Raw genomic sequence first — 140,636 nt, 5'->3', positions numbered from 1 at the left:
CGAGACTCCATCTCAAAAAAAAAAAGAAAATATTATGGAGTCAGTATTCTTTGCCTACCCCAAAGTCATGAAGATATCCTTTTATATTTTCTTCTAGAAGCTTTGTGATTCTGACTTACAATTAGGTTTATGGTTAATCTCAAATTAATGCAGTAAGATTGGGGTTAATGTTCTTTTAACTTTTCTTTCAATGTTCTGTTTCTTTTTTTTTTCTGAGACAGGGTCTTACTTTGTCACCCAGGCTGGAGTGCAGTGGCATGAACATGGCTCACTTCAGTCTCAAACCTCTGGCCTTAAGCAATGCTCCTACCCCAGCCTCCCAAATAGCAGGGACCACAGGTGCACATCACACTTGGCTAATTAAAAAAGAATTTTTTTTGTAGAGATGAGGTTCTTGCCATGTTGCCTGGACCTTCCACAGTGTTGGAATTCCAGTCATGAGCCACCAAGCCTGGCCAATTTTCTGTTTCTTTAATCCCTGCTTCTTCCTGGAAGCGTCGTCAAACTAATAACTTAGCTCTCGCCTCCATCATTCAGCAGCTGGATCCCCTCTGTAATTTATTCCACTTAAGTGTTTGTTATTTCAACTGGTTTTTCACATAGAGTGTTTCCACTGGGGTCTTTTAACCGTTCCTCTTACCGTTTTGCTAACATCTTTGCTCATTTCTTTTGCGTGTTTCTCACATTTATGGAGACTTTTTGTTTGTTTCATTTTGTTTTGTTTTTTTGAGACAGGGTCTCCTCTGTTGCCCAGGCTGGAGTGCAGTGGCGTGATCTCTGCTCACTGCAGCCTCGACCTCCCAAGCTCAAGTGATCCTCCCACTTCAGCCTCCTGAGTAACTGGGACTATAGGTGTGCACCACCATGGCCAGCTAATTTTTTTTTTTGTATTTTTTGTAGAGATGGAGTTTCATTGTGTTGCCCAGGCTGGTGTCAAACTCTTGGGCTCAAGTAATCCACCCGCCTTGGCTTCCTAGAGTGCTGGGATTACAGGTGTGAGCCACCGCACCTGGTCCTGTTAATGGTTTTTCTTTAGAATTCATTGTGCTGTGGCTGGTGGTGGCGTAGGGTGGGATTCGGGGAGCCATGCACTTCTTGCCCTTAAAACTAGCAGCGAGGGAAAACGTATGGCTCCTGGATCCTCCCTCTCAAATCAGTCCCAAATACTGAAAAGCAGAACATCACTAAACCTAGGCAATTACAATTTTTGCTTATTTTAAATTCTCAGTAAATCTGATCTAATACGGCTGATTCCAGCGGTATCTCTAATCGGTTTAGGTTTCTTTTGAAGTCATTGTGCTCCTTGGATACTCTGTTCTTTAACTTGTGAGCTTACTGCGTGGGGGGTTTCAGCTATTCTGTTTGGTGCTGTGTCTTTGGTAAGAGTCTAAGGCTGACCCTAGTCGCCCAGTTCCAATGAATCCAAGGAGACGACATTGCCAGGATGGGAATCCCTGGACATCAGAACCACTTGGTTTCTCACTAGGTTTGACATCACCATTCTCCCTCCCCCAGTGACTCACTCCACAGGATTGGGCCTCTCTTTCAGACCCCAGGGAGAAACAGTGAGGAGAAGGGGCTATATGCCTAGGCCAGAATTCTTCAGACTGGGGTCTGGAAAGGAAGGGGTGGTGGAGTGACTGTAGAGGCCCCCTGTAGTGACTGTCGGTCCCCTCCCAATTCCTGCAGTTCCATATTGTTTGCTGGCAAGCTTTGAATTTTATTTTATATATTTTATTTTTTTGAGAAATGGTCTCACTCTGTCACCCAGGCTGGAGAGCAGTGGCACGAACATGGCTCACTGGAGCCTCGACATCCTAGGTTTAAGCAAACCTCCCGCCTCAGTCTCCTAAGTAGCTGGGACCACAGGCATGCACCACCACATCCAGATAATTTTTTGATTTTTTTTTTTTTTTTGGAGACAGAGTCTTGCTCTGTCACCCAGGCTGGAGTGCAGTGGTGCAATCTTGGCTCACTGCAACCTCTGTCTTTCAGGTTCAAGCAATTCTCCTGCCTCAGCCTCCCGAGTAGCTGGGATTACAGGCACCCACCACCACACCCGGCTAATTTTTGTATTTTTAGTAGAGATGGGGTTTTACCATGTTGGCCAGGCTGGTCTTGAACTCCTGGCCTCAAATGATCCACCCGCCTTGGCCTCCCAAAGTGCGGGATTACAGGTGTGAGCCACGGCGCCTGGCCAATTTTTTGATTTTTTTGTAAGAGACAGGGTCTCACTTTGTTGCCCAGGCTGTCTCAAGGTCCTGGGCTCAAGCGATCCTCCTGCCTTGGCTCCCAAAGTGCTGGAATTATGGCCCAGCCCATGCTTTGACTTTATCTCAATAGACACTTGTGCCATCCGCCTGGGCTGCTTTATGCAAGATACTTTTTGTGGGTTTCATGCAAATGTGGCCTTAGTGATAAGCCATAAGTTAATTGAGGGGCAGAACAAAGGTGGATTGGACAATTTGGGGCTCATATGTCCTGGGATAGAGAGCCAAAGGGGCTCTGGGAAAGGGAGGAGGACTCTGGGAGGACACGGAGTCAGCAGAGAGGAGGATGGAGTTTCAGCAAGCCCAGAGCTGAAGCTGGAGACTGAGGTCTAGGGTAGCAGATGTGGGCTTTGTCAAGAGGCAGGTCCAGAGGGCGGCTGTGGGACTGAACTCCAACCCTGCACCCAGCTCTGACCTTAGTTGTTCCAGGACAGTGGGTGTGTGTATGGGGGCCTGGGCTTGGAACAGAGAGGCAAGAGGAGAACTCAAACCCTGTTTTCTTTTCTGTAATATTCTCTCCACCCTAAAGACCATGCCCTGCCTTTTCTCCTGGCTGCAGCAACCCCTCCCCACCACCCTACACACACCAGTTTAAACTCTCTTCCATCTCCCAGGAGATTCTGTTTCCCCATTGTTGCCTAGGCTTAGTGGTATTTTGCTCTGTTGTTACTTGGGATTGATGTTGAGAAGGAGGACCCAGGAGCCATATGTCTTCTCTCTCTGCTGGGGCAAGGAGCGTGTGGATTCCCCGATCCCCTGTCCCACCACCAGCCAGAGCACAATGAATTCAAAAGTAAAACCATAAACTGATTAGAGACCACCCGGAGTCAGTGGTATTAGAATAAAAAGACCAAGATTTTTTTTTTAATTTTTAATTTTTTGAAATGGAGTCTTGCTTTGTCACCCAGGCTGGAGTGCAATGGTGTGATCTCAGCTTGCTGCAACCTCTGCCTCCTGGGTTCAAGCGATTCTCCCACTTGAGCCTCCTGAGTAGCTGGGATTACAGGCACCTGCCATCATGCCCTGCTAATTTTTGTATTTTTGTAGAGATGGGGTTTCACCATGTTGGCCAGGCTGATCTCGAACTCCTGACCTCATGTGATCCGCCCGCCTCAGCCTCCTAAAGTGCTGGGATTACAGGCGTGAGCTACTGCGCCCAGCCCAAGACCAATATTTTAAATAAACATCAGAAACATGAGAAATAAGGAAACAGGAGAAATAAGGAAAAACATTAGCAACATAAAGTAGAATGAGAGAGTGTTAAAAATAAAAGAGCTGAAAGCAAATATTCAATATGAGAAAGCAGCCTCATTCTCTGCCCCACCCAAACCTCTGCGTGCACCTTACAGCTCCCTGTTCTCCAGGAAAGACGTTCACAGCCTCTGGACCTCAGCATGGGCTGTTCCAGCAGCTTAGACTTCCTTCCCTCCACTTCTGCTGAAACACTTCAGCGCATCCTCAAGACTCCTTCCCTGACCATGCCTCATGGTCAAGGTGACACTCAGTGATGGCATGGGGTTCTGGAGTCAGGACACCAGGGTGCCTGCCCTGATTCTTCAACTAATTGGCTGTGTGACTTTGGGCAGGTCATGCTACCTCTCTGGACCTCAGGCTTCTCTTGGAGAAAAAGATGAAGGTGTTGGGTTAGAGTATTCCTAGAGTCCCTTTCAATTTGTTGTGATACTGTGGTGGGGAGCACAAGCTTTGGAGTAGGGCTGCCCACCAGCCCCTCCTGGGTCAGCACTTAACGCTATGTATCACAGAGCAGTTCTTTCAACATGGAAAACCACCATTTACTTACCCTAACATAAGGATTAAGAGCTTGTAGTTTGGAGTTGGACAATTTGGGCTCAGAATCCCAGCTCTGCTGCAGGTCTGCTGTGTGACCTCAGGCAAGTTACTTAACCTCTCTGTGCTTTTTTCCTCTTCGTAAAATGTGAATGATACTAAGAGTACCTACCTCAAAGTGTAGGAGCACAGTGAATGCAGCTGTCATTCTGCTGGTGACAGTTGTTTCACCACTATACAGACATCTCCTTTCAGTTTGGTAGATTCTTGGTGATTATCTGCCGGGCTCTGCTTTCCAAATATACTCTGTTGAATTTTAACTTTTAACGGATGCTCTCCACTGCATTTTATCTGTAAAACAACCCTGCAAGGTGAGGATGACCAACCTTGTTTTTATGGATAAGGAACCTGAAGCCCCAAAGTTGCTTTCAAAGCTACACAGCCACGACTTAACCCCAGGTCCACCTCCCACAAGACCAAGGTCTTTCCACCATGCCACACTATTCAGAAGATTAGACTGGGGCTGGGCGCGGTGGCTCACGCCTGTAATCCCAGCACTTTGGGAGACTGAGGTGGGTGGATCACCTGAGGTCAGGAGTTCGAGATCAGCCTGGCCAACATGGTGAAACCCCCATCTGTACTAGTAATACAGAAATTAGCCAGGTGTGGTGGTGGGCACCTGTAATCCCGGCTACTCAGGAGGCTGAGGCAGGAGAATCGCCTGAACCTTGGAGGTGGAGTTTGCAGTGAGCCAAGATCACGCCATTTCACTCTGGCCTGGGTGACGAGTGAAACTCTTGTCTCAAAAAAAAAAAAAAAAAAAAAAAAAATGAAGAAGAAGATTAGACTGGGCCTTGGGAGATTACCAAATACAGGCAGATGGGAAAGCACAGTGAGAAGTCTCCCAGGCTGGAGTGCAGTGGCGCAATCTCGGATCACTGCAGCCTAGACCTCCTGGGCTGAAGCGATCCTCCAGTCTCAGCCTCCTGAGTGGCTGGGCCTACAGGTGCGTGCCACCATGCCTGGCTAATTTTTGTAGAGACAGGATTTCGCCATGTTCCCCAGGCTGGTCTTCAAATCCTGGGCTCAAGCAGTCCTCCTGCCTTGGCCTCCCAAAGTGCTGGGATTACACGTGTCAGCCACCACACCTGGACCTTACATGTATATTCTGACTGTCCGCCCTTGGCCATATGCAAGATGCCTGTTGTAGTTTCACGCAAATGTGGCCTTAGTGATAAGCCAGAAGTTAATTGAGGAGGCAGAACAAAGGGTGGTTTGGACAATTTGGGGCTCATATGACCTGAGATAGACAGCCAAAGGGGCTCTGGGAAAGGGAGGAGGATTCTGGGAGGACACGGAGTCAGCAAAGAGGAGGACTGAGTTTCAACAAGCCCAGAGCTGAGGCTGGAGACTGAAGCCTAGGGTAGCGGATGTGGGCTTTGTCAAGAGGCAGGTCCAGAGGGCAGCTCTAGGGCAGAACTCTAGCCCCCCACCGCTGTCCCTCACCCTGGTGTACTCTTGAGGGTCTGGGTTTGTGGTTTCAGTTTCTTCATCTGCAAAAGGGCTGCTAGTACGACTTGGTAGAGTTAGGGGAGAGGGCGCGAGGGAGAGAGGAGGCCCTGGGCAAGAATCCAGTTGCGCTGGTTGTATTGACAAGCATGGACTCGAGAGTTATCCTGAAACCCTATCCCTCCTTATCTGGGATTTGGGAATCACGTTTTGGCCTGTGTGGGATCATTGCAAGGCCACAGTGAAATGATGGCTTGGTGAGACCTTCTCTGATCTCTCTATTTAAAACTGCAAACCTCCCTGTCCTCCTCCCTGCCTTCTTTCTCCCCGCTGTACTTACCGCCACCTGGCGTTCTATTGCTTTTACTTACTTCCTTGTTGTCTGCCTGCCACACTGACAGGGATTTGGGCTGTTACGTTCAGCACCTAGAACAGCCCCTGGCATATTGTGGCTGCTTAGTCAACAGTGTTCCAGCGAATGTTGGTTGAATAACATATAGGGAAAGCCCTAGGGCATAGAGGGTGTTTAGTCAAGGTTGGCTGGATCTTAGAGACATAGGGCAGACGCCTGAGAGAGGCTGGGACAGCTCACTTGGGGTGACGAGGTCTCCCATGAAAGCATTTGGGGTCTGGATTTCAGGGTGGTGCTGGTTTCCTCTCTGGCCATAGCCTGCAAGCAGCGAGCCCTATAGGAGAGGGAAGTTTGGCTGGGTGTGGGGCCTCACCCCGGGAGTTCCGGCACCTTGGGAGGCTGAGGCAGGAGGATTGCTGGAGCTTAGGAGGTTGAGACAGTCTGGGCAACATAGCGAGACCTTGTCTCTACTAAAAATAAAATAACCAGCCGAACGTGGTGCTGTGCGCCTGTGGTCCCAGCTACTTGGTCTCTTGCTGGGGCAAGAGGATCGTTTGAGCTCGGGAGGTTGAGGCTGCAGTGAGCTAGGATCGTGTCACTGCACTTCAGCCTGAGTGACAGAGCAAGACCCTGTCTCAAAAAAAAGAAAGGAGAGTGAAGCTGGACGGGCCAAATACTGGGGCTTCTGAAGAAGTCAAGACATTCAGGCAGAAAGGAAGCTCATGACACTTAGCTTTCTCGTTTTCTTTAGCTTTTTAAACCACTCTGACTGCTCCTGAGTGGAACAAACTCTCTCAAAGAAATGATAGCCCCAGCCCACTCCACTCCACTCCAATGACTAGGAGAAAAAGCAGTAGCACTGGGCCCAGGCAGATCTGGAGACATGGCCTGGCCCTGCTCCTGTTTAGCAGAGGGACCTAGGGCAAGTCACTTCACCTTGCTGAGTCTCTACTTTCTCCTCTGAAATGGGTGTAGTGGTATTCCCCCTCCGGGGCCTTTTGTGTAAAACCTACTAGAAAGGTGAATTATAACCAGTCATTACCAAACTGAAGGGCCTGGAAGGCAGAGCTTGTACCTGCAGGTCCTGTCACAGGGCTGGCACACAATAGATGCATGGAACCTGGTGGTCAAAGGGTTGTAAACCTCAATGGACAAGAACCTGTCAGAAAGTGAGGATCTGAGTCCTGCAGGGCTATTAGGCAAGTCCAGCCCCAAAACTTTCTGTAATTCTACAAGTTTATAGATTCCAAGTAGAAAGTGACTTGTAGGAAGTTGGACTCTTACATTACCACATACTTGAAACTTGTCAGCTTTAGCTTGTTTGCAAGATTTTTCCTCTGGCAGAAACAGCTGGCAGAATATGAATGACCTGATTTGGTTGCTCACAATCTAAGCGGCTGAGAAAAACTGGCTGAGCTGCAGTTCTGAGGTCAGACTCTGTGTTCCAAGTAACAGAAAAGCCAAGACACACAATGGGGATATTAATTGGCTCATGTAGCCAGGATGTTCAGAGGAAGGCTTCAGGCATGGCTGCATCTAGGAGCCCAAGTGGTGGTATCAAAGACTCAAGGTCTCTACCTTTCTCTAGTCCATCTCTGAGAGGTTGCTTCCTCTTCAGGCTATACAAAGTGCCCTTCCCCACCACTTCACACCCTCATAAACCAGCAGGCAGAGAGAGTCTTCCAGCTGGAGCCAGTCAGGGTCCACCTGGAGCTGGAGGCGGGATCAGTCCCACCCAAACCAGGCTGAAAGGGGGAGGGTCCCTTCCCAAGGAAACTTGGTGGTATTGTTAGGAAGGAGAAACAGACTCTGTGTGGCCAAAAATGACAGTAGATGTCCACTCCACTCACCAGAGGGAGCGCAGTGGAGAGCCGTAGAAACTTCTGCATTGTACCTTTTGATTTGCAAGGTTCCTTCCCTTCTAAGACGCTGATACCGGAGGCAGAATGGAGCTTTTTATCCCTGCTCTACAGCCAAGGAAACAGCCCTTGAATATTCAGCGAGGACTCTGACTTGTAACCCTGGGCTGCCCCCACGGATCTCAGCCTCTCTGTGCAGAATTATAAACCCAGAGGAGCTGACCCAGGAGGGAGAGGCCAACGTGACTAAAGTCCCTCCCTTTGTGGAGTGGGCACTCTGTCTAGATACAAGAGGCCCCCAGGAAGCTGCGATCACGGGAAAGTCCACAGGGAGCTGAGAGAGCAGCATGACATGAGGACCAGCCACAGGGCAGCAGCCAGGCATGGCTTCCTGCAGCTCTCATTGCCAGAACCCCCCCCGCCCGCCGCCATCCCCCTACACCCCAGCAGAGTGAGCTCATGCAGCCTCACTGAGGCAGGGCTGTGCCTGGGATGGCTGAGGCACGAGCTCTGCCATTGGTGACTGAGGTTGTCCTGGCATGTGACTGAGATGGGGGTGGCACGTACACTGCACCTCCCACGCGGTTGCTTTGTGATCGTGAACCTCCCTCCTGTTTCTGAGCCTTGGTTTTTCCTCCTGGGCCGGAGCTGATCATTTGCACTTCACTGGAATTCGAAGACTGGGTGAAAATCCCCCGGCGTGTAGTAGTTGCTCCATAGAGTTTCTCCCTCTTCCTCTTTGGGTCCTGTTAGTAGCTATGTGACCTTGGCCAAGTTCCTTGACTTTTCTGTACACTGGGAGCAATGAGGGCGTTGGTGTGAGGACCAGATGGATTTGCGTGTAAAGCGCTTAGAGCAGTGCCCGGCACACTCGTGATCACTGTTACTTCTGGCTAACACCTATTGTTTAATGTGTACCAGGCCCTGGGTCTTTCTCTCCTTGTTTATTGTCTCACTGAATTCTTGTTCCTCCAGTGACGTAGGTTCTCACCAGGATGGTCCCCATTTGATGGGTGAGGTGATGTGCCCAAGGTCAATGGGGGCCTGCTGAGCTGCTTGCCCTTGGGTGGGACCTCACCTCCATAGGCCCCAGTTTCCTGTCTGGGGCTCTCGGCGTCAGCCCTGCCCTGCTATGTCCCAAGGTCGCCGCGGAGATCAAACGCAAAAGCCACCGGAGCCTTCTGTGGCTGGCTGGAGCGTCCTCTGGGAATGCGAGGAACGCTGTTATCTGGAGCCCAGCTGCCCTGAGCACTGTCTCTGGGAACACCCGCGTCCTTCCTCCTCTGATCTGAGCCCTCTGCGCCCGCCACCCAGGGAATCGGCTTGTGCTGGCCGCTGCCCAGCAAGCTACAAGTTCATTGTCCCTTTTCCCACAGCCCGGCGCCTCCTCAGCCTCCTCTCACAGGGCCTGTGTGGGGCCATCTGCACAATGGACACATCCTCTGCTAGGGGGAGGGGAGTGGGGAGAGCCGGGATTGGCCAATGCCCTGTCTTGAGGATGAGCTGAAGGAGGGGATTGTGGGTGGGGGTGTCCAGGGTGAGCCCACCTGGCCAGGGGCAGAGCCAGGTCTTGAATCTGGGATCCTCCCCTCCCTGCCACTGCAAGCCCCAAGTGAGTTCCACTGCAGGGCTGGCTACAAGATACTGTGCAAAGATCAGAACAGATTTGGACCCTAGATGTGACATTCTCTTGCTGTGTGACCTCCGGCAAGTCACCTCACCTCTCCGGTAAAGTTATGATTACAGGAAGCCCTCCCACTGGGAACCATGGTGCAGATACAATAAAATAACATTTGGGAACAGAGTGTAGTGAGTGTGAATCAAACAGCAGCTGCACACAATCCCTTCATCTGCAAAAGTATAATGTGTATGTGTAATGTACATATTGCAGAGAGGGCAAATGGTGGTTTGTTTCCAGTCTTGCCTCCTGTTTGAGGAGTTTATGCTTAGTCCTGGGAGACAGAAACATCCCCAAGTAAGGTTGAATTCTGGCTCACCCACTTACTGGCTGTGTGACCTTGGGCATGCTCCTTAACCTCTCTGTGCTTCTGTTTTGTCATCTGTAAAATGGGGATAATAATAGTGCTTACCTTGAAGGTTGTTGTGGGGATCAAGTGAGTTAATATAGGTAAAGTGTTTAGAACAATGCCTGGCACATGGTAAGGTCTATGAAAAGGTTTGTTATTAATCTTATGAATACAATGACAAAATATGTAAAATAGGATTTTTCGAAAATAGTCTCAGTTTGAAATATTTTCATCAGTTGCCACAAATCACTAATGTATGGAAGTCCAAGACATTGGCATCCATGCTGCGCCTTGAACACTGCCTTGCTTTTCCAGTAATTGTCCCCAAAATCTGCAGCTGGTTGGTGGGGAGACCTATCCCTACTCCTGATGTGCTGTGTGACACTGGGGAGGTTGTGTACCCTCTCTGTGCCTTCCTTTTCTTTTTCTTTTTTTTTTTTTCTTGAGATGGAGTCTCACTCTGTCACCCAGGCTGGAGCGCAGTGGCACGATCTCGGCTCACCGCAAACTCCACCTCCCAGGTTCATGCCATTCTCCTGCCTCAGCCTCCCGAGTAGCTGGGACTACAGGTGCCCGCCCCACGCCCGGCTAATTTTTTGTATATTTTTAGTAGAGACAGGGTTTCACCGTGTTAGTCAGGATGGTATCGATCTCCTGACCTCGTGATCTGCCCACCTCTGCCTCCCAAAGTGCTGGGATTACAGGCTTGAGCCACCGCGCCCAGCCTGTGCCTTCCTTTTCTTGTTGTTTTGTGAGAGCAGGGATGGGACGGCCATGTCTCCTAGTACCAGGGAGGCTCCCCCTGCAGAGGGCTGAGAGAAGTGCTGGAGGAGGTGGTTGGCGAACACCGCAGATGCGGTGCGTGCGCCACCCTCCCCCACCGCTTTTTGTACTTGGCATCTAGGCCTGGCACAGAGTGAGGTGGCCTGGAGCAGAACATGTCCTTTCCGTGGCATGGCAGAAGGCTGGGTGCCTGCAAAGCAGCCATGCCCTGCCCCTCACCCCTGCCTGGGCACTGCAGGCCCCAGGCAGGGTGTCTCTGGGCCCCGCTATCTCCCTCCCCTGCAATCTCCCTACTGCGCCTCCCTGCTGCTGTCTCTCCTGCCACCAGTCCTCTGGCTTCAGTCCTCTGCCCACAGAGTTGGTTTGGGGCATCATGACCGTCCTGGAGCCTCAGGGACCCCCAGAGAAGCTTTGGCTTCTCTGAACCCAGACCCTCAGGGTTTCTAATTCCAGCTCTGCTGTGTGGCCTTGAGTAAGTGACAGACAGTCAGAGCCTCACCCTCCTCGCCTGTAAAATGGGGCTGGCAATGGGGCATGTAGTGAGATGAGGCATGCAGAGGGCCTGCTCTCCATCAGGCTGTGCTTGGGGAGCAGAGCCCTTTGTGGTGGGTCCAGGCTGCCCCTCTGTCCTGAATGCAAGCCGCTTGCTCATGCCTTTCTCCCTGAACTCCAAACTCCGGACATTCCTGCCTCCTTGCCTTTAAACACTCAGGTCCCGCTGGGAGTGTCCTCTCTCTCTCTGCTCATCTCAACCCCATCATCCTTCTAGCCTGGTGCTTGACCCACCCCCACGGATACTTCTGGCCCATACCCTGTCCTAGACTTTCTCTCTCTCCCCTTCAAGACGGAAAGGAAGTGTCAGGCTACCTGGCAGGTTACTCCTTTCTTCCCAAGTGAGTGTGTGAGGGAGAGAGAGATCTGGTTCTCTCTGGAGATGGGAGCCCTTTGACTGTAAGAACAGGACCTCTGCCGCTTAAGAACATGCCCCTCGAAGGGAAAGTACTCAGCAGGCAGGTGAGCTTCTGGGTTCTAGAGTCTTAGAGCTGGAAGGACTGCCTGTGGCCATCCAGGTGAACAGGTCTCTGGGAAATCCCAAAGCACATGGCGGCTTGACCGAGTGGGCGGGGAAGGGTCCATCCATTCTCTGCTCCAGCCCCTCATCTGCCCCACCTGCCCATCTCTGCCCCGCAGTCCATCCACCTCATTTGCTCCCCCTCCCCATAACCCTAGCTCCTGACTGACATTCACTCAGGACCTACCACATCCCAGCCTCCGTTTTACACCCTTGTGTGTATGAAGGCATCCTTACGACAATGCAGTGGCTTCTATTAGGTGTGGAGGGGTGAGGTCACCTGCCCTGAGCTGCCCAGCTGGTGAGGGGCAGAGGCAGGGTCAGAACCCAGGCAGCCTGGCTCCAGCATCCATCTTCACTGCTGCTGAGCTGTCTCTTCAGCCACCCACCCTCTGACCCCATCATCCTTCCACCTAGCGACATTCCCTGGCCGCCCTTCTTGTGCCAGCCTCTGCCAGCCACAGGGCTGCTGCCATCAGCAGAGCGGGGTTCCAGTTCCCTAGGAGCTCACCATGGCGAGAGGGTGACAACCCATGATTCTCTAAGGCTCTGATTAATTTCACCAAGGGCTTCATGGCACTGGGTTCTGGGAGCTTGGGGAGGAGCCGAAACTGCTGTCTGGGCTGGGGTAGTGTAGGGAGAGGGCAGGGGGAGGGATTCATTGGTTGGACAGCATGGAATATTCTAGTCTGGGAAGCACAGAGTGCAGAGGTGTTGAGGCTGGGAGCGCTCAGGGGACAGCTGGGTTCTCATCAAAGCCCTAAAGATGCATTGGCTTGGCACCAGGCCTCTGGGGTACTTCCACGTCTGTTTCCTGCTAGGATGGGGTGCCGTCAACGGCTAGAAGTCTGAGCCTTACTATAATCCCCAGCACTGGCCCACTGCCCTCTAGGGAAGTCCTTCCTTGGATCTGACCTACAGCCCACTCTGAAACCACCACATATTCCTGCCCAAGCACTTCATCCAGCTCTTCATGACAGCCATAAATAACTTCCTTCAGTAATGAATACAGTCCTGGCCAGCAAGTCTTGCCAGAGATGCTGGGCTTGGCGGAGAGAGGAATTCCATGTCCCTTCCCTATGACTCTGCAGCTGAAATGTTACTGGGCTGGTCTTCAGCAGGGCTCCCTCCCTAGGCAGCTATGCAGGTGCCCCCCAGCCCCTGCCTCATTCCTCATGCCCACCAGGGACACAAGGGCGACTCAGCACTCCTCTCCAGCCACAGCTCCTTGGAAGAGCCCAGAAGGCCCAGCTGACAGGCTAGGGGATGCCGGCTCCAAGCTGACACAGTTCCCTAGGTGTGTCTCTGGTGGGGAGCAGCTGAGAGATGCAGGGTCTGCTTATAGTGGTTCCTCTCACCGGGCAAGGCTTTCCTCCTCTTTAGGCCTTAGTCTTCCCATTTGGACAATGGGATGATCTCTAAGACAAAGTTTCCCAAATGAATCTGCTCAGAAAATGACTTGTTAAAAATATAGCTTCCAGCCAGGCGCAGTGGCTCACGCCTGTAATCCCAGCGCTTTGGGAGGCCGAGGCGGGCAGATCACATGAGGCCAGGAGTTCAAGATCAGCCTGGCCAACATTGTGAAACCCTGTCTCTACTAAAAACAAAAATTAGCCGGGCATAGTGGCGGGCCTGCAATCCCAGCTACTAGGGAGGCTAAGGCATGAGAATCTCTTGAACTCTGGAGGCGGGGGTTGCAGTGAGCTGAGATCACGCTACTGCACTCCAGCTTGGGTGACAGAGCAAGACTCCATCCCTGCAATCCCCCCCAACAAAAAATACAGCTTCCAGCTGGGCACAGTGGCTTATACCTGTAATCCAAGCATTTTGGGAGGCTGAGGCAGGAGGATCACTTGAACCCAGGAGTTCAAGACTAGCCTGGGCAACATAGTGAGACCCCACCTTTATTTTAAAAATGTAAACATTAACCAAATGTGGTAATGTGTGCCTGTAGTCCCAGCTACTTGGGAGGCTGAGGCAGGAGGATCACTTAAGGCTGTAGTGAACTATGATCGTGCCACTGTACTCCAGCCTGGGCGACAGAGTAAGATCCTGACTCAAAACAAAAAATAAAAAACAGCTTCCCAGGCTCTGACCTGGGAGATTCTGACCGAGTAGGTCTGGAATAGGAGAAGTACGAATTTATTTAGGGGGCTGTTATGTCTCTCTAATCTCTCCTTTTAAACTTGAATATAGTCACATCCCTCCACTAAACCCTTTTTTTCCCCAACACTCCCTTTATTGAAATCTCATCAGCTCCTCCCCAAAAACCTCACGAAACAGACAGGGTAGAGACGATTAGCCCCTCGACAACTTTTCATAAATATACACACGTTTAACTACCTCTCAGGTCATGATAAAGACGGGCTGGGCAGAAACGCTGTAATCCCAGCTACTCGGGAGCCTGAGGCATGAGAACCACTTGAACCTGGGAGGTGGAGGTTGCCATGAGCCGAGATCGCGCCATTGCAGTAATGCAATGGCGACTGTAAAGCAAGGCTTTACAGACTGTAATGCAATTACAGACTGTAATGCAAGGCTGTAAAGCCTTGGCGACAAGAGTGAAACTCCATCTGAAAAAAAACAAAACAAAACATTTCCATTGCCCCAGGAAGTTCCTTCATGCACTGCCTTGTCAATCCTCCTCCCAAGGTAACCACTTGGGAATAAGACTTTTTCCATAAGCACCTCAAGTGATATTTTTGTAGTTCTGGGCATTTGGGAAATCACAAAAGACCTTCCCAGCCCAGACAGTCTGGGGCTGTGTGCTCTAGACCGGGGGCTTCCTAAGGGCAAATACCTGACCCTGTGAGTCCTGCCAGGTACAAGCTGGGGCATACCAGCTGATGCTCCCTGGGGGCACATCAGTTTATTAGGCTGCATGGTAGAGCCTTGGAGGGTGTCCTTGGAGCAGGCCTGGGAGCTGGGTGGGCTTGGGTGGGGAAGGCCCCCTGCTGAGCTGAGGTGAAGAGAGCTTGGCACAGGGATGTCCCTGGGTAGGTCCCATGTGGAGGCCTGTGCAGGGACTAGCCCAGTACCTGCCATCGATGTGACCCTGGGCCATCTTCACCATGGACAAGTGGACCTCCATTTTCTCACCTGTAAAGGGGGACGGCTCTGTCTCACTCTTAGGGTTGTTAATGAAGACACAGTAGGTCGGGTGTGTCACAGTCAGCACCTGGTGCACCGTAGTTCTTGAATGGAAAACCAATGTTAGACGCCAAAGGAAACAGTTTCAGAGGTGCAGGGACTGATCCAGCATCACACACCTGGGAAGTGGTGGAGCTTGAGCTTTGATCAGATTTGCTGGCTGTGTGACAGCTGACCCAGTGACTTCACTGCTAGGCCTTGGTTTCAAAATGTGGTGACTGAGAGTGGCGCTAAGGCCCTAAGTTTGGGTCACACTCTCACGTAAGTGACAACCTGACCAAAAAGGGGGAATTTTGAAACAAAATTATGAGCTGGGCGTGGTAGCTCACACCTGCAATCCTAGCACTTTGGGAGGCCGAGACAGGTGGATTGCCTGAGCTCAGGAGTTCAAGAATAGCCTGGGCAACATGGTGAAACCCCATCTCTACTAAAAAATACAAAAAATCAGCTGGGCATGCTGGCATGCACCTATAGTCCCAGCTACTCAGGAGGCTGAGGCACGAGAATCGCTTGAACCTGGAAGGCGGAGGTTGCAGTGAGCTAAGACCGTGCCAGTGCATGCCAGCCTGGGTGACAAAGTGAAACTGTCTCAAAATAAAAACAAAATTATGAGAGGCTACTGTTTTGGACTAAACGCATACACTAGGCCCCAACAGACCAGATGAAACCTAAATAGAGTCACTTGTGCTAAATGTGATATCATCAAACTAAAACTTTAAAAAGAACACATAAATGCTAAAACCAGGCTTTGTTTTTTTTTTTTTTCTTGTAAACAGGACATTCCAACGTTAAAAAAAAATACCCTCTAACCCTTAAAAAAAATAACCTAAAGTCTTTATTCCCACCTTACAAAACCCACTGTCCTACTGTTTCCCAGTGGGTTTCGAGACCAAATAAGTACATTTACAATGGTGATAGTGACATCAGTGACTCAAATTTTGGTCAATGTCTCAAAATTTAAAAAATAACTAAAAGAAGGGAATTATTATATCAAATCTAGCCTAATGCTGCCTTCTTACATATTTTAAGTTCAGCCTAACGGTTTCTCTACATTGTAAACTATAAGAAATAGAGGTGTAAACAGACTATAGCCTACACTTGTGCCAATCACCAAGTTTTGGGTTTTTTTTTTTTTTTGAGACAGAGTCTTACTCTGTCACCCAGGCTGGAGTGCAACATTGTAATCTCAGCTCACTACAACCTCCACCACCCGGGTTCAAGCGATTCTCCTGCCTCAGCCACCCAAGTAGCTAGGATTACAGGCGCCTGCCACCATGCCCAGCTAATTTTTGTATTTTTAGTAGAGACAGGGTTTCATGTTGGCCAGGCCGGTCTCGAACTCCTGACCTCAGGTGATCCACCCTCCTCAGCCTCCCAAAGTGCTGGGATTACAGGAGTGAGCCACCATGCCCAGCCACCAATTACCAAGTTTTAGCCAATCCAACTGTTCAAACCGTGTTCAAATGACAAGTGCTAAGCTGTAACCAATCTGACTGCACCTCACTTCTGTCTTCTGTACCTCACTTTCCTTTTCTGTCCATAAATCTTCTTCTACCAAGTGGCTGCGCTGGTGCCTACTCTGGCTCAGGAGGCTGCCTAATTTGCAGATCGTTCATTGCTCAATTAAACTCTTTTAAATTTTTTTTTTATATTTCATTTTATTTTATTTTATTTTATTTATTTTGAGACAGAGTCTCACTCTGTTGCCGGGCTGGAGTGCAGTGGCGCGATCTCAGCTCACTGCAACCTCCAACTCTCTAGTTCAAGCGATTATCCTGCCTCAGCCTCCCGAGTAGCTGGGATTATAGGCACACACCACCATGCCCAGCTAATTTTTGTATTTTTAGTAGACACGGGGTTTCACCATGTTGGCCAGGATGGTCTCGATCTCCTGACCTCGTGATCCACCCACCTCGGCCTCCCAAGTACTGGGATTGCAGGCAACTCTTTTTAATTCAGCTGAAGTTTTTCTTTTAGCAATAGGGCTAATAATCCCCACCCTCCCAGTATCACTAGGATGTTGTGAGGCTCTGACGCAATTTGAGTTACGGGAATGTTGAGAAAGAAAAGGGCGTAATGGAGTAACGAGATTAGTTTTCCTGTTATGGTGAGGTCAGTGGCCTTTCTGGGGTCAAGAAGAGGGGACTTTCCTTGGCACCAAGAGGGTAAAAGTGTCTCCTCCTGACCTTGGGTATTTTGGACCATGGGATCTGAGGTGTACCAGGAGGCAGGAAGCGTGATCAGAAAAGGCCTGGTCTAATGGTGCACAGCTGTGCATGCGCCAAGTGGCTTGACCTCTCTGGGCCGTTTCTGAATCTGTGAGATGGGAATCATAACCGCTCTCCTGACTTCATAGGATGTTTTGGGAGAGACTGGATCTGGGTTGGGGAAACAATTTTGGAAGCAGAAAAGGCCCCTCCGTGCTGGCAACAGCTCGTCCACCTCCAGCCTGTGTGTGCTGCCTCCTGGGTGACTGCTGGCTTTAGGCCAGCGCCTGGCAGGGCTTCACTAAAGCCTCCGTAGGCTGCTGCTATCTCAGTTCTGAGGTACAGGCCGTGGAGACCAGCAGATTTGGGCTTAAATCCCAACTCCACCATTGCACCTCTGAGCCTCTGTTTCTCTCCAAATGGGAATACTAGTCCCTAGCCCAGATGGGGCCTGGTACACAGTTGGTGCTCAATAAGAGCAGTTCGTCTTCTTCTGAGCATGGGTGCATCCCTCTGGCTGGGGTAAGCACCAACTCAGATTTCTGGGCTCATAGATGGGCTGGAGCAGCTGCTGCTGTTAGGGGAAAACCTACTGTGTTACTAGCCAAGGGGTTCCCTTCTGTGTTTTTACCCCACAGAGCACCTGGCACAATGTCTAGCACACAGTAGGTGCTTTGTCCACACTGTCCGGTCAGTTACCTCCAAGCTGACAGAAACTATGTCTGTCCCTTTCCCGACTGTTTCCCTAGAACCTACCACAGAGATACTCAGCAGGTGCTCTGTAGGTGTTTGGGAGTGAGGAATGAATGAACAAAGTTGAATAAACAAGCATCGGGCCCTCCCCCGGGGCTCAAATGGGAGAGAGGAGCTTCGTAGCCTGCTCCCCCTCCCACCGTGGCACCCCATTTCATCCCTCCTGACTAATCCACAAAGATTAACCCAGGGATAAAGCGGGTCACGGTCACTGACCCAGGGCTTTGGAGCTAGTGTGACCGAGTGTGTGCAGGGCGTTGTGGCTGCTCCCAGGGGCCCTTTTTGCCCCAAGATGGCCCTTCTGTCCCCCATCCTGGATGTGGTCCTCACGGTGGCCCTCAGCCTCCTCCTCCTGGGGCTGGCCCTGGGCCTCCTTTGTTTCTTCACTTGCCGCCTGGCCAGGCCGCTCAGGTAGGGGAACTCAGCTGGCCTGACTCCCCCCACATCCCGCCAAATTCCCCGCCCTAAGCTCGTTCAGCTTCCATTTGTTCTTGTGAGATGGAGCAAGCGGGGCACTCGTCTCTCTTACTCTTCATGGTGGGGAAACCAAGGCCCGGAGAGGTTGAGCCCTGGAGTCAGCCTGGACTTAAATGGCGCATGGTCGAAGACTAGCCAAACCCTCCGCTCGGTTTCCTAAGCTACAAAATGGGGGCTCTTCATCCATATTGTGAGATCAGGGATGTAAACAGCATGAGGCTGAGTGGAACATGAGGGCCTAAGAAATGGTAGTGACACGTTTGTCCCATTCTTCTATCATTTGCCCCAGATCTTCTGAGACCCAGCCCAAGGCTGGCTTTTTACCCCACTCCAGGATGCTCCCGGGCCCTCTGCCTGGATTGCTGAGTCAGTCCTCAGAGCCAAGGCCTGCCTGGCTCCTCAGCCCCCTGCACTGGACTGCCAAGTAGCTGCTCCTCTGGCGTCACAGCCTAGCTGGGGCTTCTGCACCGGCCATGCACAATCAGGCTACGGAGGAGCCGGGAGCCTGGCAGAGAAGGGAGGGAGGGGGTGGCGATGGGGCTGACACACACCCGGAGGCCCCATTTTAAGCTGGCAGACATTGGCGGAGGGTGGTGGGCAGCCGGGGCCCCCGCAGCCCCAAACTGGGCCCCTCCGCTTCCAGGGCTGCCAGAGAGCAGCTATGGGGCCTCTGCGCGGGGGAGGGGTCCGAGGGGTGGGGCCAGCAGGGAGGCTCTGGGTTCTGAAGGCTTTCCCAGGTCCCCACACCCTCCTTGTCCTGAGCAGAAGCTATGGGAGAAGGCACCTGCCTCCAGGCCAAGCCTATCTCAATGCCTATCCCTGGGGCCAACATTCAGAGCATCCCAGCCTGAACTGGTGGCACTTACGGAACTGCTACCATGTGTAAGGGCTCAGGATGCAGAGATGGGTAAGATGACGGTCTTTACCCGCACAGAGCTTCAGGCTAGCAGGGAGGAGAGACAAACCAATAACCGGAAGAATAATCATGTGGGGCTGGATGAGCGTTTCAGAGCTCCCGGGTCACTACACTTTTATTTTTCTTTATTCACTCACCTATTTTGGATCCTCGGTGCAGAGAGAGTGGGATGCGTTATCTCACTTAGCATATGACATACCCAAATAAGCTCTCAGTTCTTGTTTTATTTATTCGTTTTTTCCTGTGTCCCCGCTCCCTGCCTCCCCACTGCCATTCCCACAGCTCCCCGAAGTCCCTATGCTAATGTACTTAATATGGCCTTGGATTTGTAAGTGTCCTTGTACGTTACACAGCGTTCTGTCCGTGGGGGTGGTTTGCACTTACGTACACTGCGTTTTATTATTTACATTCATCACTCAGTCCTCTGCCTTTAGACTCCACCACGCTGCTGTTTTGACGTCTAGTTTTAATACCACTGCCACGCAGACATTGCCTCCACCACTCCTTACTAATTCATTTCCTTAGTTGTGGACGAGACTGCCCCAGCTCCTCACCATCATAAGCCAGTGTTAAAAGGAGTTTGCCAAAGCTTTCTCCAGCGAGTATGATGGTTTCTGCAGGTTCTTGGCATAAAGACTTTATCAGATTAAGGAAATTCTTTTCAATACCTGGTTTGCTGAGGGCTTCTGTCACATTGTTTTCTGTGACCCCATTCCCTCTCCCTAGGTGAGCACATCAAGTTTGATCAGGGTGTTAACTGCCACCTCTGTGCCTATGATTCCCAGATTTCTACTCTAACCCAGACTTCTTTTTCAAATGTCAGACTCAAATATTCAGCTGCCTCCTTAGTGTCTCCACTTCTAAAAGACATCTCCAACTCAACATGTCCAAAAACAAGTTCCTGATTGTCTCCACCTCATGCCTCAAAAGACCACCCCAAACGCCGAAAGGCTGAATGCTTTTTTCTTTTTCTTTTCTTTTTTCTTTTTTTTTTTTTTTTTTGAGATGGAGTCTCACTCTGTTGCCCAGGCTGGATTGCAGTGGTGTGATCTCAGCTCACTGCAAACTCTGCTTCCCGGGTTCAAGTGATTCTCCTGCCTCAGCCTCTCAGGTAGCTGGGACTACAGGTGCACACTACCATGCCCGGCTAATTTTTGTATTTTTAGTAGAGAGAGTTTCACCATGTTGGCCAGGCTGGTCTCGAACTCCTGACCTTAAGTGATCCACCCGCCTCAGCCTCTCAAAGTGCTGGGATTACAGGTGTGAGCCATCGCGCTTGGCTCGGTAGTATATGGCTCAGAAACACTGCCATTTACAATAGTTCCCCAAAAAGCAAAATTCATAGGTATAAATCTGGATTCAGAGTCCAGAATGCTAACCATTACACGATGGAACCCATAGGAATAAATCTAAGAAAACATATCCAAGATCTACAGGCTGAAGACTACAGAGTGCTGATAAAACCGAAGAACTCTGACTGAATGAGTGGAGAGACGTGGTGTCTTCATGACTGGGCAACTCCGTGTGGTAGAGACGTAAACCCTCCCACATGGATCTGTGGATTTAATACCATACCTATCAAAAACACAGTGGTGGAGGACAGATCAGGGATCCCCAGGCTTAGGGATGGGGGGATTGTGTAACTATAAAGAACGCAAGGGAGATTTTTGGGGTGGCAGAGCTGTTCTGGGTCCTGATGGTGGCGGTGGTGGTTACATGAATCTATCCATGTGTCAAATGTCAGAACCCTCATTTTACACTTGGGGACAACAGAAATCCCTCCCTCTGGAGGTGGTGACTGATGGTAACCTGATTGCTAATTCCAGAATCAGGAGCCCTGTGGTCAGGTTTCTGCTCTGCAACTTCCTGTCGGTAACCTTGGGCAAGTCTTCTTCCAGAGCCTTGGTTTTCTCATCTGTAAAAGGAGATGATAGGTCCTTTTCTGTCCACTGCATAGTTGATTAGTGAAACATCATGGTGAAGTTCTTTATGAACTATGGAGTGCAGCACATAGACTTGCTTTCATTTTGTCAGTATCCTTTATAGATTGTTCATATAAGCTCCCAAAGAGTAGTATTTATTTTATTGAAATAAAACGCATGTAGAGAAAAATGTGTGTATCGTACATTGACAGCTGAACCCACTGTGTAACCAGCACCCACCCACCCAGATGAATCCTAAACAGGACTGCACCAGCACCCCAGCAGCCCCTTCCCGTTTCCATACCCTCCACGTGGAGCCTCCGTTCTGTCTCCCAATGCCCTGGGTTAGTTTTTATACTTTCTGTCATTGGAATCACACTGTAAGTGCTCTTGGGTTTAGCTTCCTTTGCTCAAGCTTACCTTGTGGGGTTCATTCATGTTGTTGTGAGGAGCTGTGGATCATCCATTCTGTTTGCTGTCTGTGGTAGTCTCTGTGTTGTGAACACATACAATGTATTATCCAGCCTGCCGTAGATGGAGGCAGTTTTGAAGCCATTATAAACAGGGCTGATGTGCACATTCTGCTGGAGAGAAACAGGTCCCAGGGTACAGGTAGGATGATCAGCTTCGGTAGATCCTGCTGGTTTTCCCATGCGCTGTGCCTGTCTACACTCCACCAACAGCGAGCAGACCTTCCAGTAGTTACACATCTTTACGAACTCTTGGACTTTCCTGCACACACAGAGAAGAGAATTTTGGATGGCTTTTCCCTTCCCCCCCACCTCCTTCCTTAGGGCACTGGCTTTCAACTGATGTAAATATTTACTATGCCAAGCACTAGGAGGGCAGAGACAAACAAGACAAAGTCCTCACTCTTAGAAGCTCCCGGTGTGGCGGCTGAGATGGCCCAGGAAAGAACTATATTACCTTCAAAAAGGGAGGTACATGCGATGTTTGAGGTGGCATGAAGCTCAGTGGTGTTATATTGGAATGAGTGAGTGACCATCCTGGAGCCTTCCTGAAAGAGGTGACTTCGTTTTTAAGTGATTTTAAATAATAGTTTAATGTATTAGTATTTTGTATTCAGTTAATAACATTTTTCTGATTTTGGGATTTGCTGTAGAAATGTTTGGAAACTGTAAAGTAGAACAAAAAAAAATGTAGAAATCATCTGAAATTCCAAATTCTACCACTCACAGTTAAGTGCTGTTAGATGTTAGATGTGGGGTATTGCCTTTTAATTTCCACTCTGCGCCGCCACCCCCAGCCCCTACCCCAGAGCCCTCACTTCTGGCACTGGAGCGCAGCTTGCGTGTTTTTAAGGTTGAATCAAGATCCCTTCTTTTGGTGGTAGTGGTTTCTTTTTCTCTCTTCTCTTCTCTCTTCTCTTCTCTTCTCTCTTCTCTTCTTTGCTTCCTTCCTTCCTTCCTTTTCTCTCTGTCTCTTTTCTTTTTCTCTATTTTTAAATTAAAAGCAAATCTTGGATGGGCACGGCAGCTCACACCTGTAATCCCAGCACTTTGGGAGGCCAAGGTGGGCAGATCACCTGAGGTCAGGAGTTTGAGACCAGCCTGACCAACATGGAGAAACCCCGTCTCTACTAAAAATACAAAATTGGCCGGGCATGGTGGCACAAGCCTGTAATCCCAGCCACTCGGGAGGCTGAGGCAGGAGAATTGCTTGAACCTGGGAGGCAGAGGTTGTAGTGAGCCGAGGTTCTGCCATTGCACTCCAGCCTGGGCAACAAGAGCAAAACTCCGTCTCAAAAAAAAAAAAAAAAAAGAAAAGAAAAAGAAAAAATCTTTTTCCTTTGAGCTGGAACTGCAAAGAGAAGAATTTTTAAAAAGAAAAGAAAATTTTAAAAAATTAAAATATAAAATTTTTTCTTAGAGGCAGGGTCTCGCTGTGTTTCCCAGGCTGGTCTCCAACTCCCGGCCTCAAGCGAACTTCCTCCAGCCTCAGCTTCCCAAGTAGCTGGGATTACGGGCATGTACCACCGTGCCTGGCCTTTTTTCTTTAAACAACTTTCTAAAAATGTTTTATTTTATTTTTACTTATAATAATTGGACTAGAGTAGTGTCTTATCTGTCACAACACTTTTCTAACGGTAGAGTGTGTATTACTGCTGTTTCCCACAACAAATGGTGTCATATCTTGGTTTTGGCTGAAGCAATAACATTTCCCAGTGAAACTCTTGCCACTTAAAATTCTTTGTCTTGTAACTCATGTGCAACAGGGTTAGTACATTTCTCAACTGCCAATGGGGTTGTTCTTTGTGATTTAACAGGATGACCACAGTGTAAAAACATTCTTATGCCATTAATACACGCTTGTTTTAGGCTACTTGGAAAATTCAAAAAAATAAAAAAAAGAGGAAATAATCATTCATAGTCCTACCACCCAGAGAAAACCACAGTTAATGTTTTGGTGTATTTCCTTCCAGTTTTTTTTTTTTTTTTCCACCTAAACTCTTCAATTACATCCAACTTTAAATATATATATATATATTTTAAAAAATTATAAAGATAATACTGTATCTCAGCACAAAAGAAAATTTTGGAAATGCAGAAAAGACAATGGAAAAGAAAAATCAGTTGTCTGCGATGTCACCACCCAGAAATGGCCACACTTACCAGCCAGTTTTTTCACATATGTAACTCCTACCATTTTTATATCTCTTACCATAAACGACAAGCTCTAGAAGAGAATGCAGCAAATGTAGGGGTCCTGAAAGAAGGGGTGCGCTCTTTGTTTTGTCCCTGATGTTCCTGGGACACATGTAATTAAAAGGCTGAAGACCGAGTGCTGTAGAACAGGGCTTCTCAAGGTGTGGTCCGCAAAGCAGCAGCTTCTCCTGGGAGCTTATTAGAAATACAATCGGAGCCTTGCGGGTGGGCCGGGAATCTGTTGTAACAAGCCCTTGGGGGATTCAGATGCTTGCTCTCCTTCCAGTTTGAGAAACACTGCACCAAAAGATTGGACTCTGGGAGGTGGGGGGCTTCAGATGAATTGAAAATGGAAATTCACTTAGGAAATGGGATGGAACCGCTTTGCAGCATGGAACTCATTGACACTGACACAGCTGTTTGCGTGGTTAAGCTTCCCGAGACAGGGACCAGCTGGGTTTGGCATCCCAATGTCTAGCCCCATGCCTGGTCTGTAATAGGTGCTCGCCGAATACTTGTTGAATGAATCAAGGAATGAATAAGTGAGTGAAAAAGGATCTCTAGAGCTGTGCCCCACATGCCTCTTTTTCTCTTTTTTTAATTTCTAGGATTGGAACATCAGTTAACATCTGACCACTGCCAGCCCACCCCCTCCCACCCAAGTCGATCGCATCTCTGGGCTCCAGGGATAAAGCAGGTCTTGGGGTGCACCATGATTTCACCATTCTTAGTACTGGCCATTGGCACCTGCCTTACCAACTCCTTAGTGCCAGGTATGCTTGGGGACACAGATGGAGGGATAAAAAGGTGGTGCAGATGGGGTATGATGAGGGCAGTGTCTATGTTCAAGGTCCCAGAACCATCCAAAGTATTTAAGAGCTGAAAACAGTGTTCAGAGCAGGAAACCTCAGCCCTGCTACTTGCATGTGTTAGTTGGATAGGTCACTCTTTTCCCATATATATATATTTTTCCATATATATATATTTTTCCATATATATATTTTTTCATATATACATATATATATTCTTTCTTAATTTTTTTTTTTTTTTTGAGACAGGGTTTCGCTCCGTCCCCCAAGCTAGAGTGCAGTGGCGCCATCTCGGCTCACTGCAAGCTCTGCCTCCTGGGTTCACGCCATTCTCCTGCCTCAGCCTCCAGAGTAGCTGGGACTACAGGTGCCCACCACCGTGCCCGGCTAATTTTTTGTATTTTTAGTAGAGACGGGGTTTCACTGTGTTAGCCAGGATGGTCTCGATCTCCTGACCTCGTGATCCGCCTGCCTTGGCCTCCCAAAGTGCTGGGATTACAGGCATGAGCCACCGCGCCTGGCCTGTCTTTCTTTCTTTCTTTCCTTTCTTTCTTTTCTCTCGCATCCGAGTGAAGAGACCACCAAACAGGCTTTGAGTGAGCAACAAGGCTGTTTATTTCACCTGGGTGCAGGCGGGCTGAGTCCGAAAAGAGAGTCAGCCAAGGGAGATACGGGTGGGGCCGTTTTATAAGATACGGGTAGGTAAAGGAAAATTACAGTCAAAGGGGGGTTGTTCTCTGGCGGGCAGGAGTCGGGGTCACAAGGTGCTCAGTGGGGGAGCTTTATGAGCCAGGAGAAGGAATTTCATAAGGTAATGTCATCAGTTAAGGCAAGGACCGGCCATTTTCACTTCTTTTGTGGTGGAATGTCATCAGTTAAGGCAGGAATAGGCCATTTAAATTTCACTTCTTTTGTGACTCTTCAGTTACTTCCGGCCATCTGGATGTATATGTGCAGGTCACAGGGGATATGATGGTTTAGCTTGGGTTCAGAGGCCTGACACTTTCTTTTTGAGACAGAGACAAGGTCTCACTCTGTTGCCCAGGCTGGAGTGCAGTGATGTGATCTCAGCTCACTGCAATCTTCGCCACCCAGGTTCAAGTGATCCTCCTGCCTCAGCCTCCCAAGTAGCTGGGATTACAGGTGCGCGCCACAACACCCGGCTAATTTTTGTATTTTTATTAGAGACCGGGTTTCATCATGTTGGCCAGGCTGATCTCGAACTCCTAACCTCAAGTGATCCACCCATCTTGGCCTCCCAAAGAGCTGGGATTACAGGTGTGAGCCACTGTGCCCAGCCTTTTTGTTGTCATTTGTAGTTCTCACTAGTGAACTCATCTTCAACAGTTTTTTGTTTTTCTTTTTTTTTTTTTTTTTGAGACAGTGTCTCACTCTGTCGCCCAGGCTGGAGTGCAGTGGCATGATCTTGGCTCACTGCAAGCTCCACCTCCCGGGTTCACACCATTCTCCTGCCTCAGCCTCCCGAGTAGCTGGGACTACAGGTGCCTGCCACCATGCACGGCTAATTTTTTTGTATTTTTAGTAGAGACGGGGTTTCACCGTGTTAGCCAGGATGGTCTCGATCTCCTGACCTCAGGTGATCCGCCTGCCTCGGCCTCCCAAAGTGCTGGGATTACAGGCGTGAGCCACCGCACCCGGCCAAGTTTTTTGTTTTTCTGTTGGAGACACACGTGGAAGTGTTTCCACAGCGTGGCATGGTGTTTTCAGGACACTAGGGGTTCAACTAATTCTAGGCCAGTTTTTATGTTAATTTCTTGGTTTACAGTTCTTACACTATAAATTCAGATCCCCACTTAGACCTGGCTCAGATTCGGACTTGAATTCACATTTCTTATGAATGACTGTCTTTCTCTATCCCTTCCATAGCTCCAAGGCAAAATGTGAACCTTAAAACAGCTTCAGCAGGCCTGGTGTGGTGGCTCACGCCTGTAATCCCAGTGCGTTGGGAGGCTGAGGTGGGAGGATCGCTTGAGTCCAGGAGTTTGAGGACAGTCTGGGCAACATAGTGAGACCTCCATTTCTAAAAACAAACAAACAATTAGCTGGGCACAGTGCTGCATGCTTGTAGTCCTAGCTACTTGGGAGGCTAAGGTGGGAGGATCACCTGAGCCCAGGATTTCAAGATTATGGTGAGCAATAATCAAACCACTCCAGCCTGGGTGACAGAGTGAGACTCTGTCTGTTAAAAAGAAACCAGCTTCTGGCCGGGCATGGTGGCTCACGCCTGTAATCCCAGCACTTTGGGAGGCCGAGGTAGGTGGATCACTTGAGGTCAGGAGTTTGAGACCAGCCTATCCAACATGGCAAAAACCCTTCTCTACTAAAAATACAAAAATAAGCTGGGCATGGTGGCGCACTCCTGTAATGCCAGCTACCTGGGAGGCTGAGGCAGGAGAATAACCTGAACCCAGGAGGCGGAGGTTGCAGTAAGCCGAGATTGCGCCATTGTACTTCAGCCTGGGCAACAGAGCAAGACTCCATCTCAAAAAAGAAAAGAAACCAGCTTCAGCCTGAACCTGTACTTGGCCTGCCGTCACAGGCGTTCCTCTCTGCATCAGCTCCTGTGGGCCCCTCTGGTTTTGGATTCCCTCATCAGCGCTGCCTCCTGAGGATTTTCCTTCCCCCTTTTCTTCCTTTTTCAAGCTATGTGCTATTTTTTTCCCCCAGCATTTCTGTATCTGGAGCTGGAGAAGAGAGCCTTCCTCGGCTCAGTCCATTATGTGGCTAGAAGTCCCCACGTGCCTTCCCCGGCACTCCAGTGTCTCCATCTGTCCAGTGGGGATAAGAGTTCCTCCCGCTTAGGGCCATCACGGGAATCACATGGGATAATCACAGTGTCTGGCAAGGAGTGGATGCTCAGTGAGTGTTGGTCTCTTCTCTTAGGATGGCTGTATTTCAGCAGATGAGGAGATGGGGTGCAGTGGGGCACTGAGCCTGAGCTGCTGGGCTCTCAGGCCATTGCTGCCTCTGAGACCCCATGGTGCCAGTTGCATCCCTGGGGGACCAAGGTCACTCTGGGATGGGGTCCCTGCCTTCTCAGCACTTACAGCCCACCTGGGTGAAAGATGAACTAATGGATGAAAAGGGAAAAGGTGAAAAAGTGACAACATGACAAATCTTCAAACGTTCAGCAATTCAACTTTTTGTATCTGCTGTCGCCAGGCTGGCGTGCAGTGGCACAATCATGGCTTACTGTAGCCTCAAACTCCTGGCCTCAAGCAGTCCTCCCACCATGGCCTCCAAAAGTGCTGGGATTACAGGCATGAGCCACTGCCCTAGCCTTCTTTTTTTTCTTCAATTAGGTATAACTTACAGAAAAGGGCACTGATCTTAAATACATAGCATGAAAAATTTTTGACATATATTTATACTCGTGTAACCACCACCCAGATCAAGACAGAACATTTCTGGTCATGGGGCATCTGGGCTTCCCTGTGCCAACCCCCTCCCAAAGCCAGAGGAGATGTCCATGCTTACATTGGCCACCAGAGACTCGCTTTGCCTGTTTTGAGCTTCATATAAATGGAATCATACAGTATGTACCGATCAGTGCCCTTTCCCCGGCATTCTATCGTGAGCATTTGCACATATCATTTAGTAGTCTCCAAAAACAATGGCCTCTTGGAATCCAGTTGTCCAGAGCCATCGTTGCTTAAACCAGACTCCAAACCCTTCTCAGGGACAGGCCCTGGGTGGCTCTGGTGAAAAAGACAAGGACTCTGTCCTTGTGGGACTGCAGTCTAGAGAGAACAAGCACTCGACCGAGCAGGGGACCTGGTGGCAGAGCCTGGGCTGAACAAGAGCAGCAGGTGTGGGGTGGGCTGATGTCAGCCCAGCCCCGGGACCTCCAAGCTGTTAAGTCAGGGACAGGTTGTAGCGGGTCAGCATGGGTAGAAGGTCTTCGCCACCCAATGGCACCCAACTGGCCAAAGAGGCTCCATGACCAACAGCACCGTGGTGTGTTTTGAGGAAGGCGGGAGGGAGGTTGGAACCAGCCTGGGCCTGGGGGACCTCCGAGCAAAACCCCTGGCCCTGGCCTTGCCCAGACTTTATCTCGTGTCATCCTAGAACTGCCCGTGGATAGCTACGGGTGTCCCATTTCCTGGGGCAGAAACTCTTGTCCAAAGGCACCCTCTCGGGCAGAAGGGCCAAGGTGCCCCCAATTCCCAGTGTGTGGGACGTCTGAAATTGATGCCTTCAGCAGACACTTCCAGAAGAGAGAGGGTGGAACTGGGGCTGTCAGGATGAGGGCAGTGGGCTGAGGGATTGGGGTGGTGGTGATGTAAGGGGAGGCCTCTTGGGGAGGGGCGTGGGGTGTGCTTGGGTCCAAGGCTAGAGGTGCATTGCAGCATCCTGCTGGCTCCTCGCCTGTGCTCTGCGCCTATGCTAGGCTGCGGCAGAGCCACAGCGACGCATGAGTTTCCAGTTCTCCCACTTGGGGCCCTAATCTCAGGCTCTCCATTTCCTAATGTGGAGGAGACACTGGTGCCCACCCACCAAGGCAGTTGAGAGGAATAAGAGAAGCTGTGTGGGGGGTCCCTGGCATCTCGCCCACAGCCAGTGCGTGTGTGAGGAAGGAGGGCTGTTCTTCACCCACGGCCACCCCGGGAGCCAGGCACGCGTCGGAGCTGGGCCAAAAGATGAGAATTGTGTCCCCAGCCCACGAACATACTACACGGCCTTGGACGAGACCCTCCCACTCCTGACCTCGCCTCCGTTCTGTGCAGTGGGAGCCTCGAAAGAGGAAACCGCTAGGGGGGCTCCTCTCTAGGCTTCTGAGCAGATCTGATAGGGCCCTGGGACAGAGGGGAGCCCCGCAGACTCTGGGAGGGACTCCAGCTCCCATGGCCAGGATCCTGGTCCAGCCCTGGAGACGGGATAATGGGGGTGGGAGGCAACTTTTGAGCCTTTCCTGTGGGTCAGGTGTGTCACTTGCCTTATCCGGCCCAGTCCTTAGAGCGATCCTGAGGGGATGATGCCAGCAATGTCGTTTAACAGGGGAAGAGACTGAGGCTCAGGGAGGTGACAGAGCTAGTACTTGGAGCAGCTGGGGGTTTTTGTTTGTTTGTTTTTGAGACGGAGTCTCGCTCTGTCACCCAGGCTGGAGTGCAGTGGTATGATCTCAGCTCACTGCAACATCCGCCTCCCGGGTTCAAGCAGTTCTCCTGCCTCAGCCTCCTGAGTAGCTGGGACTACAGGTGCACACTGCCACGCCCAGCTAATTTTTTGTATTTCAGTAGAGACGGGGTTTCACCGTGTTGCCCAAGCTGGTCGCGAACTCCTGAGCTCAGGTGATCTGCCTGCCTTGGCCTTCCAAAGTGCTGGGATTACAGGTGTGAGCCACCATGCCCGGCAGCTGCAGTTTTAATTGAGGTCTGTCTGGCACTAAAGCTGTGGATTGGTTGCTGGACACACACACACATGAGAAAGAGTGAGAGAGAAAGAAGTGTTCTTAGTTCTCATTTTATCTCAAAACCATAAAGCCCCATCCAGAAGTCATTATCAGCCAAGAGGGATGGAGCGGGGGATGAGAGATGCAGAATGTCGTCCTTGATAACTAATCCTAACAAGAGTGAGATCACCTGGCTCCTTTAAATTTGACACATTAAGCAAAAGGCAAGCTTCGCTTTCCAGCACTGCTATTAACTCTGCCACCAAGTCAGGTTCCTGCTGAGCCTACTTTAATGAATAAGCTAAGCAGAGTTGATAATTGATGGCTGGCTATATCAGGGGATCCCTGCTGCTGGAAGGAGTTTGTTGAATAGGTTAAACATTACTCTCTTAATTGTGCTAGCACATTTCATTTGCTGCCTTAGCAGCTCATCTCCCTACTGGGTAGAAGGAATGAGCATGGGCTTTGGAGTGAAACCCAGCCCTGCCAGTGTCTGCTTGTGCTGTGTGGCCTTGGGCAAGTCACTCGTTGTCTCTGAGCCTTGGTTTCTTCATTCTGAGATGAGAGAAGAAGACCCCAGGGTCCACAGGCTTTTCTGGAGGATCTGGATGGCACATATTTATAAACCACAGGTGTGTTGTCTGGGTGGGCAACTATTGCACCCACCTCCAAGTTCAGGCATTCCAACCTAACCAATCAGAAGTGGGGGGATTTGTACGTCTGGGGATAGGAGGCTGTCCTCACCCCGCCAAGTAACTGCCTCTCTCTCTGTTTAGAGAAAGAGAAAGACCCCAAGTACTGGCGAGACCAAGCGCAAGAGACACTGAAATATGCCCTGGAGCTTCAGAAGCTCAATACCAACGTGGCTAAGAATGTGATCATGTTCCTGGGAGATGGTGAGGCCCAGGGGCCTGTGGGAGGGGTGGGACAGGACACCTAGCTAGGAGCCCCGGGAGCCAGGCTGAGTTGAAGGGGGCTGTGTTGGAGGGGCTAGAGCTCTGGAGGAAGGGTGTTTAAAAGGATGAGGGGCCAGGCTGTGGATTCAAGAGGCCTGCTCTGCCAGGCAGCCCCCTGAGGATCTGGGAGTGAAGGGAGAGAGGGGCTGCTCACTGACATTTACAGAGCCACGCCCGGTGCCAACTGCCCAAGCCTGCCTTGGTACCAAACTAGAGAGCTTCTGGGTACCCAAGTAGGCTGATTGGAGAGGCAGGAGCACGAGAGACTGAGGCCCCTGCTCCCCACTGCAGGGATGGGCGTCTCCACAGTGACGGCCGCCCGCATCCTCAAGGGTCAGCTCCACCACAATCCTGGGGAGGAGACCAGGCTGGAGATGGACAAGTTCCCCTTCGTGGCCCTCTCCAAGGTGAGCCCCATCCCCAAGCCCAGTTCAGGTCTGTGTAACCAGTATCCAGGTCGAGCATCTAAACATGACAGCAGCCAGAGGCCTCCTGACCCCCTGACCCCCCTCCATGCCCAAGCCCACTCCCGACCTGGAGCAGCCACCGCCCTGACTTCTGACACCATAGAATCACTGTACCTGCTTGCGTGTGTGTGTTTAGAGAGAGGGTCTTGCTCTGTTGCCCTGGCTGCAGTGCAGTGGTGCAGTCATAGCTCACTGCAGCCTCCAACTCCTGGGCTCAAGCCATCCTCCCACAGCAGCCTCCCGAGTAGCTGGGACTACAGGTGTGCACCACCACATCTGGATAATGTTTTAATTTTTTTGTAGAGATGGGGGTCTCTAATTCTTGGGCTTAAGCGATCCTCCAGCCTTGGCCTCCCAGTCTTGGGATTACAGGCGTGAGCTACCATGCACGGCCTATGTATGCTTTTTTTTTTTTTTTTTTTGAGACAGTCTTACTCTGTCTTCCAGGCTGGAGTACGGTAGCATGACATCAGCTCACTGCAACCTCTGCCTCCCGAGTTCAAGGGATTCTTCTGCCTCAGCCTCCCAAGTAGCTGGGATTACAGGCATGCGCCACCATGCCCGGCTAATTTTATTTTTAGTAGAGATGGGGTTTCACCCTGTTGGCCAGGCTGGTCTCGAACTCCTGACCCCAGGTGATCCGCCAACCTTGGCCTCCCAAAGTGCTAGGATTACAGGCATGAGCCACTGTGCCCGGCCTGTATACACTTTTGCATGAAGTTCTAGTTCATTCATTCTTTCCCGAGGCAGTTTGTGAAGTTAATTAGGCTATAGGCATACCTCAGCTATACTTCGGGTTTGGTTCCAGGCCACTGCAATAAAGCAAATATTGCAATGAAACAAGTCACACATTTTTTGGTTTCCCAGTGCATATAAAAGTTATGTTTGCATCCTACAGTAGTCTTTTAAGTGTGGGATAGCATTATGTCTAAAAAAAAGTATATACCTTAATTTAAAAATATGCTATTGCTAAAAAAACACTAATGAAGTGAGCTCATGTTGTTGGAAAAAATGATGCTGATGGACTTGCCTGACACAGGGTTGCCACAGATCTTCAATTTGTAACAAACACAGTGTCTGTGGAGTACACTAAAATGAGGTATGCCTGTACTGACGTGGGTTGTTCAAGGCAGTGTGCACTTCCAGGTAGCTATTGCTATTGGTGGCGGTGATAGTGGCGTTATGTAATAACCTCTGGACCCTGGGTCGGGCCCCAGGCTCACTTCTGAGGGAGTAGTGGGGACTATGGTGCCTTCTCTGCCTTCAAGGCGCTCTCAGGCCGGTGGAGAAGGGAGACAGGCAAATAGTTTCGGGGTCTCTGCTAAACATCCGGATGTAGGACAACCCTGTGATGGTGGCCATAGGGCAGGTGGCCGAGAAGTCAGTGCTGGTCTTGGCCCCACCCTTCCCCAGTCCCCTTCCCCCTCACTTTCACTACCCTATCCCCAGACCCCCGACTCCTTCAAGAAGGCCCCTCCCTCTCCCTTCTCCAGGACTCCCCTGCTCCCCAACCCCTCGCTGGCTCCTGCAGCCCCAGGCCCAGAGAGAGGCCTCCACTGACCCCACCTGAGCCCCACTCTTCCGCCGGACAGTTCTCTGTACTTTGGAGAGCTGAGGTCCTGCCCCAGTGCTGCCAGGGTGCAGGGAATGATGGCAGGAAGCAGGCAGCTAGGTAGTCCTGTGGCTCTGGGGGACTTCAGTGGGCAGTGGGCCTGGTCAAGTCTATAGGGTCCTCTCTGGTTCCTCTCGCCCCAGTCCCCGTGGTGTGAGTGGAGGCGGGGTGGGTGCCATAGGGGCGAAGGCCTGGCCATCTCCTGACTCTCCTCTCCCACCTGCAGACGTACAACACCAATGCCCAGGTCCCTGACAGCGCCGGCACCGCCACCGCCTACCTGTGTGGGGTGAAGGCCAACGAGGGCACTGTGGGGGTAAGCGCGGCCACTGAGCGTTCCCGGTGCAACACCACCCAGGGGAACGAGGTTACCTCCATCCTGCGCTGGGCCAAGGACGCTGGTGAGTGTGGGGAGCAGCAGGGGTGCAGGGCCAGCTTCGTGGCCTGTCTGGGCCTCAGTCTTTCTGACTGTGTCATGGGAAGGGGCTAAAAAAGGCTTCTCTGAGGGGCTCCCAGCTCTGATGTGCTGGGAGTCTGTAATATCCATGGGATGCCTTCCGTGACAGGGGAGGCTGAGGGTTCGGGGTTCACTCAGTGGTGGGTTCTGGTCCCAGTTCATTTCCCTGAGTCGATTCTTCATTTGACTATAAAATGGGTGGGAACGTAGCCCCCTCGTAGGTTTGGTGTGAGGAGGGAGAAGTCAGCCCAGGGCTAGCCTGTGGGGTGCAGTCCATGGCCACGCCCCTTCCCTCCTCGGATTTGGGAGGCCCAGCCCATGCCCCCAGGAGCTTTAGTCAGGGGCCAAGGCCAAAACACAGGTGACAAGGCCAACATAGAGGTGACAGAGCCACAGTCCACTTGAGATCCCTCAGGAGTCCTGTGGGCACCTTGATGAAGGGGAGGACTCCAGCCCAGGTGCTCACATCTCAAAGGCCTTCGGGGTGAGGGGAGAGGGTTCCAGAGGCAGTGTTCTGGCCGCTCGGCTACTTGGAAGCCACTGCCAGACACCTACTGCTGTGGATGGGGAAACTGAGACCCGGGCAATCCTCAGAACTGAAAGGCGGCCTGTCTTTAGTGGGGAGGGGGAGGGGAGGGAGGAGGCCGCTGGGACACCCCGATCTGTGGATAAAACCAAACCCGCCCCTCCTGCACCCCAGGGAAATCTGTGGGCATTGTGACCACCACGAGAGTGAACCATGCCACCCCCAGCGCCGCCTACGCCCACTCGGCTGACCGGGACTGGTACTCAGACAACGAGATGCCCCCTGAGGCCTTGAGCCAGGGCTGCAAGGACATCGCCTACCAGCTCATGCATAACATCAGGGACATTGACGTGAGTGCTCGGGGGCAGCCGGGCAGGGACAGGGCGAGGCGGGGCCTCTGGTGGGCAGGAGGCCTCAGGCCCAGGCTGGCCCGGAGAAAGCAGCCTGGCCTGGCTCCCCACACACCTGGGAGGCTCCCAGCCCATTAGGGGATTTGCGGTTGGGCAGGCAGGCACTGTGGGATTTCTCTGCGGTGGGGCTGCGGGGTGAACTCTCATATGACCGCCACCACACCCCAAGAACCAGGCACCCAGGGATGATTCTATAAATTGAAACCTGGTGCTGTGCCCACCTCTGCCCCCCACTACACAGGGAGGTGGTGATGGCCAAGTGTCGTCTGCCTGCCCTGCGTATTCACATGGGCACAGATGGGTACATATCTGTACACTCAACCACCAGCATGCCCGGCAAAGAGCTGGTGTGTACAGTGGTTGGTTAGTGCCAGCTCTCGTGTTTAAACTTCCGAGTTCCAGACCTTGCCCTGCGTGTTGCTAGCTGTGTGACCTTGGCTCAGTTACTTAACCTCTCTGAGGCTTCCCTTTCACAACTCCTTTGTGAACTCTATCTGCCTCATAAGCTTATGCCAAGAACTGATTAAGATAATCCCTGTGGAGCTCAGCACGGGACCTGAGGCCTAGCGAGTGCCCAGAAGGTGGTGGCGCTTACGCAGGAGCCACATGTCCTCGCCCTGAAACACACTTCAACAAACTGAGTTGACTCATGGAGGCAGAAGTCATCCATGTGACACTTACTCTCTGTTCTTAAGTGAGAATGCCCAGTTCGTTCCTTTTCAGGCTTTTATTGCCTACTGTGGGGGACTGCTGAGGCGATCTGGGGACTTCTGCCCCTTGAGCCTGGAATGGGGATTCGGTGAGGGGCAGAGAAAGCCCCCCCGCCCACCTACGCCTCACCTCTTTCTCTCCACCACCAGACAAACTCACCTGCCTTCAGCCCTCCATGCCCTGCCCCCCACAAATTTCTGGGGGCCACTTGGCCCCTCTACAGTAGAGACCCACGTCTGCCCTTTTCCCAGCATGGTGGATTAAGTACCCCCTTTCAGGACACACAGTGCTGTTGGCCCCTTTCAGTGAGCACACATCTGAGGCCAAGCCACTTATCCTGGCTTGCCTTCACCTGACACATGGCCTGGGGCGAGTCCCTTCCCCTCCCTATGCCTCGGTTTCCCCACCTGTGCAGCAGGAACAGAGAGCCACACTTGCTTGCTCCCAGGGCCGTGGGAGGCCGTGATGAGGTCATGGATGTGAGAACATTTGTTGTACAGGCACGGGGTATAATTATATGGGGACTGCTCCTCAGAGGGGTTTGTCAGGGACAGCCTGAGCAGGGGACAGGAACTTGAAGGAAATTCGAGGGGAGGGAAGAGATGTTTCAGGTGAGGGGGTGGGAGATGAGGAGCGGGGGCCACAGGGGCCACGTCAAGGGGCACAAGCCAGGGAGTGAGTGAGGAGGGAGGACCTGTGTGAGGATCCCTTTCTTTCCTCCTCTTCCTTTCCCTCCCAGCCCCACCTGCCTGTCCATCACCACTCCCCCAAAAGCCTCCCAGTCCCCAGACTGTACATGAAACAAAAATCCTGGTGTCCACCCTGAAAATAAATACTGTTGCTTAAAAAAAAAAGAAAGAAGAGAAAGAAAGAAAGAAAGACACAAACCCAAACCCCAAAGCCAAACAGCAAGTCTGTTATTTGGGAGTTTAATGAGCCCGTGTGAAGTCGCTGCCGGGCTGGAAACGATGAGGCTCCCTGCAGCAAGATTGGGGGCTTCGTTTTCCACTCTGAAGATGCCAAGAGGTCAGGTTCTGTGGGAACAGTTGCGGGGGGGGCAAGGGACCCGTGACCTGGGGTCCCCTTCTCCTTCTTCCCCTCCCAGCCCGCCCTGCCCCCTGAGCTCCTGGCTGCAGCTGAGAGCAAGGACTCTGCCTCTCTGAACCACTTGTCCCCCCACTCCTTCTGGCAATAGAAATGCCTTCCAGTGGCAGCCACCCCCTGGGTGCTGGGAACTTCCCTGGGTGACTGCCTTTCCTCCTATGATGGGTCTGTGGATGGATGTTAGTTGCATTTTATTTATTATTATTATTATTATTTTGAGACGGAGTCTCACTCTGTCTCTAAGGCTGGAGTGCAGTGGTGCGATCTTGGCTCACTGCAACCTCCACCTCCCGGGTTCAAGCGATTCTCCTGCCTCAGCCTCCTGAGTAGCTGGGATTATAGGCGCACATCACCACGCCCAGCTAATTTTTTTTTTAAATTTTTAGTAGAGACGGGGTTTTGCCATGTTGGCCAGGGTGGTCTCAAACTCTGGACCTCAGGTGATCCACCCGTTTTGGCCTCCCAAAGTGCTGGGATTACAGGCGTGAGCCATCGTGCCTGGCCTATTTTATTTTATTTTTGAGACAGGGTCTCGCTCTGTTGCCCAGGCTGGAGTGCAGTGGCGTGATCATGGCTCTCTTCAGTCTCAGCCTCCTAGGCTCAAGTGCTCCTCCTGGCTCAGTCCCTTGAATAGCTAGGAGCACAAGCCTGTACCACCATACCCGGCTAAGTTTTGAAACAAATTTTATTTGTATAGACAGGGTCTTGCCATGTTGTCCAGGCTGGTCTCAAACTCCTGGCATCAAGTGATCCTCCCGCCTCAGCCTCCCAAAGTGCTGGGAATACAGGCATGAGCCACCGCGCCTGGCCAGTTGCATTTTATGGATAGGAAAACTGGGCTCAGAGAGTTTAGGTGGCAGGCCCTTGGTCAGTAGGCAATAGAGTCAGGGTTCAAACCCAAGTCTGACTTCAAAGCTCACGGCCTGGAGCCAGGCTGGTCCTGGGGCACCTCTCCCACCTCTCCTGCCATCGTGTGCTCCTGGCCCCCTATGCATTCCACAAAACCTAGGTTCCAAGGTGGGAGACAGAGTGGAGGATAGAGCAAGGGACCTATGCGATGCAGGCCTGGAATGGTGGATCTGGGGCCAGTGTCAGCCAGGCTCTGCACTCCCAAGGTGTCAGCCAGGGGCAGTGGCCCGGGCTGGCGCCCGCGGTGACAAGAGAACACTAGTGTGGTGGTCACCGCAGGCGGCTGCTGTTATGCTCTTGGCCCTATTTTAAAAATAGTCAGGACTTCAAACATGGACTCCCAAGGAAAACAAACAGTCCCGCGTCCGTCTGCCCGCACACACCAGCTGGTGGGTAAAATTAGCCTGGTGGTGACTACAGAGCCGTGAGGCCCGGCCCCGCTGTTTGCCCAGGCTGCGGTGGGCTGGCTCCCAGCTGTGGGCTGCCCCAAAGACCTCCCTGACTGGAGCCTCTCCCTGCACGCATTCAGCCTTTCACCGTGGGAGAGGAGGCTCCGGGAGTCCCTGCCCTCAGCTGCATGAATACAGCAGGGCCCTAGTGCCATAGCTGGAAAAGCCCTGGGTTTGAATCCTGACGCTGCCACTTCCTGGCTCTGTGGCCTTCGGGGGAAAAAACCCATTTCTGTGCCCATTTTTTTAGTTGGAAAACAGGTGACCAGGGTTTGTTGCAGCCTTGGTATGAAGTTGAGTCAGAATGTATCTTAAATGCTTAGTGCCTGACACACAGGGAACGCTCTGTAAATGGTCTGATTCTTATTCAAGTGGGAGTTCTATGGATTCCGGGAAGCCAAGTAAGGTAAGTTATCAGCTCCTCCAATATCCCTAGAAGCGCCAAACCACCGTCCCAATAGACTCGTGATTTCATCTCCCTACGCTGGACAAGTAAGACCCAGAGATGACTGAGGCCTGGCTCACCAGGCTGGGAAAGTGTCCACACCATCCCCAGAGACTCCAGGAGTCCAGGTTCCAAGCCGAGGTCACTGGGGCTTCTGGGCATCTTGGAACCCTGCAGAAGTGATGGCTCCTGTCTCTTTTAGGTGATCATGGGGGGTGGCCGGAAATACATGTACCCCAAGAATAAAACTGATGTGGAGTATGAGATTGACGAGAAAGCCAGGGGCACGAGGCTGGACGGCCTGGACCTCGTTGACACCTGGAAGAGCTTCAAACCGAGACACAAGGTAGCCTGTGCTGGGGCCATGTGGCTGCAGAGGTGGCCTGTGATGGGGAGAGGCTTGTGACCCCCGCTCTGAAGCTCTGTTGTCCTCTGTAGAAAGGGCATCGGAAATCTTTCCTCCATGGGCTCAAATGGCCTAAGAGATATACAAGCGGTAGATAGTCGATGACTAATCATTTCCTTCCCTTGGAGGGGACACCAGAGAGAGGCGGACAGTGAGGAGGAGGCGGGGCCAGGGAATAACCTGCAAGGACATTCAGTCACCCTGAGCACCTATTGTATGTAGGCACCTGGCGGGGCATGTGTGAGGCACAGAGGCTGAGCCAGATGGCCAAGGAAACATGGAACGCTGTGTGCCTGCATGGGGGACGCCTGGCTCTGCAGGTGCCCTGGGGGGACAGACCACAGGGAGGGGCCAAGAAGCTCTGGGCAAGTAGGAGGACGGAGGGAGGAGGCAGCGCTGGATGGATCAGGGCAGGACATGGTTGGCTCCAGTGTGCAAGCCACGGAGGGAGCAGGGAAGCCTTCCACAGTGAGTCCCCCTTGGCTGGGGGTGGAATAGATTGGGGAAGGGAGGCTGGAGGGACCTCCAGAAGGACCCCAAGCTCCGGCTCCTCGGAGTGGCCTCTGGCCCTTTAAATCTGAGCTGCTGGCCTGTGGGCCTGGGGCAGCTGGGGTCTGGAAATGACTGTGGTCAGGGCTGAAGACAGTGGGGAGTAGCCTGGCAGCCACTTTGGTGTCACTCTGGGGTTGGGTTTCTGCAAGTTCCAGGACTGGCCCCTGGGGAGGCCTCGTGGGATGAGGCTGGGCCAAGAACGAGGTGGGGGTAGGGACTAGGGAAGGGCCCCCGTGGGGTTGGTGGGGGTGTGGGACTGAGTGGTTTTGAACTCTTTCCATCCCTTCTGAGTCAGCTCAGGCTGGGCCAGAGCCCCCTCCAAGCTCAAGCCAGAGAGACACCAGCCTCAGTTTCTCTACGTGGCACATGGGGCCAGAGCTTCGTCCTCCTTGCCCAGGCAGGGTGCTTACCCAGGAGCTCGGTCTAGACCTCTAAGACGGGGAAAAGGCGTCTACACCATGGCCCCGAGCCTGGCCACATTGGGTATCAGGTCCCATGTAGGCCCCACATCCCTAGAAAATCATGCCTTAAGAGTGGGTTTTAGAGTCAGTTTCACCTTTACCATTCAGTGGCTGTGTGGTCTGTGTGCCTCGGTGCCCTCATCTGTAAAGAGGGAATAACAGGAACAACCCTGGAGGGAGAGAGCACAGGAGAGCCACCTCCAGGAAGCAGGGGCTGGGGGGGTGTGGAGCCCCACTTTCTGAGCCTCTCTGCCCTCCTCCCCACAACAGCCCCTGAGGCTTGAAAAGCCACTGATCCCACTGTCATTGCCAAGAGAAGGCAGGGGGTCTTCTAAGGGCACACAGCAGATCCTTGGCAGTGCTGGGACCCCTGGTCCAGTCCCACATGGTGCCCTCTCCAGACCTGGCCTAGCTGGCTTCTTTCCGTGGACTTTATTCCCTGGGGAAACAGCCACACCTTTATCTCCCCTCCCAGATGGGGTCCCCAAAGCAGAGCTGGGGCTTTGCTTCCTCCCTGGCCCTCCACGGCCTCCAGAAAATAGCCCACGCCTGTCAGCACTCAAGGCCCCTGGAGACCTGTGCTTGGCTCTTCTTTGCCCCATGATCCCTCCTTCCTGGAATAGCCTTCCTGACCCTAGGCTGTTCAATTCCCACTTGTCCTCCAGGGACCCATTAGAACATCACCTCCACCAGGAAGCCCTCCCTGGTCCTGTGTCTGGGCTCACGGCCTCCCTGGGCTCTATCAGAATTCTCATCCCCTTGCATTATACATTATAATGGGCTATTGATTCATCATTTCTTGAGGTCAGGGATGGTGGGTCCTCAGGGAGAGATTTTTAAGTGAGGGAAGGAAACAAGTAAAGGCCTCAGACTCTGATAGCTGCTGGGGTCAGTCCTTCCGACTCTCCCTAGCCCCCGGCATGTGCTGACACAGCCCTTCCTCCTAGCACTCCCACTTCATCTGGAACCGCACGGAACTCCTGACCCTTGACCCCCACAATGTGGACTACCTATTGGGTAAGTGGACGGGGTGGAGTGGAGGATGCATGGCTCGGAGCCTCGTGGCCAGAGCTGCGTATGGCCAGCACCTGGGACAAGGCCCTAGCCTGACTCCCACTTAGGGGCCTCTGCCCTTGGGCTCCAGGACCTGGGAGAGGCAAGGAAGGGGGTTCTGGTTCCTGGAATTAGGCCTGAAATCTGCTGGCTGTGCAGGGGGATTAGCCCCATTGGGCACAAGAAGAAACTGAAGCTCAGAGAGGGGAGTGGCCTGTGGCGTGCGGCCCAGGCAAGTTTGAGCCCCGGTTGGGAACTGGGACTTAATGGCTCCTGGGCTATGGAGCCTGGGACCTGGAGTCAGCTCTGCTGTGTGCATGGCCAGGGCAGAAGCCAGCCAAGTTGTCTCTGCCCATCCTGACGATTGCCCTCCTCCCCAGGCAGTGAGGAGCAGGTGGTGAGGGCCCAGGGGCAGCTTCAGGTCTGGTTGGATGGGGCCCTGAGCACCACGATGCAGCTATCCGGGTCTTCTTTTCTAGCTGCCTGTAGTGCCAAGCAAGTGGTGGCAAAATCTCCTGCAGACATTTCCCAAGGAACACAGCTGCACGTCCTGGGTGTCATTAGAGGTTATGGGCTCAGAGCTGTGCACCTGGTGGGTCCCCCAGACACATGCACACAGCCTCTTGCTTTCCTGGGTCACATGGCACACACCCAGTACCACATGGGCTGTGCATGCACCTGTGTATCATGCTGGTTTTGCTCATGGATCTTAGAGCCAGAGTGCTGGGTTCAAATCCAGCTCTACCACCTCTAAGCTGTGTGACCTTGGGCAAGTGATTTTGCCTCTTTCTGCCTCAGTTTCCTCTTCTATAAAGTAGGGATAATGACGCTCCCATAAAATGGAGATAGTGATGGGGCTGGAGACAACCCCCAGGTTGTCATGAGCGTGACATGAACTTGTGTTGTATAAGTTATCTGTTGCTGCATAACAAATTATCTCAAAACTTAGGCCAGGTGCAGGCCGGGCATGGTGGCTCATGCCTGTAATCCCAGCACTTTGGGAGGCCAAGGCAGGCGGATCACGAGGTCAGGAGATCGAGACCATCCTGGCTAACAAGGTGAAACCCCGTCTCTACTAAAAAATACAAAAAATTTGCCGGGCGTGGTGGCGGACGCCTGTAGTCCCAGCTACTCAGGAGGCTGAGGCAGGAGAATGGTATGAACCCTGGAGGCGGAGGTTGCAGTGAGCCAAGATCGCACCACTGCACTCCAGCCTGGGCGACAGAGCGAGACTCCGTCTAAAAACAAAAAACAAAAAACAAACAAACAAAAAACTTAGGTCAGGTGCAATGGCTCGCGCCTGTAATCCTAGCACTTTGGGAAGCCAAGGCAGGTTGATCACTTGAGCCCAGGAGTTTGAGACCAGCCTGGGCAACATAGCGAGGCTTCAATTCTACAAAGAATTTTTTAAAACTGGCCAGGTGTGGTGGCACACACCTTTAGTCCCAGCTACTCAGGAGGCTGAGGTAGGAGGATCCACCTGAGCCCTGAGCCCAGGAGGTCGAGGCTGCAGTGAGTTGTGATTATGCCACTGCACTCCAGCCTGGGTGACAGAGCAAGACGCTATCTTAAAAAAAAAAAAAAAAGAAAGAAAGAAAACATTAGCCAGGTGTGGTGGTGCCAGCCACTCAGGAAGCTGAGGTGGGAGGCTTGCTTGAGCCCAAGAGTTCGAGGCCGCAGTGAGCTATGATCATGCCACTGCACTCCAGTTTGGGTAACAGAGTGAGACCCTGTCACAAAACAAAACTTAACAGTTTAAAACAAGAGTAAACATTTATGGCCTCAACTTCTTTGGGTCAGGAATCTGGGGATAGCTTAGCTGGGTCTCCCATGAGGTCATAGTCATCTGAAGGCTTGACTGGGGCTGGTGCTTCCAGGATGGTTCACTCACATGGCTGGCAAGTTGGTCTTGGCTGTTGGCAGGAGGCCTCAGTTCCTTGGCACATTGCTCTCTATAGAGCAGCTTGAGTGGCCTCATCACGTGGTGGCTGGCTTCCCACAGAGATCCAAGAGTATATAAACAGAAGCTAGAACATTTTATGCCCCAGCCTTGGAAATCGCACACCGTCATTTCAGTGGCATTGTATGGCATACAAAGGCTAGTGTGGGAGGAGACCACACAAGCGCGTGAATTCCGGGGGGCAGGGGTTATTGGGCACCATCTTGGAGGCTGGCTTTTGCCTGCTTCCAAAGCGCTAACAGCATGTGGCACCAAGTGAACGCTGTGTGCATGGGAGCTATTGTTTGTCTGTGTACACACTCACAGAGGGGCAGGGTGTTCTGGAAGGACACCAGAATCAGAAGCACCAGCATAGGACACGTGGAACTTTGTGCCATGGGCAGGGAACGGATCATTCTCCTTATGTCACAAGTGAGAAAATGGAGCCCAGTGAGCAGGAGGGACCATGATTCCAAACCTTCTGCTGTTTCGCTGCACAGGCCACCGTGCCCTTCAAACCCAACATGTAAATGCACACACACTCTAGCGGCCCCATCGAGTCCAGGCTGTGACTCTCTGCCTTGGGGCCACAGTGCTGTGTGCTGAGCCCTGCAGGCTGGAGGCAGACTGACTGATGGATTTGAACCCCAGGTCTGCCACTTCTCAGCTGACAACAGCAAGTTATGGAACACCTCTGGGCCTCAGTGCTCCTCCTCTGTAAAATGGGCATGGCGATCCCGCCGCACCATAGTGGTGGGAATGAAGATAAAGGAATTGGGGTGCGGAGGCTCACGCCTGTAATCCCAACACTTTGGGAGGCCGAGGTGGGCGGATGACCTGAGGTCAGGAGTTCGAGACCAGCCTGGCTAACATGGTGAAACCCTGTCTCTACTTAAAATACAAAAAAAAAAAAATTAGCCGGGTGTGGTGATGCATGTCTGTAATCCCAGCTACTCAGGAGGCTGAGGCAGGAGAATCACTTGAACCCGGGAGGCAGAGGTTGCAGTGAGCCGAGATCGCACCACTGCGCTCCAGCCTGGACAACAGAGTGAGACTCTCTCCAAAAAAAAAAAAGAAAAGAAAAAGGAAAAAAAAAGGAATTGGGGTCCTAATTCTGGGCCCACAAAAATCACCCAGATAAGGATCCTCCCAGCCACCATACTCTACCCCAAGTTGGCTGTGGGGAGCCTGCGTTCCCTGAGACACCCCAGCTTCCTTGGAGTCCTCCTAGCAGGGTCACAGCTTTTCAGCATCCACATCCTCCTGGCGTCCTCCTCAGGTCTCTTCGAGCCGGGGGACATGCAGTACGAGCTGAACAGGAACAACGTGACGGACCCATCACTCTCCGAGATGGTGGTGGTGGCCATCCAGATCCTGCGGAAGAACCCCAAAGGCTTCTTCTTGCTGGTGGAAGGTAGGGGTCCCAGGTCTGCTGAGAGGGGGCTGCTGGAAACACGGCCCTGGTGTCAGGATGGAGAAGTCCAGCTCTTAAAGGGAACCGACTGGTTTGGGGGTGAAGGAAGAGGTCCCTTTAGGAGAATGGGTTGTGGAAGGAGACGGGTGGCGCTGTAGACGCTCCCAGCCCAGCAAGCTGCTCTCCTTTGGGCGTGGAGATGCAAGTTAGGTTCAGCAGTCCAGGAAGGCTTCCTGGGAGAGGAGGCAGATTTCTCCCCTTTGGTAGTCTTTCTTGGAGACCTGGCCCTGGAGGGGCAAGCAGCCCCTCAGCCTCACTGCCTGGAAAAGCAAATCCGCAGGCCCCGGCTTTCCCACGCTGTGTGCTGACGTTCCCAGGCTCTTCCAGCGCCAGCCAGGGGCCTTGCAGACAGACCTGAATTCTTGGCCTGGCGCTGCCATCTGCTGGCGGTGTGACCTCTACCTGTGCACTTCTGTTATGTGAAGCCAAAAATAGCATCTGTCTCCTGGAGAGTGATTCGCCTCCATTGTGTTCAGAGACATACAGTACTTGGAACGGGGCCCAGTAAAGAATAAACCGTGTGTTTCTATTATTAGCCTTATTATGGCTACACAATAGTTAAGGCAGGAACAATAGGAAGTGTGAGGAAGTGATAAAGATTCCAGAAACCTTCCAGTGCCAACAGCCCTTGCCCACCGCAGTTCCTCATGTTGCCCTGCTGACATCGGTATGTATACACACACACACGTGCACACATGTGAACATGGTTGCACATATGCTCCCCACGCATACACACACGCTCAGCCCCTCCGCCTTCCAGAGGCAAGCGTCCGCCAGCCCAGCTTGGCTGCTTTCTTGCCAAACCCCGGGGTTCCCACTCGAGCACAGCGGTCTTGGCCTGGCCCCGAACAGGCCTCTGACGCCGAGGAGCCAGCCAGAAACCAGCGGTGGCGAGCACGGGGGCTCCCCCGGGAGCGGTTTCCTTTGTGAGCAAGGCCAGGATGGGCCGGCCAGGCCAGCTGCTCCCAGAGCCACAACAAAGGGAGGACCCACCCTGCCAGCCTGCCGGGCCGCCGCGAGGCTCAGGCTGGTGGGAACAGAGGGCTGCCTGGCGCCCAGGACCCTCCAAGCTGGGAGTGTCCACCAGGCAGCGCCCTCCCGTTAGCGAGGGAGGTGTTCCTTTAAGGTCACAGAGCCCTCGGCCGCTGGGCCAAGCCTCCAGCCAGGCCCCTGCACTCACCCCGACGTGGGAGGCGGAGGCGGAGGCTGCGGGGGTTCAGGCTTCGGCAGGGCTTTGTGGAACCTGCCACAGGCACTGCCCAGGCACTGGGAACTTTCACCACCTCTGGGAGCTCTGTGCTTTCTTTTTAGAGGGGATGATTTGAGGTAGAGATGAAAAACGGGGTTAGGACGAGTCACACCTGAATTCACATCCTGGCAAATCCCACCGTGGGCTACCCCACACTAGGCCTCAGTTGCTCCATCTGTCAACAGGACCGATCATATTCCTGTCTGCCCAGCATTGCTGTTCAGGGGAAAAGAGACATGGGTGTGTCGTGCCTGGCACGTTGTAGGGATTCCAGCATGCCCCCTTCCCTACCTCCCAAAGGCTTCAGTGCCTCCTTCAAGCAACTAGAGACAGTGCTGGGAGGGGCGGTGGGAAGAGTACAGCTTCCCGGCCTGGTGAATTTGATTACACATCTGGACTTTGCAGCCCCCACGCGTGTGCCTTTGGCCCCGGGGCTGTCCCTCTCTGGCCTCCGTCAGGTTGAATGGCTGCGTAAAATGCCTAGGCTGTGGTGCCCGGCGAAGGTTCCTGTCCTTCCCTAGCTAACAAAGGTTAATCCAGCAGCAGTGTCGTGGGGCTGGGGAGCAGATCTTCCTCCCCTGCTCCCTCACCCGAGGCCTTTGCCTTGGTGTCCCCAGGAGGCAGGATTGACCATGGGCACCATGAAGGCAAAGCCAAGCAGGCCCTGCACGAGGCGGTGGAGATGGACCGGGCCATCGGGCAGGCAGGCAGCTTGACCTCCTCGGAAGACACTCTGACCGTGGTCACTGCGGACCATTCCCACGTCTTCACCTTCGGTGGATACACCCCCCGTGGCAACTCTATCTTTGGTAGGTGGGCCTTCTTTGGGGTGGACACTCCTGGGGTCTCCTGTCTACCCACCTGGGAGCAGGAGTGGGTGGGAGAGCCAGCGAGCCCAGAGCATGGTGGGGACTCGATGACAAGTGGGTGAGGCGGGGGAGTGAGCTGAGTGGTGGTCGGGTGGACAGGCAGGTGGGTGGATGGATGGCCACATTGACCATGGCTGGGCGAGAATGTGGATAGATGAATGAGAGAGGATGGCTGGCTAGATGATGGATGGATGGATGATAGATGGATGGATGGCTGGATGGATGATGGATGGATGATGGGTGGCTGGCTGGATGATGGATGGATGGATGGATGATGGATGGATGGATGGATGGATGATGGATGGATGGCTGGATGATGGATGGATGGATGGATGATGGATGGATGGATGGATGGATGGATGGATGATGGCTGGATGGATGATGGACAGATGGATGATGGATGGATGGATGGATGATGGATGGATGGATGGACGGACAGATGAATGGGAGGGACATGGGTACAGTGAAAACTGGAGAATGGTTAGTTGCAAGTAATAAGGTTTAGAAGGTGGCTTCATGGAGGCATTGCAGGGCCCTTCAAAGAAGATCCCAGGGGTTACCAAGCCACCAAGGAGCCTAATCTGGGGGCTGAGGACTGTACTCCTGGTGCCCCAACATGACCCCTGAAGACCCCCTCCCTGTGCAGGTCTGGCCCCCATGCTGAGTGACACAGACAAGAAGCCCTTCACTGCCATCCTGTACGGCAATGGGCCTGGCTACAAGGTGGTGGGCGGTGAGCGAGAGAATGTCTCCATGGTGGACTACGGTGAGACCCTCCAGGACCCAGGGCCGGGAGGGGACACGGCACCCCTCGGGGACGGGCTTGGGAATAGGGTGTCAGCTTGTGGTCAAGGTCAGGGGTCTCAGAATGACTGGGACTTGAGTCAGAACAACCTCAGTTTGAATCGCCTTCTACAATCTAGCAGCTCTGAGACTTTGGGCGTGTGACTTCACCTTTCTCTGCTTCAGTTTCCTCTCTAAAAGGGTTCTACCTTTGACGGTTGTCTGAAGGACCAAATGGGTCTGATGAGCTTAGCATAGTGCCTGGCACAAGCAGGTGCTCAATATTTTATACTCATTTTTCTTGGCCCTGTAATATTCCAGTATACAAGACTTTGCAGTTAGTTCATCCCATCCCATATCATTCATTCTTTCTTGATACTCCCAGTGGTTCCAGGGGGTCTAAAGATGCAGCAATGGTAAGAGTCTCCCCCTCAACTCTCCCTGCTAATCCAAGCAGCCCAAATGAGGTTAATTTTCTCTGTTGGGGGTTGAGAATGCAGACTCCTGTGTCAGAACAGGCTCAGGTTCAAATCCTGTGGCCTTAGGCAAAATGACTTTCCCACATTGAGCCTCCTTTTCCTCTTCTATGAAATGGGAGCATTCAAGCCAGCCTGGAAGGGAGATGGAAAAGCTGCGTGTGCAGCGCCAGGCCCCTGGCAGGCTCTCAGCAGGCGTTTCTCCTGGCCCACAGCTCACAACAACTACCAGGCGCAGTCTGCTGTGCCCCTGCGCCACGAGACCCACGGCGGGGAGGATGTGGCCGTCTTCTCCAAGGGCCCCATGGCGCACCTGCTGCACGGCGTCCATGAGCAGAACTACATCCCCCACGTGATGGCATATGCAGCCTGCATCGGGGCCAACCTCGACCACTGTGCCTCTGCCAGCTCGGCAAGCAGCCTTGCTGCAGGCCCCCTGCTGCTCGCGCTGGCCCTCTTCCCCCTGAGCGTCCTGTTCTGAGGGCCCAGGGCCTGGGCACCCACAAGCCCGTGACAGATGCCAACTTCCCACTCCCCAGTGCTGCCCACTGCCTGGCAGCCCACCCCTCAAGGGGCAGGGAGGTGGGGGTCTCCTCAGCCTCTGCAACTGCAAGAAAGGGGACCCAGGAAACCAAAGTCTGCCGCCCACCTCGCTCCCCTCTGGAATCTTCCCCAAGGGCCAAACCCACTTCTGGCCTCCAGCCTTTGCTCCCTCCCCGCTGCCCTTTGGCCAACAGGGTAGATTTCTCTTGGGCAGGCAGAGAGTACAGACTGCAGAAATTCTCAAAGCCTCTTATTTTTCTAGCAAACGTATTTCTCCAGACCCAGAGGCCCTGAAGCCTCCATGGAACATTCTGGATCTGACCGTCCCACTCTCATCTCCTTCCCTCTGGAACCCCCCAGGCCCTACCATGCTCATGTCCCTGTCCCCAGGCCCAGCCCTCCTTCAGGGAAGATGAGGTCTTTCTCCTCAGGACAAGGCCTTGCTCACTCACTCACTCCAAGGCCACCAGGGTCCCAGGAAGCCGGTGCCTGGGTGGCCATCCTACCCCACGTGGCCCAGGCCGGGAAGAGCCACCTGGCAGGGCTCATGCTCCTGGGCTCTGAACACACATGCCAGCTCCTCTCTGAAGCGACTCTCCTGTTTGGAACGGCAAAAATTTTTTTTTTCCTCTTTTTGGTGGTGGTTAAAAGGGAACACAAAACATTTAAATAAAACTTTCCAAATATTTCTGAGGACAGAGCTGAGTCTTTGTGGTCAGTGAGAAAAAGACTGAAAGAAGCTTATTTCTCTGGGAAGAACTGGCCTCAGGGCCCAGGGTACAGGTGGGTTGGACAGGGTGGAAAGGCCTTCTGCTGTCCTGGGGGCTTCACACTCCCTACCTGTGCCACTTTGGACACATTGGTTTGTGTCTCAGTTTTCTTGTCTGTGAAATGGGAGACAACCCCCTTCTGGGTTGTTGTGAGGATTAAAGAGGAGGGTGGGTGCAATGGCTCACACCTGGAATCCCAGCATTTTGGGAGGCGGGGGCAGGTGGATCATTTGAGGTCAGCAGTTCAAGACCATCCTGGCCAACATGGTGAAACCCTGTCTCTATAAAAAATACAAAAATTAGCCAGGCATGGTGGCGCGCACGCCTGTAGTCCCAGCTACTCTGGACGCTGAGGCAGGAGAATCGCTTGAACCCAAGAAGCAGAGGTTGTAGTGAGCCGAGACAGCGCCACTGCACTCCAGCCTGGGTGATGGAGTGAGACTCTTGTCTCAAAAAAAAAAAAAAAAAGATAAAAGAGGAGTGCCTGTGTGCCCAGAAACCCACAGCAAGGAGGACTTCAGGGGCCCAGTGGCAGCCCGGCTGCATGATACCCACAAACAGCACTACATACCTTGGCCCATTTCATTCATTCAACAAATACAGACTACATGCTAGGTAGTCTGTATGGTATTAAGTCTTAAGAATTGTTGGCCGGGTGCTGTGGCTCACGCCTGTAATCCCAGAACTTTGGGAAGCCGAGGCAGGTGGATCATCTGAGGTTGGGAGTTCGAGACCAGCCTGGGCAACATGGAGAAACCCCATCTCTACTAAAAATACAAAATTAGGTGTGCCTGTAGTCCTAGCTACTCGGGAGACTGAGGCAGGAGAATCGCTTGAACCTGGGAGGCAGAGGTTGCGGTGAGCCGACATTGTGCCATTGCACTTCAGCCTGGGCAATAAGAGTGAAATTCCACCTCAGAAAAAAAAAAAAAAAAAAGAATTTAGTGTCGAACATGACAGACAGAAGGCTGAACAGACAGAGAACATGACAGACAGAAGGCTGAACAGACAGAGAACATGACAGACAGAAGGCTGAACAGACAGAACATGACAGACAGAAGGCTGAACAGACAGAGAACATGACAGAAGGCTGAACAGACAGAGAACATGACAGACAGAAGGCTGAACAGACAGAACATGACAGACAGAAGGCTGAACAGACAGAGAACATGACAGACAGAAGGCTGAACAGACAGAGAACATGACAGACAGAAGGCTGAACAGACAGAGAACATGACAGACAGAAGGCTGAACAGACAGAGAACATGACAGACAGAAGGCTGAACAGACAGAGAACATGACAGACAGAAGGCTGAACAGACAGAGAACATGACAGACAGAAGGCTGAACAGACAGAGGGCTCCTTGTCCTGACAAAGCATCAGCCTAGCTTAGCAAATGTGATCTTTCCATTTCTGATATTCACACCTTGGTACTACACTCAGGCCTGCAGCTGACCTTGTTGGGATACAGACTTGTCCAAGTTTGCTCCTCTTGCTTCATTGAAATGAAAATTCCTTTAATAAGGATAACAATCATGACGATTAACACTGATCATTTACAACATGCCAGGTCTGTGCTTGACGCTTTCTGTGGATTCGTTGCATTTAATCCTCATTGGAAATAGGCCCCCATCATCACATGTATAGATGAGGGCCCTGAGGGTTCGGGAAGTGAGGTGATTGCCCAAAGGCCCCCAAGCTGTGGAGCTGGTATTTGAAGCCAGGTGTGTCCTATTCCAAAGCTCCTGTACTTAATACCATCCTTTATTTGGTTATAACACACTTCAGACCTCCTGTCAACCAGGTCCTGAAGTAGACAATACTGATGACTCATGACATACACCAGTTAAATATAAACTCAGGAAGATGAGAAACCGTATGTCAGAAGTGGACTTCTTCAGGATTGAAAATGCTAACTAAGCAGATTTGTCTCTGAGCTTCCTAGCAGTCCTGACAAAAAAGGGAAGCACAGCCAAGCTGACGCTGGGATAAAAGATGAAACTATAGGCCAGGCACAACAGTGCATACCTGTAATCCCAGCACTTCGAAAGGCTGAGGTGGGAGGATTGCTTGAGGGCAGGAGTTCAAGACCAACCCCAACCTGGGCAACATAGCGAGACCCCGTCTCTACAAAAAATAAAAAAATTAGCCAGGTATGGTGACACGTGCCTGTAGTCTAGCTACTTGGGAGGCTGAGGCGGGAGGATCACTAGAGCCCAGGAGTTAGAGGCTGCAGTGAGCTATGATCATGCCACTGCACTCCAGGCTGGGTGAAGGAGCAAGACCTTGTCGCTAGTTAAAAAGAAAATAAACAGGGCCGGGCACGGTGGCTCATGCCTGTAATCCCAGCACTTTGGGAGGCCAAGGCAGGTGGATCACGAGGTCAGGAGATCGAGACCATCCTGGGTAACACTGTGAAACCCCATCTCTACTAAAAATACAAAAAAAAAATTAGCCGGGCTTGGTAGCGGGTGCCTGTAGTCCCAGCTACTCGGGAGGCTGAGGCAGGAGAATGGCATGAACCAGGGAGGTGGAGCTTGCAGTGAGCCGAGGTCGTGCCACTGCACTCACTCCAGCCTGGGTGACAGAGCGAGACTCCGTCTCAAAAAAAAAAAAAAAAAGAAAAGAAACTGCCAGGAGTGGTAGCTCACACCTGTAATCAAAATACTTTGGGAGGCTGAGGCCAGAGGATCCCTTGAGCCCGAGTTTGAGACCAGCCTGAGCAACATGGCGAAACCCATCTTTATGAAAAATACAATAATTATGGGGGCATGGTGGCAGGCACCTATAGTCCCAGCTACTTAGAGGGCTGAGGGGGAGGATCACTTGAGCCTGGGAGACAGGGGTCGCAATGAGTCGAGATGGTGCCACTGCACTCCAGCCTGGGCAACAGAGTGAGACCCTGTCTCAAAAAATAATCCATAGAAAAAGAAAAGAAACTATATGCATACATTCTGGCCAGGACCAAGAGGAAACGCCTCATCTTGAACTGTACAATGCAGTGTTTTCCAGGTGTTATTTTCACACCACCTTCACAATTGTTGCCATATCCATACTATTATTTCCTTTTTTTTTTTTTTTTTTTTTTTTTTTCTTGAGACAGAGTCTCGCTCTGTTGCCCAGGCTGGACTGCAGTGACGCGATCTCGGCTCACTGCAAGCTCCGCCCCCCGGGTTCATGCCATTCTCCTGCCTCAGCCTCCCAAGTAGCTGGGACCACAGGCACTACCACCACGCCCGGCTAATTTTTTGTATTTTTAGTAGAGACAGGGTTTCACCGTGTTAGCCAGGATGGTCTCGATCTCCTGACCTCATGATCCGCCCACCTAGGCCTCCCAAAGTGCTGGGATTACAGGCGTGAGCCACCGCGCCTGGTCATATACTATTATTTCCTAAACACTCCTTTAAATTCACATTTAAGCAGTCAGTTTTTAAATGTTCCCAGTACCACCTGAAGTCAATTTACATGTCTCCATGGTGTGCAAACCATACTTTGTTTTGGTGGGAACAGGTGGTGTTTGGTTACATTAGTAACAGGTTTTGGGAGAACAGGTGGTGTTTGGTTACATTAGTAAGTTCTTCAGTGGTGAGTTGTGAGATTTTGGTGTATCCATCACCTGAGCAGTATACACTGAATCTAATTTGTAACCTTTTATCCCTCATCCCCTTCCCACCCTTTCCCCCAGAGTCCCCAAAGTCCATTGTATCATTCCTATGCCTTTGCATCCTCATAGCTTAGCTCCCACTTATGAGTGAGAACATACGATGTTTGGTTTTCCATTCCTGAGTTACTTCACTTAGAATAATAGTCTCCAATCCCATTGCTGCAAATGCCATTAATTCATTCCTTCTGAATGAGTAGTATTCCATCATATTCATATATATATATATACACACACACATACATATATACACATATACACATACACCACAGTTTCTTTATCTACTCGTTGATTGATGGAGATTTGGACTGGTTCCGTATTTTTGTAATTGCGAATTGTGCCGCCATAAACACGCGTGTGCAAGAATCTTTTCTGTTGAATGACTTCTTTTCCTCTGGGTAGATACCCAGTAGCAGGATTGCTGGATCAAATGGTAGTTCTACTTTTAGTTCTTTAAGGAATCTCCACACTGTTTTCCATAGTGGTTGTACTAGTTTACATTCCCAACAGCAGTGTAGAAGTGTTCCCTTGTCACTGCATCCATGCAACATCTATTATTTTTTTGATTTTTTTCATTATGGCCATTCTTGCGGGAGTAAGGTGGTATCGTATTGTGATACCACCTTGATTTGCATTTCCCTGATCATTAGTGATGTTGAGCATTTTTCATATGTCTGTTGACCATTTGTATATCTTCTTTTGAGAATTGTCTATTCATGTCCTTAGCCCACTTTTTGACGGGATTTTTTTTTTTTTTTTTTTTTTTGAGACGGAGTCTTGCTCTGTCGCCCAGGCTGGAGTGCAGTGGCGCGATCTCAGCTCACTGCAAGCTCCACCTCCTGGGTTCACGCCATTCTCCTGCCTCAGCCTCCCAAGTAGCTGGGACTACAGGCGCCCGCCACCATGCCCAGCTAATTTTTTGTATTTTTAGTAGAGACGGAATTTCACCATGTTAGCCAGGATGGTCTCAATCTCCTGACCTTGTGATCTGCCCACCTCAGCCTCCCAAAGTGCTGGGATTATAGGTGTGAGCCACCGCGCCCGGCCGTTTGTTTTTTTATTGCTAATTTGTTTGAGTTCCTTGTAGATTCTGTGTATTTATCCTTTGTTGGATGTATAGATTGTGAAGATTTTCTCTCTGTGGGTTGTCTGACAAACCACACTTTATTATCTTGCGTTGGGTTTCCACGGAGACAGAACCTGAGACAGGACTCAGCACAAGTAGTTTGTTTATTAGAAGAAACCAGAAAGCTGCACAAATCAGGGAATGAGGAAGCAAGACAGGAAAGGGAAGGATGTTGAGAAAGATGTGTTTTTAAACAGGTTGCCACTGAGGCTGGCCAGGGCTCAATCCCACGAAGGACCTCTGGGAGATGGTGTGGGAGCGACACTTCAGAGATATCTCACCCAAGGGGCGGGGGAGCAGGGGTATTTATTCTTCAACTCTCACCTCTCATTGGCCGAGGGCTGCTCCTGGGGAAATTAACACTGGCACTTCTGACCTTCCCCATGAAGTTCTGAGAGAAAGCCTCCAGGCCTGGTGCTGGAACATCAACTGCTCAAAGGACACAAACCAACAGCTTCTGTTGAACTTTGGGATACACTGCTGGGGTAGAAAGCTCAGGCTGTGAGTCAGAGAGATGGAGGTCCACATCTCTGCTCCATCACTTTCTCAGTTCTACGAACTTGGGCAACGGGTTCAGCTTCTCTGATGCTCTGTGCCTAGTGGTGCCTAACACGTAGTGAGGACTTAGGACCCCATTAGGAGCCAGGAGTTCCTCCTGCCCACACTCCAGGCTGTGGGATGATGTGTCCTTCAAGAAGCAGAGATTGAGGTGCTCAGGCACCCATGGCTTCAGAGTCTCCCCACACTCAGGCTGAGCCCTGGGTCACTCATCACCTTATATTTTAACTGCTGTGGGCCCTGAGTCCTAATTGGAGCCGAAGTTCAGGCATAGGTCCCAGCTCCGTTCACAACTAGGGCCGGTGGCCATGGACCTAGACCCTAAGGATGAGAGTCCAGACCCACAGCACAGGGATTTCTTCTGCCCTCAGATGCCTTCTCCCGGAGGAAGAACAAAGATGAGCTGACACACCCTCTTGTATTCACTGAGATAACCCTGCCTTCTGTTAAAGGTAATTCAGAAAGCTCAATAACTTGACACCTGAGGATGTATTCTTACCTCCAACATCAGCACCCCTGCTCAGGTGGCTGGGACCCAGGATCTTTCCGGGGTGGTTCTGCCACCCCCTGTAAGTTCTGGATGTCCTTCCTATCTGGCCAGCACCTTGATGGTGGAAACCATGCCTGCTTTTTAACCACTTCATCCTGGAAGTGACACACATCACTTCCACCCTTAGTGCATTGGCAAGAACCAGTCCTGTGATCCTTCCTGGATGCGAGGAAGGCTAGGAAATGCCGTCTTCGCTTGGGCAACCGCTGCCACCAACACCAACACAGCAGGTTCTCATCCTGGGGGCAGAATCACCCCCACATCAGTTGAAAACCTCTGCTCTGTAGGAAGGAAGAGGCGTGGGAGGCTAGAATGGTCAACTTGGCTCAGGCTGGAGACATCCTCCAACTCACACACTCCCCAGCCATCACTGAGCACGGGTGCCATGTTTTAAAACATTGGGGGGCCAGGCACGGTGGCTCACACCTGTAATCCCAGCATTTTGGGAGGCCCAGGTGGGTGGATCGCTTGAGCCTAGGAGTTGGAGACCAGCCTGGCAACATAGTGAGACCCTGTCTCTACCCAAAAATAAACAATGAGCTGGGCATGGTGGCGCAAGCCTGTACTCCCTGTACTCAGGAGACTGAGGTGGGAGGATCGCTTGAGCCCTGGAGGAGGAGGTTGCAGTGAGCCAAGATCATGCCACTGTACTCCAGCCTGGGTGACAGAGTGTAACCCTGTCTCAAAAAAAAAAAAAAAAAAAAAAAAAAAAAAAAAAAAAAAATTTGGGAAATTCTCTATAACATCTGGGATTCTGGCTTAAAAAAAAAAAAAAAAGGGAGGCCGGGTGCGGTGGCTCATGCCTGTAATCCCAGCACTTTGGGAGGCGGAGGCGGGCGGATCACGAGGTCAGGAGATCGAGACCATCCTGGCTAACACGGCGAAACCCCGTCTCTACTAAAAATACAAAAAATTAGCTGGGCGTGGTGGCGGGCACCTGTAGTCCCAGCTACTCGGGAGGCTGAGGCAGGAGAATGGCGTGAATTCGGGAGGCAGAGCTTGCAGTGAGCCGAGATCACACCACTGCACTCCAGCCTGGGTGACAGAGCGAGACTCCATCTCAAAAAAAAAAAAAAAAAGGAGATCCAGCCAGCAGCGGACCCCACATTTCTGCAGGGCGACGGTCAGTTGGAGCTGAGCGACAAGCCTGTCAGGGTACTATGCTCTTCTGGATGCCACAGCTCCCAGCGTGCCCTGTATTCTGACACTGGGCCTTCAGATGTATGTCACCTGTCTGGTCATGGTGGAAACAGTCTGTGGCCCCTGCCTTATTGAGTACCATGCCCCGTGCCGCAATCTTGCCCAGGGAACAGACAGTGGACAAGTCCAAGGCTGTCCTCAAGTTCATATCTCATGACAGAGACTTACAGAGACCACCCCAGTGTGTGGCGAAGCCAGGAGCTGTGGGGACAGGAAGGGAACACGGTGGGGGCGGATGCACAGGACAGAGAGCAGTGAGTAAGCTGAGGCTTAACAAAGGGAGGAGGACCCAGGGTGTGAGGCTACTGAGGGGAATTCAGAGGGAAACGCTGTGGGGAGAGGTGGGCAGAAGGGCCTCAAATGCCATTTGGAGAAGCTGGGGTTGACCGTGAAGACCCTGGGGAGGCATGGAAGGCTCTGGAGCTACGGAATCAGCATTGTTTTTGAAAGATCATCCTGGCTGGGCGTCGTGGCTCATGCCTGTAATCCCAGCACTTTGGGAGGCTGAGGCGGGTGGATCACCTGAGGTCAGGAGTTCAAGACCAGCCTGGCCAACATGGTGAAACACCGTCTCTATTAAAAATACAAAAATTAGCCAGGTATGGGAGGCTGAGGCAGGAGAATTTCTTGAACCCAGGAGGTGGAGCTAGCAGTGAGCCGAGATCACGCCACTGCACTCCAGCCTGGGTGACAGAGAGAGACTTTGTCTCAAATAAATAAATATTATCCTGGCCATCAGTTTCAAGGGCGCTTCAAGCAGAGAAACTGGAGGCCAGGAGATCCGCCCAGAGACTGCTATAATAGACCAGGCAGGAGAAACTGGAGCTGTGGAAATGGAGAGGGGAGGGACAAGCCCCAAATTTGGCCCTGTGAATCCCAGCTCCTGTTTATCAAGAAGGAAGCCAGCCCAGTAGGTGAATAGAAGGATTATGAGCAAATCAAACGCTCTGGGGTGGAGAGCAGGAGGCAGTAAGGTGCCTACTGTGTGCCACATACCCTACTGAGTGCTGAGACCTGGCAGTGAAGTTGTCACCTTGGGGGTACATGTTCCATATCTCCCCATCCTCTGAAGTGGGCACCCTCCATTTCACAGATGGGAAAATCGAGACTCGGCAGGATATAGTGACCTGCTCCTGGGCCCATGGCTTGTAGGTAACAGCTGAAAGTTGAACCCAGGTCTCCTTGGCTCCCAGCTCATGTTCTTCTCCTTGTCTCTGGGGCTCTAATCTCTCCAAGGAAAACAACCCCAGCCCCATGAGCCACAGAACCAAGGGCTCCCTGGGCCCCCCAGAAGCCCAGAAGTGACCATGGGGGGTGAGGAGACAGCAGCCTTTGTAATTAGCCCCATGGCTGAACAGAAGACCTCCCACCAGGATCCAGCCAGAGCCCGTCTCTGGGGAAGGCGGGTGGGGATTAAGTTCTCAGAAGAGGATTTGGGCTCCCGAGTGCCTGTGTGGCTTTCTCTGAGCCTCGCAGGGGCTCTGCCTTGATCACAGCGCCAGGCCGTTTTCTGGCTTCTCAGCAGTCTGTGTGAACCTTGAGATGGGATGGGCACACGTGGCCCTACCAGCCAAGCAGGGGACGGGCCGGACTCGGTCCTCCAGTGTCACCTCTCCCTCCTGCCACTGGAACCGAGGCTTAGAATCACTGAGGCGGTGGGAACATAGCTGTGGGCCCAAGAGTGGACATTTCTACGGTGTTCCCTGCTGACCAGGCGCTGTTCTCACGTGCCTCACAGCACACATTAACTCATCTTCCCCACAACCAGCCCTGGAGGGCAGGGACTGTGATTATCCCCATTTTACACATGAAGAAACAGAAGCAGAAATGATTAAACTTATGGGAAGATACACCACTAACAAGGGCTGGAGCCAGGACTCTAGCCACGCAGTGTGGCTCCAGAGTACAGGATTTTAATCACCCCGTTGCATCCTCTGGCGTCGGGCAGGGCTGGACTTCAGGCCGGGTTTTCCCCGTTCCCAGCTGCACCCACGTCGTGTCTCCTCCTGGAGTCTAAGTTTCCTGCACTGTGACTGCAGGCGGAGAGGAGGGCCCAACGTCTAGGGGTGAGTCACCACGTGCCGATTCTCTGCTCCTAGGGTCGGGGCCTGGCTGGTTGGTCACTGCCACCCACTGGCTGGAGTCCAGTGCCCTCATCTGCGGACTCCTTGATCTTGAAGCTGCAGCCTCCCATGTGCTGTGGTGTGGGCAGGCAGGGTGCGGGGAGGGCTCGGAGGCCGTGGGTGGGAGGAGAAACGAGGACGACTCAGGAATCTAACTGCAAGGGTTGAGGTGGTGGGGGTGGCGGTGGAGGTGGGGGTTCAGTGGCTGGGAATTCTGTCCTCCGGGCCCGTAAACAGGGCACCCATGGCTGTGCCCTCGACCTGTGGGGAGTGCCCAGCAGCCTCCACCCACCCATGCCAGGGGGCAGCTCCAGGGTTTCTGGATCCCCAAGTCAGCCCGGGCTTGACCACGCTGCCTGCGGGTCTGTCACCGGCCTCCAGCCCACTCAGGTCATCTGGTTGGGGAAAAATGGCAGTGAAGGGGCAGAGTGCTGGGTCAGGGTGAGAGGAGGGGCCTGGGGCAGGGTCTGGAGGCTTTGAGATGTGATCACTGCCCCTCTTTGCCTCCCAGAGCCCTGGGCCAAGGCCTGGCTAACTGCTGCCTCCTCTCAGGTTGTGACAGGTGCCGTCATGACACCCAGCCTCAGGGAGAGTTTTGGTGCCAGATGGGCCCTTTGTGCTCCAAGCCCTCCACTGTCGAAGAGTCTCCTGGGGCAAAGGCCTCTTTCCACAGGTTCCCAGACAAAGCTCAGCCTGGAATGGGCTCCCTACGGTCCAGGGAGGAAGGCGGCCCAGGAAGGGTCAGACACCAAGTTGCAGCCGCACAGTAAAATGGGCAGAGGAGCCCAGCTTCCATCTCCAGCAAAGTGTTCTGACCCTGGGTCCGGCCCGTGAGAAGGAGGGACTCACAGGTACCCAGTGCCTGTCTGACTCCGGCACTTCAGCCCCCAATCCCAACAGTCTCTTCCCACCCTCTTAACAACACCGGTGCCGGCCCCATTTTACAGATAGGAAAACCAAGAGCCAGAGAGTGACTGGGGCACTGCTCTAGCTGGTGGTCAGGGAAGGCCTGTCTGAGGGAGTGACATTTGCAAGGACAATGCCTTGCAAAGACCTGGAGGAACAACGGCTCCAGGCAGGCAATATATCAAGTGCAACCACCTGGGGCAGAAATGAGGAACAGAAATAAGGTGATGTGGCTGGAACCCAGAGAAACAGGGATCAGTGAGTGGGACAGAGGCTGCATTATGGGATGTGGCATGAAAAGAGCTGGCATTTTCTTCTGGTCGCAGAGGAAGCCACTGGAGGGTTAGAAGCAGGGGAGACAGCCAGGCGCGGTGGCTCACGCCTGTAATCCCAGCACTTTGGGAGGCCGAGGCGGGTGAATCATGAGGTCAGGAGTTTGAGACCAGCCTGACCAATATGATGAAACCCCGTCTCTACTAAAAATACAAAAATTAGCCGGGTGTGGTGGTGCGTGCCTGTAATCCCAGCTACTCAGGAGGCTGAGGCAGGAGAATTGCTTGGAGTCGGGAGATGGAGGTTGCAGTGAGCTGAGATCATGCCATTGCACTCCAGCCTGGGTGACAGAGCAAGAGCGAGACTCCGTCTCAAAAAAAAAAAAAAAAAAAAAAAAGCAGCAGGAGAGACAAGTGACCGGCTTGTGCTTTGATTACTCGAGTGGCTGTGGAGCAGAGGAGGCTGGGGAGCTCCAGGAGCTAAGGCCAGAGTGCAGTCTGGAGCTTTCTCTGTCTGGGTTGGAGGTGGTGGTGGCTTGGACCAGGCTAAGTGTGGTGGTGGCGGGAAGAAGCTGGATCCCAGACATGCTGGGAGGGAGGGCCAGCAGAGCTCCCTGGTGGACTGCACGTCGGGAGGGGAGGGAACAGGGGAATTGGGGCTGGGCACCTGGGTTGACGGAGGTGCTGTTTACGGATATGGGGAACCAGAAGTGGGGAGAAAATAGACAGTTGGGTTTGGATCACATTGGGCTGGAGGTGCCCATTGGACCTTGGAGTGGAGACGCTGGGTAGGTAGGAGGAAAAGAGTCTGGAGTTCAAGGGAGGAAATAGAAAGATGAGGGTCAGGATGGTATTTATAGTTATGGGCTGGAGAGAGCAAGTGACTTGCCCAAGGTCACAGAGAGCCAGTGGTCAGGATTTGAACTGGGGTCTGCTAGGCTCTGAAACCCACAGGGGCTCTTTCCACTGTGGCGGGCGTTCACCCTGGACAGCTGGGAACAGAGAGGGCTTCGTCCAAGGTACAGGGGGTGCCGCAGGACTCAGGGGTGGGGCAAGGAGAAGCCCCTGAGGAAAAAACAAAACCAAATAAAGAAGTAGAGTGAATGTAATCCTAATCAAAATCCTATTGGTCAGGCCAGATGCGGTGGTTCATGCCTGTAATCCCAGCACCTTGGGAGGCTGAGGCAGGAGGATCACTTGAGCCCAGGAGTTTGAGACCAGCCTCAGCAACAAAATGAGGCCCCATTTCTAGTCCCGGGTGTGGTGGTGAGATGAGAAGATTGCTTGAGCCCAGAAGTTGAAGGCTGCAGTGAGCTATGATCGTGCCACTGTGCTCCGGTCTTGGCGACAGAGCGGGACACTGTCTCAAAAACAAATAATAAATAAAAAGACAAGTCCCTGAGAATGAATGTGGGAATGACTGAGATCCTTCCAGCCTGGGCTGCCCACCTCCCATCCACAGCTTGGTCAGCTGGAAGAGCCCACGTCAAGCACGAGGTTGTGTCTCCTGCCCACTGTACAGATGGGGAGACTGAGGTCTGAAGGAAGGCAGGGCTGGGGTCTAGGTCTTCTGTCTGCCAACCCTGACTCTTCTGCCAGCCTCTAAGGTGGACTCCTGCCTGAGCCAACTCAATGGCTGGGTTGAAACCTTCCAACTGGGACATTCCTGAAGGGGGTGAGTGTCTCTCTGGAGGTCCTCCTGTAGATGGACCTGGGGCCTGGAGTCTTCCTCTCCTGGGTCTCCCCCAAGGCAGTGTTTGCCCATGCTGGCCTCTGCCCCTGGCCCGGCCCTGCCCCGGCCTTCAGGACCCCTCTAGGTCCCTGGCAGGGCAGCCCCATGCCTGGCTCTGGTCACGGTTCCTGCCCTATGGCCAGGACCAAGGCCCCCCCTGGCCCCTGCCCAGACCACCCAGCGCCAGGGCCTGGCGGAGCCCGGGTGGCTGGCGGGCAGTGCTCCCAGGCTGGCCAGCCGTGGTCTGGCCCCGCCTGAGGGGCTGTGGCCTGGGAACCGTCAGCTGTCTCCTCGGGGAAGCGGCTGGGATCTCCAGAACAAACAGGGAAACCGCAGGCTCCCCCACCACGCCCCCAAGGAGGGGCACTGCCTCTGGCCTTGCCCGCCAACACCCCACTCTCCAGGCCTGGCTCCCCGCTTCTGGGTGAATAGAATGGAGGCCTGGTGGCGAGCAGGTCCCAGAAGTGCCTGATCCCCAGGTGGTGAAATGACAGGGAGTTCCCCAGACGGAAGCGCCCAGCACAGGGCACTGCACATGGGAGGCCCCTGAGAAAGAGCAGCCCTGGACTCATCCACCGCTGGCTCAGTGGGAGCCACAGCAATCCTGGGGGATTCCTGGACCTGGCAGGGCAGGCTGGGACAGCCGCCCTAATTCAGACCGGCTGGGGGATGGGGTGCATGTGACTCCACTGAAAGCCGCAATTAGAGCCCAATTGAAAGAAAAGCTGTGTTAGTTCCTCCCCGGGTAGATGTGATTATAGGCTCGGAGCTAAACCGTTTCTAACAGGATGACACATGGAGAGGCCCCTTCTGGGCTCTGGCAGGATGCCCAGCCCAGCCCCCGGCTGCACGACTGGGGAAACCAAGGCCCGGAATTCACACTGCAGGTGAAGAGGGGGCGAGGCTTGAGGCTCCATCCCCACCTCTCACTTTTCTCTACAGGATTTCGTGCTGCATCTAGAAGCCAAAACGCTGACACCCCTTGAAAAGGAGGGCTGGGAATTGAGATGATTGACGCCCCAAGAGGAAGCGGGCGCTTCCCAGAACGGCCTCGGCATGACCTGGACATGGAGCCAGGCGGCTGCTCCCTGCCCAACCCGTGGGGGCCTTGAAATGATTAATAATAATAAGAATAATGATAATGGTGCCAGCAGCAGCCGTGGCTCCCTTTGGAAGTGCTCCCTGGGGGCAGGCAACATCTCACGCATTCTCGCAATAATCCTGCCAGGGAGCTGCTAGTGTAGCCCCATTGCAGGGCTGGCGAAACCAAGGCTCCAAAGGGTCAATGACTTGCCCAGTGTCATGCCAGGAGCCAGTAGTATGTTCCTGCTGGGATTGCACAAGCCCCTGAGATCCTGAGCAGGGGGCGGAGTTCAGGGGGCGGTCGGGGGGTCATCTCAGTGAATGGCAACAATGAGTGAGTAAGCGAGCCTGTTAGCAAGTGAATGAATGAGTGAACGAATAAAAAGGCTGTTTAAGGAATTCTGCCCCTGGAGAGGCATGAAAGGGCCACAGGTCTCTCCCTAGTTGCCCCCCCGCCCCGCCTCCAGGGAGACCCCTGAGATTAATGGGCCACAGATAAAGGCCTAAGTCTCGCCTGCCCAGAAACAAGGACCCCTCACTTCCCGGGTTCCAGGGGTCCCCTGGCTCATCCAACGCCCCGCTAGGGCACAGGGCACTGCACACGAGAGGCCCCTGAGAAACAGCAGTGCCACTGAGCAGTGCCTCTCCGGCCTGCCCCCCCACTTTCGTCCCAGCCATCCCCCAAATGCCACAAGGGTATCACCTGCCCTAGTCCCCACCGCCACCTGCACCCTTGCCCAGGGCTGAATTCCCACATAGGATTGGGGTCTGGGGAGGAGCCAAAATAGGGGAAAAGCTGACCTCCTCTCTTCACCCATTCTGCCCCCTCCCGTCCCCTTTGCAGCTCATATTGGGGAGTCCCTGGGTTGGGGGTGGCATGCACTTGGTTCCTAGGAGCTTGGGCAGTAGGGTGCTAGAGCCCCCTGCTGGCTGCGCATCCCCCTCCATTCCCCGGATTCTTCATTCATTCAGCAAATATTTACGGAGTCCCTACTGTGTGCAAGGTGCTGGGCTCAGCCATTCGTGCACACACAGACCCTTCCTTCTGAAGTCTCTGGTTCCACTAAGAAGACTGTGTGTCACGTGCCTCCCCACCACATTCCCGAGGACTGTCCCCATGCCATCTCCTGGTGGTCTGAAGCTGTGCCTCCCTCATCAGACTGGGATTTTCCCAGGGCATGGTTGTGACACTGCCATCAGACTGGCCTATGCAACCTGCCTTTCCTGAGAAACCTCTCCCTTCACTCCAAGAGCCTCCCTGGAGAGGGTTGCCAGATAAAATACAGGACACTCAGTTAAATTTGAATCTCAGACAAACAAAGAATAATTTTTTAGTATAAGTATGTCCCAAATATCACACAAGGTATACTTAAACTAAAAATTCTTCCTTGTTTATCTGAAATTCAAATTTAACTGGGCACCGTGGGTTTCTGTTTGCTAAATCTGGCAACCCTAGACCTGGAGCTCTTTCCTCCTGCTGGAAGTGGGCCTGGCCAGATGGCCCAGGTCGTGTCTGGACTTGGCTCCTGCCTGCCCAGTTATAGCTCCTGTTGGTCTCCAGGACTTGTTCCCTCCCTTGCTGGGCCGCACCTGAAACCCCAGCTCCTAGGTGGACACAGCCGCCCACCACCCAGTGCACAGAGCCCAGCGTATGGACCCTTAGGAACACTGCGTCCCGCCTCCTGCGTGATGGGTCCAGGAAGAGAGGGGGAGAGAGCCATAGCTGCAGAGAGGGACCACGAGTGTCAGAGACAGAGAGAGGCAGAGACACAGAGATAAAGGGACACAGAGACTGAGCACTGGAGACAGAGGGGGAGACAGCTGAGAGGGAGACAGAGAGCTTTGGGGCCCCTGCCCAGAGCTGCTTCGGGAGACCAGTGAAGGCGGTGGAGGGTTCTGAAAGCCCACTGGGATTTGCCTGAGTGGATTGGGGCGGAGGAGAGGTGGGGTCCCTGAGCCCCAACATTGGGCCCCAGACTGGTCAGCCCTGGGAGGCAGGGGTGGGAGTCCATTCAGAGGCCGGCCTCAGCCCCAGGGCTCTCCCCTCGCCCTGCCTCCCAGGGGCAAACACAGGGACATTCATGGCTTCCCAGAACGGCCTATGGGGCAGCCAGAGTGGCTTTTAAAATTAGCCTCGCTAACCAGATCTGGTTATTTCAGGAGGCTCCATCCCCTTGGCAGGGCGGGAGCAGGGAAGAAGGGAGGGACCTCCACATTCCAGGGTCCCTGGCTGAGCACCCCCTGTGGCCTGAGCAGCAGACAACGTCCAGCTCCCAGTCCCCTGGCACGGCCGGCCCGGGCCTGCGGTCATCTCCTTGGCAAAGTTGCCCCAGGGTTGGCCATGGAGGTCCAAGGACACCCCAGCTGGGGACGGGTAGGAGAGGACCCCGTCTTATTGGGCATGGGTTCTGTGCCAGCAGCCATCCCAGGTACCTTAGAGGCCAAGACAGCCTCTTCAGAGCAATAGGTAGGGGCCTTGTCCTCATTCTCCAGGTAAGGAAACTGAGACTCCTGGAGACAGGAGGCCCCTGCTGTGAGGCAGGGGAGATGGGGAACGGCACATCTTCCAGGCACCCAGGTCCCTCCACAGGAGGCCTCTTCCCTCCTGCGTCTGGAGGAACCCTCCAGCTGCTGTTTCCACTACCAGAGTAATTTCTAAGCAGAGTCCAGCGCTTCCTGGAGCCTGGTACCCCCCGCCCAAGTTCTAATTCCAGCCTCCAGTCAGAGTGTCCCGGCTCGCCCTCCTACCTCAGAGCCCAGGGTTAGCACAGAGCTGGCGCGGGCACAAGAGAAATAGCACTGGACACTTTGATCCCAGAGGCCCGATCTGTTGCCAGCCTCCCCTAACCCCACCTCGGAGCTTGAAGGGATGCGGTGGGGTGAAACCCAGCCCTGAGGCCTTCCTTCCCGCAGACGGCCTGGCACCAGCTGGACGGGGATGGGGCAAAGGCAGGTTCTGCCCACCAAGCTGCCCACCTGCTCTGCCACGGCAGCCCCTGCTGCTCCGTCTCAGCTGCAGGATACAGTGGAGTGGGGGTGCACTGCTAAGTACAGGGAGACAAGCCGGGAACCCCCCCAACTCTGTTATGGGAGCATCGTCACCCCAGGTAAACCTGGCAAGCTGAGGCCCAGGGAAGCACCTGACACCATCCATTCCCAAAGCCTCGCATCCAAGCACCTGTGCTGGGCCCAGCGGCAGGTGGGCGTCCTCCATGCACGGAGCGGACCCCACGTGATCTGAATTACAGACGTCATTGATCCCTTCCCACGGTACGCACACTCTCTTCTTTGAGCCCACCATGTGCTGGGGCTGCACTGAGAACTTTATGAGGTGTCACCTCATTTAATCCTCATGCCAGGGTGCCAGCGAGGGCAGGGCCGTTAGCACCCCCACTGCACAGATGAGGAAACTGAGGCCCAGGGAGCCAAAATCATGTCTCCATGGTCACAGAGCGAGGAGGCGAAGCAGCTCAGAGCTGACTCTGAAGAAGCTCTTAACCGTGGTGCTGAACTGTGGTGCGGGCCCTGTGGAGGTGGAGCAGGAGGAGAGAGGGCAGAGGACTGCGGCGGAGGGATAGGGAGCAGCGGTGAGGCTGATGGGTGAGCGGTTCGCAGGGGACTCACTGGGCCCAGAGCAGCCTAGAGCCAAACCGAGTTGGGTGGGGCTGGGGTTTGGGTGTGAGTCACCACCCATGGGTGGCCTGAGGCATCAGAGGGTCACAGAAGGGCCCTGTCAGGAAAAGTGTGGCACTCCCTGGACAACCCCCTGGGGTGCCTTCAGCATCATCCTGGGAAGGGGGCAGGGCCAGCAGGGGCTAGGGGGCACTACCAAGCTGTCAGGGAGGCCAAGGCATGGCTCATCCCTTCGGGGCCCAATTTGGTACCTGCTCCCAAATGTCCCCAAACCCACCCTTGCAGACCTGCTCTCCTCTGTGGTCCTGCCCCAGAGGGAGGAGTCCCCTCATTCACCCAACACACAGCCTGTAACCCCGGGAGCCTCTGGATTCCCCCCTTAGCCCCACAGCCCATCAGGCGCTTGGTACTCCTGCTCAGGCCCACCTGGTGTCCTTCTCAGCGGCCTCCTGGCCACCCTCTTACCCCAGCAACAACCTCATTGGTCCCCTCCTCCCTCCGCTGGTGCAGCCTCCACCAGCAACTACCGCTCCTGCGTGGGGCTCCCCTTGCCCTTGGCGCAGAGCCCTGGCCTCTCTCTCAGGAGTTCAAGGCCACATTGCCTCTGGCCTCATCCCTGCCCATCTCCCTGTCCCCTCCATTGTCACCTTCCCACCATTCGGAGCTGGCTGTCACCTTCCCAGTTCCAGGGGTGCTCTGCCTCCCTGCCCTTTACTCGAGGCCCCCTCCTGCAGGGTCCCACCTCCCTAGGCCTTCTCAGGAATGGGCAGCAACTCCAGGGACTTTCCCTGATGCCTCTCTCCCCAGGCCCTGCTTGTGCGCACCTCTCCTGTCCCCGGCTGCCCCTCATCACCCTTCGTCCTACTGTCCCAGCTGTAAGCTCCTAGTAGAGGGACCTTGGACTCATCCCCATCTCCTGGGCCCCCATCGGGTCCCGTAAGTGATCCCTTCGCGCCCCCTTGTGGCCATATCAGGGGATTCACTGAATATGAGAACAGGGAGAAGGAAGTAATTAATTGAGCACCTAATGTGTGCCAGACACTGTGCTGTATGTTTGATACGCACCAGCTCATTGAATCCTCACAACAAACCCTTGGGAGAAACACTACCACTCCTATTTTACAAAAGGAAACACTGAGGCTCACGGAAGCTAGTAAGTTTCTCAATGCCATCCACCCAGCTAACAAGAGATGGTGCCAGGACTCAAACCTAGGTCTGCCTGACAGCACAGCCATGTTCTTCCTGCAGTGGGGAAGGGGCCCAGGGTGCAGGGAAGGACAGCACCCCGGGGAGGAAACCACGGGCGGTGCTCACAGAGCCGGTGGCTTGGCTTTGGAGGTGTCCCCAGGCCCGGCAGCTCTGATGGGGACAGACTTGCTCCCTGCCACCTTGACATCCCTGGACATCTGTCTGGGGTCAATCTGGCCACGGTTCACACAAAGCCAGGCCCAACTCTGGGTACAATAGCGATAAATAGAATTTATTTTATACAACTGTTACCGACATCCACACGGCCACAGGGGCTTCCAAAATGGGTATTGGGGCCAGGAGGCTGGCCTTTGGCGTGGCGCCTAAAAAGTGTGACCAGACACAAAAGGGCTCCCAGCAGCTGTGCCGGGCTGCCCCCTCCATGGCGGTTGGGGGAGGCAAGGCCTGGACTCTCGGCCAGCTGAGACTCTTGGCCTGGAGGGCCCAGCATGGGATGGCAGGGGTTAAGCTGGGTGCTGGCTGAGGAGCCAGGTAGGTTCCCATCCCCCATGAGGGGGTCACTTGTCTGTCATGTGTAGGCAGTGGACAGGGCATCGGCAGACCTGTGGCAGAACTGGAGGGTCCAGGAGGCACACTGGGCACAGCCAGCTCCCTGCCCCTCAGCCCACCTGGGGCTCCAGGGACCTCAAGAAGCAGGGTAGGGTGATGGGAGGTCCCTGGGAAGAAAAGCCCACCTTCTAGGGCAGGTGCATGTAATCACAGTTTTCAGTGACCTCTGAAATAATCTTGTCCCTTTGTAGCAGACACACCCAGAGAGGGAGAGTGACTTGCCCAGAGTCACACAGCAGAACCCAAATCGGAAACCAGGACGTGGCTCCCAACCCAGTGCTCACTCCCCCACATATCACATCCACCTCGTGCTGCCTCCAGGGGGTAAGCTCTCCACACGGAGCTGTCTCAAACCCTCTCTCCCACCTTGTTCCCTCTGAGTCCAGAGGGATGCTCAGGGGTGATGGAGGCCCAGGGAGCGGGCGAGCCAGGCCCCCGGTCCTGCTTCCACTGAGCAATCCCTGCCCCAGTCCGGGCCCCCAGGCTGTGGGTGGGGACGATGCCAGCAGCTTCCCTGATCCCAGGTCTGGACGGCTCTGCCCTGCAGAGACAGCCCAGATGGGTGGACCATGGGGAGGGTGGGGAGGCAGGGGGCAGCCCACGGGCTGGTGTTGGTCTTCAGGGCAGAGGTCTCGTCTGCCTGGGCTTGACACGGCACCTTCCCCTTGTGCTTCTGTGGCCTCATCTGCAGGGCAAAGGGGGATGGAGACACCATGAAACATGGCATGGCGGGTGGCTGGCACCAGTGTGCCCCAACTCTGTCAAGTCCCTGCCTCAGGGAACCCCACCCTGGGAGGGGCCCACCCTTGGAATTCCAGGCTCGGGGTCTTTCCATCCCATTGGGAACTGCTGAAATTTCTCCACACCTGGCAACTGCCAAGTCCCTTTCACACTCCCATCAAATCCTCCAACAATGCAAGGGCAGAGGTCACAGGGAGGGGCCGTGGCCTGCCCAAGTCACCCAGCAACTGAGGGCCAGGGGGCTCAAACCCAGATACATAGCTCCCACCCCAGAGAGGTGACAGAAGAACACGGAGGAATCAGCTCAGCCCTCTACACACCCCCACCCTCTCCCACCAAACACAAGCTGAGGGGCTGGGTCTAACCTGCTCAGTTTCACCTTCAGAGGGGTGGCCCAGCTAACAGCCCTGCAGACAGACAGTGGTGGCGAGGCAGGTGGCAAGACGGGAGAAGCAACGGGGTGGGAGACACAGGTGCGCAAAGTCACTGGCTGTGTTCAAGTGTGTTCAAGCCGGGCGAGCCCCACCCCTCCTGGCCTAGGGGGGCCTAGGGGGACCTCTTGGTCCAGCCTCAGCTCCCAGCCTCCCCGCCAGCTCATCCCCTCCCGGGTGGGGCTCCCTCAGCACCAGCCCCAGGAGGATGCACGTACCAGCTGGGGCATGTGCTGCTCAGATGCTTCCAGCTGGATCTTGATCTCGGGACACGCAGGGTCCCCCAACTTGCCGGCGTCTGGGTGGGGTGATCGAGAGGGGCCTGGGGAGGGGGGCAGGAGGGAGCCACCTCACTGGCCGCGGGGAGGCACCAGGGAGACGGGGGCATAGGTGGGCGGTCGGCACCAGTGCGCTCCAACCCCACCCTTAACTTTCTTCCTTGCCATCCCCCATTATCCTCCGAGACCCTTCCAGAAGAAACCAGCCCTCCAATCCACCCAGCCACCCTAGGCTGGACAATGACCTGCCCGCTGTCCTCCAAGGCAGGGGCAGTCACATCACATACCCACTGCATGGGGCATGGGAACTGGTGCCCAGCCCTGTCCCCCTCCTACCCCAAGGTAGCCCCGCTTCATGGGGAAGCTGCCCTGTCCTGGTACCTGGGGAGCTGCCCCCACTAGTGGTGCTGACACTGTCCTCCAGCCACGTGCTATAGATGAAGGAGTCCCGCTTGTGGGGTGTTCCTGAGGACGACACGCTCTCCTGGGGAGGGGGTGGAAAGAGGGAGGGAGGTTAGGCCACGCCCTTGGCACTGGCTAGGCCTCCCTCCCAGCCCCTCTCCCTCACTGCATTCCACAACCCCCGACCCGTACCCCCTGCGAGGAGGACGGGCCTAGCCTTGTCTGCCCCACGGAGACCACAGGAGGGCAGAGTCAGGGCAGGCACAGACCCAGGCACACACCACCCACTGCCACTCACTCACTCGACAAACATTCACTGATGTTCTCCAGGGCTTGCCACCGATATAAATCAGGCATGGGCCCTGCCCTCAGGAGCCTGATATCTGGGAGGCAAGACAGGCTGTGAAGAGACCACTGTAATTCTAGACTCTGTGCCCCAGCGGGCAGGGCCTGGGTCTGCGCTGTTCCCAGCTGCATCTGTTGTATCTGGGGCAGCGCTTGGCAAGGAACAGGGGCCCACTGATGGTTTGCAGAATGAAGAATGATAAAGGGTGTTCCGGGCAAAGCCCGGTCACTGTGAGAATGTAAAGGGGCTTCCTAACCTACCCCGAGATTAGGAAATCAGGGAAGGCTTTCAAGAGGAGGTGTGTGAGACTCAGTCAAGAAGGATGAGTCAGAGCCAGCCTGGCAAAGAAAGGAGGAGGCGGCAGGAAGAGTGTTCCAGACAGAAGAGATGGCACACGTGCAAAGGGCCAGGGGTGCAGTGAGCCTGGGAGGCTTGGGGGGCTGCAACGGAGTACACAATGTCTGAAGTGGTAAGAGAGGAGACTAGAGAGGAAGGGAGTGACCAGATCTCCAGAGACTGAGCTTCCTGTGGACAGTGCTGGGGAGCCTCGGAAGGCTTCTGAGCAGGGGAGGGTTTGTCTGCACTGCTCCTTTGGGCCGGGTCCCCTGATCACATCTCAGCCACGCCCAGGCTCATGGTTCTACTCAGGGCATCTCCAGGGTCCAAAGAGCCCCCTTCCAAGCTCCTGTGGAGCCCCCGACCCCCTGAGCCTCTCACCAGGCCTGTGTCCTCTCCGTCCACGCCCTCTGTCTCCTCCACCACGCTGGCGAAGCTGCTGGCACTGGACGAGGAGCGGGAGAAGTCCTTGAGCGCCTCTGCTCTCTGCGCTGCGGTCTCCGCTCTGCCACAGACAGCGCCCCATTAGCCGGTGTCCACCCCGAGCCCCTCCTGGGCCAGGCCCTCACTCCCTTGCCCTCCCCAACCCGGGAGGCCCAGCCTGTAGCAGCCAAGCACCTTTGGGGACCCCTTACAGATCCTTGGGCCTCTGAGCCCCCCAGACTCCCCCTGCAGCCTCCTCCTACCCCCACTGTCCTTCCTAATCCATAAATCTGACTATGTCCCTCCCCTGCTCAAAACCCTCTCCTGGCCTCCCATTTCCCCAGGTAAAGCACAATGTCCTTGGCGTGGTGTTCAAAAACAGCAGCGGTTAGCGACACTAACATCATCGGGTGCACGTTCACTCTGCACCAGGCACTGCTGTACGGGCCTTTACCTGAATTATCTTATCGCTATGATTATTATACCCATCTTCCAGATGAGGAGACGCCAGGCACAGAGGGGACAGGCACACAGCCCAGGGTCACTCAGCACAGGTGGAAGGGCAGGGGATGAGGTTCAGGCAACTACACAGTCTACTCTCTTAACCCCACAAGGTTTTCATGCTCAGGGCCTCCGCGCCTCCTGCCTGGAGTCTCCGTCCTCTCAAATCCCGAAAAGCAAATGTGCCTTTCAAAAATCAGCCTAGGGCTCCCGCTCCAGGAGTCCTTCCCCGAATCCTCCTTCCAAGGTGAGAACGACCCCCTCCACTCTGGCTCCTGCATACTGCGTCTCCCCGGTCCCTGCCACCCTTTCCTGCCTCTCTGTTCACCTACCCGGCTCTTTAGCCTGAGCTGAGTCCTCTCGATTCACAGAGCCCAACACAGAGGCAGCTCAGCCAACAGACACCAAATGCGGGGACAGCTTCCTCACTGGCCCCTGCTTCCATCCCACCCCACTCCAGCCTCTTCTCCGTATCGCAACCGCAGTCAGCTTCTTAAAGCATCACCCTTGTAACTAAAACCCTCCCAAGGTTCCCTGTCACGCTTAGGATAAAAGTCAAAGCTCTTAGGCCGGGCGCGGTGGCTCACGCCTGTAATCCCAGCACTTTGGGAGGCTGAGGCGGGCGGATCACGAGGTCAGGAGATTAAGACCGTCCTGGCTAACACGGTGAAACCCCGTCTCTACTAAAAATACAAAAATTAGCTGGGCGTGGTGGCGGGCACCTGTAGTCCCAGCTTCTTGGGAGGCTGAGGCAGGAGAATGGCATGAACCCGGAAGGTGGAGCTTTCAGTGAGCCGAGATCGTGCCACTGCACTCCAGCCTGGGAGACAGAGCTCTTGTACAGCCTGCTAAGCTATAAGCCAGCGTCTGCCCACCTCTCCAGCCTCCTTCCCGCCACCACCCAGCACAATGTCACAATGTCTGTCCAGGCCCAGCCCCTCAGATACTCTTTTTTTTTTAAGCGTTGGAGTCTTGCTATGATGTCCAGGCTGGAGTGCAGTGGCTATTCACAGGCATGATCATAGCTCACTGCAGCCTCAAATTCCTGGGCTAAAATCATCCTGCTACTTCAGCCTCCCAAGTAGGTGGACTCCAGGCATACATCACCACTCCCAGCCACTCTTCTTTCTGTCCCTGCAGTGTGCCCCAGGCCTCTGCACTGGCTGAGCTCCTCTGCCATGCCAGTCCTAGCAGGGCTGGCTCAGTTCCTAATTCAAATGTCACCCCATGGAGGTGTCTCCCCTGAGGACCCATCTAAAACACCCCTGCCCCCAGTCCTTCTTCATCCCCCCAACCCTGCTCCGGGTTCCTCCTATCACCATGATCCAGCAACAGCTCATGAGGCCGCGTTCTGATGGACCTGCGGCCGTGAGGCGGGGACCTATGTGCAGGGCACCTCTGTGCTCCAGAGCCGGGCGTGGGGCTGGGCGTGCACAAAGTGCTCGCTGGGTGAATGTCAAAGGAGGGCCCCAGAGAATGCCCAGGCCCCCCTGACACCCTGCTGTGGCACAGTCAAGGCTCCTGTGCTGTCCCGGGCCCAGGCAGGGGAGGGGAAGGACGGTTCACCACTCCCAAGCCCCCAAGCCCCACGTGCCCTGAGCCCCAACCTGTTCTTGGTCGTGGGCATCTCTGGGGAGCTCTGAGTGGATGAGTTCTCCGACTTGGGCTCCTGTGAGACGTGCCCGCTGTCTGGGGTCTTCTGACCAGCCGGAGGGCTCTCCCTGCGGGGCACACGGGGGCAGCGGGGGGATTCAGCACCAGGCCTGGCATCAGGGGTAGCATGAGGCCCAGGCGGTGAGGGGGGTCATGGTGCCTCCTGCCTCATACCCACGCCCCTATCCTCAGGGCCAGCCCTGGAGCAGTCTTGTGGGCTCCCTGGCTAGCCTGGCCAGTGATGGGGTTGGCACTGATGGGGCTATACGGGACAGGATGGGACTCCTCCCAGGTCCTCTCCATAGGAGCAGGTATAGCTGTCCCATTATGGATAAGGAATCTGCCCAGGGATGCACAGCTAGGATGTGGCAGTGCCAAGACCTGAACCCAGGACTCACAGCACATGGAGCTCTGGCAGCAGCAAGGACAATGCCCGCTCCCCTCCTGGAGCCCTCTCAGGGGACCTGGCCCTGGCCTCACACGCAGTGTCCGGAGTCCCCACAGCAGCCCCATGCCATGGGTTGTGTTCTTGTCCCTTTTCCAGGTTGGGACAGTAAGGCTCAGAGGAGGTCAGTGACTCGCCCAAGGTCACACATGGTTAGTACCGGGGAGGTAGCCGGGAGCTAGCCTCTGATGTCCGGGGGCAGCCCTGCTGCTGGCCTGGGCTCACTGCCCTCATGCTGCCCACACTCACGGACCCCCAGGCCCATCTGTGGCCACCCTGAAAACCAGCACTAGGCCCTCCCACATGCACTGGGGCTGTGGGAAGAGCATGGGTGCTGGCCCTAGACAGATCAGGGCTCAGATCCTAGCTCTGCCCATCACTGGCTATGTGACCTGGGCAAGCCCCTTGACCCCTCTGACCTACTGCTTCTTGATCTGCATGTGGCACGTTAGGTGACGTGCTGGCCCTAGTGCCCGACACGCAGCAGGGACTTGACCACACAGCTGTCACTAGTGGGGATGGAGAGGCAGAGGGGCGGGCACTCCCTTCTGCCTGCTTTGCTTTGCCACGGAACGGGGCTCAGGGATGGGGGTGCAGGGGAATGGGACACAGTCCCCCCCTCACCCACCTCTTCTCCTGCACCTCCTGTATGTTCTCGATGCCAATGGCGCTGCTGCGGCGGGAGCCGAACGGGCCCGACTTCTTCCTCGTGGGGCTCTTCCCAGGGACAATCAGTGACTGTGGGGAGAGGCCCCAACTCAGTGCCACCTTACCTGGGAGCCCCAGTGCCCCCCAACATCCCCTCTGGGGACCCTGCTGCCCCAGGCCCTGAAGCAGAGTTGATGAGCGAGAAAGAACGAGAGAAGATATCCAACCCCAGAGACAGCCTCCCAGTTTACGAAAGGGAAACAGTCCCCAGGAGGGCAAGGGGCTCTCCCAAGCTCACACAGCAGGACTGCACGTCAATACTGGCCCAGGATTAGGACAGGGTCCTGAGGGGGCTGGGGTGGGAGGAGGCCGAGTCCTCAGAATGGCTACCGCTCCCCGCCCCCCAGGGCTGTGTGGGATCTGCAGCCTAAGGGCGGTGGTCAGAGGGCGGTGTAGCAACCCAAGCCCCACCCCATGCCAGCTAGGGCCCCTCCCCGGAACCTCCAAATTGGCTGGGGGAGGTTCTGGCCCAGCAGCTGGAAGACTCCCCCAGCTTCCCACACACTGTGCTGGGATGCCCCAGGCCCCAGAAGCCCGCCCCCAGCTTCTCTGGAGGCAGGAAGGGGTAGGACCCCAGGTCAGTTCGTGGCGGGGAGGAGGAGTCAGGGCAGAGGAGAGGGATGGCGCTCCATGCAGACCGGCGATATTGGGGGACGTGCGGCTGGGTGTAGGGCCTTTGGGTACCGGATCCTGGCAGGGACTGGGCCAGGGTCCCGGGGGGCCAAGGCAGGGCCAGAAGCCCCTGGTGAGGGGCACTGGCTCTGGCACAGGTACCAGGCCCCAAAGCAGGTGCTGAGTGCCATCGGAGCTGCCGCCACTCCATCCCGCACGCCCTGGGGCCTGTCCCGGGGGCAGAGGGGCAACGTCCCCAATATGGCCTCCGTCCTGAGAGCGAGCAGAGAACAGCGCGTGCAGGCAGCCTCCAGAGCCGGCGGCCCCGCGGACGACAACCTCTTCCACGGTTCCTATGCCTATGGCACTGCCCCGGCGTCCGAATCTACTCGCACTTTTCCCAGGAATAAGCAATGACTGGCAAGCAGCAGAGGGCGGGGGCAGAGAGAGAGAGACAGAGAGAGAGTCAGAGAGCGAGAGAGATGGTGGAAGGGAGACACAGAGAGGAGGAGAGGCAGGGAAAGGAGGAAGACAGACAGAAAAAGGAAAAGAATGGTGCAGGAGGCAATGGGAGAGATAGGGCCGGGGAAGGGAAGGCGAGAAGCACAAGGAGAGACAGAGGACAAGGGAGACAGGGAGATGGACAGACAGACAGTTACCCGGAGACAGGGACACGCGTGAGCCAGCGAGGGCACACCAGGTGGGCACAGAGGGAAATCCAGAGAGACAGGGACACAAGGACACAGAGACAGGCCCAGGGAGGGTCAGAGACAGCGAAGACAGGGGAAGGCCGAAAGGAAAGGGCGAGGGTGAGAAGAGCGCAGAAGGGAAGGAGGAGAGGGAGCAGAAAAGACAGGTGCAAGAAGGAAGGAGAAACAGAGAACCAAAGGGCAGAGAGGTCACAGGACGGGAATAGGAAAGGGAGGAGGGAACAAAAAAACAAGGAGAGAGAGTAGAATGAAAGGAGGAAACACGGAGAGAGGGAGAGTTGTGCAAAAACAAAACAGAAATGGGTCCAGTTACTGCCATGGTGGGTGCTGCTGGCCTGGTCCTGTCCCTGGGGCCCCTCTCGGCCACCCACAGGAGGCTGGGTCACTCTGGTGGAGAGGAAGGGAGTGGTTGATAAAACTGTGTTGGGGGGAGGTTGGGCCTGCTCCTCGCCTGACAGTGTGCTTGGTGACTGCTGGACAGCAGAGGTCGGGGAATTCCCTCCTGCCACGTGACATAGCCTCACAGCACTGAGCGCAGGGCTTGGCATGCAGTAGACAGTCAATAAAGGATGGATGGATGGATGGATTGGTGGGTGGGTGGATGGATGGATGGATAGAGATGGAGGGATGGATGGAGATGGAGATGGAGGGATGGTTGGATGGACGGATGGATGGGTGGCTGGATAGATGGATAGATGGATGGGTGGGTGGATGGGTGGGTGGGTGGATGGAGATGGATAGATGGATGGATGGATGGATGGATGGATGGATGGGTGGGTGGGTAGATGGATGGATGGATGAGTGGGTGGATGGGTGGGTGGATGGGTGGGTGGGTGGATAGGTAGATGGGTGGATGGGTGGGTGGATGGGTGGGTGGATGGATGGGTGGCTGGATGGATGGGTGGGAAGCACAGCAGTGGGTGCAGTGTCCTGGGGTGGCCACTAGGCAGTGGACAGCAGTGAGACCCACAGCCATAGGCCATATTCATCCATGTGCCCAGCACTCCTGAGTGTGAGCAGCAGAATCCCAGAACCTGGACAACAGTCAGTGATCACACAGGAGGTGCTCCCTCTGGAGATGCTCACACAGAAGCCAGATTCCCGACACACAATAGGCAGCCACACCACAGAGGCCCTGGCTGCTGCGGACACACAGTAGGAGGTGCTCACAGAGAAAGTACCCACACAACAGCTCACTTCCTGACACACAGTAGGTGTTCACTGACATCTAGGGCTTATCACACACGATGTGCTCATATAGCAGTCCATTTTCTGACACACAGTAGGTTCTCACACAGCAGCCCAGGGCTGTGCACACAGTAGGCGCTCACAGAGTTGATGCCCACACAGCAGCCCAGGACCTGACACACAGTGGGTGCTCACAGGTACTCAGGGCCAGGCCCACAGTAGATGCTCACAGAGTGCATGTTCACACAACAGCCCAGGGCCTGACACACAGTGGGTACCCACAGCCTGACACACAGTGGGTGCCCACAGCCCGACACACAGTAGGTGCTCCCAGAAACCCAAGGCTTGACAGTAGGTGCCCACACAGCAGCCCAGTCCCCAGCAAACAGATAGATACTCAATAAGGAATAAGACACAGAGGCTGTCCCAGGGCTGACCTGCGGAAAGTCACACCTCAATGCATAAGGGGCCAGGAGAAGGTGAGGGCCAAGGAGCTTGGGAAGGGGCTGCAGGCTGCAAGCTGTCAGCACCGCAGTGTCCTGGCCTGGGCACTTCACCCCCCTCCCATGGAAAGCAGTGGCTAGACCAAATCCAGAGCCTAGGATGGGCATGTGGGCAGCAGGGCAACAGAGAGAGTTGGAGCCAGGCCTCAGGAGGCAGAGGAGAGCTGAGGGCCCCCCCAGGGAGGGGCAGGGGCCTGGGGATGGGGAGGGCACTCACTATTCCAGCCGCCTTGGCCAGGTCGGGGTTGTTGGGCGCGAAGCTCCCGCTGTGGCTGGTGGACACGGTGTTGGGCTTCTTGTTGCTCAGCCCCATGGCATCCATGGACTGGCTGCGGCTCCGGATGACCCGCTGTGAAGGGGGTGGCGGTGGGGGAGGCACAGGATTCCTAAGGGCTGTCCCCTTGGGGAAACCCAGGAGCCCAGGCATCTGGTCCCTCCCCGGCAACGCCACTCTGGGTGAGCCCTGGAAATCTCTTCCCCTGGACACGTGGCCAGCAGGGCAAGAGCGGGAGGTGGGGCCAGGCCTCAATTTCCCTGTGCGTCACATGAGAAGCAGGTACATATGGGGCCTAAGGGTAGCTCAGGTATTGGCTCTGCCACCAACTTGCCAGGTGGCCTTGGGGACACCACTTCACTTCTCTCAGTCTCTGGGACACACAGGCTGCTCTGTGCTGAGTGTCCTCATGTGGCTGCGTAAGGACTGCAGAAGACACTAGGTCATGGCCAAAAGTGTGCACGGAGAGCCCTCTTGACACCTGAGTTTCATTCCTGTTAGGGCCTCTTAGAGCTCTCCTGCCTTCTTTCTTTTCTTCCCTCCCACCCTCCTTCCTTGTTTTTTTCAGACCAATCTATACCAAATGCTTGCTATGGGACCAGCACTTTACAATCACTCTGTCACTGGATCCCCCTGCAAGATGGGGACTAGCAATCATGCCCATTTCACACACGATGGAACTGAGGCAGGGGTGAGCCCGGCATGCCAGGACCCATGCCCTCAACTCTGCACTCCACTGCTTCTGAGAAATTCTTTGACCTAATCTAGGTCCACCGTCCAGCACCTACCAGATGCGGGACCATTGGAGCCCTCCTCAAAGGAGACACCCCAGATCTGTATTGACCCCACCTGTCCTGTCTCTAGTCCCCAAGCCTCTTTCTCAAAGATGATCTGTTCACCTCAGTTCCTGGGCAGGCCTGGGCAGCTGGGCTAATTCCCTTATTCCAACCCATAGCTCCAGCTGTGTGACCTGCCCTGGGTTGAGGGTGAGGTGTGACCAGCCGGCCAGGCAGCTGGAGGACGGGCAGTTATCCTCCTGCGGGTGGAGGAGACTGTGGCAAAAAGGCTACCACCTGGGGTCCTGTGGCCTGGGTGAGTCCAGACCCTGTCCAGGAACTACTCCACTCCCCACACTTCTCATTTCAGACAACAGTTGCTGAGGCAGACAAGCAAGGTTTTGCATTTTGCTTTTAAACTTATATTGCACTAACCTAACTCTTTTACAGATAACAATAACTGTATGAGGTAAGTTGCCATTACCCTACTCAACAGATAAAGAAACTGATGCTCACAGAATGCCCAAGCTGGTAAGTAACAGAGCTGAGATTTGAAGTGTCCATGCTCTTAATGCTAAGCTAAACCAGTGACAGGCAGGGTAGGTCACACAGGTCAGGTCCCTCTCCAATGATCATGGTTCACACACCTCTTCTGAGAACTCTATTTCTTTCCCTCAGGCAAGACACAGCCTCTTCCTCTCTTCTCTGCCTTCTGACCTGGCAGCCTTTGTACGAGCAGCCCTTGCTGTCTCCCAGAATCCTCCACCCTTCAGCAGAATTCCCAGGTGAATTCTCTACCTAGGCCCCACCTCCAACAGTTACTCCTCCCCAGGCCAGGGCCCCACCTTACACGCTGCTCCCTTAAACTCTACCCAAGGCAGACTATGTCCCCAAGTGTAAGCTCATTCTAAAGCCCAAGTCCACTTCGAGCCCTGCCCTCATCCCAGACTACACCCTCCTTTAGCCACACCCCCACGCCATGTCCATTAGCCCCAGCCCCTGACTCCACCCCCAACCACGTCCCCTCCCAGACTCTACCCCAAGGTGAGCGGCCTCTAGCCACACCTCCACACCATGTCAATCAGCCCCAGTCCGGGACTTCGCCCCAGCCACGCCCCCTCTCAGACTTCACCTCCAATGCGAACCGCCTCTAGCCGCACTCCCCATGCTGTGTCAATCCCCCAGTCCGGGACTCCACCCCCTCAGCCACGCCCCTTCTTCCAGACTCCACCCCAACGCCGTGTCCATCAGTCTATCAACCTCAGCCTGGGATTCCGCCCTAGCCACATCCCTGCTCCCCGGCCAGTTAGACCTGGGGCCCTTCACCTTGAAAGACTCAAAGAAGCCGCCGCCCCCACTGCCATTCTCCATCTTGTCCTCGTCGCCGCCCAAGCCCATCATGGACTGGCTGTGGATGTGTAGTTCCTCATAGAGCGTCTCCAGGAGGGCGGCCCGCGTCCGCTCCTGTGGGTCAGGCCCGGGCCGTCAGGAGGGACCCCAAGGATCAGCCCTTCGGCCCACAGTTCAAATCCTGGCCACCTTCTGAGGCACAGGCCACCTTCTCTGAATGAGTGGGGAGTGGGGAGGGCGGAGGGCTCCTGCACCGCCTTCCCCCAGGCCACTCCACAGCTCAAGCAGCCCCCAGGGGCCCTCATATGAAGGGCCCCTCATAGTCCCTTCAAGATCTGGCTTCATGTCCGTACCCCCCAGGTCCACCCCCCACCCAGTCCCAAGGTGTCCCTGTCAGCCTAACCGCCTCCCAGCATCTCCTGGGAACTCCTCACTATCCCTCCGGCTTCCTCTCCCCGACCTCCTACTCATCCATCAATCCATCCAGCCCCAGGTGTCCCCGCTAAGGCCAAGGTCTGAACATGGCTTTTCCCTTCCCAGGGACAGGGCTGAAGTTATAGGCTGGAAGGTGAGAAGAGGGTCACCCAGCCCTCACAGCCCATCCTCACCTCCAGTTTGGCAAACTTCTCTGCCTTGTAGCAGGCATATTCAGCATTGATCAGCTTTGTCAGCAAAAATTCCTGGAACTCAGGCCCCTGGAAACCCCCAGTGTGGAGGAGATAAGAAAGGGAAGTTGAGATGACACATAAACAAGGGTCTGAACCCCAATGAGGCAGAGGCTGCAGCTCCTGAACCATGCTCTGCTGAGGCCTGGGGTCACCCTCTTCACTCCCAAAAGGGTATCTCCCTGGGCTCAGCTCCCCAGGTACCTTCAAGGGGCCCCAGTGCCCTTCATGGCTGCCCACGCCCTCAGGAGAGCAAACTCCACAGATGTTAGGGTCTGGGTTGGGGTCTCGACCTGCTACTTCAGTCTAGGGTAGCAGAACACGCTATGTACAGAGCTGAAGCCCAGGCTTGAAGTGTGCCCCTCCCCAAACATTTTAGAAGAAAGAAGAGACTGGAACTGTCAGAAAGAGAATAGAAATGAGGAAAGGCCAGTCTACTACGGAAAGTGTAAAACAATCGTGTAGTTTATCCTGTGACCTTGTGAAAAAAAAAAAAGGTGTTTTCAAGATGAACGGAAAAGCCAGGCCCTGGTTGCAGTTAAGGGGAGCCCAGCTGCCCTGGCACACAATGAGGCTTTGGAACCTCATAAGGCATAATGTGTATGCACCCCCCAGGCCCTCACCCATTTTGTCCTGCTTTACCCATGACTGGGGGGGGTGCCCCTCACCTTCCTGAACACGGCGGGATCCGGGAGGGGGGGTCCGAAGAAGGGCACATCATCTCTTGCAGTGACAGAGACCTGGAAGGGAGGGCAGCTGTCCGTTCCTGTGGAGCCTGGGGTCTGCTCTGCCCCAGCAGGCAAAGCCAGAAACCCCTACTTTGCCTCCCTGGACTGCCCCTTGGTCCGGGAGACCCAGTGACTGTGGGCTGGATGAATCTTTCTTCCAGAGATTTCTGCCCTTTATCTTTTGCCCTGAATTTTAGTGGTGGAGATGGGTAGGGGCCTCAGGAATCATCGGGATGGTGAAGGCAGAGGAGGCTACGGGAGGTGGAGGACAGTGATACCGGGCCAGGAGGCAGAGGAGGGAAACTGTCCTCTCTGAGGGGGTGAGCTTGGGGGAAGACAGGGGGTGTGGTGTGAACAGTGCACCATTGAAGCCTTCCATGGTCCCCCCGTTATAGCTGGAAAAAGTGAGGCTCAGAGGGGCATCCCAGGGAGGGCAGAACTGCAGCCAGGGCCCTTGCTGATGCCCTTGGGAGGCTCCAAGAGCACCCACCTTGTAGAGGGGCCCATCAGGGCCCCCGCCCTCAGCCTGTACCACTACGTAGGCGTGTAGGAAGTTGGACGCGATCATGTCGGGCACAAAAGGAGTGTTCTCATCCTGGAAGACCACAGCCACGATGTCGTTCCCGATGTGCCGCTTCCGCTGCAACTGAGCACAAAGCCACGGGCCTTCACGGTCTGGCCAGAGGGGGCCCACTGGGGAGAGGGGTGCCCACGGGGGTTTAGGAGGGTTTGGGGTAGTCAGAGGGCACATCTAAGGATTTGCTTTCCCCAGAATAATGTAGCAAAAAAACTTGTCTTAAAACTATTTTAGTTGAAAAATGGCCTGTTTGGAACAACGTACACTCTTCAGGTGACGAGGGTACACTAATATCCCAGACCTCACCACTATTCAATTCATCCATGTAACCAAAACCCACTTGTACCTGGATAGCTATTGAAATTACAAGAAGAATTATTTTAGTTTTCTTGGAATGCTGTGACAGATGATGAAACCAAGGCCGAGAGAAGTGACTTGGAAGGTGCTATAATGAGCTTGAGGACTCGAGCCCAGGTCTCTTGGTCCCCAGACCCTACCTCTCAGCCCTTCTCCTATCTCAATGCCCCAAACGTGGCCCCCGATTGAATAAACAAGCTCAACTTGGTATACATTCATGTTGCTAAAATGAACACAGACCCTTAGTAAACGAAAGTTAACAGACACTAAAAATAAGGAATAACTATTTCCATTTTTCTCACATTTCCCTTTTATCCCCCTGGGCTGGGGACCTGATTGGGAAGGCAGATAGCCCTGTAGGAGGCTCAGGACAAGGGGACACACTTCTGAGTTCAGTTCCTGGCACATGCCTTGCATGACCTCGAGTCCAGGCCTTTGCAGAAGCTGTTCTCGCCACCTGGAACATTTCCCTTCATTCTCCCAGCTCCTTCACAGCCTAAAAGTCACTTTCTCTTGAAAGCTTTTCCTGACTCCCACCTCTGCCAAGACGACATGTCCCCACATGACCCCATGATGCTCTCCACTCCCCATAAAACACCAGCTCAGATCTGCTGAACTCTTGCGACGTACTAGGCACTGTTCTAGTCCCTCTATGCACCCACGCATTTATGCTCACCTAGGAAGTGGGTGCCATTCTGACTGTAGAAACCAAGGCTTTCTGTCTCCCTTGACCCAACGAGAGCCCACAAGTGGGGGCGCTGATCATTTCCATCTCTGTCCCAGGGCCCGGCGCTGAGCCTGGCGTGATGGTGGCTGAACGGACAGGTGGAGGGGGAGGACAGGTGGAAGACGGGAGGCAGGTGGGGGTGCCCAGGCTACCTGCTGGGCGTCCCCTTCTGTGTAGGGCAGCTTGGTGGACACGTGAAACATGATCTCCTTGTTGCGGAAGTTGCAGTACACAGATTCGGTCCCCGTCTGCCCGTGGGTCACGTCCAGGCCTCCTCGGAACCTGCCCCCGGGCCCCCCAGGCCACGGCTCAGTCTCCAGCCCCGGCCAGGCCTCCACGGGGCCAGGACAGGGGCTCCCTCCCTGCCCAGGAGCACAAGTCAGATTACACTCTGCTCAGCCCACCCTAATACTCACCCCTTAAAGTCCTGCAGTTTGACCTTCTGGCCAAGAAATTCAAGGAACTCCACGAAGGCGGGACTTTCCTCATTGGTGCTGAAGAGTTCTTCCTCGGAGGTCTGGGGATGAGGGGCCAAGGTCATTGAGCTGGAGTTCCTGAGAAGCCCCTGCCCTCTGTCCCTACTTGGACCCAGAGAGGGCCAGAGGGAGGACCTCTGGCAGCCCCTGGGCTCCTGAGTCCCTTGGCCGGTGTGCTACCCTGGAAAAGGTGTGAGGCTCCGGATATGGGGCCGGGTGGGGAGGGGCGGCAGGGAGGAGGTGAGCACACCTGCCCAAGCTTCTGATAAATGACGCCAAACTTGAAGTTATTGCTGATGACATGCTCGTCAAAGGTGACGATGAGCCGGGAAGCCTGCAGGAGAGGACGCCGGGTGAAGAGGCTGCGTGTGCAAGCTGCCATTCGACGTGCTCTTCCCCCGTGCCAAGCACTGAGCCAGGCGCTCTACACACATCATGTCATGTAATTCTCAGAACAAGCCTGGGAGGGAGACAGTCCAGCTGTCCCCTCTGAAACTCAGGTTCAGAGACCTTAAGTCACTCACCTAGGGTCAATGGCTTGCAAGCACATGCAGGCTTGGGATTTGACCCCAGGTCTGTTGGATTCCAAAGCTTAAGTTCATCGCTCCTGAGTTTTGCTGTGAGCCCTGGTCCTGCCATGCCAAGCCCACCCCTACTCCACTCTAACTCCCAGCTCACTCTTTGGCTCCTCTGTAAACCCACATCATCCTCCCAGAACAGGACACGTCCCACCAATATGCTGTGGGCATTGAGCAAGTTCTCCTCCTCACCTTAGGCCTCAGTTTCCTCTCCCATAAGCAGGAGGTGGGCCCTGATTTCTGAAGCCCCTTCAGGATACCTTTCCTGGACCACACCACCTCACACTGCTCCAGAATTCAGTCAGGGACACAAGGGTTTACCTGTCTGTCCTCTTCCAGGAGGTGCCCCTGGCTCATCCAAGGCAGAAGCCCGTGCCCCTATCCCCACACTGTCACAGTGCCTAGAGCCCAGCTCCCAGCATCTGAGCAGGAAGTGCCGGGGCTATTCTCTCTCTACAGGTCTCCTCTGGGATAAAAAGGCAAGGCCAGTAGAAAAGACACCCGTTCCAGGGGAGGACTGTGGCACAGCTTGCTCTCAGGAGGGTCCCCAAACATCACAGAGGTTCCAGATGTAAGTGAGGCCAGCCTCGAAGGCAGACAAACCGAGGCTTAAATGCAGGCCCTCCTATCTGCTGTGCACCCTGGGGTAAGGCACAGGCCCTTTCGGTGGCTCCTCTTCTGCAAATTGTGGACTTCACAGGGTTATTGTGAGGATTAAATGAGACAACCTGGGGAAAGTATCTGGCACACAGAAGGTGCTTAATAAATGCTCAGTCTTCCAGTTACTCACCCACCCTCAGTGAGCTGTGCCCAGATCCAGCCATACCTTGGGGTAGAGCACAGGATAGAACCGATCCACGTTGACGTCTTCACACACCAACTGCAGGAGGAGATAAGGGAGGGGCGTGAGGTGTGGGGCCAGGGAGGAGAGGACGGGGCTGCCTGGGCCTCCCTGGTCAAGGTCTGGGGAGGAGCCATGCTGGGAACGGCCAAGGCTAAAGCAGGACTCGGGGTTCACTGTTGCTCAGGGAACGGAGGTCCCCTGAGACCTGAAGGTGCTATAGAGAAAACCAAAAGCACACAGGCAGGGGACGGGGGCCCAGGAGAACACGTGGCAGCCCAAGACACGGTGGGAACACGTGAGAGACGGCCTCAGGATAGGGCGGCAGCCCAGGGCCAGGGCCTATGGCTGAAGGGGGTGCGCCAAGGCAGAGCTGAAGCCCCACAGGTGCCCATCTGCAGGGCCAACCAGGGAAGCTCAGGGGAGCGGAGACCTCACCTTTGCCATCTGGACAACATTAGGGAACTCGGTGAGGCAGGAGATGGGGATGACATCATGGTATGTCCGGCACTTGGTCCTGGGAAGAGAAAGTCACATGATGAAGGCCTGGGCAGCGGGACAGGAAAATGGGAACGCCACCCCCTACAAAGTAAGGCCAGAAGGGGGTGGAACACAGCGAGGACCAGAGGTGATGATGGGTGTCAGGCTGACTTGGGTACTAAGGTGCTGTGCAACCTCAGGCAAATCCCTGCCCCTCTCTGGGCCTTGATGAAGAGAGTGGGTCAAATGAGATGGGCTCTGAGATTGTAAGACCTCAGCCCTTCCTGCCGTCTCAGGACTCCCCCACCACCCTCACCTGAGCAGCAGCCGCAGGTGCTCTTGGTCCCCGATGACATCGTACTTGAGTGAGAAGACAAGGTGGCCGAGAGCAGTGTCCAGTGAGTAGTAATTGAAATGCTCCTGCAGTGGGAGGTGGGGGCCAGGGGAGTGGGTGAGGCTGAGCATGGGGCTTCCGGAAACCAGGCCAGAAAGCCAACCCACTCCTAGATGTGGGTCCTTCGCCGATAGCAGGTGTCACGGCTGATAGCAGACCCCACGTCAGACAGACCTGCACTCAAAGCCCCACTCTGCCACTGACCAGCTGGACAGCCTGAGGAGGTCACTTGGCCCCTCTGTGCCTCGCTTTCCTAGTCTGCCAAATAGGAGGGAACCCTGTACTTTGGTGGCAGCCAGGACTGAAAGGGATGAAGTGCTTGGCTCAGTTCAGTGAAGGTGGGTAGTAACGCCGGATCTCTGGGTGCTCATCGAGTCGGGACCATATTTGGACCTGCATGCCCGTCTTCAGCCCTGGTCCTTCTCAGGGCTGGGCACCCAGCAGGTGCTCAATGAGCAAAAGCTGATTGCCCAACCTGTGACTCTGTGGCCCCTGAAGCCAGGGCCCGTGAGAAACAGGAAGCGAAACATCTCACAACACACAGGGTGGCTGGCCAGGCAGGTTTCCACCCTCCTGTCTCACCTGGAGGAGAGGGCACAGGGTTGGAAAGACACCCTGGGGAGTATCAGGGGTGGCTGCGGCAGAGATGGCACCCCCAGAGAGGAGCCCAGGGCTGGCACCTGCGGGTGGGCAAGTCCCAAAGCCGAGGGCTGGAAGTTCAGGGAGACACCACCCAGCCTGGCCCCAGGCTCCCCCTGCCAACCTCAGCCCCAGTCCTAGCCCATGCTCTGGGAGTGGAGCCGGCTGCCTGGCCACACCTGCCCCAGGAATCATCCTAGAAGTAAATCCTGTTCAAACACGAACACCTGTGCTCAGAGGCCAGGCGCAGACAGAGGCAGGGGCCAGTGGATATGCCCCATGAATCCGCAGCTTAGGGGCATTCTCAATGGACCTGGGGCAGAGTCCCCCAGCTCTGCCTGGGCAGAAACCCCCAAATGCTTGACATCATCCAGCAGAGAGGGAGTGGCAGGCACTTGATAAGGAGGCACTTGGCAGGGAAGTCCAGAGAGTGGGGAGTTTCCCTGGACGCCCCCAAGCCCAGAGGAGCCCCCGGGACACAGTGGGAGAGCGGGCTCAGGGTCTCAGGAAGTCAATGCCCAAAGTCATCCTAACCTTCCCCCTCTGCCAGGATAGGGCCCAGTGCCTGAGCACCTGGCTGCTTCCCCCATTACCCCACCTGGGGTCAGGAAGGGGCCCTGCCATTCTGCCAGCCCTGGGGCTTCTCCCCTCATTACTGCTAATCTGATCCTGGACATGAGGCCTCTTCTTTTTTTTTGAGATGGAGTCTTGCTCTGTCGCCCAGGCTGGAGTACAATGGCACCATCTCAGCTCACTGCAATCTCCACCCCCCAGGTCTCAGCCTCCCAAGTAGCTGGGATTACAGGCTCCCAGCACCACACTTGGCTAATTTTTGTATTTTTGGTAGAGATGGGGTTTTGCCATGTTGCCCAGGCTGGTCTTGAACTCCTGACCTAAGTGATCTGCCCACCTCGGCCTCCCAAAGTGCTGGGATTACAGGTCTAAGCCACGGCGCCCATCCACCTCTTCTGACCCTCCAGCCTGCACTTCTTCAGAGCCTACTGCACTCAAGGTCCACCACCTTCATCTGTTCTTACCTTCATCTGTCACTTGTCACTCTTTCAACAAACTTTTATGAGTGCCAACCATGTGTTTGGCATACACAGTACCCCCAGATCCTACCACCTGCCAGACCCAGCTGGGAACCTCTGGAAAGCAGGTGCCTAGGATGCAGGTCTCGCTCCACCTCTAGGGCTCAGCTGGGAAGTGGAATTCCATGCTGGGTTCTGGGTTTGTTCCCAGGCAAAGGCTCCTGAACCTGGGCTTGCTGGTTTAGTCCCAGTCACAATGGATCCTCCCCTAACTCCATTGGTTAGCACCAGTGTCTCCCAGAGTTAGGCCAATGCCCGGGCCCAGACTGAGGTCACACATCTTCCCAACCCCCAAGGAGTCACCCCCTCTTCCCAACACACACACACACACACACACACACACACACACACAATGACTAGGAGCATGATCTCTCCCGTGCACCTTAATGGAAGGTCAGCCAAAGCTGGTTCAATTCCCAGGCTTAGTCATTGTGTGACCTTGACTAAATCATTTACCTATCTGAGCTTCGGTTTCCTCTTCTGCAAAAACAGAATAATCCTGATATCACCAAGTACTTATGAAGGCATGAAAACAGCTAATATTAACTGAGTATTTACCATGTGCCAGGCGTGGTTCTAGAAGCTTTGCATGTACTTTTATTATCCCTGTTTTCACAGGTGAGGAAAGTTAAATAACTTGCCCAAGGTCACACTAACAGTTAATGGAAGAGCCAAGATTCCCACACATGCCACGAGGCTCCAGAGCCCATGACACACTTCCCCATTTTGGCTCTATGCTGACGAAGAGACAGCACCCGGCCTGTAACCTGACACACGTTCCCGGCATGGGACCTCCCCTTGGCTCCCACAACACTCTGACAAGTTGTTGCTGGGCAAGGTCCCTGCTCTGTGCTGGTGGCAGGGCAGGGGCTGCATCAATCCATGACATTACGGTTCTCCGAACTCCAAGGTGCCCGAAGGGAGGGCCTGGGTCTATTGTGTTGGCTGCTGTATACCTGGTGCCTAGAACAGGGCCAGGCACACAGCTAGTGCTCATTATTTGCCACCCCTGACTGAGCACTTACTTTGTCCCAGACGCCACTGTAAAGACCTTACAGATATCAGCTCACTGAAGCCTCACAGCAACCTCATGAGGTGGGTATCATTACCACCAACCACCATTTCCACAGATTAGGAAATGAGGCACAGAGAAGTTAAGCGATTTGCCCGATGTCCTGTGTAGTGGGTGGCAGAGCCAGGATTCAAGCCCTGGTAGAGTCTCTGCCATGAACCACCATGCCATAATGCTGCCTTTGCAATCAATGTTTGTTGAATGAACAAGTGATTCCGCCACGCATGTTCCCTGGGGACTGGGAGTGTGTGTGGTGGGCGCGTGTTCACTCAGGGCTCTAGGAGTGTCACCCAGCCCTGGCCCATGGGTTCTGTTCCCTCCCAGGCCCACCTTGAATGGGGCTGAACTGTGACCCACCCCAGCCAGCCCCGCTGCACCAGCCGGCCACCCACCTTGCCGAGAAAGTGCTTCCGGTAGATGCGGGCTGTGGGGTTGCACTCAAGCTTCACCTTGGTCGTGGGCGACTGCAGTGGCTCTGTCTCGGGGATGCTGGTGATTTCGTGGTTGGTGCCCTCAATCCAGTAGCCCCCAAACTGGGGCAGCAGGATGAGGGGAAAGGGTCCTTCTCGCCCCAAGACCTGAAGAGGGACTCAGCTGAGAGCCACCCCCCACACTGTACCTGGGGGCCCCAGGACACCCTCCCAACTCAGACCTGGAGCCACTTCTGTCATGGCTAAGGGGTATGAGGGGACAGGCCAGAGCCTGTGTGGGCCCCAGGGTTCTGCTCCAGCCCTTTCCCTCAGCCAGACCCAGACAGTGCCGAGACCCAAGTCTCTAAGAGGTGGTGTGGGGGCAGGTGGAGCTGGAGCAGGACCTTGGCTCAAGAGGCTGGAACATTTGGCTTAGAAGGCCTAAGGGTTCAAATGGGCTCTGAGGCCTTGGGCCTGGAAATTAAGTCTCCAGCCCGCAGCAAGGCCTGCAGGTCAGGCTCCTAAGGAGGAGGACCTGGTATCCAGAAGCCCTGCGTTAAGTGCCTCCTGGGCTCGAGTAAGGGTGGGCGCGGTGGTCTAGCCGAGTACCTCGTGCACGCTCGGGTAGGGAATGTAGTCCTCCTCTGTCTGCAAAACACAAACAGGGCAAGGGTCTCTCCATCTGTCCGTTCTCCAGTCCCCGCAGAGCTCACCTCTGCTTGGCCAGCCTCAGGGCTGAGAGCGTGGATGGGGCCCTGGCCTCATCGCCTCTTACAGATGGGCAGGGACTGAGGCAGGCTTAGCGTGCTGAGTGCTGGCATCTTCTGGGGCTCTCCTTGCCTGGAGAAAGGAGGGCTCACTGCCTCCCCAGAAGAAACCGCTGGACTGCCTGGAGGGCTTGTTAACACGGGTTGCTGCACCCCACCCTAGAGCTTTGGATGCAGCAGTCTGGGCAAGGTCTGAGAATGTACATTTCTCAAAGGCTCCCAGGTGACACTGACGCTGCTGGTGTGAGGGCCTCTGCCCCGAAAAGAGCATCAGGCTTACTGCCCATGCACCCTCCCTCCTCTAACCCTCACCCTGCAGCCCTGGGCCCACTCCACCAGGCCTGGTCTTCTAGGGTCTCTGGGATCCCATCTCACTAAGAACCATAGGCTAAGAAAAGTGGGTTAAAAACAAGAGCCGCCCCTTCATCTCCCTGGGTCCCCCGCCTCCGGTCAGTCTCCTCACCAGTGGCTGGGGGGCACCCAGGCCTGCCTCCCTATCACTCCCTCCCCATCCAGATAGCAGCTTCATGGAGCAGGAGCTCATAAGTCTCCTAGGGCCTGGGTTGGAGTCTTCCTGCAACTGCTGGTCATCACTGGTTTCAGGAAAACATTTGGCAGCAGCTGTCTTTGAGAGATGAGGGCTTCGAGTTTGGGGCGGGGATGCCTGGAGAGGGGAGTCTGCAGCGGTGAAGACGGAGAGGAGGAGCTAGAATAGAGGCCCCAGCTCTCTAGCAAGAGAGGGGTTCTCCCCATCACAGAACTCCTAGAGGGCAGGGGCTGGGTCTACCCAGCTCACAGCTGTGGCCCCCCCGCACCTGGCACACTGTAAGACTGCTTGCTGAAAGGGGATGGATTTCCTGCTTGATGGGCAGTGGTGGCAGCACTTCCCGGACCCCCTCCACCCCCTAGAGAGGGAGGCAGACTGCCAGGCCCACCTACTTTGAGGGGCGGCGGGAAGGAGCAGCGTTGTTCATCCATCCTGCTTCCCTGTAAGAGAAGGCAGCACTGTTACACCCTCCCAGGCCCGCCGCCAGGCGCTGCCTCCCCTCCCCAAGGCGCGCAAGGGGAAAGCCCTAGGAGGCGGCCCGCGAAGGTGGGGGTACTCCCAGGGCAGGGTGCTAGCTGGCTGGGGGCCGTGGGCCTCTCTGAAGGGCTGGCTGTCCCGGTAGTGACCGGGGCTGGAGGCTGGCAGCCTCAGGGAGGGCTGGGGACTGCGGGAATGCACGTGCCGCTGGGAGTGGGGGCAGGGGAGGTGCACACGCCGGTGTGCGAGCTGGCGGGGGGGCTGTTATGTACACAGATATGTGTTGAGGGAGAGAGGGGGAGGGAGAGGCAGAGATGAGACAGAAAGACAGAGAAATAGGAGGCATTAGAGAGAGAGACAGAAAGAGAAACAGGAGGCATCGAAGATCAGAGGGTATTCAAGGCACTCCCACCCCAGCACCCCCGGCCCACCTCCTATGCATACCTACGTGAAAAGTAGACGGGGCTGTGGGGTGGAGGGTGGAGGGGTAACACCTCCCACTCCTGCAGCACAGTCTCTGGCTGACAGGCCCCCAGCATCTGTCCCCTCCTCCAGTTCCATTCCACCTGGGCCCCCCACCACAAAGCCTGTGGTGTCTCTCACTGGGTGAGGGGCAGTGTGTGTCTGTGGGGTAGGTTGATGAACTGACCCCAGCCCTGTTGCAGTTCCACACAGGGATGGGAGCTGGGAGCCTAGATGGACTCCGGCGTCAGAGATGGGGTTGGGCATCCGCTACCCTGACCTCCAGACAGAGGACCCTGGACAACCAGTAGCCACCATCTTCTACTGGCGTGGCCTGTCCTCAGAGAGGTGAAGGGCTGGAGATGCAGCAAGGGCCCCCCAGCCCCAGCCCAGCCAGCTCTGTGGCTCCCCAGAACAGGCCACAGAGCCATCCTCACCTGCATCTTCTCAATCATCTCAAATAGATCTGTGTTCTGCAACAGAGACAGAGGAGAGCGAGGTCAGCTGATCCCGCCAAGCCCCGGAGGAGTCTCCACCCACCCCAGCCCTCTGGGTCCCACCAGCTCTGATCAGTGACTGAGGCACCTGTCTGAGCAGCAAGCAGGAGTGGCGGGAGCATCGCGGGAGGGGGCTCTGTGTGGGAGACCCACGGGGTCTGGCCAACCCAAGGGAGGTGAGCCCAGAGCCCAGGGCCCAGGGCCAGAGCCACCCACCCACTCAGTCCTGCTCCCTGACGGGCTGCTACCCTTGGGGAGGGACAGATCGCCCCAAGTCCCAGCTGCAGAGATGAGCCTGTCCTGGATCCCCAGGAGGGGTCTGTGCTTCTCCCCACCTCTCCCGGAAGGGGGCAAGGCTCAGTCAACCAGGCTTGGGCCACAGCCCACTGCTCAGACAGCCCACACCTCTCCAAGCAGAGTGAGCTGGGGGTGCTTGCTTCAGGGGAGAGGACACTGGGATGCCCAGCGGCCCAGCACCTGTGCATGAGCCACCTGAACCGTCGCATGCTTGAGCTACCCTCTCCTGAGGTGAGCCAGGGCACACGCAGAGTTAATCTGGTATCTGCCAGCTGCGCTTGGCAGCCCAGGCCTCTCCAGCGCCAACTCCCTGCAAGGCTTCCTGGAAGGCGGCATCCCTGCCGGCTGGCCCGGCTGGGGGCTGGGCCTGGGAAGCCCCCAGAGCCTCCAGGATGGTGACCCTCCCCCTGCCCCTCCAAGGCTCAGCTCAGGCGGCTCCTGCCGACACGTGTGCTATGGAGTTGTACACCAGGAAGCACTCACACTCTCTCTCTCTCTCCATCTTTCTCCCTCCCCTCCTGCTCACACACAGAAGCCTGCACACCAATATTTAAAGTCCCACTGCACCATGTATATGTTTCATGTACCAAGAAAACAACACACACAAACACATATGACGGGGACTGTGCACAGTGATTCTTAGAGCTATATACTAACACACAAATATACACGTTGGCGTTCTGAGTTACACAGGAGCACACCCACTCACACACATGCAGGTCCAAGTACCAGGAGAGATACACACACAAATGCAAACCCACACCTGTGCAGGTCTGCACACCAGTAACTGCACACAAACCACTCTCATGTGTGAGAACAAGAGGCATGACAACACACAGCCACAGAGGCGGGCAGGTGTGTCCAGGGAGACCCAGATGCAGCCCCACTCATGGCTACAAGCCCTGCCTGCCCCAGCGGGGTCACATAACAACAGTAAATGAGACTCAAAAGGTATCCAGCAACTGCCGGGGTAGATAATCCCCAAGGATGAGGGCCACGGTCTGAACCTCACACAGCCCTCACCTGCATATACACACACAGAGCCCTGGGAAAGGTCACAAGATACAAGCCTGTATAAATGTGCACACTGTGAGGCCTGCCCATAGAGGCAAGACCCACCTTGTAAAACCCACCACAGGAGTCCATAGGACACCTTGACCCATGGTCACCTTTGGTCACACCCAACACCTCTGCATTTGAAAGAGACAATTCCGCAGGCAGTTACAGCAGAAACCACAGACACACACCTGAAGTCCAGGCAGACAAACATGCCTGTCAACACAACACACTGTATAACAGCAACTTTGGCTTCTGTGCCCAGGTCAGCCACACAACCTCAGTTGGGCATAGCCCCAAAGAGTCACAGTGATGATGGATGCATTAATGTCCCCCATTAAGACACCCCACTCAGGGTGACCAAACGTAGCTAGGAACACTCTAATACGCCTTGTTGCACTGGGAATCAGTCACATAAACACTGACACATGGTCCTGTCACCCAGAGTGTACACACAGCAACAAGCAACACCCACAGCTACAGTCTCACAGGGAGCAGCAGACGCCCTGACACATGCGAGGGCTCTGAGAGATGGGGCCCAGATTGGGGGTGCCCCACATGAAAGCACCACCACAAAGTGGCCCTGGAGCATTCAGAGCCCCCCAAACGGGGCAGGGGCAGGGTAAAGTGGTCCCGACGGTAGCACGCGCCCACACACACCCTGCCGCTGCAGCCCAGACCACAGTGCTACCCGGGAGGCCACAGCAAGAGCCCCAGGGTCCAGGACCCCGGGGTAGGGGTGCGCCCCGTGGCCGGTGTCAGCCTAGAAGCTCACACGCCCACCATGATGGAGCCTTGAGCGCCCGCCCTGGCTGGGGCAGAGCCGGCCGGGCTCCCCAGCAGCCGGGGTGACCCAGCCCCGGGGTCCCTCCGCCATGCCGCCCCGCCCGGGTCCTCACCTGCCAGCTGGGCCCCGCGGGCAGCGAGCCCCTCCGCGGACGGCCGGGTGGCGCTGGGGGCCGCGGCTGTGCCATCCCGCGCGCGGCCCGGCCCGGCCCCCGCCCGGGCGGTACTTCAGCTGGCCCGGCCGGCTCCTGGCCCGCGCGCGCCCGGGTCCGGGCCCCGCAGCGCTGAGCTCCGCGCTCCCGGCTCCCGGCAGCGGCGCTGCCTGTGATGGGCTCGCCCCACGGCGGGGCCCGGAGGGGGCGGGGCGCCAGGTACGGGCGGCACGGCGCGGGGCGGGGCGGGGGCGCTGAGGCCACGCCCCCCGGGCGGCCCGGCCCGCGGCCCCGGGACACTGCGCCTGCGCGTTCCGGCCCGAGCGCTAGAAGCTTTGGGTGCGCCGGACTCCCCGGGAGGGCCCCCACTCGGTTCTCCCCAGCGCGCCCCCACCTCACTTTCTCCATCTTCCCAGGCTCTGGGTACCCCGCCTCAGGGCATCAGGGACGGGGTTGGGTTACCTTGCAGACAGAGGGCTTTTCTTGAGCACCTACTTAATGCTGTGCCCTTCGCATGTGTCGTAATCTTGTCATAGCCCAGGAGGTACAAATGTCATCTCCATTATACAGATGAGAAGCCGGTTCCAAGAGGTGAAATAGCTTGCCCGAGACCACACAGTCAGGAAGAAGTCAAAGTGGAATCCAGAGAAAGGCCTGGTGCTACTCTTTGGGGTCTCTCCCTTTTCCTCCTCCTCTCCTCCGTCCTGCTTCCCATGCCTCACAGTGGCTGGCCTGCTCCGTCCCTTCCCCTGCCCTAGCTGCCCCAGATCCTGGGGGAGATGGCCACAGCACCTAGGGAGGGGCTGCCAGGCCCGTGGTATGGAGGAAAGGACCCAGGTAGATTTTGGGACATGTGGATTCTAGCTACAACTTGCTGAGTGGCCTTTAGTGAGTCCCTGCCTCCTCTCTGGACCTCAGTTTCCCCATCTTTAAAATATAAGGACTCCGTAGGCCCTTCCAGCTGGCTCTGCAGTGTGTCCCTGGCGTGGTATAGCCACTGTACAGCAGGGACAGGGACAGGGCCTTGCTACCGCTTCCTCCAGACAGATGTTGGGAACACAGCAAATGCTTCCTGAACTGTGGCCAAGGAGACACAGCTGCTTTGGATGTTGTGGGGGCAGGGCAGCCCACCAGCTCAGAGCCATACCTCTGTTCAGCTTCCTGAAAGAGCTGCCAGCGGCTGCCCACCACCCTCCAGCCCCAAGGGCTCCTGGAAGGAAAGCATTGTGCCCTTCCTTTCCCCCTAGACCTGGCCTTGAATCGGGTTTGGGCCTGGAGAGCCAGCAGGAACTCTGGAGATATGTGTTCCAGACACGGTGTAGCTTTGGTTTTAATAATTAACAACAGCAAATATTGATTTATGCAGCCACTTCCAGGCCTGAACGCTTCCGGGCACCCATCGAAATCCAGCCAGAGAAACATCCATTCCCACACTGCCCCGGGGGGAGGCGAGACCTGCTCACAGCACCGGAGATGGCTGTGTGCCAGGTCGCGTGGAAGGTGTGTGCACATATGCGTGCAGCCATGTGTGCATGTGTGTGAGACTCCACGACCAGATGTGGCTGTATATACGTGGGCATACTGTCTTTCTGTGTGTATGGGAATGCCTGGGTATGGGAATTTGTGTTTGTACATGTGTATCTCATGCATGTATACATGCACAAGTCTCTGAATATATTTACAGACCCGTGGCTGTGGCTGTGTGTTTTGTGTCTGTGACTATGTCCCCATATGTAGGTGTGGGTAGGCTGTGTATGTACGTGTGTGCAGGTTTCTGAATCCCCGAGTGGAGAAACCCCTGTAGGGAGGAGGGAAGGAGGGTCCTGGGTAGCTCGATGCCTGTACAAATGTGGGGCCCGAAGGGAGGAGAATGTCCCTTCTGGGTGCCCCGTCCAGCCCTGGGAATGTAATGACGCTGATAAGAGCTCAGCTTCCTAATTTCTACTTTCCAAAGTACTTTCACCCAATTGCAAGCTGGCAAGGCAGGTAGAGAAGAAACTGTCACCTCTGTTTCACAGATGAGGAAACTGAGGCCCAGAGAGGGGCAGGGATTTGCCCACTGGCAGAGGAAGGTTACCTGCCCTTCAGATGGATGCCATCAATGTTATAAATGTGCACAGAGCTAGGGGCACTGGGGGAGGGGAATGGAGAATATGTCACAGGCCTGTGTTCCCTCAGCCCAGCACTGGCTTGCTGGAGACCCCAGATGAATCATTCAGTCTCTCCAGCCCCTGGTTTCCTCTCCTGTCAAAGGAGGATGATCCACAGACTCTTGATTCTGAGGTGGGGGTGGGCTGTCGGGAAGGGAAGGTTCAGAGCCCGCTGTCTGAGCTGTGTTGGCACAAACGGAGGCTTCTAGCCAGACTGGGTGGAAGCCAGGAAGCCCGAGGGGAGGCAGCTTTTCAATAATCCAAGAAGGCCAACCCCAGGCTGTCTAGCACGCAGGGCCCAGGGCTATGGGCTGCTCTCTCTCTCGTCTCCTGATGGGAAGACTGAGGCCCAGGGAGGGGAAGCTGTGGTCCAAGGGCACACAGCCCTTGGTGAGAACCCAGGGCTCCTCCTGAGATGCTCAGGGGAAGAGGGACTGGGAGCTTCATTCATGAACCCAGCTGTCAAGTGAGGGCTGCCATTGAGCCTCTCCCTTCCTGCCAAGCCCCGGATCCACACGCCCCAGTCTTGGGCTGTTGCCCAGACAGAGAAAACAGGAGTCAGTCTCAGGAATCTCCTGCTGCTGCTCCCAGCAGCCCCACGTGGGACCCCCATGGAGGTGGTGGTCCCACACGTGGACACCATTCCTTGGCCATCTGCCCTCCCAGCCTAGGCAAGGTGCCTGGCCTTTATTCCAGGCCAGAGCTCTCGGGGAGGAGCCTGGTGGAGGAGCCTGGTGGATTCTGCTATTTTCTGGCTGTGTGACCTTGGGAAGACCACTTTACTTCTCTGATCTCCTGCATCCTCAACTAGATAATGCCTACTACCCAAGGTTTACTAAAAGGACCAGGTGGCATGATGTCTGTGGGTGTGCTTTAGAAACTGCAAAAAGTACTGCAAAAGTGAGAGCTTATCACCGCTGCATCAGAGAGGCCCTAACACCAGGCCCTCTGGTCAGACAGCTTGCATCCGGTCGTGGCCCCACCACATCCAACCTGAGTGACTTTGGGCAAGTGACTGAACCTCTCTGAGCCTCAATTTTCTCATCTGCAAAATGGGACTGATGATAGTAGCTATCACATAGTTCAAGGATGAGATGAAATACTGCAAATAAAGCATTAAGTACTCACTTAGCACACAGTAAGTCTCAATAAATATTAGAGGTTATTTCTGCTATTTGATGTCCTGCATACGTTGTTCAGTTATCTATTGCTTTACTGGACTGTGGCTCCTTGAGAACAGGATCTGTATCAGATTGGTTTCTGGTCCCTTGGCACCCAGCACAAGGCTTGGCATGAAGCAGGTACTGGGCAAACATTTGATTTTAACGATAATGATAGAGGCTCGTTGACAGGGCTCTTGCTCTGTGCCAGATGCTGTGCCTGGGCCACCCTGTCTGTACTTTGCAGTAATCTTCACAATGACCCTGTGAAGTGGGTCCTCTCATTGCACCTGGTTTACAGATGAGGAGACTGATGGTGACATTGATTGTGGAGATGATGAAGATAGCTGGGGGGTTGGTTTATTCCCAGCTGTTTTGCTTAGATTAGCCGTAAGCCCCTCCCCGCAACAGTCTACAGACCCAGGTTCAACCTTTGTGACTGCACCAGCCTCACCCAGGGATCAGGAGTGGCAACCCCTTAGGAGCTAAACCCCATCAGCATCTGCCTGAACATTTTACCTTTGCGCAAAAGTCATTCTTGGGCCTTTCCCAGCCCTGGGCATGTGTCGGAGGTAGGGGGCAGACCAGGGGCCGTAGGTATGGAGGGGGACACTTACCTTAGGGTAGAGTGAAGGAGTATAGGAGGGAACTAAGTTCACTCGTGACAGGTCTAATGCCTGAGGGAAGTGCTGGTTCTGCCCATCACTCCTCCTGGAAGAGAAAGAGTCTGAGGTCAGGGAGAGCCCCAAGCCAGGAAATTGGGGAACTCTGGGAGAGTCACTCTCAGAGCTGGGGGATGTGAGGGAGGATAGATTTCATTGAGGAGAGGGTCATGGGTTCCCCAAGAGGAGGGAGGGGAGGGGCTTCATGAGCAGGGCTGCCACACAGGCTCTCCTTCCCCGGAGATCAGAGACGTGGACAGAGTCTCTCCCCAAGCTCTCCATTAGGCCTCCAGCCAAGCAGTGACCTACTCTGAAGATGAGTAGACTGAGGCAGGGGCACTGAGGGTTGCTATGGAGGGTGAGCTTTCTGGACTAAGCAGGGTGCCCCCGCCTCTACAATGGACCCCTCCCTGAGCCTCTGGGAGTAGCCGCCTTGGCACTGAGAGGCTGCCAGGGCTACCACTACTATTACGAATGACAGTGACCATAACTGACACTCACTGGGCCTACTACATGCCAGGCCCTGTGCTGAGCCCTCGTTCCAGGCCTGAGGGCATGGCCTCCTCACCACACTGGTATTCCCACTTTAAGGACAGGACCCAGCTGTGCACAGAGGTCACACGGCTGGCCGGCAGCAAAGCTAGCATCTGCGTGAGACCTGCCTTACTCTAAGCCCGGACTCCTTGCCCACACCACACCCTTCCCTGAGGAAAGAAGGCAGGTCTGGCGAGGGTGAAGTCAGCTCCTGTCACCCTAAAAAGCCGCTGAGGCCACCTCTGGGGCAGGGAGAGGAAATGCCCAGTGGTTCCCGGGATCCAGGGGACCTGGGGCTGGGCAAGCAGGCCTGGCTTCCGCTGCTGCCTTGGGCCACCCTGACGTGGCTGCACCTCCTCTCGGGTCCCATCAAGAGAGGCTGGTCCCTCGAGGGTGACTCAGATGATCACTGGTGGCCTACAGCAGGCTTGAGTCAGGCAGAGCTGGGGCTGCCACACCCCAAGAGAGGAAGGACCCAAAAAAGTCTGGCCCAGGAAGAAGACTGAGAAAGCTCTGAGCCTCCCTTCTTCTTTTTTTTTTTTTTTTTTTTGTGATGGAGTTTCGCTCTTGTTCCCCAGGCTGGCTTGCAAATGGCTTGATCTCGGCTCACTGCAACCTCTGCCTCCCGAGTTCGAGCGATTCTCCTGCCTCAGCCTCCTGAATAGCTAGGATTGCAGGCATGCACCACCATGCCTGGCTAATTTTGTATTTTTAGTAGAGACGGGGTTTCTCCATGTTGGTCAGGCTGGTCTCGAACTCCCGACCTCAGGTGATCTGCCCGCCTTGGCCTCCCAAAGTGCTGAGATTACAGGTGTGAGCCACTGCGCCCAGTCTGAGCCTCCCTTCTTAATTCCACTCAGCCCAGCTACTCCAGCAGGAGAAATGGCCCAGAGGAACCATCCACAGCCCCACTTATGCACTAGAGGCCTCTCCACCTTGCAGGAGTGATGCCATCTTACAAGAGGGGTCTGCACTGGGCAGTGCTTGACCCAAAAGGACAGATATGGTGGCAGTGGCATTTCAAGCCTGTGGCATCAGTGTGGGGGAGATAGTCTCAGACACTGACTGGCTAGGTGAGCTTGGGTTAGTGACACAGCCTCTCTCAGCCTCAGTTTCCAAAAACATTCATCACAGAGCCTGGGCAGCTCATGGGAATTCACTCAGTGAAAACTTTCACATCATTTGTTCATGGTAAACTCTGGCTCCCCAAGTTTCACTATTTGTTGAATGACTGAATGAATGAATGAAGGTTGGGAGTCACTGAAGGGTTGTGAGCAAAGGAATGTCCCTATGCACAGGTTCCTGCATATTGCAGGGTACACTGACATGGGGAGAGTCTGGAGTGGGAGGGTGGGGACTAAAGAGAGGTCCATACAAATAGTTACAGGCAGGCTGGGCGTGATGGCTCACGCCTGTAATCCCAGCACTTTGGGAGGCCAAGGCGGGCGGATCACCTGATGTCAGGAGTTCAACACCAGCCTGGCCAACCATGGCCAATATGGTGAAACCCCATCTCTACTAAAAAAAAAAAAAAAAAAAATACAGGCTGGGCGTGGTGGCTCATGCCTGTAATCCCAGCATTTTGGGAGGCCGAGGTGGGCAGATCATGAGGTCAAGAGATCCCGAGAACATCCTGGCCAACATGGTGAAACCCCGTCTCTACTAAAAATACAGAAATTAACTGGGCGTGGTGGTGCGCACCTATAGTCCCAGCTACTCGGGAGGCTGAGGCAGGAGAATCGCTTGAACCCAGGAGGTGGAAGTTGCAGTGAGCTGAGATTGTGCCACTGCACTCCAGCCTGGTGACAGAGCAAGACTCCATCTCAAATAAAAAAATACAAATTTAGCTGGGCGCAGTGGTGGGCACCTATAACCCCAGCTACTTGGGAGGCTGAGGCAGGAGAATCGCTTGAACCTGGGAGGCGGAGGTTGCAGTGAGCTGAAATTGCGCCACTGCTCTCCAGCCTGGTGACAGAGTGAGACTCCATCTCAAATAAAAAAAATACAAAAATTAGCTGGGCACAGTGGTGGGCACCTATAACCCCAGCTACTTGGGAGGCTGAGGCAGGAGAATTGCTTAAACCTGGGAGGCAGAGGTTGCAGTGAGCTGAGATCACACCACTGCACTCCAGCCTGGGCTCCAGAGGGAGACTCCGCCTCAGAAAAAATAAAAAAAAAAAGGGGGGGGGGGAAGGAAGGAAGGGAGGGAGGGTGGCTTCCAGGCAATTCCACTGAGGCTCCCATGGGGACTCTTTGGTGAGACCTACTATGTGACTGGGACTGTGTCAAGCATATACTCTCCCCCAACTACTGTGCAGGAAGGTTGGTGTTATTTCTCTCCATTTTCACAGATGGAGAAGCTGCAGCTCAGAGTGGTGAAGCCACTTCCCCTAGCGAACGGGGGATGGAGCTGGAATTTAAAGTACATGCCCTTGAGGAAGTAGGGATCCTGCAGTGGGGTGGAAGGCAGAGGCTGCCTGGGGGTCTGGAAGTCCTGGGGTAGAAGCCGGGTAAAGCTGGAGTGCTGGGTGTGGCCGTGGCTGCCCAGTGGTGGCTGTTGCTTATGATCAGGCTAGTCCAGTGATGCCCTTCTATCTTCCCTTGGGCTCATATGATAGCCATGCAGCAGTCCCTGACAAACCCCCTTTCAGAACCCTCTCTGCCTCAGTCTCCCCATATGTAGGTGTCCATTTCACTCAGGATTGCTCATGTGGGTGCGGGACCAGAGTGGCCTCTGAAGGCCAGGGTGCTCTGGCTTCCACCTGGGACCCCATCCCAGGGCCCTTGGTTCTCCAGTTCCTGGCTGGCCAGAGTCCTGTCCCCCGAAGGCAACTCCACCTAAAAAGCCACTGCTGAGGCCGTAAGGGGCAAGGGAAGGGAGGGGCTCCAGGATGGGGACAGAGAAGGAAACCGGAGGCTCTGGGCACTGCCTGCCCATCCATCCCCAGACCTGAAGGGGTAGAAGAGGGACAGGAATGACAAAGCCACATCCTACCGGGCGTCTTGCATAATCTAATTTAATCCTCACAGCTCCCCAATGAGGCAGATGTTCAGAAACTTCCTGCTTTCCACACGAAGCTCAGAAAGGTACGTTAACTTGCCCAAGGTCACACAGGCAATGAGGCAGGGCAGGCATTTGGACACAGGTTTGTTGACTTCAGAGCCCAAGATCTGAACTTTATAACATGTATGTCCAATCCTGTGGACCTCCCCACAGAGCCTTACAACTTCCAGCTCAGGAACACGACCCAGCACCTCAAGTCAAGTTGGAAAGGTAATAGTAACAACAGCAACGGCAGACACAGCTGATACAGAGCTTACTATGTGCAGGCTCTGCTCTACTTTATTGTATTAACTCATTTAATTTGCATTTTTCAAAGGAGGGAACTAAGACACAGAGAGGTTAAGGAACTTGTCCAAGGTCACACACAGTAAATGAAGGTCTGAAGATGTGACCTCCCCCAACATCTGGTTGCAGTGCTCTTAACACTACACCACACTGACACTTAGTAAATAGCAGTTGCTCAATAAATACTTTTTTCTTTTTCCTTTTTTTTTTTTTCGAGACAGGATCTTGCTCTTGCTGCCCAGGCTGGTGTGCAGTGGCGTGATCAAAGCTCACTGCAGCCTTAAACTCCTAGGCTCAAGCCATCCTCCCTCCTCAGCCTCCCAAGTTGCTGGGACTACAGGCACCACCACACCCAGCTAATTTTATTAGAGATGAGGTCTCCCTGTGTTACCCAGGCTGGTCTGGAACTTCTGGGCTCAAGCAATCCTCCCACCTCAGCCTCCCAAAGTGCTGCGATCACAGGGATGAACCATTGCCCCTGGCCTTTTGTTATTAAGAAATGGGGTCTTGCTCTGTCACCCAAGCTGGAGTGCAGTGGCATGATCATGGCTCACTGCAGCCTTGAACTGCTGGGCTCAAGTGATCCTTCCCCCTTGGCCTCCTAGTAGCTGGGACTACAGGTGTGTGCTCGGCTAATTAAAAAAATTTTTTTGTTGTTGAGATGGGTGTCTTGCTGTGTTGCCCAGGCTGGTCTGGAACTCCTGGCCTCAAGTGAGCCTCCCACCTTGGCCTACCAAAGCACTAGGATTACAGGCGTAAGCCACTGCACCTGGCCCCAATAAATACTTCTGAAGCAATGAATGAAAGCCTCTTCCCTCCTCACCAGCCCTCTGCCCTTCTCTGCTTCACGTCCTTTCCTGCTCCGCCTTCCTCACCAGCTCACCCATCTCTGCCCCACCTTTCCCAGCACCCCTCCAATCCCCTTCTTCCTCTGGCCTCTGCAGACCACCCACAATGTGGTCATTTCTTCCCACTTCATGAACCTGAACCTCTCTGTCCCTCCCCTTCTCTCTCCTGTCCCACCCGGTCTCCTCCTGGTCTTCTCCGTTCAGTTCACATCATGGAGGTCCCCCTGCTCTCTATCCCCTTCCCCACGTCTCCAAAAACCATCCAACTCCCTGGCCTGGCTCAGCTTAAAATGCTTGCATTCCTCCCGGGCGGCAGCAGCTGCGAGGAGCCCAGAGCATGCTGGGACATGGGGTGCTCTCCCCTCTCCTCCTTCCTCTGCCATGACCGTGGTCACATCTGCGCAGCACCCTGGAGCTTACACTGGCATTGTCTCATTCGAGAGCCATAGCAACTTATGAAAAATCCAGATGAGGCTGTGCACGGTGGCTCACGCCTATAATCCCAGCACTTTGGGAGGCTGAAGAGGGTGGATCACCTGAGGTCAGGAGTTCGAGACCAGCTTGGCCTACATGGCGAAACCCTGTCTCTGCTAAAAATACAAAAATTAGCCGAGAATAGTGCCACACGCCTGTAATTAGCTACTTGGGAGGCTGAGGCAGGAGAATCGCTTGAACCCAGGAGGCAGAGGTTGCAGTGAGCCGAGATCGCGCCATGGCACTCCAGCCTGGGCAACAAGAGCAAAACTCTGTCTCAAAAAAAAAAAAAAAAAAAGAAAAAAAGAAATCCAGATGAGATACCTTTTTTCCAGATGAGAAAACTGAGGCTCAGAGAGGTTCAGTGACAAGCCCCAGGTCGCACACCGGGAAAGGGCAGGGCTGAGGTGTGACTCCAGTCCAGTGTCCCTTCCACAGCGTGCACCCCACTGCCCTCAGCCCAGGCCCTCAGTCCCATCACCTGGCCTCCTGCCCCAGTGACCTCCCATCACGGCCCTGGCTCCTGCAGCCACCGCCAATCGCCTTCCCTGGGCCCAGCTCCAGCTCTGCCCTGTCTGGCCTGGACACCTGCCCGCTGCCTCCTCTGACACATGAAATGGGAGCAGCCAGAGAGGAGGTGACTGGCCCAAGGTCACATGGAAAGCTGGAGCCAACCTGGAGTCTGGGCCAGGCATATTCCGGGGTCACCTTCAGCCCCTGCGTCTGTGTGGCGGCTATCTCTCCCTCTCGGGGAGGGCACCCATCTTTTCCAGGGAAAGGGTGAAGCAGGGGTGTGGGGGAAGGGCCCAGCTCCTGAGTGGGATGGGCCCGGCTGGAAGCTGCTGCTGACAGCTCCCCGGTTTCTTGGCAACTGTCACTGCACCTCCTCCCCCTCCCTTATCTCTGCATAGAGGTAACAATAATAATCGCATCATCGTGAGTGCAGCTCTTTGTACTTTTCAAAAGCCTTCTTTATCTGCTCACTCCTGGGACTCTCACCGGAACTGGAGTGGAGATAAGGCAGTCACTAGGATCCCCAATTCCCAGAAGGGCAAACTGAGGCTTGGAGAGGTGAAAACACGACCTCAAAGTCAGCCAGTAAGGCCTTGGGCAGCAGATCAGGGATAAGAACACAGGCCTTCCACCAGTCCAGGGTGGGCAGATCTCAAGGGAGTTCCACACTCTGCAAAACAGCAGGGTCAGCCTAGGCTCAGCGGTTCATGCCTGTAATCCCAGCACTTTGGTAGGCTGAGGTGGGAGGAACACTTGAAGCCAGGGGTTTGAGACCAGCCTGGGCAGCAAAGTGAGCCCTCATCTTTACAAAAAAATTTAAAAACCAGCCTACTGCAGTGGCTCACACCTATAGTCTCAGGCACTCAGGAGGCTGAGGTGGGAGGATCACTTGAGCCAGAAGTTCCAGGCTACAGTGAGCCATGATGGTGCCACTGCATTCCAGCCCTGGCGACAGAGCAAGACCCCGTCTATACAATGGAAACAGACCAACAAAACATCAGGGTCAGACTCAGGAATGGTTGGGCAGAGGGGGAGACCAAGCACAGGTGGCCAGATGCCTTCCTGGGGTGATTCTCAACTGTTACCCAGCTGGAGGGGTGGTGAGAGGGTCCTGTCTTTTTCTCTCATCTGCAAAATGAGAGATAATGTACCCACCTCATAGAGTTGCTATAAAGTGCTTGTAATTATTATTATTGGCCACTCTCCTGGAGAGCCCAACCCTTTCAGGGCACCAGAAGTGTGGTGGGGCTGTCCTGGGTGGTGGGCTTGGCCCTTTGGCCCCCCGGAGATAGTTGCCCTGGATGGTGGTCTCCCAGTGGGTCCAGCCCCTGCTGACTCCCTCCAGCCTCAACCTCATACCTCCCCTTTCCTGTCCTGCCCCAGCCGCCTGTCCTGGCTCTGTCCTAACCTCCCCAGGCTGCAGGCAGCTTTCCTAACCAGCCACACTGTTCACAGGCACCCCCCCCCCCTCTGCTGGGGGTGCCTTCTCCTGCTTTTCTGCCTAGTGGACCATTGATGCTTTGAAATTCAACTTAACCAGGTGAAACTCTGGTGGCCAGGGCAGGTGGTACAGGACCATCAAGGCAAGAAGGCTGGGACCGGGAGCAGAGGAATGGGGATCTGGACAGGTGACAGTGCCTGGAGCAATAGCAGGAGGAGCCACCCTGAGGACAGCCACCCACTGCACACAGGCTGGGAGACCAGACATGGAAAGAGGGGGTGGTCTGGAAGGGCAGGGGAGGGGTTCAGGGAGCCAATGAACACAGGGCAGAGAAGAATTTGTTGGGGGCAGCAGCCTGGAACAGGGGCCTGAGGGGTTCCAGCCAGTCCAGCACTGGTTATCAGAAGTCAGGAGGGGGAGGCCTGGGTCCAGTTCCCTGGGGTCTTCCTGGTTTCCAGACCAACCTGGTTCTACCAAGTTCTACCACCCATGTGGGGTGGAGGATGAGGACAAGGGCACAGACCTCCCAGTGAGAAGGGGGCTGTGGAGGGCAACCCTGAGAGAGGCTCCTTTGGATGAGGGTTGGGGGGCTGCCAGAGCTGGGTCTCCTAGCCCTGGGCATCGGGTCTGAGGGGACTCGAATCTCCTGAAACCAGAACCAAGTGGCTGCCCCAGAACTGCTCCCTCCCAGGGGGGTCCACAGAGGCCCATTGTTTTCTGAGCTCAACCGGCCGGCACTGCCCTCCCCTTGGCTTGCCCCTGTCCCTGCCAAGGTGCCAGGGAAGGTGGCCGGGGCAGCCAGTTGAGCAGGTTTCAAAAGCTAGGTCTGGAGAGGCTGGCCCCCTCTTCTCCAGCCCACCGGGAGCCTAAGCAGACAGGCACAGGCACGGGAGGCTCCTGCGTCCCCTTTCCCTGGGCACCGTTGACCTCTCCCAGGACTCTAGAGGGAGCGTGGGGATGGGGTAGGGGAGGGGCAGGGGGACTGTTTGCCTTGCAGGCACTGTGATGTCATTCAATCCTTATGGAAACAACCCTGACCTCAGGGTGCTATCTTCACCCATTTCAGAGATAAGGAGGCAAAGGCTTAGTGAGGTTTATGATGGGCCAAGGGCCTCAACAGCTACCAAGTGACAGAGCTGGCAGGGTCCCTCTGGGGGTATGGGTGGGAGACTCAGGCCCCAAGCTGGGCAGAGGGATGGGCAGGAAGGTGGCACATGGGGCCGCCACCCTCGCCCCATGCTGGCTGCATGCCGAGACACCCGGATCCCGGAGCTGGGCCAGGCAGAGGCCTCCTGAACAAATAACAGGTTGGCAGCCTAGAGAGGTGGTCACGGGACTGGTCCCTGCCCAGGGCACAGCACCTGGGAACCAGGCCACCCATTTACCTGCTGTCTATCCAGCATCTGTCTCCCTTGCTCAGGTGGCCCGAGCCCCACTGTGGCCAAAAGCTGACCCTTCCCACCCCCGCGTGGACTTCAGTGTGGACTGACTTCTCCCCTGCACTGGGGTAAGGAGGAGGAGTGACTCTGAGATGACCCGGCCACAGGGCCTCTTCCTGCTGGGCAACAACATCATCTGCTTCCCCAGCCTGGTGCTTTCCAGTTTACAAACTGCTTTTGCCATCAACATTCTCAACAGCCTCCTGAGGAACACAGAGCAGTAACGTTATCTCCATTCTGCCTGGAAGAAAACTGGAGCCTGGATGGAGATCGTGACTTCCAAGCTTCCAACCCGAAGCTCAGCCCCAGCTGCTCTGCCCCTTGCCCACGTCCACGCAGGACACAGCTCCCACTGATGGGCAAGGCTAGGCCAGGGTGACCTTCCCAGCACCCGTCAGCCCATACACGGTATTACAGCCGCCTACGCTTTCTGTCTCTCCTCACTCCCTACATTGACCTCATTGTCCCTCCCCAGCCTCCGAAGCTCAGGGGGTCTCCCTTCTCTGAGCTCCAGGCATTCCTTCACTCACTCACCCACTCGGTCATCCACCCACTCCCCCATCTACCCTTCATTCCTCTGCTCAGTCATTCATTTAGAACACATGTCCTGAGGTCTGCTCTGGACCGGACAACGGTGCTGGGTGCTGGGATCAGAGTGGGGTGAACCAGCCCTCCCCAGTCTCAAAGCAGAGCCCCAGAGATATCTGCCTGGACTGTTCCTGAGGCGCCTCTGGCTTCACTGCCTAGACAGTGAGTCCCCCAGCGCTGAGGCCTTGCTGAGTCCTTCCCTCCCACTCTGCACCAGCCCTAGCTGGGGCTGGGGTTGCTGCCTCATAGGCTCCAGGCCAGTCTGGTGAGCAGAAGTCCCTGCCTCTCACAACTCCCCAGGCAGGGTGACCACCCAGGCCAAGGCGAAACCCCTGCGGGGATAAACAAGGTCACCATCTCCTAACCAAAGGTGGCATGGAGAAGCCCTAGCTCTGCCCCAGATCACAGTGTGTGCAGGATTAAGTCACCATAACCTCTCCAAGCCTCAGTTTCTCTACTAAAAATTGGGTCTCAGGCCGGCTCTCCCATCCTACAGAGGGCAAATGGGAGGATGAGAAACTGGAAACTGAGTCCACCAAGGATTGGTTGGAAGCAGAACCCTGGAGGAGGGCTTTCCCAGTGGAGAGGACCTTAGACTCTTCTAAGTCGCTTCTCTTCTCTGAGCCTCAGTTTCCTCAGCTACAAAATGGGAGAGTAACACGAACTTTGCAGGGTTGTTGTGTGGAATAAATTAGGTATTATATGGACAACCTGACTAGCCTAGAGCTGAGGACACAGTAGGTGCTCAATAAATTACAGGCTCCTGCCTGGAGAGGCAGTGTGGTGTCAGTGTGGGCTCTGGAGCAGGATCCTTGAGTGCGAATCCTAACTCTGCCACATAACAGCTGTGTGACCTTGGACAAGTTACTTAACCACTATGAACCTCAGCTTCCTCATCTATAAAATGGGGATAGCAGTGCTGACCTCTGAGGGTTAAATGAGTTCACTGGTGTAAAGTGCTTAACATTCACCATGAGCATTTCTTGGCCTTCCCTTCTCTTCCTTCCTTTCTTCCTTCCTCTGTAGGTGCCTGAGGACTGAGACAGGACTCCTAGGTGGAAGTTGTGAGAAGGTAGAAATGATGGGACAAACACAGCTGCCCAAGAGTAAAGCAACCTAGGCAGGGCACGGTGGCTCATGCCTATAGTCCCAGCACTCTGGGAGGCCGAGGCAGGCGGATCACCTGAGGTCGGGAGTTTGAGACCAGCCTGACCAACATGGAGAAACCCCGCCTCTACTAAAAATACAAAAATTAGCCAGGTGTGGTGGCACACGCCTGTAATCCCAGCTACCCGGGAGGCTGAGGCAGGAGAATCTCTTGAACCCAGGAGACGGAGGTTGCAGTGAGCCGAGATCATGCCATTGCATTCCAGCCTGGGCAACAAGAGCAAAATTCCATCTCAAATAGAAAGAAAGAAAGAGAGAGAGAGAGAGAGAAAGGAAGACGAAGAAGAAGGAGGAGGAGGAGGAGGGAAAAGGAAGGAAGGAAAGAAGGAAGGAAGGAAGGGAGAGAGGGAGGGAGGAAGGGAAAGCAACCTGAACAACATGCCATGTAAGGTACTGAGTTCTGCATCAAGCAAAGGCAGAGTGAGCTTCTCAGAGGTGCAGCCAGGGAGATCTGAAGGTGTGGGAACGGGAAGAGCGGTGGGGGGTTTGACTAGAGGACCTCAAGGCGCCTCCCACATTTGAAATTCTTTTTTTTTCTTTTTGTTTTTGGTGGTCGGTGGGGACAGGGTCTCACTTTGTCGCCCAGGGTGGAGTGCAGTGGTGAGATCTCAGCTCATTCCAACTTCTGCCTCCTGGGCCCCAGCGAGCCTCCCACCTCAGCCTCGCAAGTAGCTGGGACCACAGGTGCATGCCATCACATCTGGCTAACTTTTTTTTTGTAGAGACAGGGTTTCACCATGTTTCCCAGGCTGGTCTGAACTCCTGGATCCAAGTGATCCACCCGCCTCTGCCTCCCAAAGTGCTGGAATTACAAGAGTGAGCCACTGCACCCAGCCCCACATCTGGAATTCTTTGCCTCTTGATGACTCTAGGATCCCTGTGACTGAGGGCAGAGGCAATGGATGTTAAAATGTGCATAATTTTTGGTCCAGCAACCCCATTTCTAGGCATTTATTCTCCAGAAATATAACACAAATGCATAAAGATATACGAACAAAAAACAGTCATGAAGCAGGGTTTGCAACCACAAACATCTGGACGCCACTTCAATGTCCATTACAAGGAGATTAGTTAAATAGATCAAACCATGGAATACTATACAGCAATGACAAAGAAGGTCTTTAGTCTTGATGGAAAAGGGGGTTTGAGGCATATTGTTAAGTGAATAAAGCAGGCTGCACACAACAAAAATCTCATTTGTAAAAATTTAAAATTACATGTCAAAGTTTACATGGCTGGCCGGGAGTGGTGGTTCATGCCTGTAATCCTAGCACTTGGGGAGGCCAAAGCAAGCGGATCTCTTGAAGCCAGGAGTTCAAGACCATCCTGGGCAACATAGCAAAACCCCATCTCTACCAAAAAAAAAAAAAAAAAAAAACCCACAAAAATTAGCCGGGTATGGTGGTGCATGCCTGTAGTCCCAGCTACTCAGGATGCTGAGGTGGGAAGACTAATTGAGCCTGAAAGGTTGAGGCTGCAGTGGGCCAACACTGCACCTCTGTACTTCAGCCTGAGTAACAGAGCAAGACCCAATTTAAAAAAAAAAAAAAAAAAAAGACCGGGCGTGGTGGCTCACACCTATAATCTCAGCACTTTGGGAGGCCAAGTCAGGTGGATCACTTGAGGTCAGGAGTTTCAGACCAGCCTTACCAACATGGTGAAACCCCATCTCTATTAAAAATACAAAATTAGCCAGACACGCTTGTAATCTCAGCTACTCAAGAGGCTGAGGCAGGAGAATCGCTTGAACCCAGGAGGCAGACATTGCAGTGAACCAAGATTGCACCACTGCACTCCAGCCTGGGCGACAGAGCAAGACTCTGTCTCAAAAAAAAAAAAAGAGAGAAAAGGGGCTTGCTGCATATGGGACCCTGAGGCCCAAAAGCCCTCAGAATTTTGAGTGGGATGAAGCCCAGTTGGGCTGTGTCTGTCTGTCCGTCCTCTCTCTCTTTAAACAAAAACAAAAGCAAAAAGAAAGATTACATGGCTTATCTCTGAGAAGCAGGACCACTAGGAACTTCTGCCTTCTGTGGCAAATACTTTTCTGCACGGTTTGGATGTTTATAATGAACACTTAGTATTTGTGTAATCAGAAAAAAATTAAAGATTTTAGAGAGCTGAGCACTCACTATGACTCAGCTCCCTGAGCACCTGACTGCTTTACCCTTTTCCATCACCTTGAGAGGGAGGTATGACTCACCCCTTATTCCAAGGGGGAGAAGCTGACACGAAAAGAGACTAAACACCATGACCAATGTCCCCGAGCCAGGCGTCACAGAGCTGGGTTGCACCCCCATTCTGGCTGGCTCCCAAGCCCACACTCTTTCCCCTACATTAGGCATTAGACAACCTGCTCTGAGGGTCAGGGAAGAGCAGAGGCAGGACACAATCGGCCCAGGCAGCTGGGCCCAGGGATGTGCCCTGGGACTTCAGCTGTCACGTCCTGCAAGCCAGGCCAGCCGGGTTAGCATGTGTGGGGACAGAGCTGTCTACCTCATTTGTAAATGCAAATGTAGGCTCTGCTCCTAGCGCGGGCTCCACGCCCTGAGCTGCCCCAGGCTGGCAGGTGCCCAGCCCCACCCCTGGCACTACCCCCAGAAGCCTCAGGGTCACCAGGCAGGTGGGCACGTGCTAGCCCAGGCCCTTCCCTGGAGCTCTAAATAATTGTCTGTGTTGATCAACCTGTTTGTGGATGGATTTGGCATTGAAGGTCACTTGTCACCTTCTCAGTGACAGCCTGGAAAGGTGACAATCACACCTGAGTGTGTCTGAGTCTGGATGGGCCAGAGAACAAGACCTGGAAGTCAGACGGACCTGAGTTCAAATCCTGCCTGTGCCAAGCTCTAGCTGTGTGGCCTAGGGAGAGTCCCTTCACCTCTCTGAGCCTCTGTTTCCTCGGCTATAAAATGGTGTTGAGAATTTCTCCCTGCAGGGCTGCTGAGAGCATTAAATGAGAGAACACATGTGAAAGTACGCCCTAAGCTAGAAGCCACCTTGCACGTGTAGAGGAGAGTTATGACTCTACACTCGTGTGGGGGCGGGTGGGGGGCACGGGCACATCTGTGTGGATGTGGAGTGAGCAAGGATCCACCCTGGCTGGACCAGAGGGCCCTGCCTCACAGACTTAGCCGGTGGGCGGGGCAGCGTCTGACACTTTTCCTGGGAGTCGGCACCGGGTGTTCCGCAGCTCTGCCTGGTGGTGCGAGAGGGTGTGTGTGACTCTGTGGGTGAGAATGGAGATGGGAGGCCCCGGCAGGAGCGTGAATGGGTGTGGGAGGGAAAGCGCTTGTGTCGCATGTTTGGATCTGATCACACCACCCACCTGCCTAGGAGGCCCCAATGGCTTCCCACTGCGAGCAGGATCCAGACGCCTGCCTCACGTGGCCCACGAGGCTCTGCGTGTCTGCTCCCCACCCCCGGCCCCCCTCCCGCCCGCCCACTGTCTCTGGCCTCATCCAGGGCCTCTTTCCTCCTTCCACAGACTCCTTTCCGTTCCTCAAACCCGAGGTGCTCCTTCCCACCTCCAGGCCACTGCACACGCTGTGTCCCCTGCCTGTTACCCCCTTCCCGTCCGCCTGGATCACATTTCAAGTGCTATGTCTGTATTCAGTCTTCCAGAGCCCCCTCCCCAGACCAGGAGAAGCTGCTCCCAACCTGGCCAGCTTTCCCAGAAGCCTGTCTTGGGCCTTCATGGATTTATTTACCTGTTGCATTTGCACATTTCTTGGTGTGATTATTAAGCCACTGTCAGTCTCTCCTGCCAGAAATGGGGTTTCTTCAGGTCATGCCTGGGTCTGTTTGGGTCTGATCTGCTGCATGAATGAATGTGTAGGTCTGTGCCTCTATGTTCATGATGAAGCTGTCTGTACGAGGGTCAAGTCTATGAGTGTGAGTAGGGAAATATGTGTGTGTGTACATGTAATGGGTCATCTCAAAGAACCTTTCCTCGGCCTGCAGGCAGGTGGGCTGGGAAAGGCCAAGGCAACCTGGGGCCAGTGCCCAGGCTGGCTGGGGTGAGGGAGAACAAGCACCAGTTCCCTTGCCCCTGACTAAAATAGGTCCAGGGTCTTTGCGCCAGGTAGGTCCAGTCAGGTGGGCTCCAGGCTGGAGGCCTGGCTCTGCCCTGCAGTGAGCTCCACCCCTGCCTGCTCCTACAGGTTGGAGCCCAGCCTCCTGCCTGCACAGCCCAGCTCACTTGAGACTCAAGCCAAGCCTGGTCTTCCATGGCTGCCCACACTCCCCACCACCCCACAGGGCCTGCCTTGTGGGCAGCAGTTATTTTGTGTGTGTGTGTGGGATGGAGTCTTGCTCTGTCGGCCAGGCTGGAGTGCAGTGGTATGATCTCGGCTCATGGCAATCTCCACCTCCTGGGTTCAAGCGATTCTCCTGCCTCAGTCTCCTGCGTAGCTGGCATCACAGGCGTGCACCACCACGCCCAGCTAATTTTTTTTTTTTTTTTTGTATTTTCAGTAGAGATAGGGTTTCACCATGTTGGCCAGGCTGGTCTCAAACTCCTGACTTCAGGTGATCCACCCGCCTCGGCCTCCCCAGAGTGCTAGGATTACAGGCATGAGCCACAACACCTGACTGGGGAGCAGTTCCTGATCTGAAAGAAGTGGGCTTCCAGACTCTCTGCCTTCTCAGCCACCTCCACCTGCTGCCAGGAGATGATCTGGAATGTTCCAGCTTTGGGGCGGGGGAAGGAGTCCTATTCCTGCCCCCAATCCTTTACACTTTCTCTGCCCTCTGCCTGGACTACCCTTCCCACAGCCAGCTCCTTCCTGTTCAGGCCTCAGAGAGGCCCCTCCCTGATACCCTTGGCAAAGCCAGGCCTTGCACCCACCCATCTGTACTACACATTACCCATCTGAAGCTACCTTAGCTATCTGTCTCCTGCACTGGAGGATAACGTGCGTGAAGCAGGGACTGTGTCTGTCAGGTTCACTGCTGCATCCCCAGTTCTTAGACTAGTACCTGGCATGTGGTAGGAACTCCATAAGTATTTGTTGAATTAACGAATGGCTAATGGAAGCCTTGAAAGATCCCATGAGGTGAACATTGCCCGTTTGCAGGCATGGAAACTGAGGTTCAGAGAGGTTAAGTCTCTAGCCCAATGTCACACAGCAAACAGCTGGACCAGGTCAAACTTAGGGACAAGCTAACTCCACTAGAACCCCAGCACATCAGGGTGTATCACAGCCAACCTTCCCATTTCATAGGTATGAAAATGAGCCTCTGAGAGGGAGGGTGATGTTTCTCTAGGTCACTCGGGTCCGAGGCACGTGTTTCTTCCCTCCTGCAGCATGTGGTCAGAAACAGCTGCATTGTTACACTGGCTGGCCCTTTAAAAGCACCTCCTCGCTGCCCCTCACTCACCGTGAGGCAGGGGCCATGAACACCCCCACTGCACAAAGGAACGAGCCCAAGGCTCAGCAAGGTGAGGGACTCCTCAAGGTCACTACCCAGGACCTGGCACCACGCCCATCAGACTCCAAAGCCAGTGTTCTCAGGGCCAGTGCCTAAGGCTAGTGCCCATGGCTGGGGTGTACAGTCACGTGTAGGGAGGCAGGTCACCCCCTGGCAGGCAGCAAGCTTCCAGAGGACAGAGTCTACACACCAAGCGCAATTCCGTTCCCATTGCGGGTGCAGCAGGTAACCATGACCACAATGATGGCAGTAACCGCAATAGCTGGCATCGATGGAGTATGTGCTCTGTGCCAGGCCCTGGTTTCAGGCCTTGGCACACATTATCTCATTTAATCCCCACACCAATCTTCCAGGTAGTACTTTTATTGCCCTCATTTTACAGGTGAGGAAACTGAGATCCAGAGAAGTCACCCAGCCAGCTGGTGGCCGAGGCAGCATCTGCAGTCCCAGCCCAGACTCTGGCTCCAGGGCTTCCACAGCCCTGCACTAAGAGCACAGTCAGGGCCTCCCTGAGCTGCGGACTGACTCAGTCTCACACAGCAGCTCCTTGGAGCAGGGAGGAGGATGGGCGACTGGCACCCTAGCAGGCCTCTTCCCATGGTGGCTGGGGGGTTCAGAGCCTTCCAGCATAGCCCACAGAAGTCCCAGCAGGGCCTGTAGGGACATGATCTGGTGGCTGTCTCTCTTCCCTTCACCTGTCAGGCCCAACTCAGTCTTGAATCCAGCATGTGCCACCACACACTTTTCTCCTCCACATTGCTGACCTGCCACCTCCTGTCCCTGGAATATTCTCGTACAGTGCACCTCCCTTCCCCACTACACACACACACACACACACACACACACACACACACACACACACACACACACACACACACACACACACACACACACACACACACACACACACACACACACACACACACACACGCTGCCACTTGGCCCACTTCGACTTTTGAATCACCTCCTCCAGGAAGCCTTCCTTGATTCCCAGATGTGGGCAGGAGTCCCTTCTCTGAGATCTCAGCAACCCTCACATCTCCCTAGTCAGCACATGTCATTCCCATCAAACCACCTCTTTCCTTATGACCCTCTCTAGACTCTGAACCCAGAAGAAGTGGCCTCATCTATTTTCTCCACCACCATGTCCCCAGCGCCCAGCAGAGGGTTTGGCCCTAGCAGGGTGTCCCTACACTAAATGCTTGTTGAATTAGTTTGCTGAATGAATGAATTTTGGGGAAGATCCTGAACTCAGAAGGCCTTTCCAGGATCTGGGCTATCAGAAAATCCCCTCCGAGGCTGGGCGCGCTGGCTCACGCCTGTAATCCTAGCACTTTGGGAGGCCGAGGCGGGTGGATCATGAGGTCAGGAGTTCGAGACCAGCCTGACCAACATGGTGGAACCCCGTCTCTACTAAAAATACAAAAATTAGCTGGGTATGGTGGCACGCGCCTGTAATCCCAGCTACTCAGGAGGCTGAGGCAGGAGAATGCTTGAACCTGGAAGGTGGAGGTTGCAGTGAGCCAAGATCGTGCCACTGCACTCCAACCTGGGCAAGATAGCAAGACTCCGTCTCAAAAAAAAAAAAAAAAAGAAAAAAAGAAAATCCCCTCCTTAGCCATCTACTCACCCCCTGTGGCCACCACAGTGCCTAAAATTCTATCACTAGAGAATCTCTCTTTGGATGAATGAGTCTTTCTTCTCAAAATGCAAATGCTTAGTTAGAAGGGAGAACATCCCCCACGCATAGACTCTGAACTCATTTCATTCGAAGCAATACTGTTTCCATTGTTATGGACAATCTGAGGTTCAGAGAGGCAGAGTAGATGGGGTAAGGCCACACAGCAAGTAAGTGGAAGTTGAACTGGGTATTTGAACTCAGGTCTACCTAACAGAACTCAAATATTCCCATGCATCTCAGACAAATAGACCAGAGTTTGAGCATCACCAGGAGATAAGGGCACACAGGGCCAACCAGACCAGGGACCTCAGGGCTGCAAGAGCCCCCTCTTCATGATGCTGAGGATAGACGTGGGATAGCAGGGTTGTGCACAAGTGAGATGGGGACCCACTTCTCAAGATCACACAGCCAAACAGTGGCAGTCCCAGAGCCACAACGCATGTGGAGGGGATTTTCTCTTAGTCTCCTGAAGCTATAGGGGATCCTTCCTGGAAGTGGGGGGTCTCTCTGGCACTAGGCTCATCCCTGCCTCAGAGCCTTTGCACCTGCTGCTCCCTCTGTCTGGACACCCTGCCAGCTCCCCCACGGCCAGCTCCTCTCATCCTTCAGGTTTTGGTTCAAACACCCCCTCTTCAGAAAGGCTTTCCAGGACTCCTTCATTTTCCAGCCATACAGCACAGGGTGACAGGCAAACTGGAGCCTGGCTACTTAAGCTCCAATCTCAGCTTTGCCAAGGGATCTTGAACAGGTTACTTAACCTCTCTTTGCCTCAGCCTCCCCAGCCCTAAACCAGGGTTCATAACAGTCTTGCCTCACAGGGCTGTTGTGAAGATCAAACCCATGAACATGGGCAAAGTGCTCTGAAACACAGCCCGGCACGTGCTCAGCTCTCGGCAAGGAACAGCTCTTGTTAGCATGTAGCATTGCTTTGAAATTCAGTGGACCCGGCCAGGCGCGGTGGCTCGCGTCTATAATCCCAGCACTTTGGGAGGCCAAGGTGGGCGGATCACAAGGTCAGGAGCTCGAGACCAGCCTGGACAAGATGGTGAAACCCCATCTCTACTAAAAATACACAAAAAAATTAGCCGGGCATGGTGGTGGGCGCCTGTAATCCCAGCTACTCAGGAGGCTGAGGCAGAGAATTGCCTGAAACCGGGAGGTGGAGGTTGCAGTGAGCCAAGATAGCGCCACTGCACCCCAGCCTGGGTAACAGAGTGAGACCCTGTCTCAAAAAAAAAAAAAAAAAAAAAAAAAGAAAAAGAAAGAAAGAAATTCAGTGTACCCATCAGAGGTTGTTTCCTAGTCTATTTACTTATAGTCTGCCTCCGCCATTCCCAATCTTACAGATGAGGAAATCCAGGCTCAGTGTGAGGTGAAGTACTGCCCAACAAGCTCTCTGAGGATAGGGGCTAGGCCTGTCTCGTTTTCTGCTGAATCTGTAGTAACTAAAACCATGCCTGGCCTACCGTAGGTGTTCAGTGGTTACTGTGGCTGGATGAATAAATGATGAACAAATGACCATAGCTCTATCGCTCTGAGGCTCTGTAAAGCCAGGAGCTTGGGCATCTAAGATTCTATTTCAGCCCACCTCTGCCCACTGTGGTCCCAAATGACCCCCAGCTCAACTGAAATCTCAGCCTCTCTTAGAAGTGCCTGCCAGGGGCTGGGCATGGTGGCTCACGCTTGTAATCCTAGCACTTTGGGAGGCTGAGGGAGGAGGATCGCTTGAGCCCAGGAGGTCGAGGCTGCAGTGAGCTGAGATTGCCTCACTGCACTCCAGCCTAGGTGACAGAGTGAGACCCTGTCTCAAAAAATAAAAATAAAAATAAAAATAAAATAAAATAAAGAGAAGTGGCTGCTAGGATAGCCAGGCTAATGAGCTAGGGACCAGCTTCCATGCCCCTGTCCCCAGTAGAACCCCCTCACCCTGGCTTGGCCAAGGGGATGAGGCAGGAGGCCTTGGCATTTGCCTTGGGAGATCCCTGCCTAGAGGTATAGTGGTGGCCATGGGCTCAGGAAGCAGCTGCTATCTCCCCCATCCCATGCACTGCCAGCTGCCCGTCGGGGGCCTGCCCACCAGATGCATAATAGATGAGGAAGCCCAGCGGGCTGTGCCTGCTTGGCATTTCAGAGCCACTAATGAGGCCAGCCTCATGCTTCCTGCAGCAGCACACAGGCCCCAGGGCCTCTGGCTCAGTGACTGCCATAAGGAGCCACCTGAGGACAGGGCCACCCACCCCAGCCCACCACTCAGCACAAGCAGCATCCAGGAGATCGAGGGCCAAAGGCATGGGCTCAGAGTGGCATTGCTGTCAGTCTTGGTTCACTCCTCACTGACTGAATGCCCCTGGGCCACCGCTTCCTCTCTCTGAGCCTCAGTTTCCTCATCTATAAAGTAAGGGATGAACTGTAAGGCTGGTGTCAGGATGGAAGGAAATGATTCAGGGGAAGTGCTGGGCCCAGGGCCTGGGATACAGGAAGTCCTCCATATACAGGAGCAACTGGTACCAATTCTGTCAAGAGGAAACATCTCAGCACCCAGACGGGCCTTCCCAGCAGGACACATGGACTGAGCAGTGACTCCCGTTTGGGTGGCATTCAGGGCTACATCACTCCCCATTCCTCCCTTAACTCATAACCAAGACCTTCCCCATTTCTGCAGCTTCACTGTCTCTGACCAAGGTCCCTTCCTCAGCAGAAGAGCTGGATTCAAATCCAGCCTTCACCAGCTGTGACTTTGAGCCAGAGCCTTCACCACTCTCAGTCCTGGTTTTAGCCTCTAAACTGGGAACAACAGGCCAAATTGCAGGACCGATGCCATGATTTAATGAGACCTCCAGAGTAAAATGCCTGGCATACTGTCAGCTCTTAATCCTTTCTGGGTTCTGCCTCCACCTCCCAGCCTCCTAGTTTTAAGGCCAAAGTTGACTCTCCTTTTCCCAGAGGTATTTTCAGAACCCTCCTGCCTTGCGTAAGTCCACTTGACCATTCCTCTACCCTGACACCGCTCCACCTCCCACCATCCATTTGAATACACTTTAAATGTCCAGCCCCCATTCCAGGATATCTGGGTCCCTTAGGGCTGCAGAATCAGAGTCACCCACTGTCCCACTGGCTCCCAACCCTCACACTGGGCCTCCTTCCTCTTGCATCTGCACACCTACTCTGAGGTCCTCCACTGCAGACAACCTGCTGAGAGGGGTTAGGGATGCATAGGGGAACTCAGCCATGATCACATCTGGCCTCTACCAGGACTCACTGCTCCTTTAATCTAACTCCTAACCTCTTAATCCTGTTTTGTAAAGGGGTGGGGGAAAATCACCTCCTCCAGGAAGCCTTCCCAGCCTACTGACAAGGTTTTACTTATTCCCCTCCCTGAAAACACTCAATTCAATTCCACAAGCATTAAGCATTTATGGGCATGGTAGTTGCACAAGACCATGTGGAGAACAGAGACATGAGAAAAGTACAGCCTGGCCTTTATGGGAGAAAGTGGGGCTAAGTTGAGCTCAAATGTGACTCAATGGGACGCCGAGGTGGGAGGATCACTTGAGCTCAAGAGTTCGAGACCAGACTGGCCAACATGGTGAGACCTCGTCTCTACTAAAAAGACAAAAATAATTACCCAGGAGTGATGGCATGCACCTGTGGTCCCAGCTACTCAGGAGGCTGGGGCAAGAGATTCACTTGAACCTAGGAGGTGGAGGTTGCAGTGAGCCGAGATTGCACCACTACACTACAGCCTGGGCGACAGAGTGAGACCCTGTCTCCAAAAAAACAAAAAGCGACCAAGCACCTCTCCTTTCAAGGAGTTCAGAGCCTGCTTTGCACTGCAGGGTTATGTGAACACATGCAGCTCACCTGAAGTCAACTCCCAGAAATGCCCTATTCAACAAGCACATGTTGAGCAGCAAGTGCGGCCCAGAGAGGGAAAATGACTTGCCAAAGTCACACAACTAGAATGTGGCAGAGGCAGATTCAAGTCCACACCTGTCAGACTCTGAAGTCCATGCTCTTTCCCCTACCCCAGGAACATTCACAAATGTGTGCTCTATAGCAGCAGAGGAGGCATTCTAAAGAGGGAATGGGGGTGTGGGGATCAAGAAAGAAAACACCCAAAAAATGGTGACAAAGGTGGGCTGGAGGTGTGGCGAGGGCCTGTGGAAATGGAAGTAGAGGGACATCAAGGGGAGGTGATGCTGACTGGGGCCATGTTCCCGTTGATCAGAAATACAGAGCACGGGAGAAGCAAGCCCCAAACTAGAAAAGGATGTGGAGACAGCCCTTGAGTGCCAGGAGATCATGATTAATGGTCAAAATGGCCACCACTGACGCATGGGCTGGAGTTAAGCGATGGCCTTTGGCAGTTGGGAAGGGAGGGCCTAGGGTTAGCACCTTGGACAGTGGCTCCAGCTAGGAGGGCACGGGCAAGGCATTTTGGGTAATGGGGCGTGTCCTGGGGAATGGCCGATCTTTACTTGATAGATGGGTCAACTGAAGCCCAGAGAGGGGATGGGACTCGCCCAAAGTCACACAGCTGGCCAGTTACAATCAGTCCTGGGCTCTCGTCTCTAACTCTTGGCTTAGGGCTCCCTGGGGTGGGCCTTCTGGGTGGCCTGTCTCTGAGTCTTCCCTCAAGCACATCCTTCGTTCAGACCCTCCCTGTGGCCTGGTGGCCCTGGGACAGAGTAGGAGAGGTTTTGGGCTCTGCACAGAGTCTGGAAGATCAAGGTTCAAATCCCAACTGCTTGTGTGACCTTGGGCAACTCATTTCCCCACTCCGGGCTTCATTGTTCTTATCTGTAATTAGAGATAATAGTCTCTAACTCTGAGGTGTGGTCAAAGTTACATGAGATAACACATCTCAGGCATCTACTGCAGTACCCAGTGCATAGCAGGTGCCCAACAACAAGTGGCAGTTGTTAGCGGTGTTATTACTGAACTCCCTGAAGGAAAGGATGGCAACTTCCTCACCTCTGTTTTTATCCCCCCTCAGTCTGCCCCTGCTCTGAGCATAGCACACCATCTTGCAGAAAGAGGGGCTCCAATGGACTAGGCACAGCAGCAGGAGATGATGCCCAGAAAGGGAGAGGAGGCAGCCTGAGGTTGCATGGAGAGCATCAAAGGGAAATAGAAAGGCAGGCTGGGAGCTTAGCTGAGGCACCCTGTGTGCCTCCCACCCCAGGCCTGGCTTCCCAGGAGGGCTCTGCAGGGACAATGGTGACAGATGGGAGTCACCCAGAAGCTGGGGGGTACTGCAGGACCCATGGACCCCAGGAAGCCCTGAGCAGGGGCAGGAAGCAGCAGCCAGAGCCGTCGGGGGGCTCTCCTGCTGGAGGTGAAGCAGCAGCAAGAGCAGCCAGCCAGGCCCACATGATGCTGATGCCAGGGAAGCTGGGAGGCACCTGCCTGCTGGGGCATCGGGGTGCCACGGTGTATCCCGAGGTGAGGGTGCACCTCCACCCATTGCCTCTTGGTGTTGAGAAGCTGCACACACAGTTGCCTCGTTCCCTCCTCCTCCAAAGAGAGGGCAGCCCCAGACACAGGAAATATGGGAGGAAGGGGTTCTGAGGGCTGTCGGGGGGAGTAACTAGAGGATTTGGGGTCAGTAAAGGCTAAAGGGAACCCCAGCCCAGGGAGGGGCCCCCCTGAGGTGGGAAGAAATAGAGAAGAAAAAAAGGAAGGAAGCATTTAAGCAAAAAGGGCCTAAAATATGCCAGGGCCAGTTTTTGTTTTTGTTATTTTTACTTTACACCCTATGAATGGGCATTTTAATCCCCATTTCACAGATGAGAAAATTGAGGTTCAGAGACGTTAAGGAATTGCTGAAGTTCACACAGGCAGTGGCAGAGTGAAGATGTAAACCTGCTTTGCCTGCCTCCAAGGCTCTCTAAAAAAGTACTCTGGGGACAGTAAGAGGGTCTGGCCACCCCCTTGCCCTGAGAGGATGGTTGGAAGCTTGGTGAGGTCTGGCCTGGCATCGCAGGGGTAGGAATGGATTGAGGGTATCTGCAGGGACCGGCCAAGGCAACCCAGGCCCTCCTGAGAGTCCCCAGTACTCACCATACACTCCGGCGAGAGGTGAAGGACTTGTCCACCCTGAAACACAATAAGAGGGGCCATAGGTGAGGGGACATCCCTTCTCACCAGCTTGGCCCAGCATATCAGACCCTCCTGCACTGCACCACCCTCCCAGAGGGGCTGGAGAAGGTCTTGTTTCTAAGGATGCCTGATGCAGTCACTATCACCCTTAGGCTGCAGTCTCCTGACTGTCAGATTAGGGACATGGGAAGGCATAGAGGTTAAAGAGCCAGGAAAAGAGGCAGGACTGGGGGCAGTAGGGCAGGGGGCAGGGCTGTGGGGTGTTAGCAGGGGTCGGGGGACAGGTGGAGTAGCACAGTGACTACAGCAGTTTGCATCATGGCAAGGATGTAGGGGTGCGGCTGGGGCTAGCTTAGAGCCTTTCCAGGCAGGATGGAAGTTTGCTGGATATCTATGGTTTATGGTGGGCAGAAAGAATATCACCCCCAAGGCCCATAGCCTGCCTCAATCCTGAAGCTGTTCACTCATATCTACCCAGGAAGCAAATGTCTGCGAATCTGGGAGGAGATCTAGGAGGAGCTTCCCCCCACCCTCACCCGAACACACATACCCTGCTCCCTAAGACTTCAGGGGTACCCCAGACTTTGTCTCCCCCAAATTCACCCAGATCCAGCCCCAGGACACATGTGTGGGTAGCACTCCCTCCCCGCCCCGATTCTCCTACTGCCCTCTGAGGGCACCTTGGTGCCGTTGGGGGCAGGGACTGAGCAGCTGTTGGGACAACAAACTCGCCTCCTGCCCAGAGGTAAGAAGCGGATGAGGAGGGAGCCCAGCCCAACTCTGCCAGTGAGAGGACGTCCTCCGGAGGGCAGGGCTGGGGGCTCCCAGGGACAGCTGATGGGGAAGGCCGACTCTGCAGACAGTGAGGTCAGAGAAGCCAGGACTTGCCCAAGGTCATAGAACAGGACCCAGCCTGTGAGCTGCCCCTCAGTGTTGGCTGGCCAGGAAACTCAGGGCCTAGCCCAGGCTCCTCTCATCACCTGACAGCTAGCAAGACCCCAGATGGAGGGGTAGCCTCTGGCCTCCCACCCCACCCCACCCTCTGCTGGGGTCACCTCAGAAGTTGAGCGTCCACAAGGGGAAGGCAGCTTGGACACAATCCCCATAGCTCAGAGAACACCGACCATGTCCACACACAAGCCCCAGTGCTCCACACCCCAAGGTGGGTCCCATGGGTCCCTATGACCACTGGGAGGTAGGGCCTGGTGAAGGTCATGGAGCCGCTTGTCTGGCTGGGTAGGGGCTCTGAGCCCACTCTGTCTAACCCATCTTCCCTCCAATTTGCCAAATCTCCGCAACAGGCATAAATCCCCATCCCACCGCTGCACCCCTTGACCCCAAGATGAACCTGCTGCCACTCTGACCTCCTCCAGGCCTCCAAGCCCAGGCAGCCAGTGGCCCAGGGAGGAGGAGGTTCCTGAGAGCCAGGATGCAGGAAGGAGGGCAGCCTGTTGCCCAGGGTGGGCAGGGCCTGCTAAGGGCTTCTAGAGTCCCTTTATCCAGAGCATCATTGAGGGGCCCAACAGCTGCAGAGGCAAAGTGGGAGGTCCAGCAGAACCTCCCCCTGACCTGCCTGCCCCTACTGCCACATACCTATACATGTGAGCAGTTGCGCACACACGCATGCACACACACCCGCACACACACAGGTGGAGTAGCCCCGCAGCCCCAGTCACATGCATAAGCGCCAATATCATGTGCTTAGACACAAACATAGCAATGTCCACCCTACACCCACCTCCCCACACATGCACATGGACACGCAATGGGAACACACACACACACAGAAACACACACACACACACACACACACACACACACACACACACGCGCTGCAACACGACAGCCATGCGCGCACTGAGGTCAAACGCTCAGCCTTCACAGCAGTCACAGCCCAGGCCCACCCGCCCAAGCGCGAGCACACCCCGCACGGGCTCCCCCCACGCGTGCACACGCACACGCGCGCACGCGCCCCGCCCCGCCCCGCGCCGCGCCCTACCCGCCGTAGGCCCCGAAGGTGAAGCTGCGCTTCCGGCCGCTCATGATGCCGCCGCCGCCGCCCGGCCCGGCCCGCGCGAGCCGGAGCCGCCTTCCCGCGCCCGGGTCACCTTGGCAACGCGGCCGCCCCGCCCCCGCCCCCGCCCCAGCTCGGATACGTCCACGCCCCAGCGGGCCGCGGTCCAGCTGCCGGGGGCCGCCGGCGCAGAAAGGGCTGCTTGTTCGCGCCGCCCTGGGCCGGCCGGGCGGGGGCTTCGCGGGACTTTCCGAGCCGGGCCCGGCCAGGCGGGGATTGCGGGGCCCGGGGCCCGGGGCAGCCCCTCCACCACCCGCTTCCCCGCCGCCGCCCCCAGTCCAGGCCGCAGACCCTCTGTTGGGGGGACGCCCTCCTCCCGCCCCCTCGAGCCGCCGCGCTCCTCGGCGGATCAGTCCCCATCATCACGAGCTGGGAGCTCCCTCCCAGAAGCCTGGGTCCGCACGGCGGGCATGTCCCGCCCCTCCCTGTCCCTCGAATTTCTCATCTGTAAAGTGGGATTCCTCCCGCTGGCCTCCTAGGACCTGGGGATGACGAAATGAGTTCACGCACGTAAAGCGCTCGGCCCAGGCCCTGGCGTACAGCAGATGCTTAATAAATGCAGGGTACAAGAGTTCCGCAGCGGGGACAGGCGTTCTACCCTTCCCGCGAACGAATGAGTGAATGAACAGAGCCTCTAATAGCCCCTCCTTTCCCACCTGTCTCCCCTTCTCCCAGGAGTCCCCTTCCCCTTTGCCCTGGTGAGGAGGAAGAGCAAAGGGGAGGAGTGGAGACGCCACCCTCCACTCCCCTCTTGAAAAGTCATGCAGTCCAGGTCCCAACCTTTAGAGGGAACTGGGCTCTGAGTTCTGCAGCAGGTACTCATTCGCTCAATAAACACTCCAAGTCCCTCTTCTGCACCCAGCTCGCCCAGAGCTCAGAGTCCAGTGCTCTTCCTCAGAGTAAGCTGTTTCCCCCACCCAAGTGGAGCTGTGTCAGCAGACACCGGGTCACTAGCCCCGATCCCAGAGCACACTGCCCTCCACCCCAACACCCAGTCTTCCCCCCATAGAGGGAGAGATCCTTCCCCCAGGCCCTGCACCCAAGGAGGCCCCCACAGTCTCAAGGTTTGCTATGGGATTTTCTGTTTAAACAAACTGCAGAGCACAGATGCAGCCGGGGATGAGGAAGGAAGGATGACCAAGGGCACAAGGACAGGGCAGCAGGGATTCTGCAGACGCCTTTCAGGAGCTATTCCACCTGGGACCCGGGCCTGGGCTTGGTGAGCTCCAGCATCCCCTGGGAAATGACGAGTCTGGGTACCAGGGTCTACAGTTTGTCTCACCTAGGCAGGGTAAGTGGCGCTGCGGTTTCCCCATTTTAGACACAAAGAAATTGAGATCCTTGCTCACACCAATTACTTCTCTCTTGGGGATCTGCCCTCAGCCCCCTCTCGGCTCCCACCTGGGACCTCTTCTCTGTACATTCTGGTGGGTGCAGGAGCCCTCAAGAGCCCCTTGCAGGGTTCAGAGCCTGGACAGGGCAAACATTATTTCCTCATTCCTAGAACTATGTCCCTTGGTTTTCAGTCCTCAGAGGAGGGTCTGGCTTCCCCTTGCAAGGTGCTCTGGAGCCTGGACTGGGCCCCTTCTGCTCTGGGCAGTGCTGCAGATTCCTGGGGGGAGGAATCATGCCAGGGCAGGCTCCTGAGGGGTGGGTCCTGAGAGCACTGAAGTTTGCCTGAGAAGGGAGGAACTTCCTTCCTTCCTTCCTTCCTTCCTTCCTTTCTCCCTCCCTCCCTCCTTCCTAAGTAGTAGCAGCAACAGCCTCCCTCCCTCCCTTCCTCCCTCCTTCTCTCCTTCCTTTCTAAGTAGTAGCAGCAACAGCCTGTCTCCCTCCCTCCCTCCTTCTCTCCTTCCTTTCTAAGTAGTAGCAGCAACAGCCTTCCTCCCTCCCTTCCTCCCTCCCTCCTTCCTTTCTAAGTAGTAGCAGCAGCAGCAGCAGGGGCTCTCAGAGAGGTGGGAGGAGGTTGGGGCAGAGGACTGAAGAGCTAGGCCTGGGCTATGAGGATGTGCACAGTGCTTGGGCTGGGGCCTGGACTCCAGCCACATCTGGGCTGCTGCATCCCCTTCGACATGGACCTATACCTCGCCAGTCTTTTCAGTGGGAATGATTCCTGAGTGGTTTCTGCATGCCCAGTTGGCAGAGTGGCCAAGGGGCCGCCAACGTGCCAAGTTTCCCAGCCAGGCCTGGCCCCCGGGAGGCCCCACTGGTACTGGGACAGTGGGCCCTTGAGAGGGGCCATGGGGGCTGAAGGGTTCCCACCGAAGACAAAGAGCCCAGTGTGGGCTCCAGCCTCTCTGCTCTGACCAGCTGCAGCTGCCTCATTGGCAAGGGATGGGGGTGGGGGTGGGAGTGGGGGTGGTTAGTGGGGGTCACGTTCCCTTGGCCAGGGTTGCAGCAGGACAGTCCCTGACCAGCTCCTGGTCCTTTGGTGACAGCTGAATTTAAATGCATCTTGGTTTTTTTTTTTTTTTTTTGGTTAAAATGCATCCTGTTAACCTGCAAGACCACTTCCAAGAATTTATCCTCTGCATCATAGCATGTGAGCCTGTAGATGAATGGCAAGGACAATGGACACTGAGGCATGTGCTTATATCCTCGCCCTTGAAGGCTAAAATCTCAGCTCTCCCACTTGTCACCTGTGTGACCTTGGTCAAGTTACTTAAGCTTTCTGAGCCTCAGTTTTTTCATCTGCAAGATGGGGTTGATGAAAATAACAGTACCTACTTCAAAGGGTTTTGCCAAGGATTAAATAAGTTACTAATGATAAAGCATTGAGAATAGTAGAGTATTTGTCACTTAACATGTGTTTGTTAAGTAAAACATTTGCTGGCTGAGCATGGTGGCTTACATCTGTAATCCCAGCACTTTGGGAGGCTGAATAGGGAGGATCACTTGAGACCAGGAGTTGGAGAACAGCTTAGGCAACATAGTGAGACCTGTCTCTACAAAAACTCTAAAAATTAGCCAGGTGTGATGGTACACATATGTAGTCCCAGTGACTTGAGAGGCTGAGGTGGGAGGATTGCTCAAGCCTGGGAGGTTGAGGCTGCAGTGAGCCCTGACTGCACCACTGCACTCCAGCCTGGGTAACAGAGCAAGACCCTGTCTTAAAAAGAAAAGATAAAAGAAAAAGAAAGGCTAGGCACGGTGGCTCACACCTGTAATCCCAGCACTCTGGGAGGCCAAGTTGGGTAGATCACTTGAAGTCAGGAGTTCAAGACCAGCCTGGCCAACATGGTGAAGCCCCATCTCTACTAAAACACAAAAATCAGCCAGGCATGGTGGTTGGCACCTGTAGTCCCAGCTACTTGGGAGGCTGAGACAGGAGAATCGCTTGAACCCAGGAGGTGGAGGTTGCAGTGAGCCAAGATCAGGCCACTGCATTCCACCCTGGGTGACAGAGCAAGACTGTCTCAAAAAAAAAAAAAAAAAAGAATAAAAGAAAATATTGTTGTAGCAACATCATTTTTATTAGGCTAAACTATACGAAGTTGCCATTTTTGTAGGGCTAGCAAAGATTTATTAGTAAGAATTCTAAAACTAAATGGCCACCCAGAGGAAATTTGATAAATTATGGTCCATGTATGCCATGCGGTGCCATGCAGCTATGGGACAGACTGGGGAAGATCTGTGTGTGGGCATGTGGAACAGCCTCCAGGACTGACACACACACACAGAGGCAGTGTGACAGGGACCAGGGCTGGACCAGGCTCTGATGCTTCCTAGCTGTGTAATGTCAAACACATTAGTAACATCCCATGACACTGGCCTCACTGGCCCACTGTGACGGGGACATCACTGCACCGCAGTCAGCATGGGGTGCTTGCTGACTGGCACTGGGAAGTCACTGCCATCTTTGAAGGAGTTTGAGCCCCCTTCTTCCTTGGCCTCCAGCCTCTTACCTAGAAAACAGTGCCAGGCTGCTTTCCAGGGTCCAGGCCCTCCCTCTGAGAGGAAGCCTCCCCTCTGGGCCTCCTAGATTTGTAGCCAAGTTGTTCAAACAGCTGCCAGACTGTAGAGGAAGAGAGAAGAGCACTGGGTGGAGGGTTGCAGAGCTGACTTTCCAAGTTCACCTCTTGTTGAACTCTGGATGTTCCACCTACCTACCTCCAGCTCCCCCTTTCCAGGGAAATGGAAGGGGAGAGGGAGGAGCAAACCCCGGGAAGATCTCAGGTCTGGGCTCTAGGTGGGGCTGGTGGAGCCAATTCTTGCCAGGGCATCCAATAGCCTCCTCCCCTCCCTGAGTCATACTCATTCAGGATATCTGCCCCAGGCCTCTTGGGCAGGAGAGGAGGCGTCTGGGCTTCCTGCCCTGGCCCAGGCAGCCTCTTGTGTGGCTTTGCATTAATCAGTTTTCCTCTCTGGGCCTCAGTTTGCTCATATGTTAACCCCTCACTTTGCTGGGTTAAAGACCTAACAGTGGGCTGGGCGCGGTGGCTCACGCCTGTGATCCCAGCATTTTGGGAGGCTGAGGCAGGTGGATCACAAGGTCAGGAGTTCGAGATCAGCCTGATCAACATGGTGAAACCCCGTCTCTACTAAAAATACAAAAATTAGCCAGGCTTGGTGGCACCTAGCTACTCAGGAGGCTGAGGCAGGAGAATCGCTTAAACCCAGGAGGCAGAAGTTGCAGTGAGCAAAGATCACACCACAGCACTCCAGCCTGGGCGACATAGCAAGACTCCATCTAAAAAAAAAAAAAAGAAGACCTAACAAAGGAAAGATACATTTGCCTTGAGAGAATTCTGCTAGCTCTGAAAGTATCATTATCCTTACTTTGCCTGTGGCCTTTCTAGCCAAGCCACACCAACCCAATCCCAGGAAGCTTCTGGAAAAAGAGTCTCCTGGGGGTTCCCCAGCCCCTGGGAAGGGAGGGAAGAGTGGGTGTGACTTGGCTCACAGCTCTTCCCTAGGCAGCTGGCCAGCGAGGTTACTGAGCCAGCCTCTGCCCTGGCTCTGAGACTCCTGCTCTATTCAATAGGTTTCTGAAACCCCTGCCTACTTAAAGGGACCCCATCAGGGACCAGGAAAATCTGGCCTGGCCAGAATACCTGCCCCCACTCAGGCCCTACCCCTGAGGATGTGTTTCTCATCTCCATGCAGATCGTGTGGCTTGAAAGGCCCTGGGAGCAAAGCCCTTCTGGAGGCGGCACCCAGGTGTACTTTCTTTCATTCCTTCCCCCATTCATTCAGTATTGAGCACCCACTGTGTGGCTGACACTGTATTGAGCACCCACCGTGTGGCTGACATTGTTCAGACACTGGCGATAGAGTCTGAACAAGACAGACAACATCTCTGGTAGACCTGTGTGCACACTTGCACACAAACTTTCCTAGGTCACACATGCACTTGGCCTAGTACCGTGCCATGCACATGCAAAAAGTCATCTAACTCATGCCTGTAGAGCTCACATCAAGATCAAATGCATGCAGACAGGTTCGCATGAACATCAGTCCCTATGCTGCAAACCCACAAGTACGTGCAAATGCAAAGGTCAACTCCAGCTCCCACCCTTAGGTCCCCAATCAGTGCACACGCACCTACTGACTCCGGCTGGGTTTGTACATGCATGTAAATACACACTGATGACAGCATATACAGGCACAGGAATCTCAGGCCCACACATCCTTACTCAAATCACATTATTTATGTTCATACAATAGACACAGACAGATGTGTACACACCTCACAAACACACATGGAGCATCCAGCTAACTACTGGGAAGAAATAAAGGTAGGAGACAGAATGGCTCTTTGGGGGTCAGAGAAGGGTGCAATTGCTGCATCTCCAGGACTGCAGAGTGGAGGCCAAGATACCTCTCATGTATTACAGGCTGGTGTCTAGCCGGCCAGCCCCCCTCTCCTACCTCCACTGCTAAGGGCATGGCCCTCTCAGCCCGTATTCAGGGCAGTTGGACAAAGCTGGGAGACTGCTTGAGGCCCAGAGCTCCCCTCAGGAAGCTGGGCTGGCAGAGTCCTGACCTGGGGAGACCTGCCTGTGGCCCCAGCTCTGCTGGCAATCCACCATTTCTCATCACAAGTGCCTTCCCACTTCTGGCCTCTGCTGGTTCATCTATGATGGGGGGAGAGAGTTTCCCAACAGTTCCTTATGATACCACCCTCCCAGGAGGCCAACCAGTCTGGGACTCTGAGAGTCCCTCTCCACCCCGACAAGGCCCTCATTGAGGCAGTGGCTCTCAACAAGGGTGGCTCTGCCCCCCAGAGGGCACCAGGGTGGTTTCAGTCCTCAGAAATGACGGGGTTACCACTGTCATTCAGTGGGTGGGGGATAGGAAAGCTACGCTGGTGAGAGTCCCACTTCAGGAGATTTGTTGTTCATCAGATATCCTCCTAGATATTCAAGTGGGTAAAAAGCCCAGGTAACCCATCCTAGAACCTAACTCTGGTTTACAAATGAATATTTTTTGGTGTGGCTTTAATCCATAATACATTTTTCAAAGGTGCAGCTACTGAAGTCATTCTGAACTAGAGGTCAGGTACAGCGACATGACTTTCTGCTCTTAAATCTAAGGGCAGGCCGGGCTCAGTGGCTCACACCTGTAATCCCAGCACTTTGGGAGGCTGAGGCGGGTGGATCACCTGAGGCCAGGAGTTCGAGACCAGCCTGACCAATATGGTGAAACCCTGTCTCTACTAAAAATACAAAAATTAGCCAGGTGTGGTGGCATGCGCCTGTAGTCCCAGCTACTCAGGAGGCTGAGACAGGAGAATTGCATGAACCCAGGAGGCGGAGGTTGCAGTGAGCTGAGATCACAGCACTACACTCTAGCCTGGAGTTTTTGAGACTCTGTCTCAAAAAACAAAAACAAAAAATCTAAGGGTAGGCTGGGCAAGGTGGTTCACACCTGTAATCCCAGCACCTTGAGAGGCTGAGGTGAGAGGACTGCTTAAGCCCAGAAGTTCGAGACCGGCCTGGTAACAAAGCAAGACTCCATCTCTATTACAATAATTTTAATTTTTTTAAATCTAAGGGTATATTTTTAATAAATAGGTGCCCAAGGCTGGTTACTTCATTGGCTCTTGTGGTGTGGTCATGCCAGAGCATTCATGCAGGGAGGTGGAGGGCCTTTTTCATCTCTTATGCCAGTATATAGTTGGTTTTTGAAGTCAGGTGTCTAGGCAGGATTATTAGCTAGGAATAATGACAGGAAAATGAAGAACACTTTTTTTTTTTTTGAGGCGGAGTTTTGCCTTTGTCGCCCAGGCTGGAGTGCAATGGCGCAATCTCGGCTCACCGCAGCCTCCACCTCAGTAGCTGGGATTACAGGCATGCACCATCAGGCCCAGCTAATTTTTGTATTTTTAGTAGAGTCGGGGTTTTTCCATGTTGGTTAGGCTGGCCTCGAACTCCCGACCTCAGGTGATGCGCCCGCCTTAGCCTCCCAAAGTGTTGGGATAACAGGCGTGAGCCACCGCACCCGGCCGAAGAACGCTTTTTAAAACGTGTTCCTAATGGGTCCGGGAGTCTGCCGCGGTCTCGGGCGCCACCAACTGGCCGTCATGAGAACTGCAGGCGACGGCCGGCGGGGCTCCAGGACCAGGGACAGCGCCCCGGGAGCCTCTCAGAGAAGGGTGGGGACCCGGAGCCGCCGGGACAGCGCCCCCAGTCACCGGCCACGCGCTCGCCGCCCCCCGCACTTCCTCACCCCTCCCTTACACGGAGGCGGCCCCAGCGCCCGTCCTCGCCTTTTTCCCGGCGCCAGGCGCCGCCGCACGTCTCCCAGCTCACAAGGGCACACCTGCGCCCGCCCACTGTGCTCTCGCCGCCCCCTCCCGCGGGACCCGTTCTCTCGGTGCGCAGATCACGGGGCCGCACCTACGCGTTCCGGGATCTCTGTGATCCTGACAACAGCCCCGTGAGGCCGATCTTGCAAGAGTTACATGTCTGCCATGGCTGACGGGGGAAATTGAGGTGTGCAAACAGAGCAGATCCAGCTCTTCCGAGCTCTTCGGGGCCTCAGTCCCTATCACCCGTGCGCTGCGGCTCAGTGGCACAGCCCCTTCTAGTTCCGGAGGCCCTGTGCCAAATGCTTTCATCCAGTCCTTAAACCCACTCTGTAAATTAGGTACAATCATCTTCCCCATTTCACATATCAGGAAGCCGAGGTCCCAGAGGCCGAGTGGCTTGCCTAAGGATCAGTGGATGCAGATATGGCTACAAAACCTCTCTGAGGTCTTCACACTGCTCTGAGTCACTGTGAGGGACGCTCCTTCCAGGAAGAAAGTCCTTCCAACAGTACACACTGCCTTGCCCTGGCTGCTCTGTCCTGGTATCCTCGGGCTTGAATGCCTTCTGGGGTAGGATGCGGGCATGCAGCCTCGAGATCTCTCACAGAGGAACCCAATCTCCCCATCCTCACAAGCTTTAGCCTCACAAAGCACCTCCCCAAGGCGCACAGTAGGTGCTTAATAAACCTGTTGCCTGGCTGAAGCCCTGCCTTCCAGGAACCAGGGCTCTAAATGCATAACTACACAGCCTGGATACAGAGCAGGGCAGTGTGAGCCAGTGAGGAAGGGCACAGGCTCGAGAGGGCTGGACAGAGTGGGTTCCAACTCAGCTATTTTTTTTTTTTTTTTTGAGACAGTCTCGCTCTGTCACCCAGGCTGGAGTGCAATGGCACGATCTTGGCTCACTGCAACCTCTGCCTCCAGGGTTCAAGCGATTCTCTCGCTTCAGCCTCCTGAGTAGCCGGGACTACAGGCACCTGCCACCATGGCCGGCTGATTTTTGTATTTTTAGTAGAGATGGGGTTTCACCATTTTGGCCAGGCTGGTCTTCAACTCCCAACCTCAAGTGGTCCTCCCACCTCAGCCTCCCAAAGTGCCAGGATTACAGGCAAGAGCCACTGCACCCAGCCCCGACTCAGTCTTGAGCTGTGACCGTCAGCCTTAGTTTCCAATCTGGAAAATGGAGATGATACTAGCTCTTAGCTCACAGGGTGACGGCGTGTTAAACAAGGTGATGCACACAGACACCTTAGCATGGTGCCTTGTGCTCACGAACAGCTTGCACGGTGGTGGCTGTTAACACTGTTGCCAGTAGGGTCTTCTTTGGGATACACAAAGCCCAGGAGCCCTAGCTGAGTCATGCCCTCATTTACCCCAAGGCTAAATCAGGTGGGCAGGAGGAGCAGAAGAAGAGGCTGCAAATGTAGTAGGGCTGAGTTGGGGACAGGAGGAGGAGGGAGATGGCTGGGGTGCAGTGGCTCATGCTTGTAATAATCCCAGCACTTTGAGAGACCGAGGCAGGTGGATCGCCTGAGGTCAGGAGTTCGAGAACAGCCTGGCCAATATGGCAAAACCCCATCTCTAGTAAAAATACAAAAATTAGTTGGGCATGGTGGTGCATGCCTGTAGTCCTGGCTACTCAGCAGGCTGAGGCACAAGAATCGCTTGAATCCAGGAGGCCGAGGTTGCACTGAGCTGAGATCGCGCCACTGCACTCCAGTCTGGGCAACAGAGCAAGACTCTGTCTCCAAAAAAAAAAGGAGGGAGAGGCAGCCATTCTTGGTGGAGGCAGAGAGCTTAGCAGTGTCTGAGACTCCCTGCCTCATGACCTAATCTCTGACCCTCAACCCTGATCAGCTCTATAGTCTCCTTGTTTTAGTGAGCACTCCATCAATGTTCAATGAATGAATGATGGCCTACATTGACTATGAACATAAAGAAACAGAAAGTCAACTTTAGTCCTATCATAATATATATAAGGCCTGGCATCAGTATGGGTTTGGAATCACACGGACCTGTGCTTAAATTCCTGCTCTACCACTTCCTGGCTTGTGACTTTGATCCATTTTCATAACCTCTCAAAGCCTCAGTTTCTTCATCTGTAAAAGGGGATGGCAATGATAATAAAAGTCCTTACCGCATAGGATTGTTCTTAGGATTCAGTGTAAACTGCTCACCCCTGGCACACAGTAGGCACACAATAAATGGAGACTGTCTTTAGTACTATTACTGGACATGTGCAAGGACAGCTATGAGCTGAGCCAGGAAATCCGTGTTCCAAGCTTAGTGCCACTATTGACTCACAGCGTGACTGTGGGCAGCTCCCCAGTTTTCTTCTCTGAATAATGAGGCCCCTCCAAGGGCCCTTCTCTATCTGATTTTCTGGGGTAGCATAGCCCCTATTTGCATGGTGGGCAGAGAAGTCTCTTGGAAACAGCTCTGCCCACCAGTCTGTCTCTTCCAGACCACGCCTCTGAAGGGCGTGGTGTTCCCATGACAGGGAGGAGGCAGGCATCACTGGAAGTCTCAGAACCTCATCTGATACCTGCCCTGGCCCCATACAGACTCTCAGGACCAGCCCCACTCCAATGCAGGGTGCAGCCCCAGAGCCACGTCACATAGGCGCTGGGTCTCAGAAGGAAGAGACCTGTACCAAGTTCAACTGTGTGCCCCTAGGTCCATCTCCTTGCCTCTACGAACCTCAGTTTCCTCACCCACAAAATGTGGATGAGTCTTGCTGGCCCCAAGGGCTCTGGCACACTCAGCAGCAACCCAGATGTGAAAGTCCTTTGTGAATTGCTCCCATCAGGCATAATCATGATAATTACTATCTGTAAAACGAGGGGGTTGGACCAGCTGATCTCTGTGGGCTCCTTCCCAGCTCCGAAGCTGGGGATTTCTTGGGTTTCCAAGCTGGGAATTCACACAGACATAGGTGGCCAGGAGAAGTCAGGGTCTGCGGGATTGTGTGTCCACGGGAACCCCTGAAAAGTTGTCCCCATTCATCCTTTTCCCCCAAGCCAGCCTGGGGCACTGGGCCCCAGGGATAGGCCATGGGGAGGGGGAGCTGGAAGCTTTAGGGCCTGGAAGCTTCAGGGCCAAGTCCTGCAGGTGTGAGCCTCCAAGTCTGAGCCCCACCCCTGCCCCTGCCCCTGCCCAGAATTGCTCCCATTACCCAGAGCACAGATTCTGTATGGCGCCCTCCCCAACCCCTTCTCATTCTGTATGCAGTACACAGAAATGGCTAAAAGTAGAGTCACACAACCCTCAATTCAAATCTCAGCCCCAGCCACTCACCAGCTGGGTGACCTGGGGCAGGCTATTTAACCTCTCTGAGCCTTTGAGGGTTGCTAAGAACGGTTGCTCTGCGGATTAAATGAGATAGATCCATGAAAAGTGCTTACATAGGGCCCAGCACACTGCAAGTGCTCAATGAATGCCCCCACCTGCATCCAATTGCTCAGGCCCCATCATGCCTCCCCTCAACCAGAATCTTCCTAGAATTCCTGAGCTAGCTGCCCACTTCCCACCCTGACTGCCTTTGGGTGGGCCCAGCATTGTAGAATTTGAGCAGGACTCAGGTTTCTCTGCCCTTCGGAGGACTATAGAGCCCACACCTCTCCAGCCAGGGAAGGCTGTGGGCTTTGGGGACTGGGACAGGTGAGGTCTTTGTCCCAGCACCTCTGCCCAGTCCTGTTTCTAGAGGTAGGGAGCCCTGGGAGAGGGGCTGTAAGAGCAACCCTCTATCCCTGGCAGAGCTCCCACACCTCAAGTGAAAGGCAAGTGGTGAATGAGGCAAGGCTAGAGTCTTCAGTCCCATGGCATCCTGAGCCTGCTGCCCGGGTGGGCACAGTGCCTACAGCAGTCTGCCAGCGGGTGTATGGCCTCTCTCTGGACCTCCAAGATAGGGGAAGACGCAAGAGGCTGGTGATGATGACATCAGCTCAGGCCTTGTCCTGGCAGCCTCTCGAGGGTCCCTGATGCTGCCAACTTTTGAGCAAGAAGAATCAGGGCTGCCCTGGCAGTTCTGGCACCGAGCTTGCAAGCAGGAAGAAGTTCCCAAGGTCATCCTCCATCAGCCACCTCCACCCTACCCCTCGATCCCTAAGTCAAGGAGTGGGGCCTTGGAGAGGACTGTCCTCTGAGCAGGGTACTGGGGTGGCTTTCCCTCGCACTGGGGCCCAGAGTTCAGGAGCCAAGCAGAGGGCTGGACCCATCTGCCCCACCTCCACCTTCCCTCTGCTGCCCCCACAGCCTGGCTGCGGCAGACACATGGCTCCTGTGGCCTTGAGAAGGTCACAGCCTCTGAGGTGGCTCAGGCATCTGATCCTCACCCACTGCTCCCCAACCCCAGCCTTGCCAGCAGATCCACATTCTCAGGGGAGCCTGAGGAACAGGTACTGTAGTTTCAAGAAATACTGCAATTCCCCCAGAGATACAACAACACACTTGAGGCTCACACAACACAGTCACCAGCTTCAACTCATGCGAGCTGTACTGCAAAGACAGAAACTACATCCTCCCATTCCACAGATGGAAAGGGAGGCTCAAAGAGGCCGGGCAGCTTGCCTGAGCTCACCCAGCTAGTAGGGTGGGGCCAGAAGCGGAACACAAGGTTCCCGACTTCCTGAACCAATGACAGCCCCCGGCTCTCCAGCTCTCATAGCAACCTAGTTCCTGGGTGGCTTGGTACCTTGATCCTCTTGCCTGCCCCTGGGATGGAAGAGGCTGGAATCCTCTCCTTCGCACACTGGGAGAAAATGAGGTCCAGGGAAACAGGCGAGAGGGCCATCCTTACACAGCAGTGGCAGGGCAGAGAACTATGCCAGGTGGTTCCTCATTCCAGGCTAGTGGGCTCAGCCCGCCCCTCCTGTGTATCCCGCATTGATTTTGGGGAAATGCAGACTCCTCAGCCTGCCATTCAAGGCCCTTAATAGACTGACCCCGATTTGTCCCTACCCACACCTTCCATGAATCCAGCCCAGTGTCCATATTGCCACCCCCTGCCCTTGCCCACGCCATAGCTGGTCTCGCCTCCAGGAGCGCCTCCACTTCTCCTCTTGCTGCGCAACTCGTAATTCTACTACAAACATTATCATTTACTGAACACCTAATACGTGCCAGGCAAGGACTCCTCAAGGGGGAAACTTACCCAGCTCACCTGGTGATAGCCATGCCAACTACCTTGGAAATGTGAAGGTATGGAAAAAATTCTCATTACCCTCAAAACACTGAAGAAAAGCCTTATTTTTTTTTTTTTCTGGCTGTAGAGGAATATTTGATGTTTTTAGAAAAGATTCTTCTCCAGATTTGTCTGTTTGCTTTTCCTTCAGTGTGTCTCTCTGTGTTTCTCTGAGTGCAGCTTTATATTTTTCAAAGCAGTTCCCAGCCAGTATATCTGGCCTCGCAAACAACATCCCCAGGGAGGCGGGCAAATAAAAGCTCGTCATCCCCGTTCTAGGGAGAAAGAAATGAGGCACAGAGAAGGCAGGTAACTTTTCCAAAGTCACACAGCAGAGACTGGATTTGGCATCCTGAGGACTCCCAATCTATGTCCTTTTAGACCCAGCAGAATGCCTAGGATAAGCTAGGCACTACCCTCAGTGCTTTCTTGCATTCGCCTTCTTATCCCTTGAAACATACTCATCAGGCAGGTGCTATGATTCCCACTTCCTAGATCGAGAAACAGACTCAGAGGGAGAGAGGAACTCACCAAAAGTTGTACGGCTGTTCAGTGGCAATGTCAGAATTCAAACTTGGGTCTGCTTCCTCCGAATGGGGGCCCGAGGGAGGGTGGCCTCGGTTGGCAAAGGTATTAACCAGCAGAGTGGGCAAGTCACTTTCTCTCTTTGAGCCTCACCTCCTCATATGACACACAGCACCGGGCTGTGGCAGGGACCACAGGACCCAGCTCATCTTTGTGCCCCAGTGCCTGTCACAGTCCCTGGGATCCACTACATGCTCATTAAATGCTTAGTGAGCAGGCACACGAGGCTGCTCCCATTGTGCTGGTGCAAAGCAGGAGTATCATGTTTTGCTTCCTTTCTTCCAGTAGGAAAGGCTGGAATCCCAGTGGGACCTTTCTATTTTAGGGTGTCTCCCCACCAGCACCCCTCTGCCTCTTTTCCCTTCTTCCTCTCTGAGTCACCACCTGCCTAGCAGTGCCGGTCTTTAGCCCTAAATATAGAGCACATTTTGAGGCATAAAATGTCCACAAATGTGAGCAATATAGCTGCAGCCCACTGCCCTCGGGTCCCCTCCTCCTGGGCTGACCCCAGGGTGGCCACCCCAGGAAGCCCTGAGACTGGCGACCCCTGCTTGGCCCTAGTGTGGATCCAGAGGCTGCACTCTGCAGGAAGTCCTCAGCCTGGGGCCCTATGTGCCCACACTGCCACCAGAGCCAAACTTCCTTTCCTTATTGGCACAAGGCTGCCACCTCACACCTCTGACTTTCCTCATCCCCCAGCCAGGCTGAGCTGCCTCCCAGAGCTGGAGCTGGGCCCAGAGAGTGAAAATGACTTGTCCGGGCCACACAGCCAGCAAGAGGCAGGGCCAGGCTTGGACAGGGAATCAGCACTCTGGCAGGCTTGGTGTGAGTGCCGAGGGAGCGTGGTGGAGCTGGGAGCCCCTCACTGCTCCCCATCTAGCATGTCTGCCCTGGAGGCTTCACCTAAGCCCACAGAAGCACCTCTCCACAGCGCCAGTCTCTCAGAGGCACAGGGTGCCAGGGCCAGCCTGGCAGAGGTCCTGCCATGCAAGGAGGTGAGCAGAGAGTGCTGAGGGCTCCCTTCCCTTCACACCAGCTGGCCACCAGCCTTGCTGGGAGGACAAAGCAGAAACTGGGGCCTGGTAATGCCTCTAGCAAAAGTGGAAAGGAAAGGGAACCCCAGAGCCGCTTGGCACCTGCGCTGGGGCCTGTCCCGTCTTGGGAAGGACCTGCAGAACAACACCTTCAGGGACAGCAAAGGAGCAGCCTGGGGAGAGGCTCCCGTGGCAACCCGCTGGGTGTGTACACAGAGGGGAGGTAGGAGAGGAGGGTCCACTGAGTGGGAAGCACCAGGCAGTTTCCCAGGATTCTTGGGGTCAGCCAAGCTGGGTCCATATGAATCAGAAAAGAGGGAGGAAGGGGAGGCTTTGCTGGGGATGGTCGGGGGCCTCCACTCCCCTCCCCGGGTGATGAAGCGTTCACATCCCACACGCAGGAAGCTGATGTAATTCATGCGTGTGTGCACCCATGATGGCCTGGGTGTGGGTGGGTGCATGTGCGTGTCTGCCAGGTTCATTTTTAAGGGCGTAGGGCGTCCTCGTGTTCTTCCTGCATGCACGTGTACCATGTGTGCACCCTGGAAGAGATAATGGAGGCAGACGACAGAGGACGAGGGCTTCTGAAGAGGCTCTTCTTCTTGCTGACAACCTCCGTCTCTCTGTGTGTACACACATGCCAGCATCTGGATGGTGTGACTCTCAGTGTTTGTGTGTCAGGCAGAGTCGGGGGCAGGGGTCTTGGCCTGGGTGTGCCCGTGTGTTCCTGTGTCTGGGTCTCAGGGTATCTGTCAGTCAAACTGTATTTGCGTTTGTGTCTGGCCGTGCTCAGGTCTCGGTTGTTTGCACAGCACGTGCGGCTGCTCAGCAGCCTCTGACAGCCAGGACAAAGGCCTCCACAGACAGACGGTAGCATGGAGGACAGATCTGCCCAAGGAGTCCTCAAAGGGCCTCTTGGCCCCAGAACTTGACAGCAGGGCAGGGGCAGGGCCAGGTGAGAGGGAGGTAGAGGCCCTGCTGTGGGAGCCTGAGGCCTGAGTGGCAGAGACCTCTCTCCCTGCTGCCCTCCAAGAGGCCAAAGGAAGAATCCTTCTTGTCTCCTAAGGATGGAGGGTAGTTAGAGCCAGGAGAGGGGCCTCCTGAGACCCCTGCCAGGCAGGCACCTTGGGAAGAAGAGAAGAGGAGAGGGCTTTGCCCAAGGAAGCTGGGAAGGTCCCAGGATGAAAGCACCATTATGGTGCTCCATGGGACAACCCTCCCTCCATGGGAAGGGGTGGCAAGGCGAACCTAGGACTCTGGACCCTCTCCTCAACCTGACCCAGCTTCCAGCCACAGGCACCCTCCCCTCCTGGCAGCAAAGGGGAGCAGGGCCACATGGACCACTCCACCACGGCGTTCACCCTTCCTCCACTCCACCGCTGTGGAGATCTGCTCCCAACAAAAGTCAGAGTACCACGATTCTAGACCTCGCTGAAGGTGACTAGGTGATCTCTGGCAGTTCATTTAGCCTCTCTGAGCCTCAGTTTCCTCATCTGTGCAATGGAGGCTTCAGCCCCTGCCCTGAAATATTGCTGTGAAGGCGGAAATTGCTCGCGACACCTGAGGATTAATCATTACCCTGGAACCCTTCCCAGGGCCATCAAGGAACACGCACCCCTTGCCAGACCTTCCAGCTGCTGGGGGCTCTCAGAGTGAGGCTGAGGTCCTGGAGAAGGGAATGGGGGGCCCCCATGGCCAGCTGGACCTGACCACTGCCTCCCCACTCAGCCACAGCCCTCAGGGCCCTGTGCCAGTCCAGAAGCCCATTCAGGGACACCTTTGGCCAATGTTCTGTTTCATCTGCGAGGCAACCTTCCCCAGTGCCCCAACCATAGCGTTTTCCCCCAAACACCCTCTCAGGAAGGAGGGACCACTACCTGTGCAGGGGGGCCAGGAGCCTCCTGAGAGCCTCCTATGGGGCGGAAGTGGTACCATCTCACCCCCATTGCCTTTCTTTCTCTCCTACTTCCATCTGGCCAGCTTCCCTCAGTGCCCCTCCTGCCTCAGTGCCCCTTCCCTCAGTGTCCCTCCTGCCTGCCGCCCCAGGGGCCTGACCTCTGACTTGGCAGGGAGGGGAATGGAGCCCGGGGACAGAGGCCAATGAGCCCTGAGAGCGGTGGATGGTCTTCCTGACCCCACCATGCCTGTGCTATGACCCCAACAAGGACTCTGAGGGCACGCACAGGCCGGGGTCTAACTGTTAGGGTAGGGAGGGGGCCGCTCACCTCCGGAGACTGCTATGACCCCAACAAGGACTCCGAGGGCACGCACAGGCCGGGGTCTAACTGTTAGGGTAGGGAGGGGACCGCTCACCTCCGGAGACTGTGTGTGTGCAGGTGTGTGTACGCAAGGTTTCTTCCCCAAGCCCAGGCGCCCCGCAGCTGGCACCAAACCCTGCAGGGCACGGAAACCGCCCCGTGAATTCCCACCGAGTCCTCGGATCCTGCCGAGCCAGGGGAGGCGACGAGGGGGCGCCCAACTGCATGACGCGTGTGCCCCGCTCTGCCGCGGGGGTCAGGGACAGGGGAATGCGTCCTGTCTCTGGGGATGCAAGGACATCACCGCCCTCCCCGCTCAGGGTCGTTGATCTGAGGCCCCCACTTCCCTCCTCTGAGGACAGGAGCGCCCCCCTCTGGGGGGCGCTAGGGCTTGGGCCCCTCCCCAGGGATGGAGGAAACGCGCCCACTTCCCACAGTCCCTCCTCTAAACCCCAGGCGCCCCCACCTCGAGGTGGGCGGAAAACTGGACTCCCCACCCACCCAGGGGGGTGGGACCAAAGCCCCCTGGCCGCGGCCTGGACCAAGTCCCGCAGGCTGGGGGTTCAGCCGGCTCAGTCCAGGCCTCCCCCCACTTCTCCAGCCGCCGTCAAGACCGGGCTGCGCGAGCCCAGCTGCGCCCACCCCTCGCCCCTGGAGACCCGGGTCCCCCACGCGTTCGCCCCCACCCTCCGTCCCCGCCCGCCCGCGCGGGGTCTTGGCTGCGGGCCGACGGGAGTCTGGACACCTCCGTCCCCTTCCCCTTTCCAGGGCCGCAGCCCTGGCGGAGCGCACTCACCCGCGGGCCTGGGCCGGGGGCGTCCTGGGCTCGGCACTCTGGTGCCCGCGGCCGCCGATGCAGCTCTGCTCAGACGCGGCCGGCGCTCGCCGCCGCCGCCGCCGCAGTTCGGGGAGGGGGACGTCACATGACCGCGGAGCGCTCCTTCCCCGGCGCCGCTCCCCCCTCACTGCGGAGCCCAAGCCGCGGGCGCGGGAGCGGCGGGGAGGCCCCCGCCCTGCCGCCACGCCCCGCCGCAGGTCCCGGAGGAGGGTTGTCGGTGCCCCCATTTTACAGGTGGGGAAACTGAGGACCAGAGAGGGGCAGGAATTGGCTCAAGGTTACACAGCTAGACAGTGGCAGAACCCGGGCAACAGCCCAGCGGTCCAGGAAACAGCTCATGCTCCAAGGAGACTGGGACAACTTCTCG

The 140,636-nt window shown here is 54.8% G+C and overlaps 2 protein-coding genes across 20 annotated transcripts in view; one reads left to right on the top strand and one right to left on the bottom strand.

The window, feature by feature from the left end:
• ALPL (alkaline phosphatase, biomineralization associated) overlaps positions 1-48,510 on the top strand; it is a 68,596-nt gene extending 20,086 nt beyond the window's left edge. For 3 of the 5 annotated variants that reach the window (XM_054546740.1, XM_054546741.1, XM_054546742.2), the window contains exons 2-12: positions 24,360-24,524; positions 30,750-30,869; positions 31,221-31,336; positions 33,235-33,409; positions 34,166-34,341; positions 38,222-38,365; positions 40,386-40,455; positions 43,710-43,844; positions 45,771-45,962; positions 46,669-46,788; positions 47,497-48,510. In XM_054546740.1, coding sequence (XP_054402715.1) covers positions 24,464-24,524; positions 30,750-30,869; positions 31,221-31,336; positions 33,235-33,409; positions 34,166-34,341; positions 38,222-38,365; positions 40,386-40,455; positions 43,710-43,844; positions 45,771-45,962; positions 46,669-46,788; positions 47,497-47,762 — 1,575 coding nt within the window. In that variant the 5' untranslated portion in view covers positions 24,360-24,463 and the 3' untranslated portion in view covers positions 47,763-48,510. The remainder of the gene's footprint in view (positions 1-24,359; positions 24,525-30,749; positions 30,870-31,220; positions 31,337-33,234; positions 33,410-34,165; positions 34,342-38,221; positions 38,366-40,385; positions 40,456-43,709; positions 43,845-45,770; positions 45,963-46,668; positions 46,789-47,496) is intronic. The other 2 variants (XM_054546744.2, XM_054546743.1) reach the window with 2 other exon arrangements.
• An 18,388-nt stretch (positions 48,511-66,898) lies between these two features.
• On the bottom strand, positions 66,899-140,337 carry RAP1GAP (RAP1 GTPase activating protein). Of its 15 annotated transcripts, none has more exons than XR_008615338.1 (25): positions 122,545-122,619; positions 120,507-120,542; positions 96,938-97,031; positions 90,660-90,695; positions 89,676-89,723; positions 88,579-88,617; positions 87,952-88,137; positions 84,680-84,783; positions 84,322-84,400; positions 83,869-83,922; positions 82,715-82,798; positions 82,405-82,505; positions 82,141-82,270; positions 80,818-80,973; positions 80,268-80,339; positions 79,543-79,629; positions 78,911-79,048; positions 76,752-76,883; positions 73,442-73,551; positions 72,323-72,436; positions 70,173-70,296; positions 69,089-69,191; positions 68,648-68,782; positions 68,364-68,405; positions 66,899-67,942 (listed from the first exon to the last, which is right to left on the bottom strand). XR_008615338.1 is itself a non-coding variant. In XM_063723458.1 (25 exons), the coding sequence occupies exons 4-24, from the start codon at positions 90,675-90,677 to the stop codon at positions 68,397-68,399; spliced, it is 1,992 nt and encodes a 663-aa protein (XP_063579528.1). In that variant the 5' UTR covers positions 90,678-90,695; positions 96,938-97,031; positions 120,507-120,542; positions 140,228-140,337; the 3' UTR covers positions 66,899-67,942; positions 68,364-68,396.
• Positions 140,338-140,636: the final 299 nt, after the last annotated feature.

The sequence above is a fragment of the Pongo abelii genome, chromosome 1 (genome assembly GCF_028885655.2).
Source record: "Pongo abelii isolate AG06213 chromosome 1, NHGRI_mPonAbe1-v2.0_pri, whole genome shotgun sequence".
NCBI classification, from domain to species: Eukaryota; Metazoa; Chordata; class Mammalia; order Primates; family Hominidae; genus Pongo; species Pongo abelii.
Note: the sequence above shows the minus strand (reverse complement) of the source record. Positions and strands in the feature narration are given on the sequence as shown.

Coding starts and splice junctions, on each gene's coding strand:
- RAP1GAP (XM_055078547.1), bottom strand. CDS start 122,588: ATGAGCGGCCGGAAGCGCAGCTTCACCTTCGGGGCCTACGGCGG. Junction 74,551..76,751: donor TGGCCAAGGCGGCTGGAATA/GTGAGTGCCCTC, acceptor GCTGCTTGCCAG/TCATTGCTTATTCCTGGGAA. Junction 68,752..69,088: donor TAGTGGGGGCAGCTCCCCAG/GTACCAGGACAG, acceptor CCCCCTCCCCAG/GCCCCTCTCGATCACCCCAC.